This window comes from Mustela lutreola, chromosome 14 (genome assembly GCF_030435805.1).
Source record: "Mustela lutreola isolate mMusLut2 chromosome 14, mMusLut2.pri, whole genome shotgun sequence".
NCBI classification, from domain to species: domain Eukaryota; kingdom Metazoa; phylum Chordata; class Mammalia; order Carnivora; family Mustelidae; genus Mustela; species Mustela lutreola.
The window spans coordinates 64,005,373-64,127,268 of record NC_081303.1 but is presented as its reverse complement, the minus strand read 5'-3'; the positions used below and the strand labels follow the sequence as shown (position 1 = coordinate 64,127,268).

Genomic DNA, 121,896 nt, shown 5'->3' with positions numbered 1-121,896 from the left:
TTTCAACCTGACCTGTTGTTAAGTACTTCCTTTTGTGTCTCTATGACTTCATTATTGTGTGTCAAATTCCCCTCTCCTTCTAGGATGATTTAATCTCTAGATCCTTAACTTCACTACATATGCAAAAACTCTATTTCCCAATAGTCACATTACAGGGACTGAGGGATCGGACTTGGACGTATCTTTTCTCGGGAGACACAATTTAATCTACTATTTACCCCAGTGAACCAAACTGCCTGGTATTCAAGCCTTTGTGTAGTCCCCTCTTTTGTATCTGGGTGGGCCCTGTGGGACTCACTGGTCACCAGTCAAGTGTCGAAAAAGTGATGCTGTGTTATTTCCAAAGCTAGATCGGCAGGAACGTGGAAGCTTTCCAACTTGGTCTTTTGGAACCTTCACTCTCACGGTACCCAGACACCCTGTAAGAAGTCTTACTACCCTGTTGGGAGGTTCGCACGGAGCAGATCTAAGAAACTATGGACAGGGAGTGAGGTCCATCTGAGTCTAGGTTTCCAGACTTCCCACCGCAGGCATCAGGTGAGTGAAGCCTTCTACATCTTCCTCCACCTTTGTTTCCAGTTAATCAACACCAAGCGACCCCACCTAATGCCCGTGGGGCATCTGATGGTGGTAGTGGAGTGATGAGGTTGAGCTGTTCTGTAATTAATGCTTTGCCCCTCGATTCGACTACCAGCCTTTGGAGAGAACACACATGCACACACACACGGAAAAAGAAATCCGATGACCCTGTGAAAGGCACACTTGCAGAGTCCAGGCAAAGCTAACACCAATTCGGGCACCGGCTTTTAGTAATGTCTTTTATAAATAAGCACTATTTTCACGTACGAAAATAACTCTTGGAATTACATTCTTCTTTTGAAAAATACGAAACATAAGAAAAGCTCCCCCATCCCCAGCGGAACCGGGGCTGTCGGCGTGCTCTGCACGCTTCCACGATTCTCCCGTGTACACAAACACGCAGCGCCACCAACAACACTCTGCTCCACGGCCGTGTTCTGTTCCGGGACTCACGTGCACGGCTCGCACACCGTAGGAGCGGTCTCGAAACTTGTTCTCGCTTTACGAAGTGTCGTAAAGTCTCGTTCGCTGCAGCGTCTCCCCCCCTCCGCGCGAGTCGCCACGCAGGCCCTCCCGTTCCCAGATGCAGAGGGGCGGGGTCGGAAGCCGCGGACTCCCGTGACCGCGCCGAGACGGCGCACGGCGATGACGCACCGCGGTGTGCGCGAAGACGGCGGCGGCCACGACGCAGGGGAGGGGCGAAGGCTGCGGCAGCGTCCGGCGCGCGCACACGTTGCAGCTTCTTGCTTTCGGCGGGGTTCGGCGAGGTTCTGACGGCCAGGCAGGCGCGCTGAGAGGTAGCCGCAGGCCGGCGGAGATGGCGACGCTCTGTCTGACCGTGAATGCAGGAGATCCTCCGCTGGGTAAGGGGCCGAGGCCGCCGACCTGCGGGGGTTGCATCAGCCGGGGAGGGTGCGGGGCAGGGAAGGTCGCCGCGCCCGGCGTTGCGCAGCGGCGGTCACGGTCTGGGAGATGAGGCCTGCCGGCTCCTCGAAACTGTGCGCGGAGTAAGCTCTGCGCCCTCCTGGCATGCGGATCTGCTCCCGAAGACAGTTTTCTCGGGCGTGGAGGGAGGCGTGGTGTGAGCCCAGGCAGGGCGACACGTCGCTCAGCTTCGGACCTTTTCTCTAAGAGGGATGACTCTCAGCCAGCTCCCCTCTCCCTTTTTTGGGAATGGCTTTCCCTGGAGACCTCGAGCTGCCGGTAGAAATGCCGTTTGGAAAGTTACGATCCCATCGTCTCCGCGTCCCCCTCTGTCAGCACACCCCCCTTCACTGACCTCTCCCTTCCTCCCTCTTCTCCGAAAAGATCTTTAATCCCCTTGACTACCTTATGTTTCGTCGGGTTCAGAGGGAACAAGGCAGTGTAGTAGCTGAGGCTGCATTACCACCGAGGTTGCATTTATTTTTAATTAATGGTGGCAGGGTAATTGCTAGAACGCTCGAGTACACTGCGGACTGATCGGGTTCCTTTCCTGCACACCCTTGTGGATGTGGTCAGCGCCAGAGTAAACGTCGGACCTGTTCCCTTGCTAGTACGTGTTAAGTTCTATTTAGATTTGCCTTTTCTGTGGGGCCGACGTTGTTGTCGATAGATCGCTTAGAATTTCTCCTTTTTTATTACTTTGGGAAATTGCACAAAAGAATTTGAGTAGTTTATTAATCTCCTATTAATGTGTATGCGTAGTATAGACTCATAAGTCCTTTTTTTTTTTTTTAAAGGTTTTATTTTTAGGTAATTTCTACACCAAACATGGGGCTGGAACTCAACAGCGAGGTCACCCGCTCTACAGTCTAAGCCAGCCAGTCTTTTGGCATACAACCCACAACTTAGTAGCCATTTTACGTATTTTTAAAATGCTGATGATTTAGCATATTGGTTCCAGTAATTATGGGCTAACCTCACACAAATCAATAAACTTTAAAAAAAAAAAAATGGGTTTCCTCTTGGGGCTGGAAAGTACTAGACAGTGTGGTCTCATGGTTAAGAGCAGAAACATTTGGTTCCTGGAGACTTGGGTCCAATCCTGGCTGCCATTTACCAGTTGTGGAACCTTGGCAGGTTGCATGTTTGGCTTCTCCCACAGTTCCTTTGGTTAAGAAAGGAGGAAACGTATTTTCTACATAGGGTTGGTTGCCAGAATTAAATGAGATGTAGGTAAAATTCCTGTTGTATTTGAGATACTCCATAGCTATGGTGTTTACTAATGTTACTTAGCGAATCACCCTGTTTCCTTGGTTACCACATTCTGACTGTTCTGGAAGAACAGAGGATCTTCAAGAAATTTATTGTCATTTTGAAGTGTAGACCAGTGATAGAGTGTATGTATGTTTGCTTTTCCCCTCTTTTTTTGTTTTTTAATTCTTTCCACTGTTTGATTAAAGCACATCTCTAAAGATTGAACGAAACATTTAGAAAAACAGATTGCATTGCTGGAATTTCCCTGTTTGACATGCATTCAGCACGTGAAGCTTTTTTTTTTTTTTTTTAATGTTAAAATAATTTCAAACTTAAAAAGGTACAAGAATAGAATTGAGTACTTTTTCCCCCCTGAACCACTGGACAGCTTCAGCATCAGGAATACACCAACCTACAGCTCTCAAGCAAGGAAGCTCTTCACATGACCTGACAGGACCATCAAAATCAGCAAGTACACATTCATACCATTCTTCCATTTAACGCATAGCCCCTGTTCATATTCCAACACTAATTGTTTCAGCAACACTCTTAACAGTACAGGGATCAAAATCCAGAATCAAGCGCTGCACCTCCTTGTCATGTCTCTCCAGTTTCTTTCAGTCTGGAATGTTTTTTCAGTCTTCTCTTGGCTCTCTTAGCTTTGACCTCTCTGAAGACTAAAGACCAGTTACTTGAAGAATGTCCCCATCAGATTGTTTGAGGTTTCCTTGTGGCTGTATTCAGCTATACATCTTTGGCAAGAGTAGCACACAAGTGATTTGTTTTTCTTCACTACAGCCCATTAATTGGTGCATGAATTTGATTTTTCCATTACTGATGGTCTAACCTTGATTATTTAAGATGGTGCCAGCCAGCTTTATGGACTGCAAAATTTTCTCTTTGCATTAAAAAAAAAAAATTATTTATTTGACAGAGAGAGATTACAAGTAGGCAGAGAGGGAGGCAGAGAGAGAGGGGGGAAGCAGGCTCCCTGCTGAACAGAAAGCCCGACATGGGACTCTATCCCAGGACCCTCGGATCATGACCTGAGGTGAAGGCAGAGGCTTAAGCCACTGAGCCAGCCAGGCACCCCTTCTCTTTGCATTTGACAGGCATTTTGTGGGGAGATGCTTTAGGACCATGTAAACATGCCACTCAAACCTTCATTTACTGGTTTCAGCATCCACTGATGCTTCCTGACCAACTTGATGATCATTAACATGCCAAAAGGTCACCTTCCAGTTCTGTTCCTTCTACATGTATTAGTTGGCATTTTTCTGTCAGAGGATCTTTTTTCTTTTCCTTTAAAAAATTTTCATAACAAAATCTACTCAGGTTATAATGTGTATTATTTACTTTTATTCTTTTAATTTAAAACTTTTATTTTTTAAAATTAGTTTTATTAAGCTATAATGTGCATTTACTAAACTTCACCAATTTAAGATTGACAAATATGTACAGTAACCACCACAGTAATGATAGAGAATATTTCTCTCATTTCAGAAAGTTTCCTTATGTTCCTTTGCAGTCAATTCCCTTTCCCCATCTCTGGTCCCTGATAGCCACTGATCTGCTTTCTGTCATTATTGTTCTTTTTTTTCTAGAATTTCATGTACACTGAATCATATCGTATATATTCTTTTTGTACCTAGGATAATGCTTTGGGATTCATCTGTCTTACTGCCTGTGACAACACTTCATGGTTTTTATTTGCCCTGTAGGATTTTGTTGTACAGATACACTAAAACTTGTATCATTTATATTAGTGGTTAAATTGCTACTGTTAGCCAGTGGGAGCCCCTCTAAGCTGGCCTCTGTGTCCTTTTGGTTTATCTGTTTGATTACCTCTTGCTTTCTAGTGCAAGGTTTTCCAGATCTGTCTTGTACCTTCCCTGCCACAGCCCTGTTTCTGGTGGAGCTTCATTTTAGAAATCAATATCTGGGGGCGCCTGGGTGGCTCAGTGGGTTAAAGCCTCTGCTTTTAGCTCAGGTCATGATCCCAGGGTCCTGGGATCGAGCCCCGCATCGGGCTCTCTGCTCAGCAGGAAGCCTGCTTCCTCCTCTCTCTGCCTGCCTCTCTGCCTGCTTGTGATCTCTGTCTGTCAAATAAATTAAAAAAAAAAAAAAAAAAAAAGAAATCAATATCTGGGTGCTGGTGGTTCATGTCCTTTTCCAGGACAAAAGATTAATGAATCAATTTAGGATATTTAATAGGTGTTGCGAGGCAGATTATACTGTGTTTTAGAGTTTAACTTCTGGATCGTCTTAGGCTTGCATTCAGTTCCTGAGTGCCACATATTTAGTTAAGGACTTGGGGTTCAGTATTTAATCTTTTCAAGCTTCAGTTTCCTCTTCTGTAAAAGGAAGATAAAGATGACTCCCTCTATAAGATCACTACAAAGATTAAAAATTTTAATGACTGTAAAGCATTTTAGCACAGTGCCTACCACATAGTAATTACTCAGATGCTATTAACAGTAGTTTTTATACAAGGCACTGTTCTCATTTCTTGTCTCCTGAGGGAGGAATAGGATGTATTTCGCTGCCCTTAACTGGAAGCTGAACATATGCAAAAGCAGTTGGACTATGCCAGTGAATAGTTTCTGATATGTTATTTTCCCAAGACTGGAAGAGGATCCTTTCTTTTTATAGACTTCTGGGAAAGAAGTTTACTCCTCGTAGGACTCAGTATTGGTTTGTTGAGTCATTCTTACTGCTTTATGATTCAGGTTTTAAATACTACATTGTTAATAAAGAAACATCTTTTCATCTCATTTCACTTAGGAGCTTTGCTGGCCGTAGAACATGTGAAAGACAATGTCAGCATTTCTGTTGAAGAAGGGAAAGAGAATATTCTTCATGTGTCTGAGTAAGTACTTTTGTATCTGTTTTCAGTACTGAACGGGATTTTTTAAATATTCAGAATTCAGTGTTCTGTGCTTGTTTTATTTGCTTGTTGGTAGATTAGAAAGAATTGTGCTTTTCTTCCTCATTCTTAAAAGAAGTATATTCAGAGACTTAGATTTGTCAGCAAGCTATCTGATCCCACTTATAATCTAAAAGAAACATATAGAAAGTTTTTTTTCCTTTTTACTTCTCGGTTTTCACAGCTTTCTAGAATGAGCATATAGTGTATGTTCCTGATTAAAGTGAATCATTCGCATCTCAGGATTTATGGAAGATTGAACTTGTTTTTCACGAACCCACTGAGAAGAATAAAAAGAACTGGAAAGGAAGATATTATTATCCTTAATTTTAGTTTAATGAAACTGAGGAATAGATATAATCTGGTTTCAGAGTTTTTAAAAAATACTTCACCACATAATAAAATATGGACTAAACTGAAAGAAATTTTCCAGGGTATTTTCAAGCAGGATACAGATTTGAAATGTGTTTAAAAGGTCCATAATAAACTGACAGAGAGATTTGTATGGGAAAAGAGCAAGATACATAAAAACAGATACTCGCACACACCCTCCTATTCCCATCTCCTCCTTCCTCCCAGTATCATCATGTTGGTTAGGTTTCCATTCTGTGTTTACACTGTAATGGCCTAGCACGTTTTATTTACTGCTAAGCCACATATTATGATTATTTTTTTGTGTAAAACTCTTACTTTTCCATGGAATAATTGTTTGTTTTGTTCTCTTTCTTTGGAAGCCTCTCTGATTCCTGATCTTTTCTGTGTGGCTTCAGGGGTTTGTAGGAATATTTTCTTTTGATTCAGTATTCTGAAATTTCACAGTAATATGCTCTGATGTGGGTCATTTTTTAAAACTTATTTATTTTAAAAATTTTTTATATACATATAATAAGTTTTTATCCCCAGGGGTACTGGTCTGTGAATCGCCAGGTTTACACACTTCACAGCACTCACCATAGCACATACCCTCCCCAATGTCCATAACCCCACCCCCCTTCTTTTTTTAAGATTTTATTTTATTTTATTTTTTAAGATTTTATTTATTCATTTGACAGACAGAGATCACAAGTAGGCAGAGAGGCAGGCAGAGAGAGAGGTAGAAGCAGGCTTCCCGCTGAGCAGAGAGCTCGATGCGGGGCTCGATCCCAAGACCCCGGGATCATAACCCGAGCCGAAGGCAGAGGCTTTAACCCACTGAGCCACCCAGGCGCCCTAAGATTTTATTTTTAAGTGATCTATACACCCAATGTGGGGCTTGAACTCTGAACCACAAGATCAAGAGTCACATGTTATATTGACTGAGCCGAGCTGGTGCCCTCTGTGGGTCTCTTTTTTAATGTCTTCCACTAGGTGCTTGGTCTCCTTTCAATGTGAAAACTTGAAATCCTTCTTGAAAAAACCCTTAGAGAATAAGGCTTCAGTTTTGGCCACGATTGAGTAAAAGCAGTGGTTCAGCTGAGCAGAACAGGGCTTGATGGTGTCTGTTTCCCACCACTTAGTAAATAAACTTTCTATCATCCCTTCTTATTTTAGCCCCATTTCACTTTTGCTTCCATTGATTCATGACTCTTTTGTGGATTCCAAAATTTAGGTTGGGTTGGTTTTCAGCTTTGTCCACTACCCACTTAAAATTCAGTTTCTTCAGACCTGTTGAATCCATCTGCTGTCTAACTTCGTAAACTTTATTGTGACTGTTTCTTCTCCTTAGTTTCTTTTTCCTTATGGTTGTGTGTCTCTTTTCTTTTTTTTTTTTTTAAGATTTTATTTATTTATTTGACAGACAGAGATCACAAGTAGGCAGAGAGGCAGGCAGAGAGAGAGAGAGGGAAGCAGGCTTCCTGCGGAGCAGGGAGCCCGATGCGGGGCTCGATCCCAGGACCCTGAGATCATGACCCGAGCCAAAGGCAGCAGCCCAAACCACTGAGCCACCCAGGCGCCCCTGGTTGTGTGTCTCTTAAAAAAATAATTTCTACAGAACAATTTTGGTGGGGTTTGAGCTGTCCTCTTACTTGGAAGTATATAAAACTAGCCTCTTCATGACTGAGTATCCTTGACTTCTCTGCCTTGATTTATTTAAATCACTGTTTTCTTGCCATCCCAGTTATATTTTCGTAGTTACACCACAGATAGACAATAGTTAGAAGGACAAAGCATTATAGATAGTTTACTCTGACCTGAATTGTTTGGTTTAGCCGAACATTCAGAACAAATTGGAGTTTGATAGAAACAGTAGGGAATAAATTAGGCAGATTTTTTTAAACTGTAGTTAAAAATACATGGTAAATAAAAGCCTTTGTAAGTCTCATGACTCCTCCTGATTTGCTAGAGCTGTGGTAATATTTTATCGCATGCTTATGTTCTAGAAATGTGGTATTCACGGATGTAAATTCCATACTTCGCTACTTGGCTCGAGTTGCAACTACAGCTGGGCTCTATGGCTCGAACTTGCTGGAACATACTGAGGTAAGGGATGAACATTTCTTTGGGTTTATTTTGATTTATGCTCTGTTCTTTCGAGCACTTCATTTTATTGTTGGCTTATATACTATTACTCTATGTAAGGGTAGTAATGGAGTTTAGTGATGGACCTAGTTAAGGAATTCTCCTCCTGTTTTTATTTTTAGGAAACCAAAAAAAAACCCTTATATTTCCCAAGTTTGAACTTTTAATCCCATACCAGCTGTCCTGTTGGGTCCATGAGTGCTGTCGTCTTCCTAGATTCCTAGAATTTCAGGCTGGATGTGACTGTATAGATCATAGCATACAAATCCCTTAACTTTACAGATGAGGCAGCAGGCCTAGAAAAGTTAAGAGGTTTTCCCAGGGTCACACACACAGTTTGGACCCCCTTCTCCTTTCTCGGTATATACTTTAATTATCATAGGTGCTGCCGAAGCAAGCATGGTGATACTTTAATTAATCACAGCAATTGTAGATTAACTTCCAGTACTGCTATTTAGATGCTTTTTGTTTGTATTCAGCTTCAGTTCTCCTCAGTTTTATAAAAGTCAGTATACAAAGGATAGTTTCCTCGGTATTTACTTTTAAATTTTGCAGGTGGTTGAATCTGTTTGGCTAGGTATCACCTACTGGTTTTGATCAAGTGGGTTATTCCTGCTGCTAGTTCTCCAATCTTTTTCTTCTCCGAAGTGCTCCTCTGCACTTCTGCAGGAGTGAGGGAAGCACAGAAATATAACAATGAAGTTTGTTTATGTAGATGCCACTTTAGATCTCAGGCAACCAGAATTAAATCCACACAGTGGCAAATCCCAGTAATTTGAGATAAGATAGGCATGGTTCTGAGTTCATTTGTTTGTTTAAGTCTAAATGGCAAGGTACATTTCTTTTCGATCTTTTATGTCCACAGATTGATCACTGGTTGGAGTTCAGTGCTACAAAATTGTCTTCATGTAGTTTGTTTACTTCTGCAATCAACGAGCTCAATCATTGCCTGTCTCTGAGAACATATTTAGTTGGAAATTCCTTGAGCTTAGCAGATTTATGTGTTTGGGCCACCCTAAAAGGTACAATTTATTCTTCCTGAAGAGTGCTGTATTTTTATTGCTTGATATTTTGCTGGGTAAGAAGTGTCCATGTCTCTCTCTACATATAGTTTTCTAAATACACACACACAGACACACACACACACACACACACACATTTATTTATTTATATACGAATAAACTCAGACATGTGAGTGTGTGTTTGTGTAGAACGAGAGTCACTTAGGACTTCCTTGCAAAGGAATGACTGTCTTGGCTGTTTCATTCCTATCCACACGTAGGAATTCCTAATACTTTGCTGTCCCGAGACGTCTTCTGTCTCTCACTAACCCAGCTCCCTTCTGCTTGGAAGGCTGACCTTGGTCCTGCTGAAGAAGCCCTCATCCCATTTATGTCAGCACCTCTCCTGTCTCAGCCATTCCTTTACTCCAGGCATTATTGTCTCTGATTACTTAGTAGGAGGGTGTTTGTGTGTTGGAGGGGGTGAGCTGGAGTTGTTCCTTTTGGATGTCATGGATTCTCTGACTAGTTGGCAATAGGGTAAGATTATGGGATTGATGAGAGGTATAAAGAGGACTTGAATTTTCTTGGAGAGAAGAAATTCTCTCTCCATTTTCTTGGAGAGAGAAAAAAAAAGCAAATATGCCAGAAAGTTTTATCATTCTTTAAAGTTGTATCATGTGGGGTTTTTAAAATTGTGTTTACTATTTTTGTGGCTAAAACTTTTCTCCAAATTGTCATAATAACCAACATAAAATGAAGGCCTTTTCTAATTAGATGTTTTCATGTATAGTTTTGACATTTTCATCTTTTTCGATTTTTGACTTAATACTCATGGAAGGAAGATACTATCTTGAGGATGTAGCTTTGTGATATTACAGAATTAAATTTTCCTTCACTGCCTACGTTTGATACTACATTTGAAGAAATGAGCTACTTCTTGATCTTAGTTTCCTATTTTGTTTTCTAGTTGATCTACTTAAAGCATTTCCTTAATTATGAAATAAGACATTGGCCTTATAATGGGGGTGTGGTGGTGTCAAGGGCAGGATTTAGTGATTAGGATTTGCACTTCAGTGAGTTGAACTGCAAAAATATTTTTAACTTCGTGAATTCTGTAAAGTGTATTAAAACATTAGAAAACGTTACAATGCATACCTAGATGTAAATTTTTCATTATAGAAGCACATTTTTTTTTTTTTTTAAGTAGGCTTCACGCCCAACATGGGGCATGAACTCAAGACCCTGGGATTAAGAGTCACTTGCTCTATGACATGAGCCAGCCAGGGACACCTCTAGAAGCACAACTTTAAGCTATCTCATTTACTTAAATTAACCACAACTAGAACTTTGCTTTTAAAGTTGTGGATTTATCGAATGGTTTTAAAATAATTTTTGCTAGGGGCACTTGGGTGGCTCAGTCAGTTAAGCGGTTGCCTTCAGCTCAGGTCATGATCCTGGGGTCGTGGGATTGAGCCCCGCGTAAGGCTCCCTACTCAGCAGGTAGCCTGCTTCTCCCTCTGCCTGCTGCTCCCCCTGCTTATGCTCTCTTTCCTCCCCTTCCCTCTCCCTCTCTGTGAAATAAATAAATAAAATGTTAAAAAAAAATTATTTTTGCTAATAGGCAGTGCTGCATGGCAGGAACAGTTGAAACAGAACAAAGCTCCAGTGCACTTAAAACGCTGGTTTGGCTTTCTCGAAGCCCAGCAGGCCTTCCAGTCTGTAGGTACCAAGTGGAATGTTTCAGCGACCAAAGCTAAAGCGGTAAGCATTTTTTAATGCTGATACCTTAGTATCAGTACTAAATTAGTACCTCAGCATTCAGATCTCAGGTCTCACAGAGACCGTAGATCTGAAAAGAAAATTATTCTTACTTGGAGTTTTTCTTTTCATATGTGGAAAAGGATCTTCTTGGAAAAATCTGCTGAGTTTGTTAAGTGTGGTCTTGCCTTTAACTGTTTAACTCCATGAAGCCTTCATTACATGTCTAAAATCTTATGATCGTGCAGTATATGTCTCTTAGGAAATCCAAAGTCCAAGTAATTAAAGTCTCATTCTTTATGGCTATATGAGTTTTCCTTCCTCCCACCTCCCCTGTTTGCTCATTTTTGACCGTTGAGTCGTGGGCTTCTGCGGAGCCTTTTTGTTGGTCCTCTAAGAGGATGAGATGCCGAGTCCAGTAGGAAAGATTCTCTTCCCCTGGCAGAGCCTCTCTACTTTGATCTGTTTCACACATTAAGCATGTGTAGTAAAGTCTCAACTTAAAGGTTTTCCACTGCAGTAAAATTAGAAAACTACTGCCTGCTTGAGTTAAGACACAACAGTCTGCTCGGTGGTTTTGGCTAAAAATTGTCACTTGTCCTTCACCATTTTTTCCATGAAATCAGTTACTAAGTTCTGTTCTTCTCCTATTTGTTGATATGTTTTCTGTCTCCACTATTACTCAGTTTTATTGGAGCTTCATTACCTCTTGGTTGATTTAATACCATAATCTCACCCAAGGTCTCTGTCTTTTCTACTTCAGTCTCCGCATTGTGCATGGTATCATTTTAGAAAATACAAATAAATGGTCCTGTTACTCCTGGGATTTCCTTGTTGTCTAAAACCGAAAAGCACGTGTATGAGGAGCTTCACATTCTGGACCTCATCAACAGTTTCACCTTCCCTGTCACCCGTCCCACGTGCATATTTTACCTTTTCGTGGATGGTGCCCTGTCTTTGTGTCTTACATGTGCTGTTGTTCCTTTTCTTAGAATGAAGGCACTTACACATTCTACATCTAATGTATTTCCACTTATTTTTTAAGGTCCAGTTTTGGTTTTTATCTCCTTTTAAGCTTTTCCTGATGACCCTAGAAGCTGTTGGTTAATGTCCACTGACTGCTCTGGCAGCACTCTGTGAATACATGTGTATATATCTGTTCCCATCCTTCATAAGATTTTGGGCGTATTTACATCCTTCATAAGATTTTGGGTGCTCAAGTGCAAGGACAGCGTTCTGGTCCTCATATGTCTTGTAATCATGCCTCGTCCATAGTGGGCACTGAGTTAAGTATTTGTTGAATGAATGTGTTCTTTAACATTTAATGATGTAACTGTATTTGTTGTTTTTGTTCTGCTTTTCAGATACCTGAGAAAAAACAAGATGTTGGGAAATTTGTTGAGCTTCCAGGTGCTGAGATGGGAAAGGTTACCGTCAGATTTCCTCCAGAGGCTAGTGGGTAAGGAAATGTAACTTGTAATTACAGTGGAATATATTTAGTGGAAAAGCTTTAGGATAGTTGAGTACTTATGATACTACCAGATTACTAATATAGAAGAAAATAAGTAAGATTTTAATTGTGGGAATCAAAATTCTAAACATTTTCATAGTCTATTTATTATTGACAAGTAATGTTAATGTATCAAATTTATAGTTTTAGCTTACTATTCAGACAGTATTGTTATTTTGTCCCACACAGAATTTTAATATAAAAATATCCATAAATAGAAAGCCTTAAGTCTTAATTACATTTTGAGAATCTTCCGCTCCCATTTAACAAGGATTTGTAGTTGTACCCGGCGCGGTCCTTTTGGTTAGCAGTAGAAGTTATGGTAGAATTATTTTTAGGTTCCTTTTTTTCTGAAATAAAGAGGCATCCTGAAAAAAGCCTATTCCTTTTCAGTTCTTTCTATTGTCAGCAGACTTCCCAGCCCCTTTCATTTGTGGTAGCAAAAGAAAATAACATTTGAATAGCTCTTTGGAGGAAAAGACTTGTTTTGGCTGGCGGCCACCAGCCTGCGGCCTTCCCAGGCCTTGCCCAGCATTGTCCAGGGCTGTGGGGAGTCCACCTTGCGCATGCGTTGGCCTCTTTGCGCTGGACAAGCTTTGTAATAGCGCCCCTCCAGTGATGATAATGTAAAGTGTGTCTTATTAAAGCCATTAGCCTCAGGAACTTAGCCATTAGGAAAGAATTGTGCCACATTTGATAAATGAGATGATTTTTCCCCCCCCAAATTTGTTTAATTTCAGATTGTGTATTCTGTAGTAAATTCTTACCCATTTGTGGTAAGTGGAATGTGTAGACAGTAGAAAGTAGCAGAGTAAGCAAAAAACTGTTTTATTTTAGCTGTTCTTAATAGTTCTCCACAGACTTCTCATAAGCACCACTGACAGGAAAATTTGTTGTAGAATTCCACATTTTCTCTCTGCTTTTCTAAGTTTGTTGATGAAGGTGGTAAAATAAAGGATAGATAGAAGGAGATGAAAGAGAAATAATGAATTCGGAAAATTCATAGACTAATTAAATGGTCGCTTGGTAGCTGATGGGGGGAATCGCATAAATCAGACTTAGCATATGTGCCTTAATTCCCACAGACCTCTCGGGTCCTTTGTGGTGCCCGTGTTCTGCTCCTGTGTGCTTCATCACAGCTGGTTTCCCAGGGGCAGTGACTTCAGGGGTTTCCTATAGCCGCTTTCTGAGCAGTGGCTGTTTATAGCTCTGGCATTTGGACATTAGTTCTTTGACAATCTTTTTATATTTTCTGTCACTGTCATTTCTTAGAAAAATGAGTACCTCATGTTTTTAATATATGAAGTACATTTGTCTGCCATAAATTATATCAATTTCAGAGACATGCTCTTTGCCAAATACAGCTTGAGGATTTGAAATATAAATCAGTATTCAGGTGTTTTTTTGGTCTTTTTTGTTTTACTAGTCATAATTTTATCATACCCCTTTATACTGCTGAAGAATTCTTAATTTTTCTTTTTCTTTTCTTTCTTTTTTTTTTTTTTTTAAGATTTTATTTTTAAGTAATCTCTATACCCAGCATGGGGCCTTAAATTACAACCTTGAGATCAAGAGTTGCATGTCTACCAACTGAGCCCGCCAGCTAGGGTCCCCCTGTAATTTTTCTTATTAGTCATTTTATTTTTCTGTGTCTTTCGTGAAATGCCAGAAGGCATGACTTTTTTGTTTGTGTAAGATTTTATTAATTTATTTGACAGAGAGCACAAAAGCAGGGTGAGTGGCAGGCAGAGGAAGTGGCAGAAGCAGACTTCCCACTGAGCTCGGAGCCCTCACCTGTCGGGGCTTGATCCCAGGACTCTGGGATCGTGACCTGAGGTGAAGGCAGATGCTTAACCAACTGAGCTACCCACGTGCCCCGAAGGCTTGACTTTTGCCCTTTTTCTTATTCTTAGCTAATATATATAGAACCTGTTATATGCAGGTACTACCAAGCATTGTACATTTAGTGTTTTAATCCTAATAGCCCTGTGAGGAAAGCACTTTTAATAGCTGCATTTTACAAATGGTTTCAGAAACTGATTCCTACAACATTTTGGTAGTTTGCCAAACTTGTGCTATCTGGCTCTAGAGTCCATTTGACTTAAAATTCTGCAGCCTATGCTGTTATGTGTGGCAGAAGCCCAACTCGGTATTAGTACTAACTGAAAAGCGTGAATCATACTTTCTTTATCTAGCTAGATGTCTCTTGAGCTGGTTATTTTAGTTATCTTGTGAATATTTTATAGTCCTTTTAACTTTCTTGACGTTTAGAATTGTTAGAACCATACACATTATTTCAGATTCAGAAACATCATCTGTAAGATAATGGTTTGATTTCCTCACCTCTCTTAAATTAATTCCTTTATGTAAAGCCTAACACATTAACTAGCATATATTGTGGATAGTTAGTGATTATTAGTTTGTTGTTGTTGTTTTTTCGTTCCTAATGATGGGTATAGGATGATATAGGTATAACACTTTCAACAAAGACTACAGACAGTGTTTCTGTTTCTTTCTTGGAACTCACTGTCCTTTGTTTTATTTTATTTTTGGTTAACCTTTTGTTTTAGAGTAGTTGTAATTTTCAGAAGCATAGCAAAGATAGTACAAAATGTTCCCACATACACTGCCCCCAGTTATCTGTAATGTTTACCATCTTAACATTACTCTTGTACCTTTATCACACCTGGTGAACCAATATCAATATTATTATCATCACCTAAACTCCATACCTTTTTTGGATTTCATTAATTTTTTCCTAATGTCCTTTCTCTGTTTTAGAATATCATCTGGGATACCAGTGATGGCCTTTTATGTTATGCAGAACGTTTTGAATAACTCTAAATGCATTGCTTTGTATTTGTCTACATTAACCTAAATTATTCTTAACACTTAATCATTGATCTAGAATGCTGCCTGAATTTCTAAAACAGGGATTGATTTAAAAACTGATGTGAAGACTTGCAAGGAGTTGTATTTTCCCCTTCCCTCTTGACACCAGCTGAGATCGTGTTGGCATGAAACCAGGAAACTAACGCAGTTGGGACCATGGCTACCATTAGTGGAAACTAGTAGAAATGATCAAATGTCCTTGCTTCATGCCATGCTTGCTGCCTGGGAAAGGGTATTTTCAACAGTAGTGGTACAGGATACTGCTTTTTACCCACATTGCTGATAGAAGAGAACATTGATATAGAATATTACCAACAGTGCCTGTGACATACTTTATTCATTGTAATTGCCAGTTGCCTGTAGAACAGAGTAGTGTTTTCATAGATTGCGATTCACAGAGCGTTGGTCCTGGAAGGTCCTTTAATTCAAATCCCCTTTATTGGCTTCTGAGAAAACTGACACCTTGAGAAGTGGCTCTCCTGCAGCCTCCTGATCCCCGTGTGCCCTTTCATGGGATCCTCCTGTGGCAGTGGTGATCTCAGAGGTGCCTCTCACTGGCCTGCATGAGGTGGGCACTCGGTTCTCAGTAGCATCAGCTCTTAGTGAAGAAGATCCACTGCCACGTAGCACTGAAAGCTGTTTTGGAAGCAGTTTTCCTCTAACTAAATGACCACTTGTTTCCTCTGTAAGGAAAAAAAAAAGATTTTCCTTGAGGTTGGTTTTTTGTTTATTTTGTTCTTTATTTTGTTTTTTTCTTTTGAAGGTTGTAATGTTAACAAATAACTTATCCCTTTGTGAGATTTTACATATGAAATTGTTTCTTGTGATTATTTTATAAATGTTATAGCCTTTTTCTTCCTGTGAGGGTCAGATTTTCTATCACAGTACTTTTTTATTACAAAATAAAATATGACTGGAGTACCAACTAGAAGGATTTTTGTTTAGTTCTCATCTCCTCAAAAAGGTTAAGTTTAAGTATTTAGTTAAAACATGTTAATGAGTTTCTTTGTGAAATGTTTTTGTTTTAGTTACTTACACATTGGGCATGCAAAAGCTGCTCTTCTGAACCAGCACTACCAGGTTAACTTTAAAGGGAAACTGATCATGAGATTTGATGACACAAATCCTGAAAAAGAAAAGGAAGATTTTGAGAAGGTAATTAAAGGTGTAGTGATGACCCTTTGTCAGAAAAGTTCATGAAAATTAGAGGGTGACCTGATACCTTCATGGTATGAAAATAAGTTTGTTCTCATAGCTGCTTTTTTCCCTCATCTGTATATTCTGTGTCTGAGACCTAAGCTAAGCAATATTGAGCTCCCATACGAAAAAACTTCAATTTATTTTTTTCTTCCACAATTGTACAGTTTACCAAAGTGTGCTGTATTTTCCTTTAAGTACTAATTTCTTAAATGAATTGGTCACTAGAGGCAGGTTTCCTTTTTGTCATATAATTTTAAGTGTATGAATGAAACAGACACTTAAGTAGGTATTGGAAAATTGGGAAGGTTTCCTAGCCTCTTTTATCCTCTTTATTCAGAAGCATTTCAATTTATTCAAAGAGAGGGCAAATGATTGTCAGTATGACCAATAATAACCAGTTTTCCAGAGTAAATGGAAAGCTCTTTCATGAGATCAGCTTTCTCAGCTGAAAATTTGGAGTCTAATATAATGAATATCTTTTTTCTTTTCTTACCTAATATACAACTTGCACAGACATTTTCAGGTTTTTGTTTTTTGTTTTTTTTTTGACTGATGGTGTATAATTACATTTGCCCAAATGCAGTATCAAGGATTGAAAATACACAAGAAAATGCAAAAGATAAAGTGATGGTTATTTTGGATTCTTTTTGTAGGTTATCTTGGAAGATGTTGCAATGTTGCATATCAAACCAGATCAATTTACTTATACCTCGGATCATTTTGAGACTATAATGAAATATGCAGAGAAGCTAATTCAGGAAGGGAAGGCGTATGTAGATGATACTCCTGCAGAGCAGATGAAAGCAGAACGTGAACAGAGGATCGAATCCAAGCACAGAAAAAACTGTAAGGCACATTTAGTGTATTGTATTTTAATTGATGGGCTTCTGTTCTATTTCTCTAGTAGAATAAGATTTCTGTGAAAGATGCTCGTTTGAGACACATTTGGGAATATGATTCACACGTTAATTCATCGTAATTCTTTTTCTTTCTTTATCATCTTTAATTGTTTTCACTTTGTTGCCATCACAACTGCATGTCACGTGTGCGCGCCCTTTGTGTCTTGCTTACTAAGTGCTGCCTTTGGTATTCTATTCATTCCGTTTGAATGGTTATTTCCGCAGGTTTTTGTAGTTGTCCCAATTTAAATACTGAGTCTTTCTGTAAAATGATCATGTTATTAGTACCCAAATCATCTTAGCATGTGGGTAAATGTGAATGTAATAACTGAATATAATATTGAAGCTCGGTGTACTGCTCTGTACCTCAGAAATATCACTTGAAATAACCTTTCTTACTCATTACTTGTCCCCTGAGTTACTGAATAAGGCTATTTTCACTCTGTAATTATGTTGCCGTAATTTCCACAGTATACTGTATTTAAATCTTGGGAAGTGTCTAGTGGATTTAGATTGTTACGGAAGTCTTTCTTTTTTTCTCTCTCTTTTTTAAGTTTCCCTACATTTTCAGAGATTGTTAACAACTTTACTTGTAGACCTCACTTGATTTTTTTGAGGGCAGGTAAGATGTGTGCATTTCCTTCAGGAGCTTCCACAGACAATCACTGTGTCATAGTTTTTTCCTACCTACATGGGACAGGTTTTCAGTGTTCTCACATAAATAGAACCATAGCCACTTAGGACATAGAATTCTTTTTTCTGGGATTAAATTTGTGTCATTGTTTTCCGTGTGCTCTCATGTTTTTCAGTTTAAGAGTCTCCTGCTTTCCACTGGAATGACTGACAGGGCTTTCAGGGAGCCCACAGGCTCAGGCTCACAGCCCGAGCTGTGTTCTTTTCCTGGGCCCGGGCAATAGCACTGATCCCTGTGGGCCCCGTGGATCAGGCCAATCTGGTCTGTCCCCTGGGCATGAGGTGGTAAAGGGACAGAATGCTTCTGCTTCAAAGGCAGTGTTAAATTTGAGGGGGTCAGGCTGACCGGTTGTGCTCTGATGGGAAAAGAGGAAATGCAAGATAAGAAAAACCTTCTGGCCTCTTTCGTTCATACTCTTAGATCAGTATTACATCAGTGGAATGTATTGATTTGACTGCCTTTAAAAATATATTTATAGAGTGTATTTTTTAAGCATTTTGTGAGACTTCATAAAAAAAATGATGCATTTACTCTTAATACCAAATATTAGAACTATTATATTTTAAACTAGTGGAGTGTGCTTTTATTATATAAGTAGAATGTGGAAATTTGTATCAAATTATGAGACTATTAAAATAATTTGAATTCAACTATATTAGTAATACATGAGATAAACTAATACAGTTATCATCTTATAGCTGTTGAGAAGAATCTGCAAATGTGGGAAGAAATGAAAAAAGGGAGCCAGTTTGGCCAGTCCTGTTGTCTGAGAGCAAAAATGGACATGAGTAGTAACAATGGATGTATGAGAGACCCGACGCTTTATCGCTGTAAAATTCAGCCACATCCAAGAACTGGAAATAAATACAAGTGAGTGTATCTCTTTCATTGTGCTCGGTAGCCTAGTATGATTTTTGTTGATCTCTGTAAATGTGGAGTACATTCAGAATAGTCAAGAGACTTGGATCTTTGTTCGTCCACAGGTTAGTAACTGCTGTTGGTAAGAGTGTGTAACCTAATCTCTTGGGGGTTTACTCACCTATTGATTAAGGTTATGTTAGGTTATTTCTAAGATAATTTCCATCTATAAAAGCCCTATACTCTCCCCAAAATTGCTTTTTGTATTGACTAGGTTTACTGTGGTGTGTATCTTTATTTTTTATTTTTTAAAGATTTTATTCATTTATTTGAGAGAGAGAGATCACAGGTAGGCAGAGAGGCAGGCAGAGAGAGAAGCAGGCTCCCCACTGAGTAGAGAGTCTGATTGGGGCTCGATCCCAGGACCCTGGGATCATGACCTGAGCCGAAGCCAGAGGCTTAACCCCCTGAGCCACCCAGGTGCCCTGGTGTGTATCTTTAGATGAAGATAGTTTTTTTCCTCTAATAAACTTGGATTCTGCTGGGCATAAATTGATTCACAAAAGTGATGGAATTGAAAATTTACAGAAATAGGAACAATATAAGAAAGTATCATGCGTCTTTTTTCTAGTTTTGATTAGCTTTCTGTGTGGGTTTTCAGTTAATGATTTTTTTCTTCAAATGGGTTCCCCTTCCCTATTTATTTACTTTTATAAAGTAACTATAGAATTTTTTTTTAATAATTTGAAGAAGCCTACTACATATAATTGCTGAATCTGCACGTCTGAGATTAGTGAATGTAAATGCTAATAACTTCTTTAGCTAATGTAACTTTCTTTAAATGTGTGGGTGTAGATATGGTGTCCATATGTAGACAAAACCTTACACATGTGGTTACAGGTATCTACATAAGTCATTTTTAACAGGGTGCTTTCTCCTTATTTTATTAAGCAAATACTTTGACTACCTTTGGAAAAGTGAATTTGGATACACATTTTCAGTATCAAATAATTGCCAAGTATGATGCAGTAGCATTTTAATGAAGTCGTATCCAAAAAATTAGAAGGCATAATGTGATAATATATTCCTTAAAACTCAGAGTGCTTTCACATTGTGTACATTATTTTAATCAGGAATTGTTTTTAAGGCCATTTCATCTTAAATGGAATTTTAATTAACCTACTTTTCTTCTCTTTTACTTGTCAGAGAAGGAAATGCTTTATTCTTAAATTCATTTAATTACAGGAGATTAAGCTTAGGTATTTATTCAAGTGTGGGATTTATTAAGATACTGAAAAGCTAAAAATTCCTTTGAATTATTATGTACAGTTGACTCTTGAGCAGTGTAGGGAGTTAAGATGCCGACCCCCTGTGCAGTCAAAAATCTGTGTATGACTTCTGATTCCCCAAGAACTTAGCTACCAGTAGCCTCCTATTGACAGAAGCCTTACTGATAACATAGTCAATTAACATATTTTTATGTTATATTTATTATATACTGTATTCATAAAATAAACCAGAGAAAATAAAATACTAGAAAAATCATAAGAATACATTTGCAGTACTGTACTGTGTTTATAAAAATCCATGAATAAGTGGACACATGTAGTTCTAATTTGTGGTGTTCAAGGGTCAGCAGTATTTTGCTTTTTACTTTCTCCTATGCTATACATGAAGTGTGGATTGTAGAATTTGCTGTGCCAATACCCAGTTGTCTGTTAAGTTGCAAATTTGCTTTTTTGTTTGAACATTGAGTGGGTTAACTGATGTGTTGGTCCCAAAGACTGATAATATTTTGATATACTTTGAATATTATGGGTCATAAAAATTGTTGATTTTTAAGAAATTCCTAATTTGTAAGGAATTCTGTTTCAAATTACTCTTGCTTCTTACAGTGCAATAGTCTAAGATGGAAAGGGTAACATGCTTCCGTTTACTTTTCAATGTCTTCCCTTTTTTTCCAGTGTTTATCCAACATACGATTTTGCCTGTCCCATAGTTGACAGTATTGAAGGCGTTACGCATGCCCTGAGAACAACAGAATACCACGACAGAGATGAACAGTTTTATTGGATTATTGAAGCCTTAGGCATAAGAAAGCCATATATTTGGGAATATAGTCGACTGAATCTCAATAACACCGTGCTCTCGAAAAGAAAACTCACGTGGTTTGTCAACGAAGGACTGGTGGACGGATGGTACGTTCACTGTGACCTAGAATTTAGGGGAAGGAGTGAGAACACGGTCTGTCAGTGATTTTAAAACTGTTTTGAGGGGCGGGTGGGAGGGTGAATGGGAAGAGGTAGAGTGGGTGGGCCTCTAGGGTTTCTGGTCCTTATCTTTATTTCATTCAGTGCATCAAGTTCCTCTACCACTCCCCTTTATTTTAGTGCTGCAAATGCGGAGTGCCCATTTGGACCCTGGTGCATGGAAATGCAACACAATCTGTTGATCTTAGCATTTTGTAGAAAAGTAGTTGTGACTCTTTTCCTTTGTATATCTGGTTACCATTTTCCACACTGTGCTGAGGCTCTGAGGCTTTTCAGCTAGGTCCCAGGAAGGCCAAAAATACTGAGTTGAGGCGAAGACATAAACGGTTTCTGCCTTGGTGGTGAAGACCCACCTTGTGGAGCCATTGGTGGCCCAGAGTACTCAGCTCCTAGGACAAGTTAACAAATCTCTGTAGCATGTTCTGCGAGAAAGAGGAATATAAAAATTCAAGTCGTCTTGTAGCCTTAGATCTGTGTAAAGGAAACTTGTTCAAATGAGTTACCATGCTGATGAGTCTGTTCTTTATGTGAATTAACGGGAATGTATGTATTAGTTTCTGTTAGCATCGCATAATAGTTAATATGTATTTTATACTGGTTTTAGAGCTGAATTTGATAAAGGGCAAGTTTATCTTGGGCTCCAGGCAAAAGTTTTTATTGGAAATAAAATAAAATTTCTGCAGAATGTTAATAACCAGTATATATATTTTTTATAACCCAAGGGACTTAGTAAAGTATGTTCGTACATGGGTGACATGATACCATTTCTTACCTGATTCTCACGGTTGTATGTAGAATAGGGAGCTTGAATATTTGTTAAATAAAAAGCAAATAAGAATGTTTTAATACATGGGTTTTCCCTATTTGAAGATGCAACTGTGTCTTTTTTGAAATGTGTTTTTACTGTTCGTAGTAATGCATTTATTTTACTGAGCAGTATTTGACGAGTAAGCAGTTTTCCTCTTCCATGTCTGTGGGCTCATTGGTATTACGAGTTACTCAATTATTATTTAAACAACTCAGTCCAACTATTTCATAAGCTAACTGTAATTATTACTCATTAAGGTATTTTGTACTGCTTGTGTTTGTACATTAAAAAGATCTCCTTGGTACTTACAAATTTCCCTGTTTCCCAGGGATGACCCGAGGTTTCCTACGGTTCGTGGTGTGCTGAGAAGAGGGATGACTGTTGAAGGGCTGAAACAGTTCATTGCTGCTCAGGTGACCCACACACTTTGTTTTCCATCTTCTCTGTTTGAGTTTTCAAGTGTCTTATTAATATCCCTTTAGTCTCTATTAATTTCTGTTCATTTTGTTCCTTGTTCCTTATAATGCAAAGGCAGAATTTTTTTTTTCAAAGTGTATGTTTATGATGGTGGAAAATTGAGAGTGTCCTACTCTATCTAGTAAGCTGAAGTGGGACAGAGATGGCCTGTAGTATTTTTATATAGTGAAATATCCAGCTCTTGACTCTGGCTGTTCAGGGTAACCAAATAGTTTGTGCGTACTAGGTTTTATATTCCAATGGAAGTAAACTTGCAAGTATTTGGGGGGTTTATTTTTTTTCTAACATCTTAGCTTACGTACTCCAATGAATACTTTTTGCCTTTTAAGTTATTTTATTATTGCTTTTCTAGGGTTCTTCACGTTCAGTTGTGAACATGGAATGGGACAAAATCTGGGCATTTAATAAAAAGGTACACATTTTGACTTTTGGTCCTCCTTTCTTGTGCCTAAGTCCTGAATAATATGATATGTGTAGAATTCATTAGTGTGTTCATCATAGAGAAAACTTTGTCAAGAATGTTACCATTTTGCAGACCTTCAGGAAAATGGAATGTTTTCCTTTCTTAAACCTATAAAGAGTATTAAGCCTATTTTCTATACCAAACAAGTCACAGTGATTAAAACAAACTTGGAGTTAGTGGGGAGCGGTAACAGTTTTTTCCTTAAATATCTTATGAACACTGCATTTCATTTTTCTGCTTTCAAGCTGCGAGCTCTCTGTAAGAAGGTATCACTTAACGCTTTTATATTTGCCTTACCTAGCACATAGCTTTTAGCGTATTACATGTTATAACCTGAGATGTTATACAGCTTTGAAGCACAATCACATTTATATAAAAGACTTGCTTATACAAATCCACTGAAAATGCATTATTCCTAGCTTTAAAAATCATGTCCTCTGGTTTTCTTAGTGGCAAAGGGAAGATCTGGCTAATTTGATTCCACTGTTCCCTTGTGTGCTGAGAGGACGGAGTTTTTAAGTTGTATGTTTCGAGTTGTATTGAAGGTTCACTAATTGTAATTCCTGTGTCTTATTGAATCTAGTTTTTTTTTTTTTAACTGTTCTTAAATGAAAGTCAAATAAGGAATACTGCATATTGACATTGTTAATTGCCAGTTGGAAGCAGATGCTTAGACACTATAATAAGGCAAATCATCAAAATGCCATGTTTTAAACTATAGTTTCTGTGATTGTGTTCTGTACTTTTTTCTTACTGCTGCTTGATTGTGCTGATGCCTTGCTTCAAGAAAGACTTGCTTGTCTCGCATGTGTCTTGAACTTGTTTTATTTAGTGTCATGTGTTTTTGATACATAAAGGAATTAATTGGCTCTTTCTGTTGCTGCAGTTACTAATAATAAATACAAGTAGAATTTACAGGCAAGGTTAATTTGGTGTACTTTTCATTAATAACCCAAATTTTAAAGGTTTTAAGTTTTAATAAAGTTCTACATGTGCACTTAGTTCAAATACATGAATTCTGTTTCACCACGGTCAGTTCTGTAGGTCTGTTAAAGTGAGGAGCACAGTTCCCTCTCTTCTTCCTTCACGCCCCCACCCCAGAGAAACACTTTCAGCTCTTTTAGATCAGTGTTTTGGTGTTTTTATTGCCTGTATCTCTAAATAATGTGTGTGTTGCTATTTCTTATTTTTTATTTAAGTTTTAGGCATCCTCCTCTGACTCACAATGAAAAGAGGGGACATGAGTCTCTTACTTTTTCTCAGACCCTCTTGGTTTTCTTGTAGTTAATTATTGTTTTCCCTCGTTTGTTTCATTTTCTATGTCTGTCCTCTTTGAATTGTCTGAGTTTCCTACCAAGGTGTTCTTGTGCCTCAGCGTTCTTTCAGTTCCGTCATGGAGACCGCTCTGCTAGAGCCTTCTGCCCTGCTCCGCGCTGCTGCGGAGGCTCAGCAGTCTTCCGTGCTCGGCCATCATTCTGGGGTTTCCTGTGCTTTTGTTCTGTGATGGATCGATCGCCTGGTTCTTGGAACTCTTGTATCTTTTTATGTTCCTCTTGCTTTGCTCTGCTCTGTCCTTTGGTAGCTCCCTGAGAAGGGGCCAGGGATGAAGATCTTTGAGACCTTGTATATGACCTTTTTCATTCTGAGATTTCATGAGGAGGTATGGCGGGGCTCTGTTTTCATCTTTATCCGTCAGAAGAACAGGTGGCTTCCAGTGTGGAAACTCGTTCTGGGAAATTGTCTTGAATCCTTTATTTGTTCTCTGCCTTGTGTTCTCCCTGGAACTCGTAAGCAGATGTTGGGCCTCCTGGACTGGTCCTCCAGGTTTCTCTTCTCTCTTTTTTTCTATCTCATCTTTTGGCTTTGCTTTGTGCTGGATTGACTCAGCTGTATCTTCCCGACCTCCTGTTGAGTTTTTCATTTATATATCATGTTTCCAAGATTTTGTTTCTGTTCTCTGATTTAAAAAAAAGTTCTTGTTCTTGTTCCTGTTTCATGCTTCGAATACTGACATTAGTAGAAATTCTTCTTGTGATCTCGCTTTCCTGCGGATTATTTTGGCTTTCTGTTTCATATTAAAAGCATGTTAAAGACATCTCAGAGGTCTGGATAATCTTGAATATCTGCTCATGTTTAACATGGAGGACTAAAGGAGCAGTTAGCAGGCCCAAAACAAAGAGTTGGACTTGTCAGCTGAGCCTCACTGTAGGATGACCTTGCTGAGTCCGTTAGTTGGAGCATCTCATCTCTGTGTTAGTAACTTTATCTCTTATCTCTTGGAATTGGCAGTTTTTCCAAGGAAGTTTCTTTTAATTACCTGCCTGCAGTGTGAAGGCTTAGCTGTCAGAGCTTTGGAGCTGAACGGAAGAGGACCGAGGGCCTTTCTGTGTAGTATCATGCATTCACTTAATTTTGTGCGGTACCCTCTCCTTCAACTCCTCCTGGTACTTGCCAGGATCTAGGCACGCTCCTCCTTGCAGAGTGACTTCCTTCTGTAGTGGGGGTGGGAAGTGGCAGTGCCTCATTTATGAACAGAGAGGGGATGTTTCTGTATGGTTTTCAGATCACAGAATTTTGTTGTTATCTCCTCTTTGATTACACTAGTTTTCGGGGTTTGTACTTTTCAACAGCAACACCAAAAAATCCTTTTCTTTAAATCTTTCCCCTTTTTTTAAGATTTCATTTATTTGAGAGAGAGAGAGAGCGCGCGAGCACTAAGCGGGGAGGAGAGGGAGAAGCAGGTTCCCTTCAAGCAAGGAGCCCAATGCTGGGCTCGATCCCAGGAGCCCGGGATCATGATCTGAGCTGAAGGTGGATGCTTAACTGACTGAGCCACCCAGGTGCCCCAATCCTTTATGTTTTTTTAATGGGGATACAGGAGGGAATGAAAGTAGATGAGTATTCTTCAGGCTGCTTTGTTTATCCATACGTCTGTGGGACCTCTAATCAGTAAGCATCATGTTGAAAACAGCACAGTTAAAACTTTTTTTTTTTTTTTAAAGATTTTATGTATTTATTTGACGAGAGAAATCACAAGTAGATGGAGAGGCACACAGACAGAGAGAGGGAAGCAGGCTCCCTGCTGAGCAGAGAGCCTGATGCGGGACTCGATCCCAGGACCCTGAGATCATGACCTGAGCCGAAGGCAGCGGCTTAACCCACTGAGCCACCCAGGCGCCCCCAGTTAACACATTTTGCTGGGTAGTAAAAATGATGTTATTCTGGTGACGGACCTTTGCGTTTCTGTTGCGGCTTTCCTCACCTCCTCCACTTCCTTCCCTTTGCCACCCTTTCTGCCCCTTGAGGTGCAGATCTCATATTTCGGGTTCATGTACCATTCAGTCAGATTACTGCTTTGTTATTTTGTAGCTCACTCTTTCTTTCCAAGCTCTGTGAATAAAATGTAAGTGAGACATCACTGAACTAAATTTAACACCATGGCTCGGTGAGGCAGTCATTAAGGACAGAGATAAAATGTTATTCTGTGGACACTCTCCCGTTCTTAGTAACTTAGCATTTTTGTTAAAGCATCTTCTGCTAAAGGACTAGAGGGGTAACTGGATTAGCTGGAACTCTTTAAGTACATGTTCCTTTGGAGAAAGAGCTTTATTTGCAGAGCATAGTGTATATGGCTGAGAAAAGGGGAGAAATGGATGAAGGGGACAGTGAGATGTGGGGTGAGTAATCATCTCAATATCCTCCTGAAAATTCTATAACCCATAATTTCTTAGCCTGGCTTTTCATATTGGTGAGAAATTAATACATAATTTTTCTGAATCATAATTAAATAAAAGTTACCTAGTTTATTACATATAATCTACTGTAATACTGATAGGAGACATTTCACTAGCTTACTCTGTATTAACATAATTTTTTTTTTTGGTTGTATGTAAGTGTAAATATTAGGATCTGAACTCTTTAGCCAAGGCAGAAAAGTCATGGCTTTAAGGTGTTCATTTTACAGTAATACTTGCTTACATCAACCTTCCTTTATTGCTATAATTTTTAAAGCTATGTTAGTGTTTCAGTAGTATGTAAATATCATAGTTTCCCCCCCAAACCTCATCCCAACTCCCTTGCCTCTGCCCCTACCTAGTAAATTTAAAGTAGGTAGAGACTTCTCTCTTTGATCCCCAAAAAGGAAAGTTTTCAAATGAAAAATTTTCAAGTAAACCCCAGTAAATAAAAGGGTAGCTTTTCTGGTGGAAGTGTGTTAAGGGTTCTGGATTCTTCTCCACAGTCCCAGGCCTGTCTTTCCCCCACTTGGTGGTGTCTGCCAGGGGAACTCCTTGAAATCCCTGGGACACTTCAGAGTAATTTGATCCAGAAATTTTTAGAATTGTATAATTTAGAGCTGAACAACTTAAAATCTTTTAATCCAAGATTTCTTAGATTTCACTGTCCCTGACTATCCTATGGAATGCTTGTTAAAAATAGATTTCTTTAGCCTTTACTTCAGACTATCACATTCATTGTCCTGTATGGTTAAGTGGCCTGAGAATCTGAGCTAGCCACCCAGTAAGTGATGATTGTAAATAGTCAGGTGTGAGAAACCATCTTCTCCGGCTCTTGTCAGGTGAGGAGGCTGAGCTGCAGTGACCTGGAAGAGGTTTCCCAGGCCGGCTTGTCTAGTTGTAGCTTTCTTTAAAGAAACTATATCTTCCTGGCTTAAGTACTGAACCGAGGAATCGCAAATTAAGTCTTCAATCATTTTAGCCCAGTTGAAGCTAAAAGGAGGAATCTTTAACTAGTAAGGATGATCTTTAAGCTAACTCAAGGAAGGAAGGAATGGAATGATGATCTAGAGAGAGGCTGGTCGTGATTTACTACCAACATGAAACAGAAGCCAGGAGGAGTAGCAGACACGGGGAGTTAGGGAGTTAAAGAGCTTTTCAGGCTTTTATGAGTGACCCTCTGAGTCACTGAGAATTTTCATATTATTCTTTTAAAATAACCCCAGTGGTAACAACAACAGAATAATACAAAACAAACACGGCCAAGTTCGGTTCGCGTACCCTCTATTTCCTACATCCTCCTTAGCGCCTCACTCTGTACATACGCCTCTATCTACGTTTTTCTTCCATATGCTTTATTTAGTGTCTACACACTGCTGTTTTGTGTGGTCACCATGGATCATTTTAAATTGAACAGTGAAGTGAGGAAAATACATCCGATCCAGAAGGGCATGCTATTGCTGTTTTGGAGGTGGAGTTAGGTCAGAGCACAGCGAGTAGAACCATTCATCCAGTGAATCCGCAAATGTCTGTTGATTACCTGTGTGTGCCCGGCCCTGGCTCAGTACTGGGAACACAGTGGTCCCTGTATATGTAGTTTGCAGACCAGCAGAAATGTCTTGTTTATACTATTGAGTTTGTAGAATTGCCTTATTATAGTGACCTAATAATGTTTTGCTTTTGATTGTGATGTGTTGCCTAACACTGATTAAAACTGATACTAAGATACAATACCTATATTCTTTGAAAACGGATTTTTCCAGTAATACTAAAGGACATATAACACTTACCCATAGGATTGATACATGACCCCGCAGGATGATTTTTCCTCATCTTCTAATAACAGAATTATAAGTTATTTTCAAAGGTAATATTTTGCTTTAACTAATTGGTTTCTTTTCACCTGTCAGGACTTATTCTTGAGAAGGAACTCTGAATTTTATGTAGCTTTCAATTATGATTGTTTCCTTTTTTTCCACCGGACAGTTAAATATTAGAGGAGATTTAGCAGGTAAAACAAAAAATTAGTAAATGCAGTAACAAAGAAAGCCAGTTAGTATTCCTGTGCTATCATTTATTTTATTTATGAAGTTTTAAAAATATCTGGATGTTTTAACACGAGGTTGCATTTGTTGCAGGTTATTGACCCGGTGGCGCCACGATATGTTGCATTACTGAAGAAAGATGTGGTTCCTGTGAATATCCCTGAGGCTCAGGAGGAGATGAAAGAAGTAGCCAAACACCCAAAGGTCACCCTGCACTTTCACCAATGTTATTCTCAGAAGGAGCAGGATAAGAAAAGGGAAAATGTGGCTTGGGGGCAGCTGTTGCATGGTTTTGAGATCATTTTCTATTCAATATTATTTGTCCGATTTGATACTAATTGAAGTAAATGTTTTTGTGGGTTTTTTGCTGAGGAAATTTATTTTAGTAATAATCCAAAACACATCTCAGAACTTTTCCACTCTGTGCCTTTGTTGTTGTTGTTCTGTAGAGAGAGTATATAAGTATATAATAGAAGTTCACCTTTTCTTGGAGTCCTACTGGAAGATCATACCATAATTTAGGCTGTTGTCTTTATAGGGAAGCTGAGGTGTGTTCTCTGTTAACTAGTTATTCATTGGTACCTTTGTCTTTAAGCCCAAACATTAGACCTAGTAATATTGAATCACAGTTTTTCTTTTTTTTAAAGTAGGCTCCATGCCTAGTTTGGGGCTCGGACTCATGACCCTGAGATCAAGAGTCGTGTGCTCTACCAGTTGAGCCAGCCAGGTGCCCTTTGAGTCACAGTTTTCATTCAGAATCTATCACACTGGCATTTAGTCTGTTTTAGAGAATGTCAGTGAAGTGAGAATGAACTCTGTCCATCTGAATTCAGAATATAAATCTTAGATACAAGTAGCAGGGAGTTCCTCTTAGTTAAACCATGATTGTTGTCTTCGTTATGACTGCTTGCTTGACAGCCTTGCAGCAAAAATAGATCCTTTTATTCAAGTTTTGTGGGTTGTCTATAAATACCTTCATTGTATAATGGAGATGCATAGACTGACTCACTCATACAATAGCCTAATGTACTCATAACCTTACTCAGAACTGTTATATACACAGGCTAACTCACATATAAAATAATAGGCATCTGAGTTGGAGCCTTATATGATTGTCTTTCTACATGGCAGTGGCTATTTTTAACTTTAAAGATTTGAGTTATTTTAGGGCGACTCCTAATAAGATTTGGAAAGAGTAGATGTTTGTGATAGATTTGACTTTGCCTTTATCTTACATCTGATTGGTTCAACCAGGCGATGGTGCTCTCTGTGTATCATGTCACTGACTACAGTTAGCTTAATTGTGAAGCTTACTGAATGCTTTGGAATTTGAGTGGTGAGAAAATGTCCTAAGGCGCTTATTTGTTAAAATGGTAGTTGTGTTCAGATAGCATAGTTAATAGTTACACATAATAAAGGATAAGTTTATTATTCATTTGGAGACACTCTTTAAATGATGACTGGTGTGCTCAGTGCGATCTGTGGAATCTTAGGTATCATTTTCCTCACTAAATCTTAGCCTGTTACCATTCTCTGAGCTCAGCAGAATGTAAGTCAATACAGCATCCTGATTTTTCTCAAATACATTGGTACATTTATTGAGTAATTACTAAATACATGCTGTGTAATATTTATTTCAAAAAATCTTAGACTTTTCTCCTTTTGAAGTCTGTTAAACAAAAACTGAGAGTTAACACACCATTCTTTTTATTCTCCAAATCTTTTTCCTTCTTTTATAATACATACTGAAAAGACAGAAAATTTATCTATCTATACAAATATGATACTCTTTTAATTTGTCATCTAAGATATGAAAGGTCCACAAATTTTCCTGCTGTGGTGACATCTGTTGTCCTGTAATGTTCTGTAGCCACTGATCAGAAGTGACTCCATTTTCTCCTTTGTTGCCAAGCACTAGTGACATTCTGAGGACTGCAAAGTAGATTCTGGTTGGAGGAACAGCAAAAACAAATGATAACTGTCTTAGCTCTGAAAACAAAGAATTTTAGGCTGGTAGTAATTGTAGGGACTTTGTCTGACTCCCATTAGCATTACTGCCATGTGGCTGGGATTCAGCATGTTTGATTAAAGAATTAAATGAATGAATATTAAATTTGCATGCTGGGTTCAATAAGTTGTTTCAGTCAACACTCTTCTTCTTTTTTCTTTTTTAATCAATCAGAATCCTGATGTTGGCTTGAAGCCAGTGTGGTACAGTCCTAAAGTTTTCATTGAAGGTGCTGATGCAGAGACCTTGTCGGAGGGGGAGATGGTTACCTTTATAAATTGGGGCAACATCAACATTACTAAAATAAATAAGTAAGAACTTTTTGTCTGTTTTTTAATAAATATGGAAGGGAATTCTTAGTTTATTCACTTATTAAAAATTACCAGATTTAGTCTCATTCATTTTCCCACCAGTAAATCTGCTCAGGGATAGAAACTGCTAATTCTGGACGCACAACAGGTTTCTTTTCCATGTGTGTCCAGTTTACTAATTGGGTATTGGGGTGTTTTGCTTGTGATACTGAAAATTACTGTGTCTAGATGTAAAAAAAAATAGTTCTCATGCTTACAGTTGTCTTGTCATCTGATTCTCATTGTACAGTTGCTGGGCAAGGGATCCTTTGGACAGATTTTGTATACATAACATTCTTTATCCTAAAATCTGTTTTAAAATTATTTTGTGATGAATACGTGCTTTCTAGTTACTACAGTGTGCTACACTTATTCTTAAGATTACATAAATGGAACATAGTATGCTAATAAAATTTATGTAAACTCTGAAGTCTGAATTGTCCAGTCATTACGTATGATTTCAAGTAATTGTTAAATGTTTTAAAATATGGTACTTTATATTTTTTAATGTTTAATGCAGATGACTTTAAAATTTGTAGATATGCTCATGTTTTTCATCAGACGAGTGTGCATCTGCTCCCTAGCAGATTTTATTTTATTCGTCTCTTAACCAGTATTTGTCTGGAACATACTAGAAGCTCAAATGTTTGGTTTGGCATTTTTCCAAAGAAGATTCCTAGCCATTTATTATAGGTACAGGACAAAATAATGCATTTATGACAGTTATGGTTTTCTTTTAACACTTTTCAATCTTATATCTAGAAGTGCAGATGGAAAAATTGTATCTCTTGATGCAAAGTTGAATTTGGAGAACAAAGACTACAAGAAAACCACGAAGATCACATGGCTTGCAGAGACTGCACGTGCCCTTCCTATTCCTGCAATCTGTGTCACCTACGAGCACTTGATCACCAAGCCGGTGCTGGGGAAAGATGAGGACTTTAAGCAGTATGTGAACAAGAACAGTAAGGTAGTCTCCTGAAAGACACCATGTTTCTTTTTCCTTGTTATATAAACTTTTTTTTAGAATTTTTAAAATTACTTTTGAGTATTTGGTTTTCAAGTAAAATGGAAAAGATCTGTAAAAGATCTGTTAAAATGAAAAGATATAAAAGAGTGATGTTTCTGTTTTATGGAAGGTAAGAGTTGAAGCACAGCGAGGTTAAAGAACTTGCTTATGCTTAAGTGCCGTGCTGCTGTGCCTTACAGCTAGGTCTGTCTGTGCTTTCCTCACTGCCGCTCATGGTGGAATTTATGGTGGGAAACTTACTTAAGTATGCAGGGATACTAATCAAGTTGATTAAAAGGTTTCCCTAAGTTAATTCATCGGTTCATCAGTTTTAAGTTTTAAAAAAATACAATATGTAATTGTTTACTTCTTTATTGTTTCACTGTATCTGCTTAAGTAGTAAAGTTTTTAACATATCTCTTTAAATTAAGGATAGTCCGCCTTCTGGAAAAACAACTTCTATTTTAGAGTTGTTTTCAGTGCTCTGATTTCTAAGAAGTTGTATTTTGGTTTTCTGTCATCTTTATAGCATGAAGAACTAATGCTGGGGGATCCCTGCCTTAAGGATTTGAAAAAAGGAGACATTATACAACTCCAGAGAAGAGGATTCTTCATATGTGATCAGCCATATGAACCTGTTAGGTAAGTAAATGTCAATGAGCATTTAAATGAAAATGCTTAACATTCTTACAGTAGTAAGATTTTAAATATTGAATTTCTACTAAAATACTCTACCTGATAATTCTCTATTCAGTTTGATATTTGCCTTTTATATTTAATATTTCAGACCTTAAGGTAACAAGCAGTAACTCTGAAACAGCATAATAATAACAATTATTGATTTCTAAAATTAAACCATCTTATAATTCATCTTCATGTAGTCTCAAGTATAAAGAGAAATTCCAATATATCGTTGGGTAAAAATTATTACTATTACCTTTTTATAGTATATTTTCATTAGATGCATTATAGAATATAAATAACGTAGCAGATACATTTAGAGGAAAATCGTCATCTCAGTAAAGCTATCAAAAATATTGAAGAGATGTACTGAATTCTTCTCTTTATATTTTCACTTGAGCTTTTACTACAAAATTTGAAGAAGTCCTATGCTTATCAGTAGCCTTGGTGGCAGTGGATTTTGCTGATTACTTTTAAAAATTGAGAAATTCTTTTAAATGTTTTACGGAAATTTTTCTGTTCACAAGCATATTAGGTGTTGTATGGAGATGCATTTGTCTTTCGGTCAAGAATGAGCACCCACTAGTGCCATTTCTGCTGGCAGGCAGAGGAGCTGAACTTTTGTCCTAGAGTTAGCCTGTTTATATCTATAAAAGATCTTAAACTGGAAGGTTATAATTAGCACTGTGAATTTTTATTTATGTATCCATTGTTTTTAAACTTCACTGAAGAGCTTCTGATTTGAATAATAAGAGAATGGACTGTTTATACTTCAAGAAGCATTAACATGATGCCAGTGACTTAATCTAGGAATTCAGTTTGAATTACTGTCACATAATTTTGTTCTAAACCTTTTTTGGCCCTCCGTTTTCTCTTTAGCCCATATAGCTGCAAAGAAGCCCCATGTGTTTTGATCTATATTCCTGATGGACATACAAAGGAAATGCCAACATCTGGGTCAAGGGAAAAGACCAAGGTAGAAACAACAAAAAATGAGGTAAACGTTGACTTCTGTGGATATGTCTCTAATCAACCATCTTTTTACCCCAGGATTTAGAATCTTTCTTCATGGTACCCACAGGCTAAGTGAAATTCTAATAGTTCTCTTTGTTAAGTTCAAAGAGATAAATGTTTCTTATGTAGTTACTTGAAGAAATAATAGATGTAAGTGGAATAAAAGAGAAATTTTATTCTTAAAAGATTGTGTTCTCAAATTTAAATATTTTAATTATTTCATTCTAAAAGTGATACACTGATTAAAAGAAAAAATAATACTTTATTTCTTTCCTGAATCTTATATTCGCCTTGGATACTACAGTGCTAACTTCCTGTTCCATAGTGATTTTCCTGTGGTGTTTGATTTTAACTTAGCAGCTGTAGAAATTTTAGTTTTACAAAGGTAGGACATCACTGAAAGGAATGTAACATGCTCTGATGTTATTGAGCCAACTTGAGCTTGTAGTACATGTAGTATTTGACAGATGTTGGACATGTTGCTGTTTACTTCAAATACTTAAAATATTTTATAGTGCCCCTGTGAATTTCCTGTGGCACCCTGGAGCACCTTGATGCATGGTTTGGGATCCCTGGGTGTTGGGTCTGCAGGGACATCTTGGCAGGTGGCTGGGAAGTAGGATTAGAAGATGTGTTAAGTGATTAGGAATCCAGAGGATGAGGGAAGGGAAGGTACAAAGTAGGACATGAGTTCAGGAAGTAGAATAAGTAATGTAGTAAGTCCTAATTTTGTGTGATTGAATAGGTAAATAAAAAATAACCTGAGCTAGGGAAGATAGAAACACGTAACTTTATTAGATACGAGTTTAAAACTCTTTTTACAATGGGAATGTCATAACTTGAGCTTTTAATTTATACACATTAAATACTGTGTGATCTCTGACAAAAGAAAATTAAAGGAAGAAAAGAATTTAAATAGAGCAGTTCTTAAACTTTTTAGTCTCAAGGCCCTGTATACTCTTTTTTGTTTTTTTTTTTAAAGATTTTATTTATTAATTTGACAGAGATCACAAGTAGGCAGAGAGGCAGGCAGGGCATGGAGGGGGGGTAAGCAGGCTCCCCGCTGAGCAGAGAGCCAGACCTGGGGCTCTATGCCAGGATCCGGGCTGAAGACAGGTGCTTTAACCCACTGAACCACCCAGATGCCCCAAGAGCCTGTATCCTCTTAAAAATGATTGAGGACGCTTTTTGTTTATGTGGGTTATATTTATCAGTACTTGGTATACTAAGAGTTGAAACTGACAAGTTTTTAAATTAAGGATTAAGAATTAAGTTGTTTTTTTTTTTTTAAATCTTTCTTTTTTTTTTTTTTTTAAAGATTTTATTTATTTATTTGACAGAGAGAAATCACAAGTACACTGAGAGGCAGGCAGAGAGAGAGAGAGGGAAGCAGGCTCGTTGCTGAGCAGAGAGCCTGATGCGGGACTCGATCCCAGGACCCTGAGATCATGACCTGAGCCGAAGGCAGCGGCTTAACCCACTGAGCCACCCAGGCGCCCAAGAATTAAGTTTTATTTTACTTATTTATCTATCTACTTTTTAAGAGAGAGGGTGAGAGAGAAAGAAATTCACGTACACAAGCCAGGGGCAGGAGAGGGAGAGTGTCTTTAGCAGGCTCCATGCCAGGCATGGAGTCCGATGAAGGACTTGATCTCACAACCGTGAGATCGTAACCTGAGCCAAAATCAAGAGTTAAACAACTTAGACTTAAAACTTAAGCCACCCCGACACCCTTACCAATTTGTTTTAAAATGGCAATAATGAACCCAATTATATTTATATAAATATGTTTTATGAAAAATAACTATTTTTTAAAAGTTTGAGTTAGAAGAATGCTGTGGTTTTGCACTTTTAAATATCTCTTTAAGATCTGACTTAGTCGCCTCAAAAAAATTGCACTGTGTACTCATGAAAGACTGACTCAAAATGACAGATTACGTCTTAGTGGATTAGAAAATAGCTGTGGCCTTACAGACCTCCTTTGAAAGGATCTCAGAAATCCTCTGGGTTCTGTATGCCACACCTTGAGAACTGCCAGTATATGTGATGAAATAAGAGTGACGTGGGGAATGTGGCTACCGAGGCTCCTGTTGGTCCCAGTGTCCCCCAGTAAAATTTTACGTATGCTGTAAAGATGCTAGTGTAACACTGTAAGCTTCTTTATTTATTTTCAAATTTTTATTTAAATCCTAGTTAGTTAACATATAGTGTAATACTGGCTTCAGAAATTTGTGTATTCTTGAGAAACTTTGTTCTGTAAAGCAGCATACTAAGAATGACAGGGCTGGTTTATTAGGAAAAATAGGCTTGGGGCAAAACGCTAAGAACCTGTGCGTCTCCTATAGCTTCAGTCAGCTGTTGGCTGGTTGGCAGTCATCAGAGGCCTCGCTGGACATCCATGGTGGCTCACTCTCACGGGTGGCAGTTGATGCTGACTGTTGGCTAGGAAAGGGGAAATGTCGCACAAAGTAGCTACAAGTGACCTCTTTAGTGTGATAGTGTCAGGGTAGTGAAACTTTGTAGGACAACTCAGGGCTCCAGAAGTGAGTGGCTGGTAGACATGGTGGAAGCAGCATTGCCTTTTATGTTTTTGTTTTTGTTTTTTTTAGATTTTATTTATTTATTTGACAGATCACAAGCAGGCAGAGAGGCAGAGAGAGGGGGCGGGGAAGCAGGCTCTCCACCAAGTGAAGAGCCCGATGCGGGGCTCATCCCAGGACCCCGGGATCATGACCTGATCCGAAGGCAGAGGCTTTAACCCACTGAGCCACCCAGGCGCCCCACCTTTTATGTTTTAACCTTAAAAATCTCACATAGTGTCATTTCTGCCATGCACTTGGTCCAAGCACTCATAATCTTGCCCAGATTCAAGTGGGGGGTATAGACCCCACCTCTTGATGGACAGAGTGTTAGAAAGTTTGTGGATATATTTTGGAACCTGCACAAATCCTAAGAAAAGTTCAAATGCACTTGACTAGCATTGGTGTCCAACACTGCCTGGCAGCCTTAAGCCTTACTTTGATATGTAGGTCTTTGAGGGTGTTTTCCTCTAATAGAGAGCAGTACCATCAGAGCTAGAGTCTGACTCAGTGTGGATCCCACCTCATTTTTTTTTTTTTTTTTAAAGCCCAGGAGGCTAGCTCTTTGAAATTCCTTCATCTGAACTTGTACCTTCATTAGATGGCTTAATGTTATGGTAAACAGTGTTTTTAAAGTACCACCTTCACTCAAGGAAGCTGCTCCTCATTTTTTTTTTTAAGATTTTATTTATTTGAGGAAGAGAGTGCAGGCATAGGGGGTGGGGGCGCAGATAATGCAGACTTCCCGAGAGCCTGAAGCCTGGCATGGGCCTTGATCCCTGAATCCTGGGATCATGAGCTGAGCTGAAGGCAGCTGCTTAACTGACTGAGCCACCTGGGTACCCCAAGGAGGACACTTCTAAAGCTTTCTCTTTTAATTGTGAGAAAGCTTTTTCCCCGTATGCTTCTTTGACATCAAACATTAACATACTGGCAGAAACCACCACAAGGTGGTGTGATTTTTCAGTGTTACCCTAATACCTTTAATAGTGTTTCCCTGTCTACTAGGCATGAATGAGTCTATTCAGGTTATCAAAAATAAGTATAGCAGAACAGAATGTATATATTTTTGATACAGAATGACTCTATTGTATTCTTGCTTTACTGTATAATATTTGCGTTTATATGTGCATATTAACATTGGTGGTTGTATATTTTAAGGAGTAATTTCGAGTATATGTGGGGTTTTTTTTTAAGATTTTATTTACTTTTTTTTTTTTTTTTTTAAGATTTTATTTATTTACTTGAGAGAGAGACAGTGAGAGAGAGCATGAATGAGGAGAAGGTCAGAGAGAGAAGCAGACTCCCCATGGAGCTGGGAGTCCGATGCGGGACTCCAGGATCATGACCTGAGCCAAAGGCAGTCGTCCAACCAACTGAGCCACCCAGGCATCCCTATTTACTTATTTTTTAATCTCTACACTCAATATGGGTTTTAAACTCATAGTTCTGAGACTAAGGGTCACATGCTCTACCAAGTGAGCTAGCAAACCTATGTGGTTTTTGTTTTTTTTTAATATTTTATTTATTTATTTGACAGAGATCACAAGTAGGCAGAGAGGCAGGTAGGCAGAGAGGGGGGGGGGGAAACAGGCTCCCTGCTGAGCAGAGAGCCCTGTGCAGGCCCAATCCCAGGACTCTGAGATCCTGACCTGAGAGGCTTAACCAACTGAGCCCCCCAGGTGTCCCCTATATGGTTTTTGACTTACATGTTTCCTTTAGAACCTAATCCCGATGTAAAATGCAACTCTGATGTGGCTTGATGTGCTCCTTAGCTATCCAGATAAAGATATCTGAAAGACAGTTCAGAGTGCTGGGTCTGGGATCGGGACAGTTCAAGTAGAGATAAAACATTCTGGAGTTAATATACATGACTCATGAATATGGGTTAAGCAGAAGACCATTAAAGAAAAAAATCATGGGGAAGGTATGATGTGAGCTGGGTTTTAAATTTGGAAGCAGTTCTGTAGGGTGGAAAGCTTTCTAGGCAGGAGGAAAGCGTGACATTGAGAATAAAAAATAGCATAGTTCCTCACTCCCAGACATCATTTTAGTTTACGTATCTCTAGGTTTATTGCATATATCTATGTATAATCATATGCCTGGAAATAAATAATTTTATACAAAATATATAATTTTATACTATGGAATTGTCCCATAGCAAGGAGTTAAAATTGTATCACAGTATTTTATGGAGGTCTTGCTTTGTCATCAATCTAGATGTTATCTCTTTAAAAATTAGTAATTCCTGAAACTTATTGATACTTTCCCCAGAATTTGTAACTAAAAGCTTTAAGCAGATTTATTACCTTTTATTTTCCCATCACACTGATGGGTTTAATAAAGTTACTTTTCTTTTATAGTTAAAACCAGAAACAGCTTATGGAACTAATTTAAGGTTTTACAGCTAGTATGTGATGAAACAATGATTTATTCTCAGATCTTTTGGATGTGTCATAATTTCTTTAATCCATTAATGGTAAGGATTTAGCTAATTTTCAGTTTTTTATTCTGATAAAAATTCTTCAGTACATAACCATGTACCTCTATGTTTGTTTACTTCTGTCATTTTTCATTAGGATAAATTTTTAGGAATGAGATTATTTACTTAAACTTTTTAAGGGATCAAAATTAAATTTTTTTAGCATGAAATGTTGTATAACAGACAGTTTGATACAATTTTGTGAGAGGACATTTAACATGAATTAATGTTTTTCTGCTTCTGTAGCCGAGTACTCCTCGTAAGGAAAGACCAGGTCCTTTGGATAATACCTGTGCTCCATCTGAGGATTCCTTGGTCCTTTACAACAGAGTGGCTGCTCAAGGGGATATGGTTCGTGAATTAAAAGCCAAGAAAGCAGCAAAGGAAGATATAGATGCAGCTGTAAAACAGCTTTTGGTTTTGAAAGCTGAATATAAGGAGAAAACTGGTCAGGAATATAAACCTGGAAACCCTCCTTCAGTGGTACAGAATGTTTCCTCTGGGTCATCAAGGAGTGTTGTGGAAAGTAAATCTCTCTATGATGAAGTCGCTGCACAAGGGGAGGTGGTTCGGAAACTGAAAGCTGAAAAAGCCCCCAAGGTCAGTGTTTTGGAACCGGGCGAGACAACACTGGGAGGGAGCTCGTGAATTCAGCCAGTTTAGAGTGGCTGTAGTCTCATCTTTTAACATATACTGTTTCTAGACTGCTTGAATATTTTGGCAGAGCAGTCCATCATTACTGATACCTGCTATGTGCCAAGCTCTGAAAATACTAACAAGCAGCTCCCCGTCTAGTGTGGGAGTGAGTGTCAGGGAGGAAATATGCACACTGGGATCCACGTGGTGGACTGAAATACTGTCCTGTGTGATGTGTAAATTGTTCTCAGAAGCACTTGTGGTTGTAAGTGGCAGGGAAGGAGGACTCTGTTCATAAAGGCCATTTAAAGTAGTCCTGAGATAGAGGAAGCCCTTTATGTGTGAACAAAATTCAGAGAAAGTGTAAGTGGAGATCCATGGTTCTCAGCTTCATTTTACATCAGGATTACTAGAGAGCTTGCTAAAACACGGATTTCAGGGTCCTACCTCTTGAACAACTTCTTCAGTAAGTCTGGAATATGGAGAGAATATGCATTTGCAAAAAGTTGTCCAGGAAAAGCTGGTGCTGCTGGCCTGGGGCCCAGTAAGGAAGACAACAGCGGCAGAGAGGCATGAAGGCTCAAGGTGTGTTCCCAGAGCAATAGTTTGTCGGGGCGCTGGGTGGCTCAGTGGGTGAAGCCTCTGCCTTCGGCCCAGGTCATGATCCCAGGGTCCTGGGATGGAGCCCCGCATCAGGGCGCTCTGCTCAGCGGGGAGCCTGCTTCCCTTCCTTTCTCTCTGCCTGCCTTTCTTCCTACTTGTGATCTCTGTCTGTCAAATAAATAAATAAAATCTTCAAAAAAAAAAAAAAAAAAGAATAATAGGTCATCAGGACATTTTTGACCAGTGACCATTTCCAGCTCTTTGTAAGGGAACGCTCAAGTGATACGAATTTTTAACTAAAGTATACTTTTTATTCTTGTTTTAATTATGGCTTTGGGCCAAACATTTAGCCACGTGGGTGGTAGCACAGAGTGTGGAACAGGATTGTTTGTTGTAAGAGACAAGAGGAATAGTTTCTGTGATAAAGGTCATATATATATATATATATATATATATATATATATATATATATATATATAAATTTTAAAATTTTATTTATTTATTTTAGAGAACGAGCACACATGGTGGGACAGAGGCAGTGGGGGAGGGAGAGGGACAAGCAGATTCCCACTTAACTCGGAGCCTAGTGTGGGGCTCAACCCCATAACTCTGAAATCATGACCTAAGCCTGGAACCAAGAGTCAGACCTTCACCATCTGAGCCACCCAGGCTTCCTGAGAATGGTCATATTTAGTAATCAAGGTGTACAGTACTGTTCAAACAGTAGTATAGTTCTAAAACGTCAACAAATGGATAATGCTGTAACTGGATATAATTCAGTCACTCATAAGCTTCCAGAAATTACAGACTCCGGACTGTGACATGAACACAGAGAGGTACGGTGAACCCTTGGACTTGACTTCAGTGACGAGGGGAGATTTGTTCTTGTCAGGGGATCTACTGTCTTTCAGCATCCTGGGCTTTGGTTGGAGAAGAATGGAGTAAGAGGTTACAATTTCCTCATCTCATTAACAAGTTGCTAGGCATCTGACTGGGAACTGTGCCCCCAGATTCTTTATTTCATGGACATTTGACCTCTGTTGAAGAGAGAGCATGCTTTGGGGGGATTTTAGGGTTTTATTCCAGAAGTTAATATTTTTCTCTCCCTTGTGAACTGTGGAGAAAGCTTTTTTCTCTTTTGTGAGCCTGTTGGAAATCCTGCAGAGCTATTATGATCTTCAAATAGCTCTGCTTCTAGGAATAAAGCCTACAGTTTGGGATGTAAATCCTTGATATTTCCTGTCCTTTGGCAAGGTTAAGGGTATTTTTCACTCTATAGATCAGACACAAGCTATGGACCCTTTTTGAGGGGCAGGGCTTTGGTCTTTAAATTCCTTCATTCTGAGTAGGGTACGTTGAGATTCTGTGCCGATTCTTGGTCAAGAAATTACGTGTGGCCACTAAAAACAGTGGCCGTTACACTCAGAGCGGCAGCCAGCTATATCTCCTGTCTCATTGGGTTACTGGACTGTATCCTACTTCCCTGGAATAGCATGGTCAAGCTTATGAAAAGTCAGCCCGTGGGTTAAAAAATCTACATTTCTTCGGTCATTAGGCAGCTACTTTTATTAGGTACTTTTATTACCATTCACATGGTAAATGTGATACTGAAGTGAATCTGACTTTAACCTACATTTACTGAATGCTTACAGTGTACCATATCTGTGTTTCAGAATAGTGCTTACATTTTGTTTCTTCTCTGAATGCTAAGAGCAGTAAATAATGTTCTCTCCTGTTCTAGAGAATCAACCCAATGACTAGGAACAGAAGTATTTTTTAAACTGCATCTGGCACCGTGTACTATACACTATTACTATTTTTGCATTTAATCCTCACAATAGCCATGTTCAATAATGTTCAAATAATACTTTTTAAAAAGATTTTATTTATTTATTAGAGAGCACAGAGGGAGAGTGAGGGGGAGAAGCTGACTCCCCACTGAGCATGGAGCCCAAAGTGGGGTTCGATCCCGAGACCCTGAGGTCATGAGGTCATGACCCAAGCTGAAGGCAGACACTTTTCTGATAAGCCACCCAGGCGCTCAGTACTTCTTTTTATATTTGTTGGTTTTAGTAACCAGTGAGAAACTGAATATGAAAGTAATTTTCTGAAGTTTACAAAACCTAGATTCCAATTTTGCAGTCAGATTCCCAAGTTGTTTCTCACTGGAGATAATGGCAGTGGGGCATTGCATTATGAACACCAGAGGGTTATGTTTTTACTAGTTTATTAACTTACTAAACAAGTCCATGCTTATTTTATATTAATAATTTATCTAAACCTCTTAAGCGTTGTATTTCCTGCAAAAGTAGTTCTCTTACGTCATATTCAGTTGTAAAGAAGGTGATCAGCTGAGAATTTACAGTTACAGGCTTTGATTAGAATTTTTCCTTCTCTATTTGTCCATTCTTCTGCCCTTCTCCCTGCTTGCCTCCTGCTTCCGGAGCAGATAGTAACTCTGTGGAGAACTTCTGGGCATAAGGGCAGAGTATAAGCAAAGACGGGCAAGGAGGGAGAACTTGGAGGTCTGCCTTCATTTTCTCCTTCAAGTCCACCTTCTCCTCTTTCCTTTTTCTCTTGCTCAGTATGTTGTTGCAAAACAGTGGATCAAGCAGATAGAGTTGGGAGTTGCTTATCTGAGAATACACCAAAGATAAAATAATTCTGAATGCTGAGTTACCTTAAAAATTGAAGTCACTTTTCAGATTTGAAATATTAAGTTTGAAAGTTACGGCTTCAAAAAACAAAACTTTGATTTTGAACACATTTCTCTGATTTGAAATCTAAATAAGTACAGTTTAACTTGAAATTTTAGTATTGCTTTCTTGAAATGGGAGTCAAAAAATGGTAAATTAAGGGTTTTATGGAATATAACACTTCAAATTCTTGGACCGGGTTTGGCAAACCGTGGTCTGCTCCGGTGTTATATAAGTGAATTTTATTGGGATACAACCACACTTCATAGTTTATGTATTATCTAAGGCTCTTTTTGTGCTGTAACTGCTGAGTTGAGTAATTAGACTTATAAAGCCTACAATATTTTTTACGTGGCCCTGGCCCTTTATTAGAGAAGTCAGCTGACCCATCCCCTATAGGACAGAGACTTAAAGACCTCTGTAGTAATGACTTTTTAAATTGAAGTAATAAATGGCTGTTTATTATGTTAAACAGAAACAGTAATTCACAGTTGTTCGGTCCTGGCATTAGCAGCCTCTCTGTGTCACAGCCCATCTGTGTGGCTGGGTGCTGGTCACCGTACTTCTACAGTTGGAGCATTTGATTTGTGGCATGTTGTGTTTTATGCCCTCAATAATTCAACTTAAATATTCTGCCAGTCTTTGCCCTTTTATATTTTACACCACTGTTTTTGATTTTGAAAATCCAAATCACAGTCTATCGGGAGAGGAAACACGTTGTTACACCTCTTTGGTAAATAGGCTGTTCTAGAAAACCACTGCCCCTCACCCCCACCCCAAATACCCTTGATTCTAAGGCCAAAAAATAAAGATTACAGTGGGGAGAAAATCAGAAGACACAAACCGATCCTTTCCTTTAATAGATTATGAGCTTCTTGTTTGGAATTTGTGTGTAACGAGTTTCTGCTGTATCTGTATTTGGTGTTTAACACAAGCTTGCTTTTGCCTCAAGAAGGTATAAATCCATCCGTCTTGTAAGACAAGCTATTTCACAAAGCTGACTACAGCTTACGGATCTTCTAGGAAAATCTGAGGAGTTTGTATTCGTTGGTGTCAGGGAAAAGTAGCAGATACATTGTGATCTAGGTAAATGAACCCGTAGCTGAACTGAGAAATGGAAGAGCAGATGTTCCAACTCAGAATGACTCCAGAGTCCGGGCGCTCTGCTGTCCTGGACTGGCTTCTGGGACTGAGTGAGCTTCAGGATTGGGCTGTGCCATACAGGATTTGGCATTTAAGCTGAATAGAGATTTCTGACCAGTTGACTTCATAAAACCCCCAAACACCTTGTTTTGAAAACTCATGAACTTTTAGTTTACTAAATCTCCTGGCCGGCTTTTTTATATGATACAAGCTTCATTACTCTCTGTCCCCATCTTGGAAGAATTCCCTCTTTGGGTTGTTACTCCTCTCCCATCCCCACTGAGTGGGAAGCTCATGGGGCGTGGTCATCGCGCGTGTGTGCAGGTGGCCCTCGCTGGGATGGGTTAAAAAGGAGCAGAAGGTGGGAGAACATCCATAGAGTTGGGAAAAATAGATGAAGTCGGAAACATTTTTTTAAAAAGCTGTTTTCATTGATAATTGAGGTGCTCAGGCCTTTCTGTTCTTACATTTAAAAGGGTATTGTTTAGGTTTTTCTTCTTAGAGTTCTTTCCTTCCCCACAGAGAAATGTTTCCATCTAGTGTGTGCGGCGTAAATAAATAGCAGTTGGGCCCTTGTTCTAGGTGGAACCAGGTGAGTTCTCTGCCATCCTCAGTCCCGTTCCCAGGTCACGTGTACTTGCTCAAATTCCCATCTTAAACTCTCACCAAAGTGGTTTTTTGATAGGCTGTTTCTTTCCTCATTCATCTGCATCAACAATTATTATTGAAATCTTTTCATGTTGTATGGGCTATATTAGATATGTTTAAAACCTTTTTGTCCATTAAGAACTTAAGATTTGGGGTGCTGGTGCCTGGGTGGCTCAGTGGGTTAAGCCTCTGCCTTCGGCTCAGGTCATGCTCTCAGGGTCCTGGGATCAAGCCCCACATCGGGCTCTCTGTTCAGTGGGGAGACTGCTTCTCCCCCTCTCTCTGCCTGCTGCTCTGCCTACTTGTGATCTGTCAAATAAATAAAATCTTAAAAAAAAGAAGCTTGAGATTTATCAGCAACTACTTGTAGGCTTCTTTTTTTTTTTTTTTTTTTTTTAAAGATTTTATTTATTTATCAGAGAGAGAGAGGGGGAGAGAGTGAGCACAGGCAGACAGAATGGCAGGTAGAGGCAGAGGGAGAAGCAGGCTCCCTGCCGAGCAAGGAGCCCGATGTGGGACTTGATCCCAGGACGCTGGGATCATGACCTGAGCTGAAGGCAGCTGCTTAACCAACTGAGCCACCCAGGCGTCCCTACTTGTAGGCTTCTGCTGTTTAATCTTTTACCTAGTACTACCATCCAGTTTTTCTTTGTGAATGTCTTTTATTGCAGAGAACTAGAGTATTAAAAGAGATTATTTTTTCCTCGTTCAACAAGACGTTGTTAAGTAAGAATCAAAGACCTCTTTTAAAAATGCAGTTTTCATGGCATGTTAGCAGGAATCGATCACAGACTCTAGAATAAACCCTAGATTAAATCCTGGCTCTCCTGCCGCTTATCGTGTAGCTTTGGGTAATGTGCTTCATCTTATGTCCAAGCTATACCTCTTCTATACAGTGAGTCAGGGTTGTTTTGAAAAATAAAATGATCCATGTAAAGCACTTAGCATAGTATCCAGCACAGAGTAAATAAATGGGCCATAAAATAATAGTGATAGGTTTTTTTGTATTGATAATGCTAATTCTAATTCAAGAGTCTTTAGATACCTTCTAAATCATCAGAGAAGACTGCATAGAGAGCAGTATTGTTTCACTGTTTTGAAAACTAACTGAGTAGATAACTTAGTTATCACACTGTTCCATTTCTCAGTTGGAGAAAATATAAGTATATATAATTTTATTTTATTTTATTTAAGATTTTATTTATTTATTTGACAGAGATCACAAGTAGGCAGAGAGGCAGGCAGAGAGAGAGGAAGGGAAGCAGGCTCCCTGCTGAGCAGAGAGCCTGATGCGGGTCTCAATTCCAGGACCCTGGATCATGACCTGAGCCGAAGGCAGAGGCTTAACCCACTGAGCCACCTAGGTGCCCCAGGTATATATAATTTTAAATGATAATTTAGTAGTAAAGTGATTTGTCCATTTTAATTTTCTTCTTTATAATATCTTGAATTGTAATCTTGTCAAAGGTTTTTTTTTTCCTGAATTGTGTGTCACCTGACTTCAGACTCTGGTCAGCACTTGCTTGTAGGTTAAACTGGACCTCCTTTCAAAGGCCTCTTTTTGTAGAAATAGTTGCCGGAAAGTCCCTTAACTTTCTTCCCATTTTCTTTCTTTTGGCTGATGGAAGTTTATTTTTCCTTGATTCTTATAATTCTGATTAATTGTGTCTTATTCCTTAGTTTCTTAGGAGTTGAAAGGAATATGTTGTTGTGAAAATGCTTTTAATTCTAAAGGCAGTGTAAACAAGAGACAGGTCAGGGGTACAAGCTTCCTGCTTCTCTTTGTGTGATTTCTCCTCTTATATTTATTCCTGTGTGGTTCCTGGGGTGACAGACTCTACTTCTGTAGGCAGCAAAACACATTGTATCATAAGTTATGAACAAGGAAGTGTTACTTGTTGATCCATAGATGCGAGTTCTTGGAAGGCCGCCCAGTGCTTCTGCACTCCGCTGACCCGCTGTAGTATTCTTCCTGGCCTCTGTTGCTTGCCAGTGGGTGTTTGGAGCGCGGTTATAATGTAGTGATGAAACTTGGAAACTAGGGCAGTTGAGAGGTACTTTTTCTCTCTCTGATTGGTGAGATGGCTTTTCAGTGGTGTCGATAGTAGTACTCTTCAGGTAAAGTGTCAAGCCTGTGTCCTTCGCCTGCTTTGTTGTCCTTCTCTGCTAGAATCATAAGCATCTCATTTCATTGTTTTTCATTATGATTACATTGAAGTATCAGAGGATGATGTGTATACATTAATGTCTAATTAAAACCACAGCATACTGGAGCGCCTGGGTAGCTCAGTTGGTTAAGTGTATGACACTTGGTTTCAGCTCGGGTCAGGATCTCAGGGTCATGAGATCCGTCCCTTTTTGGGCACCGCGCTGAGCAGGGAGTCTGCTTCTCTACCGCCCTCTCTCCTGCCCCTCCTCTTCCTGCTCACGCACAGTCTCTCTCTCTCTCTCTCTCTCTCAAATAAATAAATCTTTAAACACACACACACACACACACACACTCAATATACCTTCTCGTTTTATTTTAAATTTTTAAAAGAATAATGTAACTATTCTTTAGTTAGGCCCAAACTGTGGTTTGTTTGTTTTGTGCTGTGTTCGGTGTTTGTTTAGTAGGCTAATGAAAATAAGGTTTGTATAGCAAAGCCATTGAGCTGATCTTTATTCTGATTTTGTAATTTCTGACTCCCCTATTTATAGACACAGGGCTTGGACAATGCCAGTTTGCTTGGATATCCTATTATTTATTTGTCTGTTTACAGATGTAAAATGCAAAGTTACAGTACTATGTGTATATGTGTTTATGTTTATTTTTATGGTTTGTTTATAGGATTATAATGTGGTTTATACTTTTAACTTTTTTTTTTAAACTTTGATTTGTTATTTTATAATTGAACTCCTTTGTTGCTTGGGATTCTCCATGATGATTATTTATAGAAATACCTTGGTGGTAATTAATGATTTTTGATAATCATTGAAATTCTCAGAAATTTTGAAGTTTTAAATAATTGTTTTTTGTCTTTTATCTCAGGCTAAAATAAACGAAGCCGTAGAATGCTTACTCTCCCTGAAAGCTCAGTATAAAGAAAAAACTGGAAAGGAGTACATTCCGGGTCAGCCTCCATTATCCCAAAGTTCAGACTCAACCAACAGCTCTGAGCATAGCAGTCCAGAAACACCAGAAGCCAAAGTACTTTTTGACAAAGTAGCTTCTCAAGGAGAAGTTGTTCGAAAACTTAAAGCTGAAAAGGCCTCTAAGGTTAGTGTGGTATTTTGTGGTTTTGTTTTTCACATTACAGGCTACTTTCCTTTCTCAGAACACTTTCTGGCCAGTTGAATCTAAGTTCTGCTCTTATGTTTCAGTTCTCAGCCTTTGTCTTGGGGATTAGAGGAGCCTTCAGTGATTGCTTTTCTCCTTGTCTGTGTTTGACCAGACATTCTCAGAAGACTCTGCTTTCTCTGACATTGTACTTAAACACCGTGTATTAGCTGTTGGTTAAATAGTCTGCTTCTTTCTCTTCTGTTAGACCTTAGAGGATACAGACTTAGACTCCAACAGTGCCTGGCTCACTGTAGGCCCTTGGTGCATGCTCTTTGTTTTACTCATTCTCCTGGAGCTGAGTCAGTTTCAAATCCAAGTGTTATTTTGAGCTCTGGTGTAGTCTGTGCTAATTATATTTTCTTCATAAGAGTAGAATTTTTTGGGTACAGATTTGTGAATGGAAAACAGTATGTCAGTACAGATTTTAAAATTTAACCAGTAATGTAGAAACTTGATTGCTGTCATCTTGGTGATTATGAAATGTTGAACGAATGTAGCATAATGGCTCCTAACTTAAATTGCGGTGGGGTACATGTTATACTAGAACTTCCTGTGACAGTGGAAGTGTTCTGTAGCAGTTCTGTCCTGTCCCGCAGTCACTAGCTACATGTCACCACTGAAGACTTAAAATGTTGTGACTGAGTAACTGAGTTTTTAATTTTATTTAATTTTATTTTTTTATATTATTTTTATTAACATATAATGTATTATTTGCCCCAGGGGTACAGGTCTGTGAATCATCAGGCTTACACACTTCACAGCACTCACCATAGCATAACCTCCCCAATGTCCATACCCCAACCACCCTATCCCTAACCCCCCACACACCCCAGCAACCCTCAGTTTGTTTTGTGAGATTAAGTCTTTTATTTTCTTGAATTTAAATAACCAAATGTTGCCAATGGCTCCCGTTCAGACAGTGCAGTTATAGTACTGTTTTCTTCAGTCCTTCTTTTGTATAATTCTTTCCCTGTTTGTTGTATTTTTTTTTGTTTCCAGTCGTTAGTATATTTAATGTTCTTTATTTTTACTACTTTCCCTTCTGCCTTCACTTATGTTTTCAAATCTGCTTAGGAAGCTTTGGTCATTGGTGCTTAGACAATGATTTCAATTAAATATTGTCTTCTCTTTTCCTCTTTTGTTAAACTGAAGGATCAGGTAGATTCAGCTGTACAAGAACTCCTTCAGCTGAAAGCACAATACAAATCTCTGACGGGAGTTGAGTATAAGCCTGTCTCTGCCACTGGGGCTGAGGACAAAGATAAGAAAAAGAAAGAAAAAGAAAATAAGTCTGAAAAGCAGAATAAGCCTCAGAAGCAAAGTGATGGCCAAAAGAAAGAGTCCTTTAAAAGCCAAGGAAGTGGACTGTCGTCCAGTGGAGCAGGAGAAGGGCAGGGGCCTAAGAAACAGACCAGGTAATGGAATGTGGAAGCTGCTTTTCAAGTGAAGCCGTTGTGAAGGAATTCAACCCCAGAATTATTTTTTTAAAAAACAGATTTTGGTTAGTTTGCCTGTCATGTGAAGTTGGAGGATGCTGTTTATTTAGGTAACAAGTTTGTCTGCTTAGTTCAGGACTCTCAGAATATCAGAAGTTCGGTGAAGTCTCACTCCGATGCTTATATCCCATCTTCCCAGTTTCTCCTAGCGCCATCTTGAATTGGTAACCGCAGCTAGTTTCTTTCGTAACCACTGAGACATCTTCATTTGGCTACACAAGAGAGAACAAATATGTATAAATGTTCCCTCTTTCCTCCCATTTAACACAGTTGGTAGCCTGACAATACTCATTGTCTTACACCTTAAGCAAATTTTTCAGATGAAAATCTTTTATGGTGACTAAGTGACAACTTCATTCTCGATAGGATTTTGAATTTGGTAGGGTAGGTATGGAAAAAGCTGTTTAAAAGACAAAACAGTGGAATAGATGATGTTTTAGTATGTTCCGGTTTGGATGAATAACATGATGTCTCTGTCCATAATCCCCAGGACAGAATAAGAGTGGAGATGTCGTTCTAGCTTCCTTTGGTGGCTTAGTAAAAAGAAAAAGCTATCATTAGCAACTGCTGTTGTGAGTTTTTTTTTTTTTTAAATTTTATTTATTTATTTGACAGAGATCATAGGTAGAGAGGCAGGCAGAGAGAGAGGAAGGGAAGCAGGCTCCCTGCTGAGCAGAGAGCCTGGTGCGGGGCTCAATTCCAGAACCCTGGGATCATGATCTGAGCTGAAGGCAGAGGCTTTAACCCACTGAGCCACCCAGGTGCCCCAGATTTTTTTTTTTTTTTTTTAATTTTCACAAGATCTTTTGGTTTTAGATTTGTTTAGCTGATTTTAAAATTCTTCCTCTTAACTCTTCTGTCATACAAGCAATGTCTCCTTAAAAAGAATGTAACAGTTGTTTTTCGTGCATTTGACTGAGTGATCAGACTTAGAGATCCTAGAATAATAGAGGACAGAACATGAACTTCTCACGTTTTTTTTTTTTTTAAAGATTTTATTTATTTAATTGCCAGAGAGAGAGAGCGAACATAGGCAGGCCGAGTGGCAACAGAGGCAGAGAGAGAAGCAGACTCCCTGCCAAGCAAGGAGCCCGATGTGGGACTCCATCCCAGGATGCTGGGATCATGACCCAGCTTAACCAACTGAGCCACCTAGGCGTCCCAACTTCACTTTTTACTTCTGTTTGTGAAAAGACCAGGTTTCACGGAGGCATCTTGTTGAGCCATGTCAAAGTGAAACAGTGGAGAAATCAGCTTTAAGTCCATTAAAATTTTAAGCCCATAAAGCCTTGTTTGTAAACTCTAAAACAGGACTAATGGGTGATTTTTTTGGGGGGGGGTGATTTTTTTCTATGTGGATCATAAGACCACAGTCCTTGAATAATTACTGGTTTCAAGACAAGGATCATCACCTACAATAGTTTTTTTATTACAGATCTAACTGATTTTGCATCTATCTCTGCAGCTTTTACTTACTTCAATTAAAAGAAAAATTTGTAGACTCTCAAGGATTATGTCTATCTATGTATGCACACATATACACAAAGCTGTTTTCATTACTTTATATGTGTTACTCTCAGTGGGCAGTGATCATGCTAATTACAATGTTTCCTGGATCGATTTTGGCAAAAGAATCTTTTCAGTGAGAGAATTCTATGTGAATACTATTTTTATTACAAATACATTACCTTATAAAGAACTTTGTGGAAAGAGATGTCTGCGTTAAAATCATAGCTTTTGCTAGCTAACTTTCCTAGTTCTTTGTGGGCAGTATCTTACCACCTCTTTAAGAGGAATGAATATACAAGAGAGATAAATACGGAAATAACTCATATTGAAGAAAACGTTTTCTGTTTTGAATTTCAGAAGTTTGTTTCCATTCAGCCTAAAAGCAGTTGATGAATGAAGAGATTGATATTTTATTTTTCGTATCTGCAGGTTGGGTCTAGAGGCAAAAAAAGAAGAAAACCTTGCAGATTGGTATTCTCAAGTGAGTATGCATTCAGTTTGTTTTCATATTTTAAATTTTTCAAAGACTACTTTGTATTTAGATTCTTGAAGTCCAGACACAAAGTAATGTACGAAGTCAGGAATTATATGTATATATATATATAGTATAACCATTTAACCTGTCAGGTTTATAGAGCATGTTCACATAAAGCAGTGGATTAAGAAGTAGCCCTTTGAGATAGTCATTATTCTTTTTTTGTTTTGTTTTTTCTTAAATGGCAAGATGAAAGGGTTAATCCAAAGTCACAAAGATAGTAAACAGCAGAAGCAAGATTAGAATTCAAGTCTTAAGGGCTTTAGGGTTGGTGTTTCTCACTGTAGAAAAGGCCATTTTACACGCACATTAAGGGAATCTACCAATAGTGGAAGTCTCCAGATTTGAAGCTTGGTTATCATTCACTTGGCACTTGTATTATAATTTTGGTTTAATTTAGGCTTCAAAGACTATATTTTTCTTTTAAAAAGGTCATCACAAAGTCAGAACTGATTGAATACTATGATGTAAGTGGCTGCTATATTCTTCGTCCCTGGGCGTATTCCATTTGGGAATCCATCAAGGACTTTTTTGATGCTGAGATCAAGAAACTTGGTGTTGAAAACTGCTATTTCCCCATGTTTGTGTCTCAAGGTGCATTAGAGAAAGAGAAGACTCATATTGCTGACTTTGCCCCTGAGGTAAGTTAGTTTGCTTTATTTTTGCACTTTTCTCTCATAAACTAGAAAAGTATATTTTCAGTTCACACTTGAACAGGAATTTAGATGGCAGGACCAATTTAGAGAACTATAAAGCCATTAAAAAATATATATATATTTGTACCTTCAGGGCAAGTTATGATTCTGTTTGTTACATTAACTAACTGGATCTTTCTTTTTGCTAAATATTTATAAGGACAGTATGTATCTACGTTTCTTACCAGGAATAGCAGCAATTACTTAACTTGCCCTAACTTACTGTAGCAAAAGTTGAAAGCGACTTGCCTGTATTTGTGTTGTTTCTCTGAAGTGCTGTTTAAAAAAATGTATGGAAAATGATTTTATCTTATTAGGTTGCTTGGGTTACCAGATCTGGCAAAACGGAGCTGGCAGAACCAATTGCTGTTCGTCCCACTAGTGAAACAGGTGAGGATGGGCCTTGGGGCATAGGAGAGTGCTCACTGGGACACCTGAGATGGCTCCTAGAGTTGCCTCAGTGTTGATTTTGTGATCTATATGATCCTCCTTGACAGTAACACAGTTTAACAAATGCTGATAAAGATGAGTATATAGTGCAGTTGCGTAGAATTTTATTCTCAGGGCAGTAAATGTTGCAGAGCTCTTTACTAGAATAAAGTTTGTTGTTGTTTTAAAGACACTTATTTTTTATTTGATGCTGTACTTTTTCAGAACTTTACAGGACTTATTCTTGGGATAATTTTAATTCTTGGAATTGATTATAAGTTTGCCAGCCCTGATGTTTTATGCCATATTTTCTTATAGATTTTGTTAGTTATTTTAATATGACATTTATATTTGTGTAGGGTTTTTATAGGTTACTAAGTGATTTCATTTATATATTGTATTTTTAGTGAGGGAGAAAAGTTGAGGTAGCGATCGTCATCTCCATTTGCAGGTTAAAAAAAAGGTTCAAGGTTTTTGGGTTTATCATTGTTTTCCAAAGTGATTATCCATCTTTAGAATGAAGGATTCTTTGCTCTTTACTTCATACTTCTGGTGATACTCTTGAATAATATTGTAAGGATGCATTATTGAAATAATGACACCAGCTGTTTTCTGGTTGGCAGAGTGTTTAGTAATTCTAGGCATGAGCAGGCCATGAGAAGACAGATGCCCTCACTTAAATTAACAGTTCTTGGCAAGAGCTTTCATGCTCTGCATAGATGCATTGGATTAATTTAATCTAAATTCTAATTCTAACATAATTTTGTTGGATTCAGCAAGTTATTTAACCTCTCTGTGCTCAGATCTCGCATCTTGGGTACTAAGATCACGATACCGACTTTGTGGATTGAGCGCGGGAACTGAGCAGCGTCATAGGTGCGAAGAACTTCACAGACAGCATGATGTATGCTGTAAGCTTCACTTAGTGTTTTTGAAAATAAAACCGCTGAAAAGCAGTGAAATTAAATGTGAAGTGTAAATTTCAATGTGAAAAACATAAAATAAGGTCAGGTTTAGGTAGATTTATTTCCTTGACTAATCCACTTTATGAAATAACGTAACTGTTCACTTACCATTACAAACATTGGAAACGCATTTACACAAACAGAGCATTTTAACTTCTGTTCACTGTGTTAACTGGTGTAGCTCTTACCAGCCTTCAAAGAGAAAAAAAGCCTTCAATGACTAACCACCTGTATTTTCTTGTATCTTTTCAGTCATGTATCCTGCGTATGCGAAGTGGGTGCAGTCACACAGAGACCTGCCCATCCGACTCAATCAGTGGTGTAATGTGGTGGTAGGTGCACGCTCTTCCCACCTTCTTTCATTGTTCTTCGTGCTCAGTTTTGTCTTGTTGTGTTTATTAAGCACATTTTATTTCTCCTTATTTTTATATTCAAAGGATTGGGAGAATGGAAGCATTTTTTAATCACAGTTATGCATTACAATTATGATTTCTGGTTACTTGCCACATTAAATTGTTAATAAAAATGGAAAATCTTTCCATAATGATCAAATTGTGTTCTTGCCTCTTCCAGCGTTGGGAATTCAAACATCCTCAGCCTTTCCTACGCACTCGTGAATTCCTTTGGCAGGAAGGGCACAGTGCATTTGCTACCTTTGAAGAAGCAGCAGAAGAGGTATAAAAAGTTGTTTCCCCTATTAATTATGTTCCATTTCTTTCTCCAAGCTGTGCTTTATTCCCCTAACTCTAAGTAATACAGTGTTCCTGCTTACATAATAATCATTTAATAAATAATTCTAAATTGAAATTTAATCTGATCCGAAAATAACTTTAAGATAATTTCCTGATATAATTATTTTGTTACTTAAAATTTGTGTACCACCTGTTAAAAGAAAAAGACACAAGTTAATACAGATGTACACAGACCTGAGAAACTGCTTTAATGAAATTTTATTAGAAAATGTGCTGTTTAAAAAAAAAAATGTGCTGTTTTAAATTTTCAGATGAAAATGTTTTTGGACTTCCCTGTATAGAGGAAATTATAATCCTGGAGTGAAATTAATTCTTCTTCAAAGACTTTCATCCTGGTTCTCTTTCTCTCTCTCACACACACACATATACCTGGCTACACCCAAATATATTTATATCTTTCATAAACATTTTTTAAATTATATTCTAAATTTATGAACATTTTTAAAAAGTTACTAAACTTCTTCCACGTTACTTTGTTGAATGTCTTCCTTAGTAAATACACACTAGCTGCTTTAACCTTTCCATAAGAAAAGGTTTTCATTGTTTCATGTATTTTTTTACCGCAGGTAGTTTTAAATAGTATAGCTTTATAGATCTGTAAGAAACAAATACACCATAAATTGGAACACTTTCATGTTTAAAATGTTGTTACAGGTCTTGCAGATACTTGACTTATATGCTCAGGTATACGAAGAACTCCTGGCAATTCCTGTCGTAAAAGGCAGAAAGACTGAAAAGGAGAAATTTGCAGGAGGAGATTATACAACTACCTTAGAAGTGTTTATATCTGCTAGTGGAAGAGCTATCCAGGTACCAGCAAAATGCTGCGTGGGGTTCGTGGGTGACTGGAAGCATAGCCTGTGGGCGATCCAGTAGACTTCTGTCACCAGAGAAGGAGACTCTTTCCAAAAAAAAAACCACCTGTGTATCTTGTGCACTTTCCAGACCATGTCAATTCCATTCTTAAAAACCTCTAAGGTCAATTAATTGAAGGCTTGTATTTTGAATTACCAAAGCATGGATTCTTTGTTAACGTTTGTAGTTGAAGTTATTCCTACAAAAGGGGCTGCTTACAGCAGTACACTTCTGTACATTTTTTCCCCTTTTTGACTAATCCTGGTCTTTTTTTGTATGTTTTATGCTGTGAAAACTTAACATAAAAAAGTCAAGGAACGTAAAACATGTCTAGTGACATTTTAAGGTGTATGATCTTACAGAAATCATTTTCAAAGGCATAATTAATTACTAAAATTAACGCTTCTATTTCTCTGTTTTAGGGAGCAACATCACATCATTTAGGGCAGAATTTTTCCAGAATGTTTGAAATTGTTTTTGAAGATCCAAAGACACCAGGAGAGAAGCAGTTTGCTTATCAGAACTCCTGGGGCCTGACCACTCGAACTATTGGTGTTATGACCATGGTTCATGGAGACAACATGGGCTTAGTATTACCACCCCGTGTTGCTTCTGTTCAGGTAAGGAAAGTATTTCTGTTTATCACTCTTTCTATAAAATACAGTCTGGACCTTGTATTGTGTAATTGTGTGTATCATTTCTCTTACTGTTTTTTTGCTTTTTTAATTTTTAGCTGCTTTTTATACAAAACTTTCTTAGAAATCTCTTTTTTGAAATGATTCATAAGCTTAATGAGATATAGTAGGTCAAATAAGATGCATTTAGCATAGACAAGTAATGTGCACTGGTTGGTAGACATTCCATGGAGATTAAAAATCACACAAGTTGATCTGTGTTAAAAATTACATAGTCCCCAGTAGGTTTTGATTCCTGGGTATCATGCAGCAGCCTGACCACATTACTTTGTATGCTGCTTCTTCGTATAAATTTGTGCTCTTGCTCTGGTTCTAGGTGATGGTTATTCCTTGTGGCATTACAAATGCGCTTTCTGAAGAAGACAGAGAGGCTCTGATTGCAAAATGCAATGATTATCGAAGGCGGTTACTCAGTGTTAATATTAGAGTCAGAGTTGACTTGCGAGATAACTACTCTCCAGGTTGGAAATTCAATCACTGGGAGCTCAAGGTAAATTCTTCGGTTACATTTTTTACTTCCATACTCCCAATTTGGGATTAGATTTTTTTTAACTTATATACTCTGTATATATATATACTCTGTATATATAGTATATATGTGTATATATATATATATATATATATAAAGTTTGTATATTAGCTAAATTTAAAATCTTTTTTCTGGAAGCTTATTTTTATTATGTTAAAATTAAAATGATCTTGAAGACCTTGTATATGATTAATAAACCTCATAGGGTTGTTACACTAAAATGTTTATACCAGGACTTCATATAATAAGTAAGCTGTTTAAACAGTAAGACTATCAGAGTACTGGTGCATGGTCATCACCTAGCTGTCATTCTTAACAGCTGATCAGTAAAACATCAGAAAGTAATACCATATTTGGTTTTTTACACCACTCTGTCTCACATCCATTTGTTGATCTTTATTTCGTATATTCAAGGCTAAATTCTGGTTTAATGTGGTTTTTTTTTTTAAGATTTTGTAATTTATTTATTTATTTATTTGACAGGCAGAGATCACAAGTAGGCAGAGAGGCAGGCAGAGAGAGAGGAGGAAGCAGGCTTCCCGCTGAGCAGAGAGCCCAATGTGGGGCTCCATCCCAGGACCCTGGGATCATGACCTGAGCCGAAAGCAGAGACCTTAACCCACTGAGCCACCCAGGCGCCCCTTAATGTTTTTAATATAAATTTCATTAACTGCATATCATCATTGGTATATAATCTATATTTTTAATATTTTTCAAACCTCTGGAATGTAATTTTTTTCATAAGCTTTACCAAGGGAATCTTACTAGAGTAGCAGAATTTCTACATTATAGAAATTTCTCACATTATAGGAGATAGAGGAGAAGTTGTAGTGATACTGCAGCTCCAAGCTGATTCCAAGTATAGAGGCTCAGCAGCGTTGGGATTATTCAGTATGAACACAGACAGGCTTCCCACAGTTGCTGGTACTTATACAACTGTTTATTTTAATTGGCCCCTAAGGTAAATCCTCAGTGCTAAAAATTAGTTGTACTGATTTTGTTTCTCTTCTGTATAATACATTTTCGTTTACTTACTCACCTACCTTTAATGAAGACTTTAAACATAAATGTTTTCTTACATACTTGCCCTTCAATTACAGTACTTTGTGCTTACTTAGAAAGAGTAGTAGTGTGTGGTGCCAGCAGCAGCTTGTCTGAGCCCCTGTGTCCTTGCCTGAGGTTCCAGATGTTAAAGGAGAAACATATTCTTTACCGGCTAGATTGAAAGAGAAAACGGCATCCATATCCAATTCTCCCTTCTGTCTTCCTCCTCTTCCTTTTCACTTCTCCCTCTAGGACTGCCTTGACTTTGTCACTGTCACTCTTCTTTTTAGTACCATGATGAGCCTATACTGTGAAGGAGATTCTGGGTGTGAGTAGGCTTTGCTACAGCTTCCTTGTCTGTAGTTCTCAGCAAAGAGTACAGAACATCTAAATTCTAAACTTGATGCCCAAGACTAAAGAACAGTGAGAGGGGTCACTAGTTAGTGAAAAGTACTCATGGCATTTCTTAATGCCATTTTCTCTCCATTCAATCCAAGAATTCCTGAGAAAAGAAAATAGTTTTGGAAGATCTAGATTTGTATTCGTTCGACAGTGATGAACTTTGTACAGTGAGGCAGTTTGGGGGTGGGATGGGGTGTGTATGTATTGGGAGACTCAGTTTCACTACTGGGGTATACGGTGCAGTTACCAGACTAGAACCCAGGGACTGCCATTCTTCTTACCTCTTCCCGTATTATGAAAGTTGAAAGGGGAAAATAATGAGTGAATTAACTACTTTTCTTTTTACTGTGTTGGATGACTAAGATAATTTTGTGTTGCTATTGAAAAGAAAAAGAAGCAAACCAAAACAATCCATTATGAGTAAATTCATAACATTTTACTTAGAAAAAATAGTCAGCAGAATATATGCCTCCTCTGTGATTTGGCCTCAGATGATCTTTCTGGCCATTGCCTCCCACTCCCCTGCGTGAGTGCCCTGCTTATTCCCCATGGCCTCTGTCACTCTGTGTCAGCTTATTTTCACGCCGAGATGCCCTCTCGCCCAACTCAGGCTTTGACGCCCTGCTCTTAGCCACTCTTCTCATCCAGCACAGGACCTAGTTTTGTTAGTTGTCATGTCAATTTAGTTTCTGTAACTGAGGAGAAGTTCCTTAGCCTTTCTCTGTCATTCACGACATGGGCATTTTTGTGGATAGAGGTTAATTATTTTATAGAATGGTCCTCAGTTTTGATGAAATTACTCATTAATTTTTACCTTCTAGTAACTTTCCTTCTCTTTCAGCTGAGGATATTCTCCCACTTGTGATTTTCTGTACTGATTATTTGTGTGCATGCCATATTTACCTAGCAGAACATGAAGCTCCTTGAGGACAGGATCTGTGTCTTCTTATTCCTCTTGTAAATCTCATTGCACTTAACCCTGTTACACATGCATACATTAGGTGAATAAAGGAAGACAATAAAACAGTACTTAGCATACAGTAATTTGTTTTATGGTATTCATTATTTTATAAAATAAGTCTTCTTTAAAGATAAATCTTTTTTTTTTTTTAGAATAACATTTAAAATTTTCCTTTGACTTTGATTTAGGAGACTGCCATTGGCTAAACTAACTTAAATTCAAAACCCAGATTAGTTTTAGAGGATCATTTGCCCAGAAAAATAATGTTTAAAAGACCTACAGTTTTAATGTTTAGAGAATTTACTGTTTATCCTAAAAATAAGGTCTCTCTGGGTCTTAATTCCCCTCCTGGAGCATTCATAAGGATTGAACATTCACAGGCTTAAACTTGCATCTAGTCCTTAAGCTCCTTGTAAAATCCAAAGGAAAGGGGGGAATGGTTCCCAGAGTGCGGTCGCAGCCTCACTTGAGAACTTGTTAGAAACATGAATCTTTAGGCCCCATTCCTGGACCTCCTGTAATAAGAAATTCAGGGGGCGGAGCCCAGCAATCCTTGCTTTAACAAGCCCTTCACGCTGCATGCTGCAGTATCCAGAGCTAAGACGTAACCACACCGTTGTGCGGTGTGAGTCGCAGATGTGCCAAGTGTACTAAGCAGCGACTTGGGGCAGCCTTAAGTTAAAGAAGTCCTCTCTATTTACCACCTTGTGTGCCCTACAGATGCAACTTTCTGTGCGTGCTTTTATGGGAGAAGAGGTAGGAATATTGATCTACACAGCACAACCTTCATGTTTCTCAACTCTTAGCTCAGAACTGGTTGGGGAGTACATTTTTTTCCTTAGGTTCATACGTTCTTATCGGAAGAGATTTCTGTAGTGTCTCAGGAATATTGCCTGCTGTTTTTATTGTTTACTTTATGCCTTTGATTTTGGGGTTTTTATGATTTGTAGGAGATAAAGCCATGAAATATTCTGTGTCTTCAAGAAGAGACAGGCATGTATCATTTTAACTGCCTTTTTTGTTTTCCAGGGAGTTCCCATCAGACTTGAAGTTGGGCCACGTGACATGAAGAGCTGCCAGTTTGTAGCTGTCAGACGAGATACTGGAGAAAAGCTGACGGTGGCTGATAACGAGGCTGAGACTAAACTTCACGCTCTTTTGGAAGACATCCACGTGAACCTTTTTACAAGGTTAGTTCCTTAGGATTACTTTTGTCTCTGATCTTGACACCCTGTTCAGCTTCTGAGAGCTGTACTGAGGAATTTTGTGAGTGTCGCGACTGGAAGTCGTCTTTCCCTCTGAGCTCCCAGAGTTCTTAATTTACCTCTCCTGTGTTTTTGACTTGTAGCATCATGATTTTTCCGAGGGCTTTCTCCATCCTGTGCTAGGTTTGCAGTGCTGGCCTGGCTGTCCCATGGACTAATTTGGGTTGACTTTAAATTGACTTTTAAGATGTGTAAATATGAGGGATTAAGGCATTGATTCTCACCTGTGAGTACACATTAGTAGCACCTAGGAAGCTTTAAGAATAGCAGTACCTAGACCCCTCCCCAGAGATGTTAATTTAGTTAGTCTAGGGCGCGTGTGGCAGCTGTTATTAAGAGCTCCCCATGTGATTAGGATGTGTAGCCAAGGCAAAGAACCGTTTGACTGGGATTGGAGATCTGAGGTGAAAGGAAGCTTCAGGACAGCCCTGATCTGTGGAGAGTGTTCTTCTAGAATCCGAGTTCTCAGGGCAGAGGCACTAAAAGATTGGTGCATATGTGTGGTACCTTACTTACTTTCCTGTCCACCTGAGACAAAAGAGGAAGGTCCACTGCCTGTTTGGGGGAAGGTGGTGCCCCCATCTTCTTATGTGTTCATATGTCTTCTAGGACCTTGTGCCCAGCTCATATTAGGCCTCAGGATATCTTGCATTTAAGTAATGAACTGATTTTAGTCTTGGCATTACATGGTTTTGGGCAAGTGATTTTGCTTGTCTTGGCTCGCTTGCCCTAAAATGAGAATGAGAACAAGTCACTTGACTTCAAGGATTTGCCTAGCCTACTAATGAATAGTGCATTTGAAGTCCATCTGAGCTGAGAGAGGTCATATTGTCAGAGGTGAAAGATTAGAAAGCTGCCTGTCCTTACTGCTGCCATTTAAACAGTGCATTTAGTATAGGGGTTCTTTTCTAGGGGTTTCTCTTCAAAGTCACCTGGGAGGTTTGGGAAAGAAGCATACCGGGGCATCACACCTAGAGTTTCTGATCCATTGGTTTTAAGATCGATTCCGGTTATCTGTGGTGTAAAACTGTTCTGTGTGTGGTTCACATGCATCTTCTGATTGGAAAACCACTGCTTTTGTGGCTAAAAAGCAGTTTTATCATTGACATTTTTATTCAGTAAATGTGTTAATAATGTTGGTTTCATAAAGGTGCATTTTTGCCCCATCCTTAGGCTTAACCCTTACATATTTTCCTGGATCTCACTGGCTGTGACTTATTCACATGGGCCTGTCAGACTATGAAAAGGTCAGAAGAGGGGTTTGGTGGAGAGCTAGCAGTTACTGGCCGAGAAGTCACGTGGTCTTAGTCCTCAGATTCAGAGAAGAAAAACATGCCTTCTCTTTCTTGGTTACCACTCATGAACTATCCTCCTGTACGTAATGTGCGACTTTGAATGTAAAAGGGAGTGATACTTCCATTTCTAAAACCCGAAGTTCTTAGAAAAGAGTTATGTTGTATATGAAAATAGCTTGAATAATGTGTATTTGTGGTTTTTCCTTTTTTATAACATTTCCATGCCTTTCCGTTTGATTCTCAACAATCTGTACAGCAGTTAGACTTGAGTATTTTTCCAGTTTTGTAGAAAGGAAAACTAGGACCAAAGAGGTTTTAAAAATAACGCAGACTCTCATATGTGCTAAGTGGTATAGCCAGGCATAGAGTGTTCTGGAGAGTTTTAATGGCAATAACAAAAGTAATTATTGCCTATTGTGTGCTCGGCAAAGTCCCCTTCATCTACTGTTAATCCAGTGATGTGCTGAGATTGCCACACAGTGTAGGTTCAAACTGAGGTGTTCTCACTTCCATGTTATTGCTCTTCTGTTAAATTTTACTTATTTTCTTTAAAAAAAAAAAAAAAAAAAAAAACTTTGTCATAGTAGTAAGAAAAAATATGTATTCTTTTGCAATTATATTGTGATAGGGCTTCCGAAGACCTTAAGACTCATATGGTTGTGGCTAATACAATGGAAGACTTTCAGAAGATGCTAGATTCTGGGAAGGTAAGAGACTTCTGAAAAGTTTTGAATATAACAATGTTTCAACTGTGGTATTTTAAGACTCATGCATGATATTAATCCATTTTTTAAGGCCAGTCATGTGACAGAATTATATATTACTTCACATTCTATCCTCTGTTTTCCACTGGCTTTCCTAAAGCATTACAGCATTTTATCATTTTTGGATTACACCATGAACTAATTATAAAAGCTTTTTCTCACACTTGAAATACAGACTAAACGACATTAATTCTATTTTAATTACTGGAATTTTTCATTTTGTTTTTCAGCTTGAATTAGATTCCTAAAATAAGCATTGTTGTAATGTAATGTGTATATTCCTAAGATAAGGTTAGAAGTCCATGTCAGAAATTTCAGTTCTTTGACCTGTGTGTGTGTGTGTGTGTTTCCCCTGATCTTAATTGACTGAACTTTTCCGAATATAAGAGGGAGAGCAGTGCTCGTGTTTTTTGAACATGTGGGTACCTCACTCTCGTTTACAAGACCCATGTCTTTCTGATTAGGTACTTCAGTGGTTCTATAAGATTTTTATCAGTTTTATGTGTTGTGAGTATGCAGATGTTCTAGTCGAAACTTTTAATTTTCATAGTAAAGAGGTCCTGATTTGCCAAATTATTAATTACTGGAATGAATCACTTATGAACTTTAGTATTCTGGTATCCATGCTTGATTATACAACCAGTCCTGGGTTCTCAGGTTATAAATGAGGAAACCACGGGCCAGAGTCTAACTGAATTCCCCTGACCTCTACAGGGGCGGACTTGCTCCTATCATTTAGATCTCTCTCCTGACTCATTTTAATGCATTTTCCTTTTTTTGTTTACTTGTTTTAATTTTTAATTTTATTTTTTTTTAAAGATTTTATTTTTAAGTAATCCCTACCCCTAGTGTGGGGCTCAGACTCACACCCCCAAGATTAAGAGTTGCATGCTTCAGTGACAGAGCCTGCCGGCACCCCTCTTTATTTTTAAGCCATGCTGAGAGTGTAAGGCAAAATTTTAATTGGTCAGGGTCATAACCTCTTAATAGGTCTCTTACTGCGTCAGCTGGGACAGTGTTAATCTGGTAAATCTAGTAGTTAATCTAGTAAACTACTAATGTATAAAATGAGTACAAGATAATCTTAAAATCTCCTTCAGATCCCTAATTCTTCAGTATTTAGCTTTCTGTTCTTGGGGTATTGCGTTTGTCATCTTCCATCTTTCTGGTTTCCGTATTTGTCACTTAGACTATGGACTTCCTGTACAAGTCTAGAGAAGTGGATAGCCACCTGTCTGATGCAGTGGTTTGATTTTTTTTTTTCCTTTCACTGTAATTTATGATTATTTTATTTTTCTATTACTGAATTTTAAAATTTCATTTATTACAGAAGTATGGTAGTCACTTTTGCAGTACAGACTGGTAAAGATATTTACATAAGAGTTAATAAATCAATGGAGTAACTATGAGATAATCCATTGCTTTCAAAGAAATGAACCTCAGCAGGTCTCAGTAGAGTCGCATCTTTTATTCTGATATTAGGTCAGAGATTTCAACATCTATTCCAGAGCAGCCAGTAGGTAGTATATTCGCTGTATATGTCCAAAGAGCGCGTGAGATTAGAGGAGGTTGTGTCTCTTGGATCCCGGAGCCAGCGCCAGCTCCACCCCTGTCTCACTTCAGTGTGGTGACTGACCAGCAAGCAACCTTTGAGGCTCTTGCAAACAAAACTGTGTTTACTAGGTGGAGAGAAGGAGAAAGGGATCTTTGGAACTTGAATGTAGGTGAAAGTTTGGTTTTCTACTCTTCTTTGTTGGTAAAATTAAAAAAAAAAAAAAAAAGTATCAGATTCACAGAACTTGAGTAAATTTTTCCAAAGGGATGATGTTGATTAAATGAAAAATAGGTGTTGTTTATATGTAATTTTTTTTTTTTTACTGTTGACATATATTACTAACCTATTGAGCACTATTTTTGATTGATAGGATTCTTGGTATTTGTCATCATTAGCATTTTCTGCTACAGAATTCAAAATACTATATATTGCAAAAAATTATATCTTTTTGTAGCATATATATAGAGAGATAATAACAAAAATTAAAGACTTTTCCGTGGTTGAACAAACAACCTTAAACTGGGTATTATTTTTTCATATTAATGAATTACATGCGTAAATAGTCAGACGTTTTAGGTCTTATCACCTACGCTTTATTTTGAAGCTACAAGGAATTAAAACATGGGTTTTACAAAATTGTTGTTTATGAGTCTAAATAACTTCAGTTGAACTTTTTCACACTATTCCATTTTAAGTTTTAAAAATTATTTTAGGGACGCCTGGGTGGCTCAGTCAGTGAAGCATCTACCTTCAGCTCAGGTCATGATCTCAGGGTCCTGGGATTGAACCCCACATCAGGCTTTCTGCTCAGCAGGCAACCTGTTTCTCTTTCTGCCCTTGCTCCCACCCATGCTCTGTCTCTCTCTCTCTCAAATATATCAAAATATTGTAAAAAAAATTTAAAAAATAAAAATTATTATTTTATAAATACCTTCTCAAGGCTCAGTAATTTTTTTCTTAGGGAAAAATAAAACCATTCCCTGTAAAATTTGTTAAAGTTAGGAAAGTAAAGCTGTGTGTGAGTTAAAAATAAAAGTAAAATTTTCTAAGAAACCAAATTTAAATTTATTACCCAAAGACAGTCTTTGTAATTAAGTCTTAACATTTTTATTATTTCACAGTGACCGTGCTTAAAGTTTTCCTCCCATTCTTTTGTAATGAATTTTAAACAATACTTTTATGAATGTACATTCTTTCCATGCTTTCTGTTGGTACTGATGCTAATGATTTACCAAGTTTCAATACACAGGGGTAACTTTGGGTTATTTCAGCTCTTGTATCTTTAGGTTTATTTTTGCTTCTGTTTTCTTACAGTTTTTATTAAAATTTTTCAAGATACATATTACTAACAAACCTTCCACCTTCTCTCATCTACCACTCCCATCCCCCAGGGATTTTCCTGCCAATTTATTACTTCTTTATTGTCTTAAGGCAGATTATCAAAGTTACAGTTTATCAGTTTTGGGAGTTTGGCTGACACATTTACTGAATAAACATAAGAGACAGATAACTAATTCTTCCTCGCCCTGGAAGAATGTTCATTTGATCAATTATTTGTTCTTTTTGTAATTTCCTAATGTCAGTGTACTTGCACCTTACTTCTTAGTGAAGACTTTAGAAGTATATTTAGCCAAATTCTGAGTGCCTGCCTTAGTGTTTGCAGGAACGTCTCAGTTTGAGGACGGAATGTGTGGCTCGAAGTGATTGATCAGAAGTTGATGAGGAAGCGGGATAGCCTCTACACTGGCATTTCTAACGCATGGCTGGGATTATCCACGTTGTCCACGCTTTTGATCTCCCCACTGCTAACCTTGATTTCCAGAGTTTTCTGTAGGACTGTTAACATAATTGTTACTGCATACAGATCTCATTTTGAAGTAGACATGATATGAAAGTTTAGGATTTACAACTGAAAGAAATCTTAATTCTTGTCTAGTCCAACACACATTTTACAGAAGAAAACTCAAAACTAGGGATTTTCAAACAGGCATTGAATTTAAAAATTAACGTAAAGTCCCGGCTATCTTGATTTTGCCCGTTATTGTATATGGCCCATGAAAGAAAATTTGAGAAGTTGTGTTTTCTAATACAGAATGATATTTGACTTTCACATACTGTGTGGACTTTAAAAATGATTCACTTACCTATAACAGTGTGGCGTAAAGTGAGGCTGACCTTTTGTTGATGGTTATTGTTAACAACTGTAAAAATCAGTTCACTATTTGTCGTCTCCTCTCTGTCCTCCTCATAACCATTTACCAAGGCAGAGCAGGTGGTGGTCAGGTTTGAAACGAGGGGAGGTACAGCTAGAGTCTGGACTCAGGCTACTTACTCTTCCTTCCTTCTCTTCAGGCACTGTGTTGTAGCTAGTGTGTTCGGACACTGAAGTAGACTACAAAGATGTTTTTGTTTTGTCTTGATGTCTTACGGTATGTGGGTTTGGGATCCGGGAAAAACAGCTTGCAGCTCTGAGCAGTGTTCCTTGAAGGTACTAGGGCCTGAAAAAGGCTGGGAGTCCTTTTTGCTTGTCAGTTTAATAGACCATTCAGGTGTTCCTTCTGTAGAACAGGAGTTAAAAATCTTGAATATTTTCCCTTTTCTGCTAGATTGCTCAGATCCCATTCTGTGGGGAAATTGACTGTGAAGACTGGATCAAAAAGACCACTGCCAGGTAAATACGGGTGCCAGACCGCTCTGGGGACAGTGGCGACGGATGGGAATATACAGCATAAACAAATTGAATTCTTTCCTGTTTTTGATTGCAGGGATCAAGATCTTGAACCTGGTGCTCCATCCATGGGAGCTAAAAGCCTTTGCATCCCCTTCCAACCGCTCTGTGAGCTGCAGCCGGGCGCCAGATGCATCTGTGGCAGGAACCCTGCCAAGTACTATACCTTGTTTGGTCGCAGTTACTGAGGGACGAAACAAAACTGCTATCTCCAACCCGCCTCACTTTTTAAAAAATTGATATTAATATCTTCCCAGATATAGACAGTTTTATGATTTTTTTAAATAAAAGTTCAAATAGGAGGTCACATGAGACACAAACACCTTATTCTTATGCCTAAATTAACGGTGGGAAAGACGACTTTTCAGTAAACAACCCCAGTAATAAATACCATGAACTGATACTGTCTTATGTATTCATTTGTTTCTGGGATACCTGAAGCACTGCGTGTGCTACGGGACATTCTCACAGAGAGCTGGAGAAAACCGGACCCTTAGGTACCTGCCCTTGGTCTGAGCATCCCTCATGGTTCAGACCTTGAACGTGCAACTATCCTGTTTCCTGTATGTCAGAGTACTCCCCTTTCTTCGCTCCTTCTGCCATATCTCAGATGGTCCTCCATCTCTCTGTTTAAAAAAGCCACAAATAGACAAAAAGCCAAAACAGCCCCTACCTTTCCCTTGAGGAGCTCGCTCCCTCTCATTACTACTAGTTACTGTGGGATCTTAGAAAAAAGTCATGATTTCTGAAGGAGGGAGCAACCCCTGCCCCCCCTCTGCCCCCCACACTACCACCATTTCCCTGATATACTGCTGCCTCTTCCGGCCAAAGCTAACTTCTCAGGGTCATGTCTTACCGTGTCACTGTGCATTTCTACTGCTATAAAACTTCCTCTTTTTACTAAAATTTCTCCTCTGATTCGCCCTCCCGCTCTCTGGTTCTTTCTCTTAGTTACGGGTCTTTCACCAGCATTCCTCCTCGGCTTCCTTCACAGACATCCCAAGCCCAAGCTTCCGTACTTGGCGCTCTCTTGTCTAATCTGCTGGATTCAGAGAACACGAACGGGATGAGCATCCAACATTTTCACCTCTAGACCTCCGTTCCAGCTGCGTCGTCGGGTCTCTCGAGTGTTCCATCAGAGTATCAGGTCCTCAGTCCCCAAGTCCACATTTCACTGCCCACTCCCAGACCTGGCCTTCCTACAGTACTTCCTGCCTAAAGGATTAGCATGAGCAAAATACACCGGTCACCAGAACCAGAGCCCGAGAGCTGTGCTAGTCAGCCCCTCCAGCACGCGGTCTGCTGTCTTCACTGGCCTAGCATGACATCCCGCCCTTACCGCTGACGGGTCCTGGGTCTCCCCTTTTACAGATGACTTGATTGCCTCTGATGTCAGTTACTATAATGGCCTCCAGAGATTCATCTGAAGCAGTCCCCATATTTTCATAGGGTTCTTTTCCTTCATGTACAATGTATTAAGATGTTCATCTTCCCTTTAAAATCTTTTCTTGGCTCACCATCACTAACGGGAGAAAATGTGAACCCTTTAGCCTAGTCTGGTTCAGCCTACCTGTCCAGGCTCCTCAACCAATCCAGCAAAGTCCTTTGCAACCTAACCATTTGGGGTTTCTTGGGCGATTTCCCATGTACCATTTCCCACCTCTCTGTGTGTCCCTTTGCCTGGAATGCCTTTTACTAATTCCTAGTCTACTGGCTACATCTCTTTATTTGGGACCCTGTCCTAACAGCACTTTCCCACTTGATAGTGATAAATACATACCAATAAAGGGAAAAGCTTCAGAAATGACTTGGAATTTAGAGTCATGCTTCAAAGACCAGTGGAATTTTAATAAATAGAAAAGGAAGGACATTCCAGGCAGAGGCAACAGCATATGCAAAACCATGAAAGTATATGCTGTGTGTGAGAACACAACAAAACTGTTCTTAAGTGGTTAGGAAATTGTCAAAGATTAAATACAGCATGCCTTTAAGACTGATGTTTTCAGTATTTATATTCATATACCTAACTTAAAGGGATAATTAATGAGCCACATTTCTGTACTGGACTCAATATCTTAATGAGCTGTGTTCAGAATGTTCTATCTTGTCTTTCCACCCTTAGTAGCTGTGTAAAGTGCCTATTCAGTTGTAAAATGGAAGACGTCTAATACCTGTATCGTAGTTACTCTCCCTTATAAAGGACTTAGAACAATGCCTAGCACATACTAAATAACACCTAGTGTTGTTAGGACCACGCAGAGTCCAGTCGCTCTGAATTTTAGCTGTATTTTTATTTTTTTTTTTAAAGATTTTTTATTTATTTGACAGAGATCACAAGTAGGCAGAGAGGCAGGCAGAGAGAGAGAGGAGGAAACACTCCCTGCTGAGCAGACAGCCCGATGCGGAACTCGATCCCAGGACCCTGAGATCATGACCTGAGCCGAAGGCAGCGGCTGGCCACCCAGGCGCCCTGAACTTTAGCTTCAATTAACAATAGTTACTTTAGCTTCTATTTTATTTATTTATTTTTTCTGCAAGCATACATGCTCTAAAGGACAAGGTTTTTTCAGTGGGTCCATGACAAAAGGCTGAAAAGCAGATCAGAGACCAATAACCACATTTTGTCCCTAGCCCCTGTCCATTTTGGAAGAGTTGGCGATCACTGGTGCAAAGACAAATCCCCAGACTGTTTTTGGAAATTTCAGATGAGTAGAACTAGTCACAGAAAAGCTTGGAGTTTGCTGCTTTAAAGGTATTCACTATTTTTTTTTTAAGGTTATGTAATTTTAAAAAATTATTTTTATTATGTTAAGTTAGCCACTGTACAGTACATCATTAGTTTTTGGTGTAGTTTCCACTGACTCGTTAGTTGGGTATCACATCCAGGGCTCAACACAACATGCCCTCCTTAATACCCATCAGCCGGCAACCCCATCCCCCGGCCCCACTCCCCTCTGAAACCCTCGGTTTGTTTCCTGGAGTCCATAATCTCTCATGGTTTGTCTCCCTCTCTGATTTCTGCCCCCTTCAGGTTTCTCTTCCTTCCTCTAACGTCCTCCATGCTATTCCTTAGGTTCCACTTATGAGTGAAACTATAGGATAATTGACTTTCTCTGCTTATTTCACTCAGCATGGTAGCTTCCAGTTCCATCCATGTGGGTGCAAATGGTGGGTATTCATTCTTTCTGATGGCTGAGTGATAGTCCATTGTGTATATGAACCACATCTTTATCCATTCATGTGTTACAGGGCGTCTTGGCTCCTTCCAGAGTTCAGCTATTATGGACATTGCTGCTCTGAACATTGGGGTTCATGTGCCCCTTCTTTTCACTACATCTGTATCTTTGGGGTAAATACCCAGTAGTGCAATTGCTGGGTTGTACGGTAGCTCTGTTTTTAACTTTTTTGAGGAACCTCCGTACTGTTTTCCAGAGTGGCTGCACCAACAGTGTAGGAGGGTTCCCCTTTCCCCACATCCTTGCTAACATTTGTTGTTTCCTGCCTTGTTAATTTTTAAAGATATTCACTATTTAAAGGAACTCTCTTGTAAGTAATTATGTTAAGGAAGGAGTCCTTCACCCCAAATCTGTTTGTGATAAATTGCTTTCTTTCTTAAATTGAGGTTCAGCTAAAATACCAGAACCTTCTCAGACATCTTAAGAGTGGTGTTGCTTTTCAAGAGGATGCAGAAACCCGAATCCAGAAGACATCCTTTAAGAAATGATCAGTATTTTACCTGCAGATGACGGCCATTAACTGGATATATGACCAGTGGTCACAGAAGTGATTGTGAACCTTGTGTTTGTTGCAGCAAAAAGAAAACACAGGTCAAAGGATACTTACTGCCAGCTCTGGTCCCTGGGACACGTGGTATAGGTTGCCTGTTAGCCATTTCTAGGTTCACCTGTGACTGTTGAAAATAGTTCTTAATTATGCAGGTAAATCCTAGGAAGCTTTATATTAGAATTAGTAACGGCGATGCATCCAGCCCCGCTGCTGCAGAAGCTGTGAGCACAGAACACTCCGCAGAACAAGCAGAGAGAAGGCATTTCGGCTGGAGAGTCTGCACGAAGCACCTGACTTTCTATCTGACTGTGTCTGTAGATACGAAGTCATCTGTCACAAAACTCCGGTTTTTAGGGGTTGTCAGCGTCAGAAATCTGGGGAGGCAGCTGCCAATACCCTGTTCTTTTCAAACCTATCTTTTTGGCCTTTCTCTTATCACTTTCACTGTGTCTAGAAAATCTAGTCATTTATTTAATAAATTTGAGTGCCTGCTCTGTGCAAAGTACCAGAGCACATAGTAGTGAGTCAACATGATTTTTCCTCCTCTTGGCTTTAACTCCTTGATGTCGTCTATTTTAGCTGCAGAATAAGGCCACGGAGTGCACAGGGAGGTGGAGCGATGAGCTGGGCCTGAGGCTTGTTAGAAGGAGGCGAAGCCCCGGGGAGGTGGTCCCGGCCGACAGCAGCGTGCTGATCGCTCTCCTGTCCTCGCGATGACAATAGCTGGAAAACCCTGTTCTGCCACACCGCCAGGCTTAAAATGACAGATACAGACGCGTTTCTGTGGCTCAGTAGGGGACGTGAAAGCAGAGTCTGATCAACTTCACCAGAAGATTTAAGAGTTTGGAATGTCAGTAGTACTGAAGTGATTTAAAGTATTTAAAAATATGAACAAAAATGTTTTATTCATTAAGTCTCACATAATGGGGCTATTTCAAAATAGCCAGAGCCAAATTTTGGCACTCACTGGGTGGCTTAGTCGGCTAAGTGTTGAGTCTTGGTTTCAGCTCAGGTCGTGATCTCGGGGTCATGGTCTCAGGGTCACGAGATCAAGGCCCATGTCAGGCTCTGTCCTCAGTGTGGAGTCTGTTTCAGATTCTTTCCCCCTACCCCACTGCCCCACCGTGTGCTCACTCTCTCTCTCTCTCTCAAATAAATAAAATGTTTTAAAATAACCCTTTCTGGATTCTATATCCCTTTAGCCTTGAAGCTTTTGTCTGCTTGCAGCTGCTACTTCTCTTGTCCGTTCTCTGAAGCCTCTTCATGTGCCCTCTTGCTAAGCTTCCCGCGGCTCCGACAGCGGTAAATGGAGCCACCGTTCCCGCGCCTCCTCCTGCTTGCTCTCCACATTTACCGACCGATTCCCCGCCTCTCTGAAACACATTCTTCCTCGGCCTCCTGGTTTCCCTTCCATCTCTCGGGTCCTTTTCTCTCATCTCTTTGTATTTTCTGATCCTTCCAATTCTCTCAAGTTTCCTGGGTGACCTCCTGTAGTTTCTTGTCAGCATGCAAGTTCATATATTCCCAGCTTGACCGCCACCACCTGAGCTCCAGACTCCATTCGAGCTGGCTGTCTGACAGGTACACCGGACAGGGTCCCTGCTCCTACAGCTCTCATCTCTGTCTTCCCTTCATCTCAGTTGCAACATCAGGTTCGATGCCTCATGTCCCCGTGCCTGTTCTGTTTCATATCTCCCATCCAGTTGCCCAGCAAATGCTACTGACTCTAACCTCAAAACAAATTCCGGATATACCCATGGCGGGCTGTGCACCCGTATAGCCACACAGGGCCGTGTGCTTGGTTGAAGGCTCTGCGGTTACTGTCTTGAAACTTTTTTTTTTTTTTTTGAGATGTTATTTATTTTAGAGAGAGAGCATGGGGGGAGGAACAGGAGAGGGAGAAGCCGACTCCGCACTTTGCGGGGTTCTGTCTCACAACCCTGAGATCATGACCTGGGCCGACATCAAGGGTCAGAGTCTCAGCCGCCTGGCCACCCAGGCTCCCCGTCTTGAAATTCTTAATAATGAAGAAAAATCTTTAACTTGTCATTTATCAATGACAAAATTGATCACACTAACCGTTTTTAAGTATACGCTTCAGTATTAAGGATATTCGCATTTTTGGGTAACCAATGAGCAGAACGTTTTCATCTTGCCACATTGAAACTATACTCATTTTTAAATACTGTCCCCTCCCAAACTACCAGTCTTCCTGCTTCTATGAATTTGACTACTTTAGATAAGTAGCTCATGGAAGTGGAATCATACTGTATGTGTCTTCTTGTACCTGCTTATTTCACCTAGCAGACTGTCCTCAAGTTCCTGTAGTAGCATGTGTCAGAACTCCCTTCCTTCGTATGGACCATGTATGCACATATAACATGTATACATACGCACATATACACACATATGTTCCACATTTTGTTTCTCCTTCCATCTCTCAGTGGACACTTGGGTGTGTTCCCCTCTTGGCTCTTGGGGATAGTGCTGCTATGAACATGGGTGTGCAAATACCTCCTGGAGACCCTCCAATTAATTCTTTTGGATATTTGCCAGAAAGTAGAATTACTGGATCAAACAGTAAACATCTTTTTAATTATTCGAGGAACTGGCATACCGTTTCTCAGAGACTACACCATTTAAAATTTGACTTTTTCAACAAAAAGCCTTGCACTTCCATTTCCTGCCGAAGCCCTGTGCGTTACACAGCGGTTCTGTCTAGATGCTCCCTCTTCCCGCCTGCTCTAAGTCACCAGCCTTTGTTTGGATCAGTGCAATCGCCTCCAGACGGTGCCTCTGCTCTCTTGTCATCTCAACCCAGGATTCAAAGAGTCTTCTAAGATCTAAATTAGTTCTTGTCATTCTACTGCTCTCCTGGCTCAGGACCCCACGGGATCGTCCCCCTCCCGCCATCTCCTCTCAGGCCTGATAACCTGCTTCTCTCTCTCAGTCACTCCTCTGCAACCAGACTGAGCTCCTTTGATGCTCCTTGAACTTCCCATGCTCAAGGCTTCCTCTGCCCAGAAACTTCTTTCGGGCGTCTCCATGGCTCATTTCCTTACCTCCTTCAGATCTGTACTCAAGAACATCTCTGTCAATTTTTCCCTGACTACTTTATTTACTTAATTATTTATTTTTAAGATTTTATTTATTTATTTAACAGAGAGATCACAAGTAGGCAGAGAGGCAGGCGGTGGGGGGGTGGGGGATGCGGGGCTCGATCCCAGGACCCTAAGATCATGACCTGAGCCGAAGGCAGAGGCTTAACCCACTGAACCACCCAGGCGCCCCTTGACTACTTTATTTAAAATAACACCCCAACGCCTATGTCAGCACTGTACCCCTCTTCTCTGCTTCATTTGTGTCCATAATTCTTACTACCATTGGACAGTCCATACATTTCATGACTAATTTGTTAATTGTCTCTCTCCCCCATAAGGTATAAGTAAGCTTCACAAGGGCAGAGACTTTCCTCGGTTTTGTTCACTGCCATCACCCCGAGTCCAAGACCGTGTCTGACACGTAGGAACTTAGCGTTTGTTGCATGAATGTATGAGTGGGACAGTCTGTGTGCAGGGATGTGCACCATCTGGTGGTATTAGAAGTCTCACTGTTACAGCATCAGCTGAATTGGAGATCATTTCTGAGCTGCTGAGGAAATTATAAAGGCCGCATGAAGGTTGTCAGGTTTTAGTCAAAGTCAGTATACTAGTGAAGGTTCTGTTCTCCAGATGAATAAAACCAAAAGGGTGCCTGTACAAACAGAGAGCTTTATCGTAAGGAATTGGCTCATGCCATCACAAAGACTGACAAGTCCCAAGATCTGCAGAGTGAGAAAGCAAGCCCGAGAACCAGGGGCCTCAGTGGTGTAGAAAGACCACAGCGTGGCGACCCAGGAAGAACTGATGTTTTGGCTTAAGCCTGAAGGCAGGAGAAAACCAGTGCCCTAACTTGAATTCAGGCCGTCAGTCAGCAGGAGGGATTCTCTCCTCCTCACAGGAGGGTCAGCCATTTTGTTCTGTTCAGGACTTCGGCGGAAAGGTGAGGCTCAACCACATCGGGGAGGGCAGCCCGCTCTACCTGGTCTACGGACTCGAACACCAGTCTCTTCCAAAAAGACACCTTCACAGCAGCACTCAGAATGATATCTGACCAAATGTCTTGAGTACCTGGCGGCCCAGTCAACTTGACACATAAAATTAACCATCACACACTTTAAATTCAGAAGAGATTGATTGTAGTTGTTTCAGTCTACATTTCTGTGAAGGGTTGGTTGACGGTAGGCAGTCTGCTCAAAACAATAGAGGCCGCTGCTGTTTTACATATTCCAGACCTGGTCAATCTTTATGGTTTATAAGTGACAGGTGATAAGATTAAAGCCAAAAAGATTTCCTTGCATCAGCTGAATCAACTTACTATAATTCGGCTTTCTTCCTGAAACCAATGGGGTTCTGTCAGTAGTGCCTTCAGCTTAAAGGCACTTCATCTTTTCTGAACATGAGGAATGTTTTCCTCGCCTTCTTTATGGAGAATGTTTGGATGTCAGGTGTTCGTTGATTCCAAAGAACAGACAAGGTGGTAGAAAAATCACCCGAGCTTCATCTTTAGCTTTTACTTATCATCGCTCTGACCTGTGGATTAGTGACTCCTAGACATGTTCCCTGTTCTGTGCACTTAACTGAATTCAAAATATTTACCTGGACAAGACATGACGGTCACGTCCAATGGCTTTCCTCACCTGAGTCGTTACCGCACACACCAAGGCGGGAAAGGCCGACCCCAAGGATGGACTTCTGCATGGTTCCAAGACACAGAGACCCTTGGCTTTTGTAACGAAGCACACAACAAACCAACGGACAAACAAAAGCCCCTCAAGTCTGCGGCTGGAGCCGGTGTCTTCAATCTCCCTGAGTGCCAGCTCACGTGACATCTCTTGGTTAATTGCCCTTTAAACTGTTCTATAGCTTTATAGCAGCCTATAAAAGGTGATTTCCAAATATGACAGGTGCGGAAAGGCTGAAGGGGAGACTTCTCCAGGAGTCCTAACAGCTAAACCTGTAGCTCAGCCTTCCCCGGGGAGAGGGCGAGGAGCCCCGGAGGAGCCCCGCGCGATGGGGCGATACTCGGGCCGGAGCTTCCGATTAATCTTCATGTGCGCGGTGAGCGTCCTGCTCTTCGTGGCGGAGCTGGTGATCGCGCACATCGGCAACTCCCTGTCCTTGGCCTCCGATGCCTTCGCCGTCCTCTCCCACTTGGTGTCCATGGTCATCGCTGTGTTCGGCGTGCGGGCCAGCAGCGTACAGCGGCACAGGAAGAGCACGTTCGGCCTCCTGCGGGCCGACGTGGTGGGAGCGTTTGGCAACTCCATCTTCGCCGTGGCCCTGATGCTGGGCATCCTGCTGGAAGCTGTCAAAAGGTTTATTCATCCCCAGAAGACGGAGGAGCCGCTGCTGGTTCTCAGCGCTGGCATCATCGGGCTGTTCTTCAACGTCCTCAACTATGTCATCTTGGACTGCTGCTACTGCTCGGCCCACAGGCCCCCGGGGGACCCCGAGACAGGTAAGCCGTCCTCAGCTGTCCTAGCAGAGTGGGTCTGCTCGTGTCCCTGACTTTCCAGAAGCTCTTCTTCAAGGGAATTACCTGCAGTCCCAGGTTCCTTGTGAGCCGTGGTGGGGGTGAGTGTATGGGGGGGGGGGTCCTTCTTTAATTTTTAGTCACTAGGAGTGGAAGGTGTTCAGAGAAGTGGAGAGGTTGGAAAGGGACCGAGCAGGGCACAGAGGGAGCCGTTTGGAAGGAAGCCGATGGGGCACTGAGAACAGCCTCATTTAATCAGGGGCCAGATGCAACGTAGCTGTGTTTGAATTTAAAAATAATATTTTAGTGTTCCCGTAAGATTTGTTCAAAAAACACTAGACTACCTAACCAGCAGATATCAAGCAAAGTGTCAAACAAGCAGCTAGAAATCAACTGGCTAGGCTGATAAATTCTTAGGAATGGATATTGGAAGAATTTATGTAAAACAGAGGAAAAATAAAGGAGATGATCTAGTCCTTACTTTTTTTTTAGATGGAAATATTTATATTTATTGATTATATGCATCCAACCTATTTGAGAAAAAGGAAAACTATTGACACGTGAACCTTTAGATGGGACTTACGGTGGGTATCAAATGTTCTGGGTCATCTGTCAAGAGAGGGAGTTGAATCTTGGAAGAGAACAAGACATCTAAAGCAATACATTCATAATCAAGTAGGAGACGGAAACATGTTTCTTTATTGCCACAATAGGAATTAAATATACATAACCATCTTCTTGCAGAAGAGAGGAATTTCCAGCCCCATCGCATGAACAGACCAGGTTCAAATCATGGTTCTCTACCAGGGGGTAGCATTAGTGTTAGCCCACCTAGCTAACACAGGTAATGCAGACGTAGGAAGGACTAAGGGAGATCCTACGTGTTCAGCCCTTGAACAGGTGCTTGGTAAAGAGTAACTCTTGTTTTTTAAAACACCAAAATGCAGGACTTTGAATAATGTAATAATCCAGTAGCATTGAATTCTAATTGCTCATCTGGATTCTAAGAAATTTCAGTGTATTTCTTATTTGATGCGAATCTGTTTCATCTCACTTGTCGGGGTGTTCTACTATGAAGCCTGGGGAGCCTTAGTTCTAAGTTTGCGTTTTTCAGAGTGTTCCTCCTGTCCTTGCTACCAGTGTAAATTGTGTCAGCTGGGTCCAGTCCTTGATCCGATCTCCGTCTACATTTCCCTACCGGTAGGATGTATGTTATGAGCTCGCCTATAGTATGTATTAACTATAAAAGGGAACAAAGAAACTAGAACCTATATCTGTATTCAATTTAATGAATCAACTAAAGCCTCATCTTTTAAAAAGACAATAATGAGAGGGGTACCTGGGTGGCTCAGTGGGTTAAGCCTCTACCTTCGGCTCAGGTCATGATTCTGGGGTCCTGGGATCGAGCCCTGCATCGGACTCTCTGCTCAGCAGGGAGACTGCTTCCCTTCCTCTCTCTGCCTGCCTCTCTGCCTATTGTGATCTCTCTCTCTCTCTGTCAAATAAATAAATAAAATCTTAAAAAAAAAAAAGACAATAATGGTTAACTTGGGACCCTAAACTTTGTTTCCATCTATCATTACATAGAAATTATTACTTGAGATTCCAGATTATAAAATTCACATATTAATATTTATTTCTTAGTGCTAGGTATGATTTTAAGGCAAGGAAGGAGATTTCAAGCAAATGATTCGTATTGGCCGTGGAGCTGTTGCCATTACTGAACTTGCCATATTGTTTCAGATGTGATATAGACCTGCATATAGCAAAGGCAGTTTAGGCAAAGGGTGTGACTCTTTGACCAGTGTGAAAATTGATAGACAACTGTAATTTTATTTTTATAAGTTGAATTATTATCAGGTCTTAGTTCAGCTGTTGTTTGGGAAGTGGTGCTTTCCAATGTCTATGACCATGCTAAAATGACAAAAAGAGGCTTAAGACAAATATTTCACCCTGACTCTATCAGTTTCTATTGCCTGAATTCCAGAATCTCCATCTTCTCTTAAAGAGTCAAATGCTATATAGTTTGCTACTTTACCCAACTATAGTGTTAGATATACACATACAGCTAATTTTTTAAACGTTTTTAAATTTATTTGACACAGAGATAGAGAGCACAAGTAGGCAGAACAGCTGGCAGAGGGAGAGAGAGGGAGAAGCAGGCTCTCCGCTGAGCAGGGAGCCCAATGTGGGGCTCGATCCCAGGACCCTGGGATCATGATCTGAGCTGAAGGCAGACGATTAACCGACTGACCCACCCAGGCACACCTACAGCTAATGTTTTAAGAATCATGTTCTAGGGGCGCCTGGGTAGCTCAGTGGATTAAAGCCTCTGTCTTCAGCTCAGGTCTTGATCTCAGGGTCCTGGGATCGAGCCCCACACTGGGCTCTCTACTCGGCGGAGAGCCTGTTTCCCCTCCTTCTCTCTCTGCCTGCCTCTCTGTGTGCTTGTGATCTCTGTCTGTCAAGTAAATAAATAAAAATCTTAAAAAAAAAAGAATCATGTTCTATGTTCACTTTATTTTGGTAGCTTTTCGTATTGCATTATTCTATTATTAGTTTCAGATTGTTTAAGCCCTCCAAGTGATTTTAGCATAGCTATTTCACTTCTTGACGTTATATCTTGAATTAGGTATTTAGCACTTTTACTAAAACATACATTTTGATATCTTTCCCATCACCTTAATAAGTTTAAAGCAAACTTTTGGATGAATCTCATACACTGACACTAACCCAATTTTAATTATCTTTCATTTCAAGAAGAAATGTGATTAGTCCATACTATTAATTTATACCAGGAGGTGTACAATATGAAAGAAAATGACTCTAGGCTTTAGAAGATTTGACCTAACAGATAATTATTATATCCTAATTTACTAAGATAAAGAATTTCTGTATGTCTAGAGCCCTGACTTGTAGCTCTGTGGTACTTCCTGGGTTAGTGACCAAAACCAAGATAATCCATGATGGTTTCTGTGGGATCTGTGGCCAGAGTGTTTACTTAGTTAGCAAGCCTTCAGTGTCTCCTGGTTCTGTGGATCTCTAACTCGTTCTGCTTGATCTGTCTGAGGTGGGAATTGTTGTTTGACATCATAGGAAAGTAAAAAATAAGACTACTCACTTTAAATTAAATATGAACAGACTAGATAGTCTGTACAGCTAAGACTTAAAACATCCCTGGGATTCATGGAGTGAGGGAAGTTGGAGGATGAGACAGATGGAGCCAGAAATTAAACAAACAAACAGACAAACAGAAGAAAACCAAAAAAGCTCTGGGAGAAAAGGAACGTGTAGACGATTTGGCTGAGATGAAGGAACCTCGAAGCTCTGGGTCAGTCCTTGGCCAGCGTGAGTCCGTCCTTGACGTGGAAAGTGATCGGGGAGGCAGGGGGTTTTGGCTAAAGTAAAAGGCAAAATGAAAAAAGTAAAAATCTCAAGCATGAAAGAAAAAACAAACAAGAGGGAAGGATTGAAATGTGGATGGCTTCGTGTGTATTTGCAGAAGCGGTGGGGGGTTAAAACGACATGTGGATTCGGAACCCTGGAGAGGGAGGACACCAAGGATTTTCTTTCTCTAGACTTGGGACTAACGCTGCTTTGTTTACATTTCTCCCTACTCTTTGTTTACTTGATTTTCACTTTGTCTTTTAGGTCTAGATTTTATTTTTGATTATTTCTCAGCATTGAGTTTTCTTTAGAATAAAATGAATACAACTCTCTATGCCCTTACCTGACACTTGAACAGATAAATACCTTTATGTATACTGTTTTTTTTTTTTTTTAAGATTTTATTTACTTATTTGAGAGAGAGAGAAAGAGGCACAAGCAGGGTGGAGGGAAGGAGCAGTAGACTTGCTGCTGAGCAGGAAGCCAGATGTGGGGCTCCATGCATCCCAAGGTCCTGGGATCACGACCTCAGCCGAAGGCAGATGCTCAACAGACTGAGCCACCCAGGTGCCCCTGTACACTGGCCTTTATTTTAAACCAGAAGCAATTTTGTGCAGCTATGTCTGGGCTAGATTAGGCTTGCCATTTATATATATTTATATAATATATACGTGGCAAATTTATATTGGAAATAGCTGCTTTTTATTTATTTCTTTAATTAATTAATTAACTAATTTTACCAAATGCCTTTCCCTTAAATTTACTTGAAGTGTTTTTGAGTCCGAACTGTGTTGATTTTCTCTCTCTCCTTTTGTCTCTTCCTCTCTCCTTCTACTCTGCCCGCCTCCCCACCTCTCTTTCTCACCACCTCCCTGACTTTATGTTTCTCCAACCAAATCACTAGAGGCAGTGACAGCAAAGTAGTCCACAAAATTCCTGGTTGCAGAAGGTTTTAACACACAGCTGACTGGCTGCTCTCATCCGCTCCTAGTCTTTACTAGTCAGTCCTACTTAGGACTCGGGACTCCAGCCTGATGGAAGCCTTTCACAGTCCTTAGGCAGTCCTGTAGACTCTGAAGCCTTAGACAGTCCTGTAGACTCTGAAAGCAGATCTGCTTTCCTTTTCTTGTAGAGCAAATTCTACCCAGAGACAAGCAAAGGAAGCAAGGCTCTGCGAGTTTCAGGAGGGGCCAGAGGGCACCTGCTTCCACTCTCCTAGTAGCCAATACTGGGCAGTCCCTAAGAGGGCAGCACACTTTCGAGCACAGCTTTTCACACGAGAAGGGGGAAGGTTTTCTAGGGATGAGTTCCCCATCTCGTTCAGAGGCAGGATTGGAATGATTTGGAATTTGCAATAATTATTATGTAATTGTAAGAGTCATGCTTAATTCCCAGAAGCTGGTACTTCGCCATTTGTCCGTATCTGACACCATTGTTTTCCAAGCACCTTGTCGGCTTCTGAACAATGAAGTTCCACATGAGGGTTCAGTGATAAGTACACACACTCCTGTCACAGCTCACATATTGTCCCACTGTAGACGCTTCATATACTCCCATACACCTCTTTCCGTCCGCTCACGGCGCCGTGGGGAGCCCCTCCCTTCTCTGGTTGCCCAGTGACAGGGCTCTGGGTCAGTTCTAGGGAGTGAATAAGAAAGATTAACTGAAGATTGAAACATAGGAACTATTTCACATTTGCAAAGTCAAATTCAACTGAAGAAAAAAGAAGATAAAGCAGCTCCTTTTTCTAAGCCATTTTCTTCTAACATACAGAGGCTGCTCTGACTGATATCTGGGTTAAATTTTAATGAAAACCAAGTGCTTATTGACGTCTGTGGGATGTCAGGCACTTGGAAAGCATACAAATAATAGTCCCAGCACCGTATGGCATACATTTGGAGAACTGTATGTTTTATGAAAAAATTAGAATGTATTGCACTGAATTCGAGAATTGTGTGTATTATGAGACAATATTTGCTCTTTTCATTTGCAGACAAGGAAACAGGTTGAGTTCATGGAAGAGTGACAAAGAAATTACAAAATTCATTCTAGGCCCTTAATTAAAGGTCTTATTCTGCTTCACCAAGAAAAGAAAAACAGTGAAAAATCGCTTGGCAATATTCATAAAATAGCAGGTCAAAAAGTGGCAATGAATACACTGTAAAGTGAATCCCAATTCCAGTAGCTGAGTGATCTCCAGAAAGTCACTCAAACTTTCTAAACCCCAGTTTCTCGATCTGTAAAATGGGTAGGTAGTATCTAGCTCCTAAGGGTGTTGCGAGGATGAAATTACATGGTGTGTGAACTACTCACCATAGCACCTGGTGGTGGTGGTTCGTAGTGATTGTCCAAAGGCTGAAGGGACAAGGAATGAATGAAATATTAGGAACACCCCTTTGCGGACAAGTCCCTTGTTCTGCTCCACAACCACGGCTGGCAGCCCGCCCTATCCCTGGTCAGCACTCATCATTGTTTGCTGTTACTTATACATTTAGTAATACAGGTCCATCGCTAGTCCTGGAAAACCACACAATACACGTGTATTGTGGATGACGGGTGGCATCCTTAGTGGGGTCAACTGGCAGGTTCCCGAAAATACAGGCTCTGGAACTTCTCCCCTCCTGCTCTGGGTCTGACAATGGAGAAGATACTTAACCACTTTGAGCCTCATCTCATGTATCATGATACCAGTTTTCAAGAATCGATACGCTTTTCTTTTGATAAATACGAATACTTTCACAATGCATGATTTTTCAAAGGGTTCTTATGTTACCTTCCTTGCTTTCGGTGCTCAAGATAACACTTTGTAGAAGGCCATTGCTTATATTTTCCAACTGTTAAAAATTATATATTTTAAACCGTTGTAGTGGCATTAACATCAGAATAGGACACTCAAGAAAATAATGCAAATGTAGCTTGTATTTCCAAGTTGCAAATGAAGAAACCAAGGCACCAAAGGTTTTGAGGTTAACCCAAAGTTGATGCTAGAACCAGGACTTTGCATTTTCATATGTCTATCCTACCATAAGGCGATTTGCCTTTTAAACGTTTCCCTACTGTTCTGTCTCGCGAATAGTGACATTCCCATTTTCTTTATCAAAAGCCTTCATTTTCCGAGAAGGTGGGCTGAAAGTAAGCTTATTATTTTGGTTTTCTTTTGGCCAGATGCTTACAGAATGTAAAAAGTATACTTATTACTTTTCTCCTCTGCCTCAGTCTTCTGAAAGAGACAGTAGTTAATATGGTTTTTATAAAACATTATGTATCACTGTTTCTGATGACTATGGCGTTTTTATAAGCGGCAATAAATCTGGTGATTCCATTTTCTTAGAAATCATCTTCCAAAGTCCATGTCCTGATATTTATTGTCTACGTCTAAGGTGTTGAGAGGATTTTGAAGGAAGTAATTTTTAATAAAGTATATCCGTGCTCTTGTTCTTCGTTTTTTTTTTTTTTAAGATTTTATTTATTTATTTGTCAGAGAGAGAGAGAGAGCACAAGCAGGGGGAGCAGCAGGCAGAGGGAGAAGCAGGCTTCTGCTGAGCAAGGAGCCTGATACGGGGCTAGATCCCAGGACCCTGAAAAAAGGCAGAGGCTGAACCGACTGAGCCACCTCAGTGTCCCTGTGTTCTTGTTCTTTATTTGCTGGGACAACACTAAAAATACTTCAGCCCAATAGGCCATAGGAAAAAGATGATCCTTAACTCAGGCCAATGAAAACTCAAGGTTGGTTCCTTAGAGGAGAGCCGCAGAGAAGTCAGGTTGAAGGAGACACTGTCGGGATGAGCCGCCTGTTTTCTGGAGAATTCTTTACATGAAGAAACTGCCTGGAGATTTTGTAGGACCAGATGGAATGGAACCAACAACCAGCCTGATAGCTGATGCCTAAAGTCAACTGAGGACATTGTTGGGACATTATGGGACCAATAAATAACTTCCACCTTGAGTCTAGAGCTAAGTGAGAACTAAGGGATCAAAGATAGACAGCAATAGAAACAGAAGTCTAGATCTTGATAAAAGCTCGACTGGAGAATGTACCTTGAATGTCACCATAGGCCCAGCAGTAAACTTACCCTTCCTCTGACAAGCAGAGCTCAACAACTGGGGAAGCAGAGGTGGACCCCAAAACAGAGACAGTGTGTGTTGTCTGAGGGCAGGCCGTTGGAAGGGTAAAGCTCAGGAGGCGCTGAGCTGGGCTTCTTCCATTCCTTCACCTAAACCCACCAGTGAGAGAAGACCTTTCCACTCCAGGAGTGACTTCTTACCTGAAAGTTGGAGTGGGAATGAAGGCAGTCAGACATCGGCCACCCTGAAGGGCCCCTCATGGACCCACGAGACAAGAGGAATGGAGATCTCCGCCCTACCCTGTGCTGCTTCATGTATTCACTTCTAGCTCTCCTTAAAGGACTGAGAGAAGTTATCAGGACAGGGGTGCCCACTTTCTGAAGGCTTGGGCTCCCAGTGCCAACCACTGTTTCCTTTCCGCATTCTTCTTGGGACCAGTGCTAAGCCATTTAAAAACCCCTAGCGACTGACATGGAGGAGAACAGTAAGTGTATCAGTGATATCGACCCCGAGGACCGAAGGGTGGTCAGTATTGCTCACCAGAAATTACATGCTGACAGAAATAATAGCATCAAGACATTTTAATAATTCAATGTCAGCAGTATAAAAATGCCCCCAATTTATTTATTTTTTAAAAAGATTTTTTAAAATTTATTTGTTTGACAGAGAGAGATCACAAGTAGACAGAGGGGCAGGCAGAGAGAGGGAAGCAGGCTCCCCGCTGAGCAGAGAGCCCCATGCGGGACTCCATCCCAGGACCCTGAGATCATGACCTGAGATGAATGCAGTGATTTAACCCACTGAGCCACCCAGGCTCCCCAAAATGCCCCCAATTTAAAAGTGAATCCCTTCACCATATCAAATTAGGGGAGAAAAATCAAAATCCAAAGTAGATATGTTTGACCTGATGAGTTCCCGTCCAGAGAAATCAAAGCCTCTCATTATTGATTTGAAGGACAGCCCAAAGGCGCAGCACAATGAAACCACAGAACCCCCAGTCTCGTTCACTTGGAGCCCCATCTCAGTTGGAGTGTCGTCTCTGCCTGATGGAGCCAGTAGTTTTAGCCTGAATTGTTTTCCACTGGAATAGATGTCGTTCTTCAGGACATCCAAGTTGGATAAGTTGTACACCAAGACTTGGATGTGCTCCACCTTTCAAAGATCTCTTTGTCTTTGGAGGGGTGCTTGGGTGGCTCAGTCAGTTGGGTGTCTGGCTCCCTGCTGAGCGTGGAGTCTGCTTCTCCTCTGCCCCTTCCCCATCCCCACACATACTCTTTCTCTAAAATAAATAAATAAATCTTAAAAAAAAAAAAAATCTCTTTATCTTTGGTTCTCTTCAGTTTTGCTACAGTATTTCCTGACATGAATTTCTTTTTATTTATCCCACCTGGGAATCATTGTGCTTCCGAAATCTAAGCATTTGTATCTTTTATAAATTCCAGAAGATTTTCAGATACCATTTCTTCTAGCTTTGCCTCTCCCCTGTTCCTTCTAGTTTCTCCTCCCATCACACCAGTTAGATAATATCAGATCTTCTCATTCTGTCCTCCGTATTTTGTACACCGTTTTTCATCTTTTCCACTTTATGTTGTTCTGTGTTACGCTCTAGGTAGTGTGGGGAGATCTTCAGATTTGCCTTCACTTTTTCAGAAACTGATTCTGCTGCAATGGGTGTGGGTAGTCCTCTGCCATTTTGCCACATGTGTACATTTGTGTAATCCCCACCAAAATCAAGATACAGAGCTATTACCTCACCACAAAGCTATCCCTCCTGCCATGTTTTTATAATTATACCCACTGTCCCGCCCCTCACTCCCTATCTCTATGACCTTGAAGCCACTCATCCGTTTCCATTGTTATTATAATTTCAAAAAAGTTATGTAAAAATAGAATCATACATATATAACCTTTAAAATTGGCTTTTCTCTTTTGGTATAATGCCCTTAAGATCAGCCAAGTTGTTGTGTGTGTCAGTAGTTGGTTTCCTCATATTGCTGAGAAATATTCCAAGGCTTGGATATAGTCGGATTTTTTAAAGCCATTCTGCCAATTGTTCTATTTTTTAATAGAACAATTTTTTGTTCTATTTTAATTGTTCTATTTATATCATCTACATTCAATGCAATTACTGGAGTTTGGGCTTAACCATTTCATTTTTATTTTCTGTTTGTTCTTTCTGTTTTTATTTCTCTGTTTTCCTTTTCCTGTCTTCCTTGAACATCTTTTAGGATTCAGTTTTGATGGTCCCATTTTTTTTTGAGTTTTTGAGTATATCTTGGCATGTCTCTGTGTGTGGTTGCTCTAATCATTGCATTTCACATACGAATCTACCCGAGTGTGTCAGTACTGGTGTCAGTATTTTCCAGTTTGAAGTGTAGAAGCCTTACCTCCCTTTATGCCCCATTATCTTTCCCCCATTTACTTATTATTATTATTATTTTTAGAGGATGGAGGAGAGACAGAGGGAAAGGGAAAGAGAGAATCTTAAACAGGCTCCACTCCCAGCACAGAACCCAACACAGGGCTCGATCTCACAACCCTGAGATCATCACCTGAGCTTAACCAACTGAGCTACCCAGGCTCCCCTATCTTCCCCCATTTAGAGTTGTTACAGTCACACTCATCCCTAAGATCCTGCTCATCCTTTTTTTAGGAGCCAGTAGAATGTTAATCCTTAACTTGCTTTGGAAACATTCAGTTTCTTTGCTTTTTTAGTTTTCTGTGTGGCTTTCAGCTTCTTCTTTTTGAAGTGTTTCTTTTTCTTAGTACTTCTCACATCTCCGTGGTGCAGCGGCTGTTCACAGGGAGCCCCTCATCTGAGCTGTTAGAGCCCGGCGTTACCTCTGTGAGCCGTTGGCCCTCACACCAGTGTCATCAAACTTTGATCTCACGTTTTCAACCAGCCAGCGACCATACTTTTCAGTAGATGCACAGGGACTGGAGTCGTTGTGCTTTGTCTTTTGTTTTCTTGGTCAATGACCCATTCATTATAAAGAATACAACTTAGGGACAGTCAAATAGAAGAAATACCCGGGCAAGGTAGGAGGAATGCATGACAAGCTTCCATGCCCTCCCTGGGCGCACCATTTTCCCAGTCCAACCCAGAAGCTCTTGTTCAACGTCCCCCTCCTTTCTCTCTGTTGTTCAGATAGGATACTTTCTATTATCCTGTCTTCAGGTTTGTGGATTTTTCCTTTGTCTTTTCCACTCTGCTGTCAAGCCCATCAACTGAGGATTTTTTGGTGTTTTTTTTGTTTGTTTATTGTATTTTTCAGTTTTAAAATTTCCATTTAGTTCTTCTCTGTTTGTTGAGACTCTCTATTTTTTCATTTATTTCAAGTATATTTGTAATTGCTTGTTGGAGTATTTTTATGACAACTACTTTAAAATCCTGTCAGTGCCTCTTAACATCTGTGTCACCCAAGCATTGGCATTATTTTTCATTCAAGCAGAGGTTTCCCTGTTTTTTGGCATGACAAAATATTTTCGGTTGAGTCCTGGACATTTGGGGTTATAGGAGACTGTGGATCTTATTTACATTTTCTGTTTGAGCAGGTCTTCTCTGAAACTGTGCTGGGGGAAGGGGTGCTGCTTGTCATTGTAAGATGGGATTAGAAGTTCACATTCCCACTTGGCCTCTGTTGGCACCCAGCAGGCGTGAGAGGTCAGGCTCCCCCTTGGGCTTTCACGGATAACACTCTGGCTAGGAGGAGCAGGGGCACCTTCTACTGAGTTCTTAATATTAGCTACTTTTCAGTTATGTTGCTTTGATCTTCAGTCACACTGTCCATACTTTTCCTTTATTCCTGTATATTAAATACACTTAGTATGTGCTATCGTTGTGGTTTCAACATCAGCAACTTTTACATGTCTGATCTTGCTGTTTATTATCTTTTAAAATTTTTTTTTAAAGATTTATTTATTTTAGAGGGAGAGAGAGAGCAGAGTGGGAGAGGGGCAAAGGGAAAGGGGGAGACAGAACCTCAAGCAAACTCCTGCCTGAGCACAGAGCCTGACAAGGGGCTCAGTCTCACGACCTTGTGATCATGACCTGAACTGAAGTGAGGATTTGGACGCTCAACTCACTGAGCCACCCAGGTGCCCTGCTGTTTAATTATTTTTGCTGCTTCTCTCAAGGTGGCTTCCTTTGTCTTGTTTTATGTGTTTCATAATTTTTTACCTAGAACTCACTCATGTTCAATGGAACTCTCTCTGAGGGAATTCTTTGAGAAATATTTAAGTACGGTCTTCCACACAAGATATGCATTTTATTTCTATCAGGTCCCTAAGGGTTTGACCAGCTTGTGAGCACCTAAAAAATTCTTTGCTTGAAAGCTGTTGTTGTTGTTCCTATTATCATTACAACATAAGTAACGTACATTTAGACAGTGTTCCCACATGAAGGCCATAGTATAGTTTCAGCTTCCTGTGAGAGAGTTTTTCCTCTTCACCCATAACCAAGGCTGAAACGTTGCACTTTCTTTGCTGTCTCCTTTGCGGCAGTGAGTGTTTGTTTGATGGCTTCGTTTCATTTCAAACATTCACCAAGGGATTTCTCTTTGAGGGGATCTCTGATCCAATGCTCCCCTTTGTATGGATCTAAGTTTTGTCCCTTATGCCATCCGTGTCTACATGGCTATTAAAGTCAAAGACTGGAACATTTGTCTTTATTGGAAAGATAGCCTTCAGTCAGATCCTGGCTTCAACTCATCTTGTTGGCTTTTGACTTTCACTTCATTTTTGGTCCCTGAGTGTGTTCTTAATTTCCTGTCACACTTTTTGAAGAGTTCAAAAACTACGACAGAACCATATAATGTTATCCCAGAGCTAGAGTCCTTAATATAGATAGTCTTAGGTTCTCAGAGCTCAGCACCTAGGACCGCCTGGGCGGCTCAGTCATGGTTAAGTGTCTGACTCTTGATTTCAGCTCAGGTCGTGATCTGAGGGTCGCATTGGGCTCCACATACAGCAGGGAGTCTTAGATTGTCTCTCTCCCTCTGCCCCTCCCCTACGCATGCACACACACTCTCTCTCTCCTTAAAATAAAAATAAAATCCAAAAGTACAAACCAAAAAACCAAAACCAAAACCAAAACCCTCAGCACTTAGAATAAGCCAGGCCCTTAGCACCACTTGCCAGGACTAGCAGAGGCAACGCTGTCAGGGGACAGGTCTGCAGACAGAGGGCGTCCTCTGGTTTTCTGCCTCTGCAATGCCAGCAAGATGGACCCAGACTGGCCAGGGCCTGGACCTGCACCCTTAGCTCCAGTCGTAACAAGAGGTTAATTATGTACCAAGTTTTCCACATCTGGTAAACACACCACATCCTTTCCCAAAGGGCGACATTTAAAATATTGCTGCCTGCTCACAGAGTTTAGAAATTTGCAGCAACAACGTCCTCGGCTCCATATTTTATTTGAGGCATTTTTCTTTCCCAATCAGTGTGTGTGCGTGCGTGCATGTGTGTGAGTGTGTGTGTAAGAGAGAGAGAAAGAGAGGAGGGGGCGAAAGGGAGGAGGGAGGAAGGAAGAATGTTTTATTTATTTATTTTTAAAGAGTTTATTTATTTATTTGACAGACAGAGATCACAAGCAGGCAGAGAGGCTGGCAGAGAGAGAGGAGGAAGCAGGCTCCCCGCTGAGCAAAGAGCCAATGCAGGGATCGATCCCAGGAACTCTGAGATCATGACCCGAGCCAAAAGCAGCCCCCCAGGAGGCCCGGAAGGAACATTCTAATGTCCATTTCCATCTTGAGCTCCTGTTCCCGGCTCTGTTGATAGTCACTCTCCTGTGGATGGGCTTTATTTATACCACAGGGACAGCTGCCCCTGCTTTTAGCTTCAGAACCACTTAGGTCTGGGAACCCCGCTTCCCGCAGACGCATCTCCCGAACTCCACATTTGATTCAGGCTGAGTGTCGGGCTTAGCAATGTCCGAGCTGAAGCCATTTTGACCGTGTGTGGGGACTCCCGCTCCTCCTTTATGCTCCCGCAGACACCTGGCTTTCCACAGCTTCGGGACGTTTCAGGCCTTGGGGTGGAGGGGTGTATATCATCCTGCTGAATCTCTCGTTCTGAAGTTTGGTAGGTGCTTCTGGTGTTTTGCTTCCTTTGAGTTCTTTTCTCAGAAACACTCAGTGTTGTTGTTGATGATTTAATGGTTTAATCAAGTTATTAAAATTGTTCCCTTTTCTTCTCTACCATGCACGAGGCTGGCATTTTTGTTGGACTTTTTTCTTTCCACTTTGTCATTGTTTTTTGGGTCAGACATTTGTTTTTCCCACATGGATTTTTTTTTTTTTTTATTATTCTTATCACCGTGAGAAAAGTGAAATCAGTGTTTTCAGGGTCTGCCAAAAGCAACTGTTGTCCAAACAAGTCTTGTCAACTCTCACCTCTTAGAGTTGGATCACCTCATGTGAAAAGCATTTTCCACTTAAATAAAACAGTTTAATGCAGGCCTGGTCTCAAGCTATCCTATTCTGGCCTCCGTCCCCTTCAGTGTGTTCCATTCTCCCTGAGCCAGTCCTGGAGTCCTAAGTGTCCGTTTCTGGACCTGTGCCCATAGGACACAGGCAAACCCTACATGCGCAGTAACTGTTTTGATTTGAAGTCCATCTAACAGTGCTTTAAATATTCTATGCTAATCTTCCTAGGCTTCTCCTCTCAAATAGCTCTGGATTTTGTGGAAGCTTTGTTTGTATAGACGTGCCAATCTTTCCACAGTGGTTCCTTGTTCTGGTTGCTGTGTAATGAACCACCACAGATTTAATGGCATAAAACAACAAGCATTTCATGATACTTGGGATTCTGTGGTCTGGAATTTGGAAAGGAACCAGCAGGAACAGCCCATCTGTCCCATGAGGTGTGGGGCCTCAGCTGGGAAGGCTCCGCGGATGCGACAGTGACTTGATGGCAGGTGGAAGCATCATCGTCCATCTGGTTCCTGGGCTGGAAGGTGTCGACATCTAGAACTGCTAACTGGACCGTGAGCAAGGATGTCTCAGTGTAGCTTGGCTTCCTCACACTGGAGTGGCCTCGGGACATCGTACATGGTGTCTTGGGGTCTCAAATGTGAGTGCTCCATCAGACAAGATAGATGCCTCAATTGCTCTTTTGGTCCAACTTCAGATTCTGCAGATTACAAACAAGTGACATCACAGGAGTGTCAAGCCCATGAACCCACTTTTTTTTTTTTTTTTAAGATTTTATTAATTATTTATTTATTTGAGAATGAGAGAGAGAGAGAGAGAGAGGGAGAGTTAGAGAGCAAGCACGTCTGAGTGAGGGGAGAGACAGAGGGAGAGGAAGAAGCAGACTCCCACAGAGCAGGGAGCCCGATGTGGGACTCCATCCCAGGACCCTGAGATCCTGACTGAGCTGAAGGCAGAGGCCTAACTGACTGAGCCACCCAGACACCCCTATGGACCCGCTTCTGATGGAAGGAACATTAAAGTCACCCTGTGGAAAAACACATAGAATAAAAGATATGTTGTGCCCATATTTGGAAGAAGAAACCTGCACAGCCCACCCTCAGGCTAACAGTGCACATCCCTTCCACATACAAAATCCACTTCCCACGACTCCTGAAGTCTCCTCCCATGGGCCACTGTCTTCTGGCCTAGGCTCTTGGTCATCTCGGTCAGGGCCAGGCCGAATGAGGTTCCTCAGGGGCAGTTCCTCGATTGTCTTCCCCCCCGTCTGAAGATCTGTGAACTAGAGACACAAATGCCCTGCTCTCTGCACACCCAGCATACAATTGTGTGTGTGGTGGGGAGCAGTTTGTAGGACAGACTTCACAGAGCTGCCGTGTCCCGCAGTTGCTTTTACTTCAGACAATACTGGCAGCTTTAGAAGGATGACTTTTAGTACTTCCCTGGACCTGATTCTCTCTGGCGATGGTGGAAGCATTCCAGAGCCCAGTCTGCTCCCTGAAATCTCGACTTTCTGCCTCTGACCTGAAGGACGTCTTTGGTTCCCAGTCCATAGTCTGATCTGATCTAACCCCCTCCTTAAGAACATTTAGAGATGGGTGCATTCCCTTTTCTTTTTTTGTCTGTCTCGCTTCAGGAAAACACCCTTCGTCTGATGCAATCTTCTGCTTTCTGAGGGCAAATTTCTCTCCCTTTCCCTTTCTACACAGTAAGACTGGAGCACGGAGTAAAACCAGTTTTAAAACTCTTGCTCACAAGGGGCGCCTGAGTGGTTCAGTGGGTTAAGCCTCTGCCTTCGGCTCAGGTCATGATCTCTGGGTCCTGGGATTGAGCCCTGCATTGGGCTCTCTTCTGGCACAGAGCCTGCTTCCTCCTCTCTCTCTCTGCCTGCCTCTCTGCCTACTTGTGATCTCTGTCTGTCAAATAAATAAATTAAAACTTTTTTTTTTAAAAGCTAAATATGTTTTAGAAAAAAACAAAAACTCATGCTCATGAGAGCCTATTGAAACAGCCCTGCCTCGATGACAAGAGCCACTTTTTTCTGTGAGGCAGGAAGCTGCTGTGACACGACAAGGTCCAAATATGGCCAGGTTCACGCAGGAGCCTTCACGCCTCACAGCACCCACTCTGGTCCCGCCAGGAGCCTCAGCCCCCACGTGCTACTTTGGCCTGTAGAGTCTTAGCCTACTCCTTCTCCAGGCTCCTGGCAACTCACCAGTATGGTAGGGCTTAGGGACTAGTAAATCCTACTCCTTTCTTACTCTCCTAGGCTTGGAAACAACTGCTAGATAAGATACAGATGGCGTTTGAACATAATGCCAACTTTACTGTAGATATGACACAGCCCGGGATAGGACTGAGATGTGGAGCTGCAGAGAGCTTGTTAAGAATTCATCTGGCACCGAAGGGGCACGTGCACCCGAATGTTTATAGCAGCAATGTCCACAATAGCCAAACTATGGAAAGAACCTAGATGTCCATCAACAGATGAATGGATCAAGAAGATGTGGTATATATACACAATGGAATACTATGCAGCCATCAAAAGAAATGAAATCTTGCCATTTGCGACAACATGGATGGAACTAGAGTGTATCATGCTTAGCGAACTAAGTCAAGCGGAGAAAGACAACTATCATATGATCTCCCTGATATGAGGAAGTGGTGATGCAACATGGGGGCTTAAGTGGGTAGGAGAAGAATCAATGAAACAAGATGGGATTGGGAGGGAGACAAACCATAAGTGACTCTTAATCTCACAAAACAAACTGAGGGTTGCTGGGGGAGGGGGGTTGGGAGAAGGGGGGTGGGGTTATGGACATTGGGGAGGGTATGTGCTATGGTGAGTGCTGTGAAGTGTGTAAACCTGGCGATTCACAGACCTGTACCCCTGGGAATAAAAATATATGTTTATAAAAAATAAAAAATTTAAAAAAAAAAGAAAGAAAGAAAAAAAAAGAATTCATCTGGCACATCTGGAAAGGTGAGAAGAGGTCAGCTGCGCATGCGCTACGCCTTCCCCCACACCTAGCAACTGACGTGGTTACCCTGCTTCTGAGAAAAGCTGCGAAAACGGAAGCAGAGAAAGAGGTGAAGAGTGTTGTTGTCCCCCATCCCCCGTGCCCACCCCAGGTGTCCCTGGGGAAATGCAAAGCTTGGGGAATGGAGAGTCTCCTGAACACAAACAAAAAGCTGTGAGCTCCAGTGTGAGCCACGTGCGTTCATTCCCTCCATCCCTCCTCGGTCTCTTCCTCCCACCCGCTTTCTTTTATTTTTTGTCTGTTCCTTCTTTTATCTCCTGTCATCCTGCAGGCTGCACAGGGGGGCAGTGTCAAGGAAGTCTCCCTGAAGAACTGTCTTTTGAGACCGAAGGCATGGGGAGGAGGAGTTGAGTGGGGGTAGAGAAGGTTCTAGGAGGTGAGAAGAGCATAAGCCACGTCCTGGAGAATGGGCAGGCTGAGAGAGAACCACAGGGATGAGCTTCGCTAGAGAGGAGTAGTGGGCTAAGACTGAGTCCTGGGGCTCACCGACATTTAGAAATGAAGAGGAGGGGGAGGAACTATCCATGACACATATGGAAAACCAGGAGGCTACCTTATTCGCGGGTCAAGTGGAGAGAGTCTTCAAAAAGGAAAACCAGGTTTTCAGGAACAAATGTTGCTGAGAATGCCAAGACGGGCGTAGAAAAGCAGGAGATCCCGGCATGAGGAGGTCATGAGTAACTTTCCCCAAACCTTGTCCATGGTGTCGTGGAAATGGAGGTGACATTGGGTCGGTGACAGAGAGACTGGAATCTGAGGAAGTAAAGGCTGTGTGAGACAGTGTTTTCTGGAGTTTTTCTTTCGGAGGGAGCACAAAAATGGAGAAGGAGTAAGTTCTCCCGCATTGGCGAGGAATCGAAGTAAGGAAAGGTCCTATTTTGTCAGCCATTTTATTTTTCTCATTATTAAATTTATATTTCTCCTGAGTCATGGATGTGGAGAAGAGGAGAAAACCACTCTTAGCAACTGATAGTAGGTGTGGTTTCTCGGTCAGCTCCGGACCAGGAGCGTCTGGCTGCAAGTGACGACAACCCTCCTTACGCTTACTTCAGCAAAAAGGGAACTTCATTGGTTCACATAATTAACTTGGAACCAGAGACTGAAACTCCATCAGACGTTCTCTTTCACTGTCTCTCTTCTCTTTCTGCTTCCTTCCCTACTGCAGAGTGAAAGGTTTGGGGAACAAAGCAAGGGGAGATGTAATGATTAGGGGCTCTGGGTCACCTCCTCACTACTTTAGTGACCAAACAAGAAAGGGAACTTTTCTCTCTCTGTGATATATTTTGGAAACTTCCAGAGAAGGACTCTGGCCCATGTTGGGTCAGGTGGCCATCCTTTGACTCAAGCATTGTGGCCAGGGGCTGAGAAACTATGTTTGGCTCAATCTTGGCTATACGCCCCTGTCGTGTCCAACGGGACAAGACGTCTTACCAGAAGGAGGCAGGGAAGGGTTCCAGGCAGCCGAAAACCTTGGCTGAACCGTGTACATTAGCGTGGTTACCAATAACCGTGCTCGCTTTCTATAGTTCATGTTAATTGCGGCTTCTCATGGAAACAACAGCAATGCCTTTTGTGTATTTGTACCTTCATTGTCTTATTTGATGTTGAAAACAGCGATGTGCACTAAGTAGTATGAGGTTCTTATTTGCATTCTACAGATTAGGAAACTAAGGCTCAGAAATTAAGTGACTGGTCTAAGTTGTGAGTAATTCAGCGCCAAAGGTCAAGAATCTTCGTTTTCCAGATCTCATTTTCATACTTAACACAGCTTCTCATTTTGTGAAAGCAATAAAATTAGGTTTCTCAGTCCAGTCACCTGATACTCTCTGCTCTTCTGATACAGAAGAGAGATTCATGATGGACAAGGAAGTATAGTAATGATGGCTGAGAAGTTCAGAGTTTTAGATTTGTAAAATAGTTATTTTAAGTGTTTTTACATCCTCAAAATATCTCATTAATCAATATTTGATTCATAATTCATTGTATTAATTAACAGCTAATTAGTTCTAAGCCAAATAGATTATTTGAACCAAGGGGAAATAGATGATCTTATAAAAAATAGGATAATCTAAAGAAGTGAATGCCCCATTATTACTTATCAGAAGTCAACAGCGCTTCTGGGAATGGTGACAGCCAGAAGGTCAAGAAAGGAGCCACCCTTTGTCAGCTGTTTATTATGAGAGTACAATGCAGGCTCTCCACTAGGCTTTGACTCTCACAACCACTGTGTGAGAAGATGACATCTCTATCTCCAGATCATAAATGAAAACACAGACCTCAGAAAAGTTAAGGAATTTGTCTAATCGTTAATAACGGATAGAGCCAAGATCGTATCCTATATTTGAGTGGCTCGAAAACGTATGTCTCTCCACTACATCACCTGGACTGTTCAATTAGTGCATTTGGCAGATAAAGGTAAAGGTATATATTTATAGGTTTTATTTTAACCCATGCACAATTATTCCCACAATTTCTTGGGCAAAAGGACTCTCTCATTTTCATATACAATAGTCGCATGGGGAACATTCCAAGACCTCCACTGAATGTCTGAAACCACAGAGTACCAAACCCTATATACACCATGTTTTTTCCTATACATACATATCTGTGATAAAGTCTAATTTATGAATTGGACACGGTAAGAGATAACCAATAATAAAATAGAATAATTATAAAAATGAACTGTAATAAAAATTATGTGAATGTGGTCGCTCTCAAGATATCTCACTGTAGGTACTTCCCTTCTTGTGATGATGCGAGATGATAAGATAGATGGGGCTTATGGATGACGTAGGCATCGTGACATCATGCTGGGCTCCTACTGACCTTCTGCGGTTACATGAGAAGCCTCACCTTCCGGATCACATCTGACTGCGGGGTCTAAAACTTCAGAAAGGGCAACTGTAGAAGAAGGCTAGAGGGAACTAACACAGTCTGAATATTGAGGTGAATCTAGCGGTGAAGACATCTGCTGTTTCCATGGGAATGTTTCCGATGGCATTCAATAACACCTGTAAAAGCTTTCTGTAAATTATTAAGTGACACGAGACTTAATTTATAGCTAAATAGCTCAAACTATTACTGGATTTAGAATCAGTATCGGAGAGGGGGGCGTTTCTCCCCTGTTTCTTGCACCTCTGACTGTTTTGGGTTTGTTTTTTTGCTTCCATTTGAATTGGAAATGGTCCAAAAGCTGATTTTTTTCCCCTTCTATTCACCAAGCAGGAGGAGTCACACCCAAATGTTGTCAGTAAGGGACAAGTTTTGGATGATATTTTTCTCGAATTCCCAGTTCTGCCCCTGATCCTTTCCCCTTTCCTCCCAATAGCCATGTCCCTATCCACTTGCTTGCTCACTTACCCTCCCCTCCCTCTCCAAATGTCATGCAGAGTGCTTCCCCGTGAGTATCTTGGCATGCCCTTCAGGTCTGCAGACGGTGAGAAGCACACAGACCAGAGGTGCTGTGCCCAGAGAGACAAGCTGGCCCCAAATAACATGGCATTGTTATTGCCAAATATATCAGATAGCCCAATCTCATCATCCCCGGTGGGATATACAAATCACGGCCATTTGTTCATACCTGGACACTCAGCAGTTGATAACTTGCTTTCTGATACTTTGTCATAGTCCATTTAAGCTCTAACAAAATACCACGACCTGGGTAGTTAAGAAAAAATAGAAATCAGTTAATACTCACTGAACCCTTCTTAGAAGCCGGGCATTCCACTAAGCGATTTACATGCATTTTCTCACTTAAGCCTCGCAACAACCCATGAGATAGATACCATTATGATCCTTAGTTCACACACACCAATAAAAAGAAGGTTTTAAGGAACTTGCCCAAGGTCATGCAAGTAAGTAGCAGAGCTGGGATTTGGTTCTAAGTCTGTCTGACCCCAAAGGTCAAATTATTAACTGTTACCCTCCTCAACCTTTTAAGTTTTCTTAAGTGAGTGCAAAATTAAAATTATCTAGAGTCTATTTTTTATTTTTTTCAAAAGGAAGGTTGTATTCATTGATGGTGTGATGAGGTTTCCATTTGACCACTGCCTAGTGCTAGTACCAGATATACCACTTTTATATAATAAAGAGGCATTTTGAAGAAACCATGGAGAGGCCACTTGGCAGGATGGGGGGGGCGGAGCTCTAAATTCATGTGGGACCCGCCTCCTTTGAGTGGGCTGCAACTCACGTCATTGCTGAGCATTTCTCCCTGAACAGCCCATTCAAAGTGGCGTTGACCAGACCTACTTCTTATCTTCTTTACCCCTCCTGCCTCTATCATTAAAAAAAAAGTGTGGTCACCTCCTGTAAAGGATCTCTTGAATTTAATGTATTCTAAAAACTTTCAAGGACAAGGTGCATACTTTTGGGGTACAGAAAGGATCTGTGTTACAAAGTGTTACAAATATGCACATTATATAAATTCCCCAACAAGGAGCATACCTGTAAGGGAGAGTCCTCTGGAGAAGCACTTTCCTTTTGGAAAGTCCTCACTTATTACCATGCTCTGCGGGCTTGGAGCTGGGCTAATGGTGAGAAGTATCCAGCTTCTGATGATGTATTTAAAATCTGGAGGAAGGGGCGCCTGGGTGGCTCAGTTGGTTAAGCGACTGACTGTCTTCGGCTCAGGTCATGATCCTGGAGTCCTAGGATTGAGTCCCACATCGGGCTCCCTGCTTGGCAGGGAGTCTGCTTCTCCCTCTGGCCTCTCCCCTCTCATGCTGTCTCTCTCCCTCTCTCTCAAATAAATAAATAAATAAATAAATAAATAAATAAAATCTTTAAAATCTGGAGGAGGGAGCTATGGGGAAAAAGAGGTACAGCCTCTTTGCAATAATAGCTTGGTGCCTTCCATGAGATGTCCACTCTCTTCCTTGAAGGGAACGCCATCTCTGGTCAACTAGAACAAAAAAAATGAAAAGAAAACCAGCTACTTTTTCAATTAAAAAAAAAAAAGTTGGTTAGTTTCTGGGTCAATACCAGTGTAGGAAGAACTTTTAGTGCTATAATCTCTACTTTATAAACTGTATCACATCAAGTTCTATGCCAATAAAAGGTGAACTTAAAATAACTTTTCATTAGTTTAGAACAAAAGGTGTATTAGGAGTGATTGACTTAGTATAATGTGGGGGCGGAGAAGGTCCGCTCTGGAGTGTGATGCCTGGATCGCATCTTCATTGTATCACTTATGTATTGTGTGATCTTGGGTGAGTTCCTTACAGTCTCTGGGGTCCAGGTCTTCACCTTTATGAGTCAGTTGTGGGGATGAAATGAGATGCTGCCTATAGAGTACTCAGCACAGGGCTGGGTCATCAAAGCCCAATAAACAGAAGCTATTGAACCCTCATCATCTACAGGAACGTGTAGGAGGCAGTCTGAATTTTTGTCAATGATCTTAGATTATAAAGATCCTTTCTCTCTATATATAAACTATATACAGCTCTCTCTCCCTCTAATCATAGTTAGCTAGTCAACGCATTTCTCTTGAGCACATTGTGTTGACACCCTCTGCCTATCTTGAAGTCAGAAACCAGGCCCTGGGCAGGGCCCCTCACACACAGCTCCCTCCTCTGCCTCCCCAGCAGCGGGCCAGCTTTCCAGTTCCATCAACTACCTTCCCGGGGCAGTGACATAATTCTTGTTCGCTGCCTTCCGTCAGGAGGATGACTGGGTAACAGGCACACCTGATAGATTTCTGCTGACCTGGAGTTTTTCTTTCAGTTGTGAATGACACAGAAATGCAGTCAGCAGGGACTGAGCTCTGTCAAGAGATTTCCACCAGCCCCTGTCTCGTCTCGACTACTTGGCCTGCTGTCCTATGTTATGTGTCGCAGAGCCTTTATAGTTTGAAGACAGGATAAGCCAGGAACTGGGGTAGCTTTCTCTGCAACTGAGTGTGACATCTGTGGTTCAAGAGTAACTCTGGGACACATGTGCCATCATGCTAATGTTAATAGAAGCATGCCGATGATAGCGGGTGCCCCCCCCCCCCACTTTACCTCCCCTCCTCCTCCCGCCCACTCTCTTCCTCTTCATCCCTTGCCTACTTTTTCTTCCTGTTTTTTTTTTTTAAACCCCCTTAATCCTCACAAACATATGAGGAGACACTATTACTATTCCCTTTATAGAGGAATGAAATCCAGACCAGACCACTAAAGAACTCGTCTAAAACCAAAAAAGCTCAAAGCTTTCATCCACTTATCAATATCTCTTCATTTCTTTTAAGTTATTGACCATTTTAATACTCGTGTTTAGAGATACTTGAAATGATCAGTTTTCTGAAATTCTCGGTGTTGGGATATTTTCCTGGAGGTGGGGAGGGAATGTTTAATGGGCTTCTCAAGTTTGGATACTCATCCTGTGGAAGGTGGGACCTTCAGGTCAAGGACATTTTAGCATGCTTGTTAGGGTCCCTTAGTGCTAGAAGACAAGATCATGATTTATAAGGCTAAGACAATGAATGGGGGAGAATCAGCATGCTACTGATCGGTGCAGTTATTTCTAAGCCCAAACCACATGTGTTTCAGGAATGGTTAAAGTTCAGGGGTTAGAGACAGGAGGTGGGGAATAGAGATGACCAGACTTCACAGAGCCTTTTTGAGAATAAGGAAAGAATATAGAACAAACACAAACCAAGAAAGAAAATTGCAAGGGCTTCCCCCAACCCCCTTCCCTGAACACACAACAGCAAACACCATTCCTTTTTCAAGGATTCCAGGGCTCGGCCTCTCCCAGAGTCCTGGGGACAGTTCTCTTCTGGATAACTTTTACTTGGAACAGAGCCTGTTGTCAACAGGAAAGGCTCTGTTTGGAATAAACCTTCATGGAGGTCAGTCGATTGAACTTTGAGTATCAGGTCATGCTGTGAGGGACACAGGGGGTCGAAGAGAATATTCTCGGCCATGGAAAAATGAGACAAGGACAGAGAGGAGGCCTGTCCCGAGGTCTTTGGTGGTCCAGGGACTTGTGTCCACTCCCGGGAAACTGATTTCTGAGTTTTGCGTGGGAGGGCCACGCTTCCGAAAAGTGCGTGTGGTCTGTGCTCCCCTCCAGGGCTGTCTGCAGCTCGCCTGGGGAGGGAGGCCTTGTGCGTGAAGACGCTGGGAGAAGAGAATGGGGGACACATTGTGCCTTGACGGGGGTGACCGAAACGACAATGCGCTCATCGCGCAAAGGCTACGCGCAAGGAGAGCGGATAAAACAGCGAGACCACGGGCCCTCGTGGAGGGGGAAGGCCGAGGGCTCAGCTCCAACTTCACGAAACGCGTTGCAGGAAGCACCCTGAAGGCTGGGCAGGGTTGGCCGGGGCCTCCCGGGGTTAATGCGGAGTCTGTAGTGCCCGCGGCGTCCCGGCACTCCCGTGAAGGCGTCCATGTCCACCGCGGCGAACACGCCCCGCGGCAGTCAAGGTCCTGATCGCCAGGAGTCCACAGGGCGCGGGGAGGGGAGAGGCTGGGGAAGCGGGGTCGGGGTGGGCCGGTGAATCCCCCCCCGCCCAAGGCTCAGGGTGTCGGGGAGGAGGGCGCTCCGGACACGCCCCCTGTCCCCAGCAGGCTCCCCCCGCTGCCCGGCGCTGTCCTAGAAGGCCAGACATTGGCCCGTGGCCACCTGCCAAGTGGGGCCGGGAGCCGGGACCGGGGGAAAGGGCCTCGGCGGCGGCCCGAGGGCCCTCAGAGCCTGCCGCCGCGGCCACTCCCTTAGACTCTGGCCGTGCGGGGACCGGGGGCGCTCTGCCTCCGCCTTATAAGAAGCCCGGCGCGGGGCCCGCGGCGAGGCCGGAGGCGGGCAGGGGCTCGGGCCGCGCAGGGGCGCCCCCACCGGCGGCGGCTCGGCGACATGGGCCGCTACTCGGGCAAGACGTGCCGGCTGCTCTTCATGCTGGTGCTCACCGCCGCCTTCTTCGTGGCCGAGCTGGTCTCGGGCTACGTGGGCAACTCCATCGCGCTGCTGTCCGACTCCTTCAACATGCTGTCCGACCTGATCTCGCTGTGCGTGGGGCTGGGCGCCGGCTACGTGGCGCGGCGACCCCGCGGGGGCCTGGGGGCCACCTACGGCTACGCGCGCGCCGAGGTGCTGGGCGCGCTGAGCAACGCCGTCTTCCTCACCGCGCTCTGCTTCACCATCGCCGTGGAGGCCGTGCTGCGCCTGGCGCGGCCCGAGCGCATCGACGACCCCGGGCTGGTGCTCGTCGTGGGCGCGCTGGGGCTGGCCGTCAACGTGCTGGGGCTGCTCATCTTCCAGGACTGCGCCGCCTGGCTCGCCTGCTGGGGCCCCCGCCGCCGCCCGCCGCCGCCACCGCGCGAGCAGCCCCAGCCCCCGGCCCGGGGCCGCGCCCCGAGCGCCATCGGGGGCCCCCGCCGGCCCTCGGCCGCCGCCCGCGGCGTGGCGGCCGCTGCAAGGCAGGACGAGCAGGGGGCGACGGTGTTCTCCAACGTAGCAGGTGCCTTTCGGTTGCATCCTCCGGACCTCGCTCTGCCTTTCCCTCCTCCCGCCGGTCCTTTCCTCCTCACCCACGCCCTCTTTTTCTTCCGGGCTGTGGCTGCTGTGGCTGCTTCTATTTTGTTAAAACAAAACAAAACAAACAAACAAACAAACAAACAAAAAAACCATGTCCTCTGTAGCTCGGCTTTAATTCTCTGCTCCTAATTTATCGTATTCCCCACAGTGTCTCTGCTTTTCTCCTGGATCTTCAGGCCTCTCCACCTCTTCTCTCCCCCTTATTCTGTCTACTTCACAGCCTTGATTTTCTTAAGTATAGTTATTATTGGGCAACAGATAGCACCCCCTACCCCGGGCCCCTTCGTGAGGTACGGTCTGAACTTTGTTTTCTCCTTCCCGCCTCGCCCACCCTTCTATCCTCCTGGGAGGTATGGGTTTGGAGATGGGGGTGGGATTCCACTTGCCTCGGTTTTTTGTTTTTTAAACTTCAATGGAAGTGTGAATGAAATCCAGAGGTGGGTCACAAGGCTTATGTCTAGGCCTCAATGTACTATTCTGGGTTGTGTGTGTGGAGAGGTAGGGGGGTTCTGATGAGCCGGTAGGAGTTTAAGATAACAAAACCTTTTTTTGAGTCCATTGGTTCTTTTTGTTTGTAGAACTTATACACAACACAAGGTTTCTTCTTTGAATGCAGGTGATTCTCTGAACACCCAGAATGAACCAGAGGAGACTGTGAAAAAGGAGAAAAAATCTGAAGCCCTGAATATCAGAGGTAGGATTGACTTCGGGTGGATTTGAAACCCTTGTCTGTAATGCATATGGGCTGTGCTGTACTCTGCGTTTCTGTTTGTCTTTTAATAAGGTGTGTTAGAAAGTAGGCCAGTTGCACCAATAGACTATGACCCTAGTCTCTTGCCTAATGGCTGCATTGATTCGGAGTGACACACGAGCTGCTAATGATTTATCCTTGCTCCGCTTAGAGCCGGGCTCACGCTGCCTGCTCCAGACACTCGCAGATCAGGAGTAAAGTGTTATTACTTTACTCGATTTTCCCCACTCCTGGGTATGGCTAATGCAAATGAGGTCTATTTTAATTGAATGTAATTCTGATGAAGGAGAGAAGAGAGTTGCTGGCTTCTGTCCATTGTGGCACTGCTGATTGACCCTCATGCCTCACTTATTTCTGCCAGGACTCTGCAGCTCGGCTGGGTCTCTTGGCTCTCTTGAATCTCTACTTCCGGGCCCAAAGCAGAGGGTTCTGGTGAGGCACGTGGAAGGCACGTTACTAGCATTCTCCCTGCCATGTGCTCAAGGTCACAAGCACGGGGCAAAGGTTAGTCCAGGGAGTTCAGAGGTACATTTCTCACCAGATACCAACATTGTATACAGCACTTTTCTCTTCCAACTTCTTGGGCAGAGACTTGGCTTCCGAGTGATTCCAGAAGGGTCAGTCCCCCATCTCAACTTGGAGGATTTCAACAAAGATTATTTAACCCTTTACTTTCGGATGATTTGGAGGAAGCCTGTGATAGGGCTTAAATGGAAATAATATAAAGAAGAAGTAATCATCTGGGAGACATTTTCATTTTTGAGAATCTCCCATCTGTTTTACAAAGTGGGACCTGCTATGCATCTACAGGGAAAGTCAGAAAGAAAAAAACAATAATGACAACAATCATGCATGAGCTCCTAAAAATTTCTATGTGAGTCACTTTTTAAATATTGAACTGCAATAGTAGAATTTCTAAAGTGCTAGCTGGCGAATCTTTTTTGAAAAGAGAGAATCTGTATTGAAAAACCATTATCCTTTGTTTTTCTTTGGGTTCAGTTAAAAAACTGTATATATAATATATACTATACACATTTTGTTATCAAATACATACTATAGAGTATATATATCACAGACTTTTCCACAGCACTTTAATTTTTCAAGGCACATTTTGTTATTCATTCTCATGCTGCACAGAAGGAGAACAGGTAAGCGAAAATTTGCTAAGAGGACTGAATAGTGGGACCAGTAGATATTGTGACCTTGTTTGGGAAGCATGAGATATGAACCTGCAGCATGATCATGAAACTTGTACGATCTGGCCGATCTTTGGTCTAAAGTTGGAGCTCCTCGGTGGAACAATGTCGGGGTAAAGCCTTGCTGTACCTGGCTCAGCCCTGAGCTCCGCTGACCAGTGTGTTCTGTAGCTTCCGACAGAGGTGAATAATGCAGCAGCTAAAAGTTTGGGATTTGTGCTCAAGATGCCTGGGTTTGAGGTTTTGGCTCTACCATTTAAGACTCTAACTTTGGGCAAGTTTTTGGACTCCTCTAAGCCTCCAATTCCCCCATCTTTTAAATAGTATCTCCTTGAGGGGGTCGCTGTTAGATAAAGCATGTCAAGTTCTTGGGCAATGCAGAGGGAAAATGTGCTTTTGTGCCAGGCACCCTGTGGGCACAAGTCACTTGCACTTGTAAGAATCTCACCAGGTGGGAGCTGTTTTCTCTCAGGTAGTGAGCAGAATTGCTGGGCTCAGCCCCACTGTGTAAATGAAGTTGAATGCTCCCGGGCCCTGCTGTGGCTCCCAGGAGCCTCTCCATCTTTCAGGCCAAATGGGAGGCTGACCTCCCCTTAGGTCTTGTGTCCTCATCTTGGATCCATGATTCAGAGAAGGTGCACAGAATGTTACAGCAGAAAAGGACTTAGTGGGAATAAACTCCACGTCCCCTTGTTTTGCAGATAAGGAAGCAGGGTCCTGAGAGTCTGGTGACTTCCCAAGTCACCCAGGCAACCGCAGAAGCAGAGCTGGGCTCCTCCTCCACCTCTTTCCAGTCTTGCACACTGCCTGTACACCCCATGCAGAATGGCTTGCTTCTCCAGTGTAGACAGTCCACTGAGTGGTTACACTTTTGACCTTTAAGTCACTGTTTGAGAAGCAGGACTCAGGACTATTCCCCCAGATCTGCAGGGGAGCAAATGACTGGTGGGGATTCTTGTGAATAAAAATCATTTCTGGATATACATTGGTGTTTCTCATTTCTGTGGAATAAAACAAATAAATGCCTTCTGAGAAACACAGTCCATCTTCTGCAAAGCGCAGTGAAAGCACAATCCTTTAAAATTCTCGCCAGTTGTGGTGATGGATTTTATTTAATAAGATCAAATGCGATACATCAAAAAATGTTGCGACAGAGGGTCAGAAAGATAATTAACGTTTTGTATTTCAGGATACATGGAAATAGATAAACCACAATCCGGACATCATTTGAAAATAAGTCTCCTTTGATGAGATGTTTCTTTCTAATCTTTTTTTTTTTTTTTTTTCCAGTAAGAAAGCTCTTTCATCCTTCCCTAACCACTTGTTAATGCCCAGGGCTGGTGTACTGTATTCCTGGTTATCAGCAAATTCAATAACACCGATGGCTTTTCCAAGGGCTGGGACCCATCAAATTTCAGCTGATGTCAAATTGCCAGTTTTTCTGAGTTTTTTGAAAAACATCTCAAGACAGGAAGTGAGGTCCAACTGTTGAGGTGTCCTGTCATTGCAATTCTACCTTGTGAGAATGATGACTAATCAGATCACTGAGCTGTCTACCAAGGGCTGATCTTCGTCTCTCAGATAATGCTGCCTCACTTACCTTTCTGAATCACAGATGTGATCCCATCAGAACCTGCTCAGAAATCTTTGCCACTTCTGGAATAAGGTCCTAACACTGCCGGCAGTCAAGGGCTTGCTGTTCCCATGTCAGCACTCCTTTCTAGACGTTTCTGCCCTGTTCTTCACCCCTTTGCTGTCCCACCTCCTCTCCTAGACCCGAGCCATCTCTCCTGTCCCCATCCCCATCTAATGCACACTCACAGTGAGGCGAGAAGAGCTCAGCCAGGCAGATCTGGTTCAAGGTCAGCCTATGCCTTTTACCAGCTACATGATCTTGGGCAAGTAACTTGACCTTTTTGAGCTTCAATCTCCCTACCGACGTAGTGGAGATCACCACAACATCACTGTGGGGTTGCGAGCGTTGCATGAGGGGTTAGAAGAGCGCAGAGGACACAGTCCACAAATCGTGCAAATTATCATCGGCGCAATCATTTCTATGCACTTACGTCTCAGTAGGCTTTCAGACATTGTTACAACAGCCTCTTCAGAACTAGCCTCCGAGAGAGGTGAGACAGACGCTATTCTCATCCCCATGGAACAGAGGACGGTGCTGGTGTTCAGAGAGGTTGACTTCCTCAAGGTCCATGGCGCACAGAGACTCTCAGGGTCTATGACGTCACACTGAGTGTACTTGTCTTGCATGCTGCCTGATGCACACATCCTCACCTGCGGCCTCCCTTGAGCTTCCTGCCTGGAATACTTTCTTTCTGAGCTCTGTCTGCTTGGAACCCCGCTGCCTGTTGAGGTTCGTCCCTGCTTCAGAGTCCTGCCCAATTGCCTCATCTCTCGAGATGCTGTCCCTGAGATTGTCTGTCACAGGGAATCACACCGCCCCCCCCACCCCCAGCCTGAGGTTCCTGGTGCCCTTTTCTGAGAATCCTGCCAGTGGACTCTGGTCCCTGGAGGATGATGACCAGGCCTTCTTCGTCTTTGCACGGGAGGCCAGAAAACACACTATAATATCCAGTCTCTGGAATTTGAAGGAATCAGGCTTTAAGAGGATTTTCAAACTGAAGGCCATGATAGGTTGACTCATAAAACCAATTTAGTAGAATATGATGAGCATTTAGAAAATTAACCAGAATTGAATGAAAAAGAATAGAAAATAGTAATAAGTCATGTGTTAGGATAGGCTTTGTTTTTTCACGTTTGTTTCAGGGCGTGTCTCTGGGTGTGCTAGCAGGCAAAATGTGATTCTTACTGTGATTCTTATAGTTTGAAAGCTATTTTATGTAATTATGAGGGGCTAGCAGGGAGCTTTCTTAGGAGGAAAACATGAAATGGGAATCTAGGGTGTCTACGAGGCAGGGTGCACAGTGGTTTTCTACGCAGACTTGTATCCCCACTCGAACCCTTTCTGGTTCTGTGATCTTGGATAAGTTACTCAGCTACTCCATGCCTCGGTTCCCTCATTTGTAAAATGGAGAGGGTAACCACTTCAGAGAGTCTTAATATATAAGGACATGGGACACACTTACAACAACATCTGATGCATGTTTGTTAACTGGCAATACAATTATTATTATTAAGTAAAAGACAGAAGTCACTCTATGTCATGGGAGTTATGACCGACCAACCAGAAAATACTGTTTCGTTGAGTGCCTGCATTGTGTGCTTCTGGTGCTAAAATATAAACACAAGAAATGCAGAACATGGCCCTTGTCTTCACGTCACTTAGCGACTAATGGAGGAAACCAGGCTGTCATGCAGGAAACAGAGGATGAAAGTGGTCTCAGGTGGTAAAACTGATGTCAAGTGCAAATAGGGAATACTTGGTTTTTGTATTTTTATAGTACTACCGGGTACTTCCCTGGAGAGGGTCCAATCTTTGATCTTCAGGTTTCCCTGGAGGAACAAGGAATATAGACCAGCTCTTGGGAATTTCTCTTTGTGGCTCAGAACAAGGACTGGGGAGTAAAAAGCTTTTCCAGAGGTGGTGTGTGGGAAAGGGGGCACAGAATTAGAAAATGGAATTGTTTAATCTATTTATTGAATCAGGATCCTGTTCTAACAACTAAACACTCTGCCAGAAGGGAAAGGAAAGATACTTTGTATTTCTGTATTATTTGGGGGTGGGAGGAAGTTTGCCACAAATTGCATTTAGTATGTTTACAGAATGCCTTTTCACCTCTGATGCTACTCAGCTACGCAGAATCCTAAAAGTATTGCCAAAAAGAAGCATTCGTCCAATTAAACCATCTTCCAAGTGAGACTGTTTGGTTGTAGCCACAAGTGAGTTATGAGGATTTAGGATTCAACCCAGTCGATCTGTGGGATCCCTGGAGAGACAAAACGAGCCTTTCTTAATCTATACGTTTTTTTCTAGAGCAGTGTTCTGGAACTTTCATGTGAGTTCCGGGCCCCTGTGGTCTTGTTAAAAGTGTAGACTCGGATTCCATAGCCTCAGACATGGGGCCTGAGATTCTGCATCTCTCACCAGCTTCTGGGGTTGCTGATGCTGCCAGACTACGCACCAGACTGACTAGCAGGGGTCTGATGTCTTCTGCAGAAAAACAAACAAACAAACAAACAAACCAAACCAACCAAACAAAAACAACCTAGTATTTATATTTTTAAGAATTCTTCTGACAAAGTTTTCACCTAAATCCCAGTTTAGTCTGTGTGTCGCATACAACTGGACACCCAGATCTTCTGTGTTAGATGGCATATTTTTTGTATCATAATCAAAACATTGAAGGTTGGTTCCCTCAGCTAAATAATCGTGACGTTATTATCTCTTAAATTTAATTTAATTTTATTTTGACAAATGGCTCTTAATTCAGCGGCAGTGTTGCTGGAGACCCTTCTTCTTTTTTTTTTTTTTAAGACTTTTATTTATTTATTTATTTGACAGAGAGCACAAGTAAGCAGAGCAACAGGCAGAGGGAGAGGGAGAAGCAGACTCTCCGCTGAGCAGGGAGCCCGATGTGGGGCTTGATCCCAGGACTCTGGGATCATGACCTGAGCCAAAGTCAAACGCTTAATGGACTGAGCCATCCGGATGCGCCAAGATCCTCTCTCTTGATAAGTCTTAGTTCCTTCTCCTCTTCAAAATGCTTAAACCCATTTAAATCACAGATACGTGTCTGAAAGAATAAGAAGCCATTTGCACAACCTCTGTTTAGCAGTTCGGTGCCTTCTGACGAGTGGCAGGCAGACGTGGTGAGGTACCGTGAACAGACAGTGGCTTTCCCCAAGGGGGTCCGCAGCTCCGAATCTTCCTAGGCTATTATGCATTCTCTGGGTCCTGGGACGCTGGCCTAGGGATTTGTTTTCTGCAAAGTAGCGGACTTTTTTTTTTTTTTTTTTTTTCCTCATTTGAATCCATCCTGTTCTTCTAACCAAAAAGAAAACAAATAGCAACTGGTCTTCTTAGACTTGGCAACCCAGGTCATGGAGCGCCCCATGGCTCCCAAATGTGGATCTGTGCTTGAGAGGTCTTTCTTCCTTCCCGACAGGTGTGCTTTTGCACGTGATGGGCGATGCCCTGGGGTCAGTGGTCGTGGTGGTCGCGGCCATCATATTCTATGTGCGTCCCCTGCCCCCTGAGGACCCGTGTAACTGGCAGTGCTACATCGACCCCAGCCTGACTATCTTCATGGTCATTATCATTTTGTCATCTGCCTTCCCACTCATCAAGGAGACTGCTGCCATTCTGCTGCAGATGGTCCCCAAAGGCCTGAACATGGAAGAGCTGAGTGAGTCACGTGGTCCTTATCTAGAAACATGCATGTCTAATGCTCCCCGGGTTCAAAGGGCTGGTGTTATTTCACAGCAGTGTTTATGTATCTTGAAATACTGTAAATCACCTGGCCACAGAGACATCTATCATATGTTTGGTAGCCTAGTAAGATGACTCACAGCTCCAAGAACCAAAGGTCCTTTGCAACCCATGTCTCTCTGACTCGGCCACAGATTTTTGAGACTCGAGTGTTGGGCAGAACCTGCTCCTTGGGTCCTACCTTCACCTCAGAGATTGATTTTAAGTCCGGTAAGTTTCCCTGCCAAGGACTTGATTTTTATTTTCCTTATTCTGAAAACAGGAATCATTCATTTGCATTTGGGATCCTGCTTTCTAGTGAGCTGGTTTTATATGGGCATGTAAGTCACCGTGTCTCTTGTGACACCCTGTTTAAATTTAAACATGAAATTAAAACAGGACCGTGTTTTAAATTCAGATCATTCATGGCCTCCTTCGGTAATGAAACCTCTTTGCTGGGCTCAAAGAGAAGGTCAATCTCCCACCTTAGTTATGTGCCTCTGAGCATACGTAGGGTAGAGACTTGGCTGAGCTGCTAACTGGGGACGATCCCAATGCTGGTGAGAAGCTGAATGTGCTTCTTTATTTCTAGTGTTTCTACCATGAGGTAGAGCCTGGCCCACTGTGGGGCTCAAAGTTGGAAGACCTTAACTTCATGACAGATCCCTGACAGGAGGTTTGAATGGGTCTTAATCCATTGTATGGCCATGGCTAGGCCTTCCCCTGGGAGGGCGTGATTTATGATGGTCACTGTTGGTTTGAGCCCCGCCAGCCCCCTGTTTAGGGGCATGCATTGGGACCCTTCTCGGGCCACTGCCAACAGCCCGTGCTTCTCCTCGTCTTTCCCCCTGGATGTTCTTTTTGCCTTTTGGAGCCTCCTCTTGGGCAGCACTGCTTTATAGTCTCAGGGCCACTGAGGCGGTCAGCTCTCCAGCTGCTTTACCGCGCCGAGTCCCAACAACCAGCCTTCATTTCCTGCAACCTGCTATCCACCCAGTCCGGCAGGCAGAGGAGCAGGTGGGGAAGGAGAGACCTAGGAGCAGGTGGGGAAGGAGAGACCTAGGAGCAGGTGGGGAAGGAGAGACCTAGGAGCAGGTGGGGAAGGAGAGACCTAGGAGCAGGTGGGGAAGGAGAGACCTAGGAGCAGGTGGGGAAGGAGATACCTAGGAGCAGGTGGGGAAGGAGAGACCTAGGAGCAGGTGGGGAAGGAGAGACCTAGGAGCAGGTGGGGAAGGAGAGACCTAGGAGCAGGTGGGGAAGGAGAGACCTAGGAGCAGGTGGGGAAGGAGAGACCTAGGAGCAGACACGCAGCATTGTCTCTCCCTTCCAGGAACTTGTTTTCCAGTTGAAGAAACAAGATAAGCATATCAAAGCAATTTGTGATAGATAATGGCTTATATTGCCTTTTAACCAAGTTATCTATATTTAAAAACGTTTAAAAAATAGATGGTAAGAACAGGAGCAACCCTTCTATGGGACTATTATACTATATGCTGGCAATGTTCTAAGTGCTTTACTTATATTCACTCGTTTTAATTCTGCAAGTAAACCTGTGGGGTACTATCATTATTATTCCCGACTTACAGATACGGAGACTGAGGCCCTGGGGGCTAGCTAAATTACCCAAGGCCGTGTCTAAACTGGGATTCAGACTCTGGCTATCTTACAGGGTCTTTGCTCCTAATCACTATTCCACATCATCTCTCTAAAGACATGCTTGTTCGGGAAAGTATGGAAAATATAGAAGACTTAAATAAAAAAACAGAAGTCTTGTAATCTTGCCACCCAGAAATTACCTCTTTTAATATTTTTTTAAAAGATTTTATTTATTCATTTTGACAGACATAGATCACAAGTAGGCAGAGACGCAGGCAGAGAGAGAGGGGGAAGCAGGCCCCCTGCTGAGCAGAGAGCCCGACTCGGGGCTCCATCCCAGGACCCTGAGATCATGACCTGAGCTGAAGGCAGAGGCCTTAACCCACTGAGCCACCCAGGCACCCCCTCTTTTAATATTTTTGAATCATTCAATGAAACAAGCTTTTAGCTGCACAAAATTTTTGTGTGTGTATATACACTGATGTTCGCTTAAAAAAAAAAAGATTGTGCTGTATATATAGTAAAACTACTTGATTTTTTCACTTATAAATATCTTATATACTTCTCATATCCTTAAATATGCAACTTACTTATTAATGGCTGTAATCATATTCTTTTATATATAATTGATTTAACTATTTCCTTATTTCTGTTTTTTCATTAAAACAAAAAACACTGCTCAAACCATTTTTATAAATGAATGTTTGGGTGTTTCCCTATAGGTTAAATTCTGAGTACTAGATATGCTGGTAAAAGTTTTCCATTCAAAAAGTTCTCCTCTTTCAAAAAGACACCCTATTTCATACTCCAGGTACAGCCCGTCAGGGTGTCCATTCCCTTGTAAACTCACCAACCCTGGGAATTTTTTGGTATGTTGTTAAATTTCCTTTCTTGAATTGCCTTTTATGGGTTCATGATAGATGTATAGGGACTCAGAGAGGATGGAGAAGATTATGGGAAAATGTACCCATATATTGGGGCGCCTGGGTGGCTCAGTGGGTTAAAGCCTCTGCCTTTGGCTCAGGTCATGATCTCAGGGTCCTGGGATCGAGCCCCACATCATGCTCTCTGCTCGGCAGGGAGCCTGCTTCCCCCTCTCTCTCTGCCTGCCTCTGCCTACTTGTGATCTCTCTATCTCAAATAAATAAATAAAATCTTTTTTAAAAAAAGTACCCATATAGATACAGCTCTTTTTCTTCCCATTGATATAAATACATCATTTTGGTGAGAATGCCTTCAGGGACCGTGTCCCTTCCGTAGAGGTATCTTGTTTCCAGTAGCCCCCGCTAACTGTCTGCTCTTCCTTCTTGTAGTGAGCCAGCTCTCAGCTGTGCCGGGGATTAGCAGCATACATGAAGTGCACATCTGGGAACTTATAAGTGGAAAGATCATTGCCACACTGCACATCAAGTATCAGAAGGACAGGGGCTATCAGGATGCCAGTAGGAAAATTCGAGAGATCTTTCACAGTGCGGGAATCCACAATGTGACCATCCAGTTTGAGCAGGTGGACTTGAAGGACCCCGTGGAACAGAAGGACCTGCTGTTGCTCTGCAGCTCCCCCTGCATCTCTAAAGGCTGTGAGAAGCAGCTGTGCTGCCCTCCAGGGGCTCTACCCCTGGCCCACGTCAACGGCTGCGCAGAACACAATGGCTGTCCCCCTCTTGACACAACTCTGAGTGATAGCTTTGCTAGGCAAGAAACAACAGAAGTGGTTATCGAAGTATCTTCGGACAACTGTCTGAGTGACCATGGACAAGCTCTTAGCAAAACTCAGGAGGACCAACATTATGTCAACAGCACACATTTTTAATCTGGTCCCCACATAAACAGACTGTACAAACGAGGTATTCTGGCTGGTGGAAAGACCTGTGTGGGCTGTATCAAATCTGCGGTGTGCTCGCTCTGTGTTCAACGAGGGGCTGGTTGTTTGGGATGTTAATTGCATGTATCTGTTAATTTCTATATGACTGAGAACTTTACGTTGTCCCCGGTGTCTCAGGCTGCTCTTCAACAAACTCCCTGTTTTAGTTTGAACATTTATTTTAAGAAGCAAGCTATGCTCGTATCTGTGTCAGGGACGTTGAAGGCTGGACTCTATGGCTGTGGACGCGGGATTCAAAGCAGTTCCTGGTTTATTTCCACTTTCTAAGGTACAACACAATACATGTAACTTGTAGCTGACTCTCAGGTGAGCTCATAGCCAAGTACACTGAAAAAGCTTAAGAATCGTGATAGCTATTTTTTTTTTTTCATTCCACTAGAAGATCACAAAAAGAGGAAAGTTGGATAGTCCTATCACTGCGGAAATTTTTTTCTTTGACTCATTTTTGAATAAATGAAAAGTGAATGTCTATTAGAGTAAAAAATATTCTCAGAATATTAGAGGAAGTGGAGTTTATTAGGGGAAGACAGAAAGAAAATCCATTGACTACCTCTTCATTTTGTGAGATGGAGGGAGAACTAATGTTTACTTTCCGCTGTGAAATGAATTATAGCTGCAGGGTGCTTGAGATGTTTAATGCATAAAATACCTTTTTTTTCTACTTGGAAGTGTGGGAATATTTCTACTTTCTAAGGTACAACACAATACATGTATCTTGTCTTGCAGAATCAGTCCCCTGGGACTGTTCTCATTTATTGCATAATGGCTCACTTTTCCTTTGGGTCTTTTTTTTTTTTTTTTAATAGGATCACACTTATAAGTATAGCATTTACCAGGAGAACATGGGTATTCCTGAGATAGAAGACTATATGACACTGAGTATTCATTCCTGCCAAAAAAAAAAACAAAAAAACAAAAAAAACAAGCTAGATTGATTTTTCTTTCACTAGGCATATTTTGAAGTATTTATTACAGTTGCCAACAAGTGACCTGATGGAAAAGCATATGTGTAGGGAAACATTGCTGCCTTTAAATGTGTCTTGGGGAGCTTAGAGTTTCCCTTCTTTCCTTTTCTGACTCTGATCCATATTACCAATTTCAAATAAATTTATTAGACTCTAATTTGGATCTATAATCGACTTACATTAGCATTGGAGAAGCGTCTGTCCTGTATTGAACACATTGTTGAGGCAGCAGTATTTTAATCAGAGGAGTTTCAAGATAGGTCTGAGAAGGTGGAAGATACCCTTGTAGAGAACTAGAGTCTTACCCGATGGGTTGCAAAATTAACTGGCAATGGTTGTCTCTTAGGCTCCAGGCACTGAGTCCTGTTTCATATCTGCACAGTAGTCAGCAGAAATGCTGGCTTGGTCACGGAAAAAGCGCCCGCATTTTTCAGCACTAATACCGTCTTTAAAAAGGGCCTTCGTGTTCATTCTAAGGCTGAAATAAATAAGCAGCTGTGATCAGGAGGATAGGAATCTTTTCTCTTCCCTTGAAAATTTATGATCTGAGTTTAAATTGGCCATGAATTAAGTAAATGCATTTTTATCCCTAGCTGTTTATTGGACTAGTCTGTATAGCCAAAAGAAGGGTTAAAAAAAAAAAAAAGGACAGTGTTTTTATTTTTGATACTAAAGGTTCAGCACGTACTCACAAACAAAAACAAAAACAGAAACAAAAACCAGGGGATTCTCTTTGACGCTCACCACGGTGATGAGTGGATGAAATTCTAGACGAGTGTTGGTTGAGATGTCTTGACTAGAACCAAAGAAGAACTGTGTCCCTCATTTCCAAATTTGAAGATCTAATTTGATTTTACCTCGTTCTGCTTTTATCAAAAGATTATAATTTTACAGTTTCTTTGCAGCTGGCTAAAGAAATGCCTACTGGTTTATACCCAGATAATGTTCTTTAAGGTAAAGTCACTTAATTCGAATAGAACTAAATTTACCTCAGAAAAGTAGCTTTATGGACACTTACAAAGGGTTAATGTGAAATAATCCCTTTTAAGACAGTTCGAGTACATTTAAAGTGTTTGAGCAAGCTAATTCAGTGCAATATTTTTGTGTGAGGCTCGGTGCTTTCCTTCGTCTTCTCCAGCACTGTGATGCCTGCAGTCTGTCTGGTCTCTTTACTTGGGTTTTGCTCTCTCAGGGAAAGGTGGGATTTTTCTGTTCCTCTTTGAGGCAGCCTTGCCTGGTGGCAGTAGGTCTGATGAACAGTGGCGTTACCAACACAGTTTTTTTCTGAGATTAGAAAAACGCGATCGTTTATGTTAGCATCCCTGTGTGCGTAGGGCAGTTCCAGAGATCTTTCTCTTTTTTTAAGGAGATGAAAATAATTTTTGAAAAGTCTAGGGCATCCTCTGTGTGCCTGGTCAGGGACAGCCATCCTGCACACTAACCTAGATGACTCAAGGGATGGTGCTTGCTTCTTCTGCCGTCTGTCCTTCTGTCTCCATAGAAAGAGTCCATTCCTCTCTATTGCAGCATTGGCTGTGGGAGGTCCTGTGTTTGCTTTTATCGTCCCAATTTCAACTTTGGCTTGGAAGAGAGAGGTGAATTGTCTTCATGACCCCTGGCCATTATGAATATCCACGAGAGCTCTCAGGCTCCACTGTGGACAGCCAAAAAAAAAAAAAAAAAAAAAGTATGATCCCTCTAATGACTGATAAAGCATCAATAAAATAGGGAGACATTGTTTGAGGAAGAATTAAAAATATTCTTTATATTGGTTATTTTTTTTTCTCTTTTTGCCACTAGCTGGTCAAACTCTAGTTGGGGATAAATCAGGAATGCCAAGTTCTGTAGGAAAGCGTGCTTTCAAGATGAAAGAAATCACGGGAGTAGATTTGGGATTATAATAAAGGCAGCTGCCCTGTAAGTAAGAACTTCTGCTATGCTGTCTTAGCATTAGGGACATTTTCAACTGGATAATTCCTTGCTGTGTGGGGCAGTCCTCTGCATTGTACGATGTCGCGCAGCATGTCGGGCTCCTGCCCTCTCAGATACACACCCACGAATAGTGACAATAAAAAATGTCTCAGGACATCACCACTCTCTGGGCAAATTGGTCTCTAGTCCTGAGCCCACCGAGTTAACCTAACGATAGTTGAGAATTATTGTTGATAAAAGTCCCTCCAGAGCCCTGTAATCATTTTAATGGGATCAGTTCTGCAGAATTCACTCTTTAAGAAATATTTTTCCAGGAGAGATCAAACAGTTCACTGAAATGACAGTCATCTGTACCTAGGAACTTTGGACATTTAAAGGGAAGATATAATTGGGGGGGGGGAGGCCTTACAAATCCAATTAGGCAGATCAGTTGATGTAACAGTGAATGAAATGAAGAAAAAAGCATTTGTTCTCACTGTTCTGTCATGACCCCTTCAACTCATGAATGTCCTCAGTTTGATGAACTCCTTATAAAATGAGACCAGAAAATACCAGTACGATTGCTTGTGGGTGTCTAAGTTGTTTAATTCATCACTGGTTTTAAGCTTGATGAGGTTTCTTCTATTGGTTCCAGACAAGCAGCTCATCTTCATGCCAAGGACAAGTTTAGATCCTAAAAAAAATTCTGTATTGTCTGTGGTTTGCTTAATCCTTTGCCAACACATAGCACATTTTCCCCTGGAGGGACAGATACATTTCCTGCTTTTAAATATATCTTTACACTCTTGCAATTAAAGACTGCAAAAAAGGACTGTGTTAGGGGAAAACGCGTCCTGATTTGGGTTTTGAATTTAGACTGAATGATGGCTCCATGCCTATTGCCTAGCTTTGCCCTTCACCTGCTAAGTTTTTACCCATTTGTACTTCTGAGTGTATTTGCACATGAGTCGCCGCCACAAGTAGGAATGAAAGTGTTGAATCAGGAAAGTGGCTGCTCCAGTGGAAATTGCATCAGACCCTAATCCTCACCGTGATCTAAATGCCCTCATGACCTTGGAGATAAGCAAATGTGTATTGTCATGTTTGGAGCTTCTCTTTTCAAGTGTTTTATTCTGGACCTTTTCGTTTACATGGAACTTTCTTGAATATTGCTGCATGGATCACCTGTCTGTTCTTGGTACAAAGCCTGGCCAGAGACAACGAACCCGCTGTGAATTCTAGTGGGAATCTTCCAGGAAGGACGATGATATTTGGAGAAGGGTGACCCCTTCCAGCAGGTCCGAAGTTAATGTTACAGTATTATGGAGTTTTGTTGCTTCAAGTCTTCCTGTTGTCCTCACAGGCGATTTTGCCGAAGTGTCATTGTCGCCTTTGTGGGAACTATTCAAACTTGAAGATACAAGGTTTAAATAACTCATTGCGCATTCATGTGAAATCCCCCAGTAATGTATGAACATGCCCACCTGTAACAGTGAAAGATGTTCAATGGTGCTGTAAGAGAAATTAAAAAAGAACCACACACACCACGCCTGACTGAGATGTTTCTGGAAGTCAGACGACAACTCGAAGTAGTTGAACTCACTTTGTCATTGCTGCTTACTCTAGTCCGGTTATCGCTCAGGAACCCTTCAGATCAGTTTTATGCTAATGTGGGACTAAGTCTCCATCTGTGTTTTGCTGCTGTCTTCTCCGTATCCCTCTGCCACTCTCCACCACCTGCAATGTCACAGGGCCCGTTTTAGCAAAAATGTCCCAGATTGACGCACCGGACTACTTACCATAGCCTGGACTTACCTGGTTTCCTAGGGGGCCTCGTGCGATGCAGGGCTGCCCAGTGGGGTTTGGGCAGGAGGGGAGCTCCTGGGATGGAGGGAATGGTGGAGAGGCGAGGCTTATTTTGGAGAAGTCCTATAGACTTTAAGAGGACCAGTCCTTGGTGCTTCCAATTGTTTTTAATCTGATCAGCCCATCGACTGATAACCGCAGGCACTTACTGGAAAATGTGCCAGTGGTTCTTGCCTCCAGGGAGATTACAGTCTACCCTGGAAGCTAAGTAAGACAGTCCAGCTTTGTGGGAGTTTAAGGAGACCGACTCCTAGCCTGGGGAGTGGGGCGTGGAGGATCTTGCGCTGAATGGGTTTTGGTCCTCAGATGTATGTACACATCCCAAGCCCTGGGCAGCACCTGCCAAAGAAGAGGGCTACACACTTCACCACCATGAGCGTCCCTCCACAATGAGTCTGCAGGCTGGAACAGAGGCCTGGGCTCAGGGCTCAGAGTACAGGATGCCTGAGGACTCCATCTAGTGGGGAGCCCTGTCTCCTCTGTCTCTCCCACTTGATGTTTCTTCATAGCATTGCCACTTTGTAACATTAAATCATACATTTACTCATTTATTTCCTGTGTCTCCCACTAGAGTAAAGCTATAGATGACCCACAGCTGTTCTTCAGCCCCCCTCCCGTGCTTGGAACATTGTTGCAGGACCTGGCACCAATAAATGCTGAATGAGTGAATGACTAAACACATGAATGAATGACTGGGCTCAACTTCTGGTGTTACCAGCTCTAGGATTTGGACAAATTCGTTAACTTCATGGAGCTTCAGGGTTTTTTGTTTTCTCTCTCTCTCTCTCTTTTTTTTTTTTTCCAGTGATGAAGGCCTGTGTTCCTTTCGTTGTGGGGTTGTTGGAGGAGTCCTAGGAGACAGGAGAGCAGAGTTAAATGTCAAGTGATTTTGTTATCTTACATGTTAACCTGGCATTCACGATTTTCCTGTTCTTATCCTGCCTCCTCCCCTCTCTGTAACTCCAATGTTGTCAATTAAATATCATTTAACGCGAATTGGCATTAAATAATGCTACAATCAATGTGTGTGAAGGTGAAGAGGAAAGGCTTCATGGACGACTGGGCATTTGAAATTGGCCTTGGCGTAGTTCAGTGGGTGGAGAAAGGGGGGAAGGACAAGCCAGCCTGAAAGCTTAGACTTCATTCTTTAAGCAGTGGGCCCCAAAGCTTTTGTGGGGAGGGGGCTGCAGATTGGGGAGATGCAGGCGCTAGACTCTTCACCGTGGTGGAGGGGCGGGGTGGTTTTTTCCAGGCGCCTTCCCCACTGCACACACCCGGTGCTGCCTTGTTGCCCAGTGTTGGGGGCCTCTGCCATCTCTCCCCTCCTGTCCTGTCAGCATCTGAGCTCCACCAGCTGTGGCTGAGCCCAGTGGACACGTCCTCGAGCAGTCTGCACACACCCCTCCAAATTCCCAGGGAGTTTCTCTCACTTCTAAGATCAATGTTCCTCGGTGCATTTCTGCTCCAACCTTGCTGCCGCGTATAATGCTGCCTTTACTCCCATCCTATGTCTGGTCATTGAGCCCCATTACTGTTTTCATCAAGGACTCGATGTCAGTCCCTGCTTCTCAAATCTTGTCCCTGTCTCTCCGGTTCAGCTTGATCACCTCGCATCCGTGCTGTAGCAGAAGCCTCCCAAGCAGCCTCCTGTCCACCTCCAAACTCCTGGTCAGCTTTCCTGCTTCTCTCTGTTCTGGGGGGAAGGGCAAAGCCAGCCTGTCCCAGAAGCTCCTTCTCTCACCTGGCCCCCAGCCTTATCTTCTGCCGCAGACGAGAAGCACGCAGATCCCCAGGGAAGCTGGAAGAGCAGAGCGGGTGAGGACGACTGGTAAATAGAATGTTGCGTGAGTCGGGAAGTGAATATCATACCTGTTCCTTTTACGCTCAGAAGTCATTTTCACTTTTTCCAGTTCTGGATTACATTCACTTAGTTACTTCCTTTCTGGTTTCTCTTTTTGGGCCACTTTCTTCCTTTTCTAAGTTAGTGTGTCTCGTGGCCCCATTCCTGTGGATGACAGACTCACGTGCCTGGTGTCCTGATTCAGGAAGGCAACCGGAAAGGGATGTATTCTGTGCCCAGAAGCAGAGCCATGATCTCCTCCTGGGCAGAGGGCGGACATTGTCACCTCGTATTTTCACCCCGGGATCCTAACATCGAGCACCAATATAGAGCACAAACATTTGGCGTGCCACATTGATTCTTTCAGGCTTGGAGATGCAAGAAGAAATTGGCATGGGATTTACAACCAAGGGCTGGGGGTGGGTATTTTGCCTGCATTTTCTCCAGGGAGGGAGCGGGGAGAGAGGGGAACAAATTCTCAGAGTGGCCCCATTGATACCAGCTTGAGGTGGGCCTGATAATCACCAGGGCTCCTATCTGCTTCAGAAAGCTGGAACCTAAAGCAAATCGTGCAGACAACCGTGAGTTTGTGGCTATAATCTGATGTTCAGAGGTATTCAGAAAAACACTAATAGGACACTTTGGAAAGAGCAAGATTTGATGCTTGCTTTATAGCTCTTGCTTTCTGTGGTTTAAACTTTCCCTGCACGGTGCTTCCTAAGTGGGGAGAGATGATTTGGCTCATTGTACCACCAAAGCTACATTACAGAAAAGTGCTTTACCGAGAGATTCTATCACATGAATTAACATATATTGTGGAGTAGAACTTCAAGTTTGAGCATTCTGGCTTCCAAACTGGCCTGCCGTTATCCCATGAGCTGCTTGACTTCAGGAAGAATAGCGTCTGTGAATAAAAAAAGCTCTCCAGGCTTCAGTTTTTCCATCTGTCAAATGGGAGAAAATTAGAATTCTTGCCTCTTGACATTGTTGTTGGGGTGATAGGAGATCGCCCCTGTGGGTCTCAGCATAGGGGGAGAATGCTAGATCTTAAAACCCCACTTTAAGAGGTAAGAATTCAAGTAGAATTATTCCCCCCTTTAAAGCTTTTATTTATTTATTTGTCGGAGAGAGGGAGAGAGCACAAGCAGGTGGAGCAGCAGGCAGAGGGAGAAGCAGGAGCAAGGAGCCAGATGCCGACTTGATCATGGGTTGCTGTGATCATGATCTGAGCCAAAGGCAAGTGCTTGACAGACTGAGCTACCCAGGCGTCCCGCCAAGCAGATTTCTTCTTCTTCTTCTTTTTAAAGATTTTATTGATTTATTTGACAGAAAGAGACACATCAAGAGAGGAAACACAAGCAGGGGGAGTGGGAGAGGGAGAAGCAGGCTTCCCACCGAGCAGGAGCCCGATGTGGGGCTCGATCCCAGGGCCCTGTGTTCATGACCTGAGCTGAAGGCAGATGCTTAAAGACTGAGCCACCCAGGTGCCCCAAGCAGATTTATTCTTATTTTAACTTACAACTCGCAATGGAAATGCCAAAAATGTAGAGCATAGATCAACCTGGTTAGATTTAAAATGCCTTGAAGGTAGAGGTCACATTGTACGACATCGCCAGGAAACAGTACAGACCTGGTCACATGACCGAAGATCCCAGACGTCTTCTTCCCAGGGAAAAATAAAATATATCCAATGCTGAAGGGCTTCATTGTAACACCAGGGCTCAGTTCCAAAGGACCTTAATTCTTGGACAAGGTGACACCTTCAACAGCATGTGATTGCCGAGGGATCAGTGGGTCCCAGATTCCGGTCAGAGGCAATGAGGGCTTCCAGTGAACCTGGCTGGACATGCCCTTCTGTCCTTGATCTCCGGCCAGAGACCACTGGGGTCAACAAGTGGGGCTTCACACCCCGTGCAGACGGGAGACTGCAGGCCCTGGGGAACCGTGCCCCAAGGGTCTGTTCACCAGATGGACTTTGGTTTAGGATAGACTTTGGGTTTGCGTTAGGTGATTCGGGGGAAGATTCATGGAAATGGGGTTTTGTCGTGGGTGGAATGTTGCCAGCATTATCCCAAAGGGATCAATTCCATGACTGGGTCTTAAAAAAAAAAAATTGAAATAGGGGCATCTGGGTGGCTCATTTGGTTAAGCATATGCCTTGAGCTCAGGTCTTGATCCCAGAGTCCTAGTTTCGAGCCTCACATCAGGATCCCTGATCAGCAGGGAGCCTGCTTCTCCCTCTGTCTGCCACTCCTCCTGCTTGTGCTCTGTCTCTCTCTCTGATAAATAAATAAAATCTTAAAAAAAAAATCTGCTCTCATTAAAAAAAATTGAAGTAAAATTGCTATACAATGTTATATTAGCTTCAGGTATAGGACATAAAGACTTAATATTTGTATATATTACAAAATGATCACTGTAAATTTAGTTATCATCAGTCACCACACATAATTACAATTTATTTTTCTTGTGATGAGAACTTAGAAGATCTACTCTTTTACTGACCTTCAAATATGCACAATGGTATTATTAACTACACTCACTGCACAGGACTCATTTATTTTATGACTGGACATTTGTACCTTTTTTTTTTTAAGATTTTATTTATTTATTTGACAGAGAGAGATCAGAAGCAGGCAGAGAGGCAGGCAGAGAGAGAGAGAAGGAAGCAGGCTCCCTGCTGAGCAGAGAGCCCGATGCAGGGCTTGATCCCAGGACCCTGGGACCATGACCCGAGCCAAAGGCAGCGGCTTAGCCCACTGAGCCACCCAGGCGCCCCACATTTGTACCTTTTGACCCCTTCCACCTGTGTTGTCCATCCCCAAACCTCTGTCTCCGGCAACCGCCAGTCTGTTCTCTATATGAGTGGGTATCTTAACAAATCCTATCTACGAAGTGGAAGCAAGAAAGCAAGGCTCACGTTTTAATTGTTAAAAATGCCGCAGTCACTCACAGTAGGCAGGATGGGGGGGGCGGGTCTGGTATTTTGTGCTTAGCTGAGTGTTCTTTTGTTTTGATCTTGCTTAGACAAGTACTTAGACAAGAGCACCGAGTGACCTCTTGTCTTTTCCCCCCTACCTTTCTTTCTTTTTCACATTATGGAAGTGTAGTTGACCTGCAGTATCATATTCGTTTTGGTGTACAATGTAGAAATTGGGCAAACCTGGACATTACTCACTGCTCACCACAGCTGGTGTGGTGTGTCTGCTGCTGGTTTTCCGAGAGGCTGAGTCCCACAGCACGACACCCTGGCTGAGCTGCGG

At 41.4% G+C, this 121,896-nt stretch overlaps 2 protein-coding genes across 6 annotated transcripts; both read left to right on the top strand.

Annotated features, from left to right (window-relative positions):
• Positions 1-1,254: 1,254 nt before the first annotated feature.
• Positions 1,255-66,840, top strand: EPRS1 (glutamyl-prolyl-tRNA synthetase 1). 3 transcript variants are annotated; one of them, XM_059144950.1, is made up of 33 exons: positions 1,255-1,442; positions 5,542-5,626; positions 8,044-8,143; positions 9,048-9,204; positions 10,808-10,947; positions 12,309-12,403; positions 16,375-16,501; positions 17,200-17,392; positions 18,838-19,009; positions 20,962-21,195; positions 22,404-22,488; positions 22,905-22,964; positions 23,261-23,281; positions 28,888-28,998; positions 30,977-31,113; positions 31,915-32,122; positions 32,691-32,803; positions 33,722-33,839; positions 39,164-39,517; positions 47,675-47,902; positions 49,118-49,380; positions 51,400-51,451; positions 51,937-52,146; positions 52,518-52,590; positions 53,847-53,926; positions 54,168-54,269; positions 55,001-55,156; positions 55,624-55,821; positions 56,213-56,386; positions 59,862-60,022; positions 62,021-62,099; positions 66,318-66,382; positions 66,477-66,840. In XM_059144950.1, exons 1-33 carry the CDS (start codon positions 1,397-1,399, stop codon positions 66,625-66,627), a joined length of 4,548 nt encoding a protein of 1,515 aa, XP_059000933.1. In that variant the 5' UTR covers positions 1,255-1,396; the 3' UTR covers positions 66,628-66,840. The 3 variants fall into 3 exon arrangements, with proteins under 3 accessions (XP_059000933.1, XP_059000935.1, XP_059000936.1); XM_059144952.1 differs by lacking the exon at positions 23,261-23,281 and having other exon boundaries at positions 1,256-1,442; XM_059144953.1 differs by lacking the exons at positions 1,255-1,442; positions 5,542-5,626; positions 8,044-8,143; ... (1 more) ...; positions 10,808-10,947; positions 16,375-16,501.
• Positions 66,841-75,265: 8,425 nt separating this feature from the next.
• On the top strand, positions 75,266-116,472 carry SLC30A10 (solute carrier family 30 member 10). 3 transcript variants are annotated; one of them, XM_059146295.1, is made up of 4 exons: positions 75,266-75,784; positions 101,860-101,937; positions 108,269-108,508; positions 111,480-116,472. In XM_059146295.1, exons 1-4 carry the CDS (start codon positions 75,337-75,339, stop codon positions 111,977-111,979), a joined length of 1,266 nt encoding a protein of 421 aa, XP_059002278.1. In that variant the 5' UTR covers positions 75,266-75,336; the 3' UTR covers positions 111,980-116,472. The 3 variants fall into 3 exon arrangements, with proteins under 3 accessions (XP_059002278.1, XP_059002277.1, XP_059002279.1); XM_059146294.1 differs by lacking the exon at positions 75,266-75,784 and adding an exon at positions 100,488-101,166; XM_059146296.1 differs by lacking the exon at positions 75,266-75,784 and adding an exon at positions 101,055-101,166 and having other exon boundaries at positions 101,822-101,937.
• The last annotated feature ends 5,424 nt before the right edge of the window (positions 116,473-121,896 follow it).

What these genes read in the sequence shown, in the direction of transcription:
- EPRS1 (XM_059144950.1), top strand. Translation starts at nt 1,397, where the DNA reads ATGGCGACGCTCTGTCTGACCGTGAATGCAGGAGATCCTCCGCTGG. An exon ending in AACAGTTCATTGCTGCTCAG is followed by an intron (nt 22,489 to 22,904) that starts GTGACCCACACA and finishes TTGCTTTTCTAG; the next exon opens with GGTTCTTCACGTTCAGTTGT. An exon ending in ATCAGTGGTGTAATGTGGTG is followed by an intron (nt 53,927 to 54,167) that starts GTAGGTGCACGC and finishes TGCCTCTTCCAG; the next exon opens with CGTTGGGAATTCAAACATCC.
- SLC30A10 (XM_059146294.1), top strand. Translation starts at nt 100,563, where the DNA reads ATGGGCCGCTACTCGGGCAAGACGTGCCGGCTGCTCTTCATGCTGGTG. An exon ending in GGTGTTCTCCAACGTAGCAG is followed by an intron (nt 101,167 to 101,859) that starts GTGCCTTTCGGT and finishes CTTTGAATGCAG; the next exon opens with GTGATTCTCTGAACACCCAG. An exon ending in CCTGAACATGGAAGAGCTGA is followed by an intron (nt 108,509 to 111,479) that starts GTGAGTCACGTG and finishes TCCTTCTTGTAG; the next exon opens with TGAGCCAGCTCTCAGCTGTG.